The sequence below is a fragment of the Gallinula chloropus genome (genome assembly GCF_964237585.1).
Source record: "Gallinula chloropus genome assembly, chromosome: 20".
NCBI lineage: Eukaryota > Metazoa > Chordata > Aves > Gruiformes > Rallidae > Gallinula > Gallinula chloropus.
The window spans coordinates 4906645-5023958 of NC_140105.1; the positions used below are offsets into that span (position 1 = coordinate 4906645).

At 50.1% G+C, this 117314-nt stretch overlaps 10 protein-coding genes across 11 annotated transcripts in view; 5 read left to right on the forward strand and 5 right to left on the reverse strand.

The window, feature by feature from the left end:
* The window catches only part of KCTD2 (potassium channel tetramerization domain containing 2), a gene marked incomplete at its 5' end in the record, with an annotated part of 7622 nt that extends 1493 nt beyond the window's left edge, over positions 1-6129 (forward strand). The window contains 5 exons of the mRNA XM_084273545.1: positions 509-617; positions 1218-1309; positions 1987-2082; positions 4773-4898; positions 5582-6129. Of these exons, the coding sequence (XP_084129671.1) occupies positions 509-617; positions 1218-1309; positions 1987-2082; positions 4773-4898; positions 5582-5611 (453 nt within the window). The 3' untranslated portion in view covers positions 5612-6129. The remainder of the gene's footprint in view (positions 1-508; positions 618-1217; positions 1310-1986; positions 2083-4772; positions 4899-5581) is intronic.
* Positions 6130-17254: 11125 nt separating this feature from the next.
* Positions 17255-24935, forward strand: SLC16A5 (solute carrier family 16 member 5; the record flags this gene model as incomplete). Its single annotated transcript, XM_084273728.1, has 4 exons — positions 17255-17471; positions 21061-21204; positions 22170-23036; positions 24694-24935. 4 exons carry the CDS (start codon positions 17255-17257, stop codon positions 24933-24935), a joined length of 1470 nt encoding a protein of 489 aa, XP_084129854.1.
* A 4503-nt stretch (positions 24936-29438) lies between these two features.
* ARMC7 (armadillo repeat containing 7) lies at positions 29439-31318 on the forward strand. Its single transcript, XM_084273509.1, has 3 exons — positions 29439-29658; positions 29740-29883; positions 30327-31318. The coding sequence occupies exons 1-3, from the start codon at positions 29592-29594 to the stop codon at positions 30662-30664; spliced, it is 549 nt and encodes a 182-aa protein (XP_084129635.1). The 5' UTR covers positions 29439-29591; the 3' UTR covers positions 30665-31318.
* Positions 31319-31678: 360 nt separating this feature from the next.
* Positions 31679-38233, reverse strand: NT5C (5', 3'-nucleotidase, cytosolic). Of its 2 annotated transcripts, XM_084273609.1 has the most exons (6): positions 38040-38233; positions 37466-37513; positions 33189-33289; positions 33052-33112; positions 32185-32299; positions 31679-32098 (listed from the first exon to the last, which is right to left on the reverse strand). In XM_084273609.1, the coding sequence occupies exons 1-6, from the start codon at positions 38220-38222 to the stop codon at positions 31956-31958; spliced, it is 651 nt and encodes a 216-aa protein (XP_084129735.1). In that variant the 5' UTR covers positions 38223-38233; the 3' UTR covers positions 31679-31955. The 2 variants fall into 2 exon arrangements, with proteins under 2 accessions (XP_084129735.1, XP_084129736.1); XM_084273610.1 differs by lacking the exon at positions 37466-37513.
* A 910-nt stretch (positions 38234-39143) lies between these two features.
* On the reverse strand, positions 39144-50581 carry JPT1 (Jupiter microtubule associated homolog 1). Its single transcript, XM_084273652.1, has 5 exons — positions 50426-50581; positions 47000-47142; positions 46256-46353; positions 44187-44214; positions 39144-40124 (listed from the first exon to the last, which is right to left on the reverse strand). The coding sequence occupies exons 1-5, from the start codon at positions 50479-50481 to the stop codon at positions 39976-39978; spliced, it is 474 nt and encodes a 157-aa protein (XP_084129778.1). The 5' UTR covers positions 50482-50581; the 3' UTR covers positions 39144-39975.
* A 6685-nt stretch (positions 50582-57266) lies between these two features.
* Positions 57267-65179, reverse strand: SUMO2 (small ubiquitin like modifier 2). The gene is made up of 4 exons (XM_084273631.1): positions 64972-65179; positions 63126-63257; positions 59912-59983; positions 57267-58403 (listed from the first exon to the last, which is right to left on the reverse strand). Exons 1-4 carry the CDS (start codon positions 64990-64992, stop codon positions 58341-58343), a joined length of 288 nt encoding a protein of 95 aa, XP_084129757.1. The 5' UTR covers positions 64993-65179; the 3' UTR covers positions 57267-58340.
* Positions 65180-70970: 5791 nt separating this feature from the next.
* On the forward strand, positions 70971-83170 carry NUP85 (nucleoporin 85; the record flags this gene model as incomplete). Its single annotated transcript, XM_084273681.1, has 18 exons — positions 70971-71003; positions 71094-71425; positions 71750-71820; positions 72528-72571; positions 72956-73025; positions 73897-74018; positions 74828-74962; positions 75497-75619; positions 75982-76113; positions 76498-76604; positions 76865-76948; positions 77511-77576; positions 78061-78212; positions 78300-78417; positions 79815-79915; positions 81597-81748; positions 82320-82406; positions 82979-83170. 18 exons carry the CDS (start codon positions 70971-70973, stop codon positions 83075-83077), a joined length of 2028 nt encoding a protein of 675 aa, XP_084129807.1. The 3' UTR covers positions 83078-83170.
* A 2436-nt stretch (positions 83171-85606) lies between these two features.
* Positions 85607-104712, reverse strand: GGA3 (golgi associated, gamma adaptin ear containing, ARF binding protein 3; the record flags this gene model as incomplete). The annotated part of the gene is made up of 17 exons (XM_084273477.1): positions 85607-85820; positions 86953-87063; positions 87588-87757; positions 87954-88219; positions 88717-89027; positions 89427-89494; positions 90120-90383; positions 91358-91474; positions 91959-92040; positions 93209-93346; positions 94634-94714; positions 95271-95374; positions 96302-96425; positions 97521-97619; positions 98069-98144; positions 99237-99321; positions 104673-104712. The coding sequence occupies 17 exons, from the start codon at positions 104710-104712 to the stop codon at positions 85710-85712; spliced, it is 2247 nt and encodes a 748-aa protein (XP_084129603.1). The 3' UTR covers positions 85607-85709.
* A 99-nt stretch (positions 104713-104811) lies between these two features.
* Positions 104812-108746, forward strand: MRPS7 (mitochondrial ribosomal protein S7). Its single transcript, XM_084273657.1, has 5 exons — positions 104812-104885; positions 105467-105658; positions 105970-106033; positions 106885-107052; positions 107964-108746. The coding sequence occupies exons 1-5, from the start codon at positions 104830-104832 to the stop codon at positions 108183-108185; spliced, it is 702 nt and encodes a 233-aa protein (XP_084129783.1). The 5' UTR covers positions 104812-104829; the 3' UTR covers positions 108186-108746.
* Positions 108747-108938: 192 nt separating this feature from the next.
* On the reverse strand, positions 108939-115232 carry MIF4GD (MIF4G domain containing). The gene is made up of 6 exons (XM_084273771.1): positions 115206-115232; positions 113043-113179; positions 112247-112356; positions 111782-111937; positions 110976-111068; positions 108939-109876 (listed from the first exon to the last, which is right to left on the reverse strand). The coding sequence occupies exons 2-6, from the start codon at positions 113122-113124 to the stop codon at positions 109649-109651; spliced, it is 669 nt and encodes a 222-aa protein (XP_084129897.1). The 5' UTR covers positions 113125-113179; positions 115206-115232; the 3' UTR covers positions 108939-109648.
* Between the last annotated feature and the right edge of the window lie 2082 nt (positions 115233-117314).

Genomic DNA, 117314 nt, shown 5'->3' on the forward strand with positions numbered 1-117314 from the left:
CAGCAGCCACCAGCATCTGTCACTACTGGAGATGCCATTTCAGGAGGGATTTGCAGTTTTTCTTGCCTTAGAGCAGACTGATCAGCAGGACAAACGATGCTTTAGGGTGATTTACAGCAGCAGTAGGACAGACTTCTGGACAGGCTTTGTCAGCGCTTCCTGCCTGGCTCAAGAGATGCTTTGGGGTGTGAATTGTTGGTTATGTGGTGACAGCAGTTACTGTATTGCTGGAGACAGGGCTGGTGTGTTGCAATGTGCCTCTCCAAGAGATGTGCTGAAGTTGAAGCATCTGCCAGCACAGTTGAGCTGTGACACTTGCAGCTGAGTTCAGATGTTGGAGTTCAGATTTAAACTCTGGTTTAAATGGTTGGTTTAAATGGTTTCAGAGGCAAAATCACTCCAGGTTCTCAGAGAGAAACTGTTCAACTGTTTTCAACTGCAATGATTTTTTCTTCCTGGCACCTTCTAACCATCCTGTCCCACCCTTCACTCCTGTCCCCCCCATCAGGATGAGACAGGGGCGTATCTCATCGACAGAGACCCCACCTATTTTGGTCCAATACTGAACTACCTCCGGCATGGGAAGCTCATCATAAACAAGGAGCTTGCAGAAGAAGGTAAGAGAAGGATCCAGGGTGGGAGCAGCAAATGCTGTTTGATGGCTGTATCAGACAGCCACCCCCAGAAACTTCCCTGGACAGGGTTCCTGGTGTGTGAGGGTGTGAGCAAGCCCTAGGAGTGCTGTTCAGACTGTTAGTTTCTCAGAAGGGTGCTCATCAGCAGGTATTAAATAGTTAGAGCCTGTATCCTCCTGAAAGCTGAGGTCTGCAGCTCACACCACAAGGCACCACCGTGCTGCTGAGCTCACAGGCCCTGGCAGCAGAGCCAGACATCTGCCAGCACAACTTCCCTCCCTCCACAGGCCATGGTGCTCCCCATGCAGACAGCTTGGTGCCTTTCCCCTCGTGGGGCTGTGTGATTGATACAGATTTACCAGGAGGTTTCTGATAATCCCAGGGAAGGGGGAAGAATCCTTCTTAGAGATCCCCCACCCTGTGGCAAGAGGAGGTGACAGCCCAGCCTGGGAGCACGAGATCGGTAGCACGATGTGTTCACCTGGGGGTGGGGGGTTTCTCACATCCACATCCTCAGCAGGATCCTCTTCATCCCAGCTGAACAAAGTCATTGCTTCTCTCTGCTCTTGGTTCCTTTCCCAGGGGTTCTGGAAGAAGCTGAGTTTTACAATATTGCATCCCTGGTGCGGCTGGTGAAGGAGCGGATACGGGACAACGAGAACAGGACCTCTCAGGTAAAGCACAGGGACTTTGTGTTGTGTGGTTGGTTGTTCTCTGGAGCAGAGCAGGAGGGTGGCTGTGGCTGTAGCACTTGTGGCAGTGGGCCCTTGGTTTAGGAGTCATCTGTAAGGAGGAGGGGTGGGGGGAGTGGGGACTCACCCATGTGGCTCCATAAGCACAGAGCACCAGGGCGTAGTTAGCACTGCAGGGCAAGGGCCAGGAGCAAGGACAGGCAGTTATAAAGCAACACTTTATCTTGTAAAGATGTAATCTCCATACACACTTTGGTATGTAAGGAACAGTTCAGACTCTCCCTTCTCCAAACCATCTTCCCTTTAGAGCTGGCTGGCAGTGTTTCCCCATTGCTGCTCAGCTGATGTTAACACACCCAGTATATTCCATTCCAGAAGAGAAACTCCAGAAGCAGTGAATGGCTTTGAAACTGAAAGGGGTGTTTGCTTTTGCTGGCCCTTAGATGAGTGGAAGGCTTTTAAGAGAAGTGTACCAACCACAGGCACTGGTTTTGGAAACAATTGGATGGTCATAGGGGTGAGACCTGAGAGTCTGTGGAGCTCAGGCTTCCTCAAGTAACAAGAAGATAGAGCTGGAGGCCCCTGAGAGGCTATTGCCTAGTTTGGTACTAGCATGATAGTTACTGAGCTCACACTTACTCTTATTCCCTGTGCTTTAGGGACCTGTGAAGCATGTGTACAGAGTCCTGCAGTGCCAAGAGGAGGAGCTCACACAGATGGTCTCCACTATGTCCGACGGGTGGAAATTCGAGCAGGTACCGTTACCAGAGGAGGGCAGAGGCCCTTTGAAAGCTGTGTGTGGGACAAGCAGAGTTTGCTTGTCCCAGAGGGGCAGTCTGCTGGTGAGGAGTAACTGGCAGGGCAAGGCAGAGTCACTCAGACTGCCCACACAGAGCTCATTTCCTCACAGGACTTCTCGCGTCCTTGTCAAGTCCCAGAGCAGTTCTTCCCTTCTCCTGCATTTCCTCACAAATACCAGGCCCCAGCACAACAGTTTTACCCAGGAAAATTAATAGGGCTGTGAGAAAACCCAGTGTGACTTCTCTGGAAGCTGAGAGGCAGGACCCCTGTGTTTGTGGAAGGGCTCTGAGCAGCGTGAGAAACACGTTCCCACGGGTGCCTGTGAAACACGGGCGGCTCAGGGCTGGCTGGCACTGGAGCTGCACGTGCCATTAGCTCCAGATTTGGTTTCTGGAATCACCTACAGGCCTCTTTGGTAGGAAACCAGCTGCCCTGCACGCTCATGCAGTCTCAAGACACTGCAGAATAGGCTCCATGTATTACAGCCCCACTGTCCTCACAGTCCAGCTGTAGTACAAGGGGCTGTTGTGGGAAACACTCTGACACAGGGTGAGGCATGGGATTAGCAACAGCCCTTTCATCACTTGTCCATATGTACCTGTTCTGTAGTGGCTGAAAACTCCAGCCACACAGCAGAGAGGCAGCCAAAAACTCTGCCCCTGTGAGCTGGGGGTGAAATCTTGTGACCAAGAGCCATGAGCTGCTTTTTCAGCCAGGCTTTGCTAGCTGCAAATTGACTCAGGAGGTGTTGCCTTTCACACATACACAAGCACTCCCTGTAAACCACAAACCCTGCACAGGAACCCACATGCTTACAGCCTTCCTAGCCTTGCTGTTCAGATCTAGAAGAATAGTATCAGGATACTGATTCCAAGCAATTGCTGGTGCATTCCCTTCCTGTTCCCTCTCTCTGCCATCCACAACCTTGGCACAGACCACAGAGATCCCTGCCAGCCTCCCTCATCCCACACACTGCAAACATCAGGGACATTTCCTGCAGATCCCAGTTCTGTGTGTGCTTCTTGCCCTCCCCTGGGCCTTGCATTCATCTCAGACATTCCCAAGGGCAGCAAGCTTGAACAGGACAGACAGACATGATGCTTTGGTCAGGGCTAGAGCTCACACAGCAACACAGCCTCTCTCCAGCTGTGAGAGGGTCCAGGCTGGGGCACAGAGCACTGGTGCAGCACAGGATATGTGCCATGCTGAAACAGGCCCTGCTGGGAGATGCACATTGCTGAGGTCTTCTTCCCAGATGTGCAACCCTTGTGGCATCTGCCCACTCTCAGATCACCTCACCTGGTGCTGAGACACGTTAGGAAAGGTGGCAGCTTTGTGTTGGTAAATGCCAGCCTGGCTGGCAGGGATGGAACAGAGCAGGCATCCTGTCACAGGCTCTGTGGATTCTTTCACTTCACTGCATCCCAAAGAACATCCAGAACCTTGCAGGAAAGCCTGGAGTGGTGACACCTGCTGCAGCCTCGTCCCTCAGGTTTGGGCTGTGAGAGGAGCATCTCAGGCTCTCTGCCCTGTACCATTCAGTCCTGCTTAAACCAAGGCTGGAGTAGAAACTTGGTATTTTAAAGAGAAATCCCTTCTCCTGTCCACCTGCAGTTTGGCAGTCAGGAAAACTCATCCAAAGACAGTGTTTGTTTAGTGAGCAGCAGGTGTGATACTGAAACATCCAAAAGCCTAAACAGTGAAGGCAGGGAGCAGGGAAGCAAAAGAAACCCAAACCTTTTAGAATCCTGTCCCTTACCTTTTGCCCTCAGCACGAGCACCAAACCCTATTTAAAGCCACACTGGAGGTCAGTCAGTACAACAGCCCCCAGGTCTTCTGCAGCTGCACTGTCACCACGTAGTCATCCTCCTGGGAAGGCTGCTGGCTGCATCTCTCCCAGTGAAACATGGAGCTGTGTCTTCTGAAATCCTTTAGGAGGTGGTTAGGATGCAGGCTGCATGTCCAAGCTTCCTAGGCAGAGCCAGCTGGGGAGACTCACAGTGCTTTCTGCAGATTGCTCAGATTTATTGTCTGGAACGCAGAACTGAGTTGTAAATGGCAAATTAGCTCTGTACTCAGGATGTCCTTTTAATTTAATAACAATAAATGAGAGACAGATGGGATTTCTTGGATCGAGTCCAGCCCCCCATCACAGCAGGAGCAGAGTATAACCCATTGATACAGATATCACACTCCATCTTGACAGCATCTACGTAAAGAATGGTGCCAGTTTGCCACATGTCCCTGAGTTAATCTAACAGCTGCCTGGGGTGGAGAATTGCCTTTCCAGTCTTTACACATCCAAGTCAAGAGGCAGGTGGAGAGCAGAGTTCCATGGAGCCTGGACTGGGAAATCTGCGTTGCCCACCCCACCTCTGAACTCCCTGGATGTTCTGTAGAGCAAAACCTGGCTGGCTCTGCCCTCAGGAGCTGGAAATGGTGTGTTCAGAGTTAGCTTGGGAGCTGGAATTTCTTCCCGGGGCTGAGGTGCCACTGGAGGGCTCTGGAGCTCAGCAGTGTCCCTGCCTCTCACACAGCAGAGCCGCCCACAACAGGCTTCCCTGGGCACCTCGCAGAGCAGCTGTGGGAACAAGGCAGCAGGCAGGACTTGCTGACAGGTGCTGTGGCTGTCTCCTCTTGCAGTTAATCAGCATTGGATCTTCCTATAACTACGGAAACGAAGACCAGGCAGAGTTCCTTTGTGTGGTGTCCAGGGAGCTCAACAACTCCACCAACGGCATCGTCAAGGAGCCCAGTGAGAAGGCGAAGGTGAGGCACCTGCTGGGGTGGTTTGAACTCCCCCTCTGACACTGGTGGGTCCCTGACTTGCTGTTCCATGTTCCCATTTCCTCCTGCATACGTGCTCTTCCCCTCCTGAAACATTCCAGGTTTCACTGCAGGACCAGAGCTAAGGCTCTCTGTACGTATCAAACGAAGCCCAAAAAACTGGGGGAAAGAGATGAAACTTGAAAAAGGACAGTGTAGCAAGGGCTGTTGAGATTGCTCACGTTTTGTGGTTGAAGGATATTGCAGGGAGGAACAAACTTTCTTTCCCAGCCTCTTTGAATCCACTCTCTTCCCCAGGAGAGCCACTAAGTGCCACACTCACCTCCTGGCAGCAGCTAAGCAGGATTTCTGGAGAAGGAACTCAGTTGGCTTCATCCTGGCACAGGCTGCCCAGGGATGTGGTTGAGTCACCTTCCCTGGATGTGTTTAAAAAAGGGTAGATGAGGTACCTGGGGATATGGTTTAGCTTAGGATGGGAATGGTTGGACTTGATGTTCTTCAAAGGTCTCTTCCAACCTTGTGATTCTGTGATCCAGCCTGTCGTTTGTTGCAGCCAGAGAGCTCCTCTCCCATTAGCCCACTCTCCTCTACCAAAAGGACTCTGAACAGGACCTTTTGCAGCTCAGCATGTCCCAGGTGTTTCTAGCAGCTCTCCTCTTTTCCAGATCCTCCAGGAACGAGGGTCCCGGATGTGACCTGAGTGTCGGCTCCCTTGAAGCTCCCAGGTGTGGAAGGGGCCATCCCGCTGGGCAGAGCATCTCTCCCCAGTGCAGCCTTGTACAGCAACCAACCTACTGCAAAGCCCAGCCTGTCCTGCCAATGGTGAAGAATTCTGGTCAGAACCAAAGGCTTCCCTCTCACCCTGGAAACCAAGGAAGGAAAAGCCTCTTCCAAGTTGGCTAGTCCTGTCCACAAGTATCTGTGTTATTTCCTTGGCCAGCCTGTATTGAATTTCTCCAGCAGTATCTGGGCTGGATTCCCAATTGGAGTCTTTGCAGAGGTTGCTCAGGTCCACAGGCCCTTGTCCTCACTCCCACCATCCACAGGCTGGTGTGGGTGGGCAGGTCAGTGTTTGAGCTGTGCCATTCCTTGCACCCAGGTGTGCCACCAGAACAGCGCAGGGACCTTGCAGCGCTCCCTGGCCTGACCAGCCAGGCCCCCCAGATCAGAAGAACAGGGCTTTAAAACAAAGAACAAAACATCCACTGGTAAAAAAAAGAACCCCACCCAACCTCTTGCCATTCTTTGGATTTGGTCGTTGTTCAATTCCCAGGAGCTCAGTTCAGATGCTACTGGAGGGTGGAGTTGTGCATGAGCCAGAGGTGGGTCCCACTGTTAACACATTTGGGCTCCTGGCTTTGTCCAGAGCCTGTTACTTTGCATGCTAAACAGAGACCTGTGTTCACCCAGAGTAGTGATAGAGTGATAGTTCTGTCCTTTACAGGGGTCTGCTGAGGAAGAGCAGTGACACCTTCCCCTCCAGTACCCTGCCACAGCCCGTTCTCACCCCGGTGCAAAGTCACAAGGTTAGGGACTCGTTGCTGCCAAGTTCAGCTTTGCCTTGTCTCAGCAGCATGGGCTCTCTCTCCTTCCTCCTCACAAAGGAAGGACTTCAGGCAGAGTTTCTTTTGTACTGTAGCAAGCAGGTAGGTTTGTTTTAACCCCTGAGATCCCCTGCAGAGGAGATGCCCTATTTACATGCAGTGATTTATCTGCAGCCCCCTCACGGCCCCCACCTCTCAGAGATCACCTGGACTTAACAGGGGCATCAGGGAGTTGGGGCTGGGGGGGGTTTGGTGAGAAGTTGCCAAACTGTTGTAACGTTTCTTGTCCAAAGTGATGTGTGTCAACTTGCTGTGACTTCTTTTTCTTTTGGAATGCCTTGGGTGGATGTGCAAAATGTTCCTTGTGCCTCTCTTGGACTCTGACCTCAGCCAAACCACAGTCACCGGTTCCTCTCTGGTCACCTGTGCCATCCCTCTGGAAGGGTGCATCCCTCCTAGTTTGGTGAATGGACTTTCTTAGGAATTTGCTGCATGTTTTTCCCCTTTCATCCTGGCTTTGTTCTTTGTGGCCCAGATGTCCTGTCCAGGCATTTGGGTCTTTTTGAGTCGAGTCCCAAACTGACATTAACCACAGAGCTTCAGAGATGCTGGGGTTCAGACGCTGACAAGTGTGGAGTGGATGTTCCTCTAGTGGAAGATTCCTCCCCTGGACTGAGGAGTTGGGCTTCTTTCTGGAGGAATTCAGCTGCCTGTGGTCTCCTGGAAGGTTTGAGATGGAATTAGGCAGGTTTCCTGGCTTACCACTTGCTGCTGCCAGGGCCTTGCAGTAGCAGAACGTTACCAGCAGTTCAGCAGAGACTGAGCCACACCACTGCACTCCCTGCCTCTCTCCAGTCCTGTACAGACTCCTGCCTGCCCTCTCCCATCCTGCTTTGCCAACGGGGGCTCTGCCTCATTCTCCAGAAAGACTGGTTACTTCTCTGCTCTAGTTTAATCCTGGTAACAACAGACTGTGCCAAACGTCTTTGAGTTCAGGTTGTGTCAGATAGGGGCTGCTGGAAGGCAGCTGGGTTTGCCATCACGCTGAAGAACCCAGCTCTGCTCCCCTCCATCTTCCCTGCTCATGGCAGGGTGAGATGGAACTGGTGTGATGAGAGCTGGGCCTCACCAACACTGTGATGTGTATAGATCTCTCCCCTGTCAGTACCTTGTAGCCTCAGTCATCGTCCGTCCGTGCTCAGAGCTGAGGACCTGGGAAGCACCCGTGTGCGAGTCAGCAGCCTACAAAGCTCTTCAACACCTCTCACCTGGCTTCTTCCCTTCCTCAGAGGGGGGAGTTCCTGGGGACTGGTCAAGAACTATCAGAGTAAAGGCAACAGGAACTGGTGGAGCTGCCTTGTCACACGGATGCCGGCCGAGCGCCTCGGTGCCAGAACCACAGCGACACCAGTTGCAGAGGGAGACGTTCAGCCCAGCACAGCTCAAGTGGGTATAAATGGTAGGTACCTCGTGGCTTCTGTGTGTCACCAAGTACCACACATGGTAAAGCCCATCACAAGAGCAAGGCCACCGTGCTCCCCTCCCAGCCAGAGAGCCTGAATACCACCAGTACCAGCTGAGGGGAGCAGCTGTGGGACTCACATACACAAGGAGGACTCTCCACGTTGCACCTTGGTTTCCCCTCCACCACAAGAACGTGCCAGGGGACTGGAGACTCTCTGGGTTCAATTGCAGGGTCTTTATGTTGAACACAACAGGATTATGGTAGAAAACCAGTCATTGGCACTGGACCCTCGAGTGCTGGGGTGAGGATTAGGACCAGGCATGCAGTCCATCCAGAGCAGGGACATTCCCAGAGGAGGGTTTCTCCTTTCCTGACTCTGCTAGGTCCCCTTTACCCCGAGCCCAAGGCTGGTCACAGCGTTATGCACCAGTTGCATCCCTTCTGTGCTCAAGACAGGGCTTTTCCTCCCATTGCCTTTCACTCAGTCACAACGACACCAAAACTGGCACTGAATTAGCAACAAAATTTGTCCCTTTCACTCTAAAAATAGGTAGCACGTTGTGGTGAGTAGGGTAGGAGAACAGGGATAGAGCTGGTGGGTATCCCAGCGTGCTGGTGCCTCTTGGGATGGTTCACTTTGAATCATCAATCCTGGGAACAGAGAGTGACACTTCGGGTTGGTTTAGGGGTTTTCTAAGACTTTCCCCAGTGGCCTAAATGGTTCCATTATGGCAAGACTGGAAATAGCCTCTTCAAGTGTCTTTGTTTCTGCACATTTTTAAGAATCAATGGGTTCTTCTCAGGGGTGACTGGGTGGGCTGAGGCAGGGGGGACAGGGCTCGCTGCGGGGCGAAGGGACGGGGCAGCTCCCCAGACCTGCACCCCAGCCCTGGGCTCCTCTGCCTGGGTTTGCCTGCAGACCCAGAGGTGTTGTACAGCATCACGTGTCAGTGCCCTTTGCTGCTGTTTCTCTTTGGTTATTAAATGTGTTTGAATAACAGTTGAGATGCTGTGAGTGGGATTATTTCTTTCTTTTTCCCAGTAAAGATTCCCAGTTGGGTTTGGAGGGTTTGAGCAAAGCCATTATTTCCAGCAGTGGTTTGCCAGGAGGAGAACAGAATCACTGGGGTTTTGCAGTTCTTGGTTGCTTGCAGAGAACAGACACAGTGAAACCTGTTTCTGATTCTGTTACTCAGAAGAATCTAAACTTCTCCCTGTGTCTGTGCCATTCCACTGACAGTGCCAAGCAAGCAGGATGGTAATGCAAGGGTTAAACCTGAGTAGCTGAGACAGGAAGAGGATGTTTGTCCACTTTCTTTTGCTAAACCCCTACCTGGAACTAGCACACTGAGCAGAAAGCTCTGACCATGCCAGACAGCTTTGCCCCTTCCTCTGTCCCAAGAGGCCCATGCTGCACATCTGCAGAAGCTTGCTAACAGCTCTCAGCTTCCCACATGAGGCCACAGTTACCAGAGGTACAAGGATCTTGGTGTCACCAAGGCAAAAGGAATGGAAATGAGGAAAATAAGTGGAGTTTCTTACAGCCAACTTCCCCCTGTGCACTGAGCCTGTGAGAGACAGCCCTGGGCATGCAGGGTCAGCCCAGAAACCCTGGAAGGGGCTTTAAGTCGTTGCTCTGCTCCCCACCACTGAAAGCTGCCAGCCCTCCCTGTGTTTGTCTTTGGTCAGACCCCTAGATCAGCTGAGATTCAGTTTCTTTCCCTGTTTACAGAGCATTGTGACTAGGAAATGCACAAAGCAGAGGCACCAGCAGTGGGGAGGCAAAGAGGCAAACCAGCTGTTGGTGATGCTGCAAGTGGGGTAAGTTCAGGCCCAACACGAGGAGGAGGGGGAGCAGCAAACGTTCAAGAGTGGGGAAATCTGGGTTAATTTAGTCTTACTTTTGACTGCACATGACTGACAACCACTCTGAAGGTGCCCTGTGGGCATGGTGCCTACCTCCACCTCCCTTGAAAGCAAGGGAGCAAGGGAGGGGGTTGGCTCAGCCCCAAACAGGGTGTAACACCAGCGTGGGGGAAGATGAGCACAACCCCCCCAGAGCGGGCAGAAACCAGGGCTGAGCCAGGTCACGGTGTAGCAGGGGTTAAGATGGGGCATTTAAAATCTCCCTGAGCCATCTCTGTGGCTCCACACCAGACCTGACCTCAGGCCTGGCCTCTGAGCAAGCCTGCCCAGAGCAAAGCCACCCTCCAGTGCCAGCAGCATCCTGGGCAGAGATGGAAACTGCAGGGCTGGCACTGCCAGTGCCACGGGCACGTCTGTGGGCAGGGCAGGGCTGGTCAGCAGAAATTCAGGTTACAGACAGAACTTGAGGCCTGCAGCCATAACCTCCCTACTCTCCCACATCAGGGCTGTCCTACAACGCCACTTAGGCTGGAAAAGCTGCTATGAAGGACCATGAACCAGCTCCAGGTCTGGGGGGGCAGGTGGTTCCCCACACACAGCACTGCACTGCACTACACCACCGTGCAGAAGCATCACCTCACAGTTTCTGTGGAAACCACAAGCTGGAGCAGCTGTGCTCTCCCACCAGCCCTCACTTCCCCATCCAAGGCTGAGCCACAGAACCCCCCTGAAAAACCATTTCTTTACATCTTGCTGCAGAAAGCACAAGCAGCAGCATCCCAGCACTGAGCAGCTGGGGTGGCCAGGCAGCAGCACTGGGTTACCTTAAAGTAAACAAGGAACCCTGCATGCCATCTCCTAATAAGCAGGTCCTGTTGTTGCTGGAGCCAGCCCAAAGCTCTGCTGCCCCTGCTGCCAAAGCCCAGGCTGCTGGAGCTGTTGCAGTAGGAAGAGAAAGAGGGGGATGGTTGAGGCCTTGGCTGGGTTTGTCAGAGCCCCCCCATCCCCACTGCCCCAAGAAGATGCAGGATGCCTGGTGGAGACCCCTCCCCAGGCACAGGCAGCTCCTGGGGCGATGGGCTCAGTCACCACCAAGGCAGGAGGTGGATGATGGTGCAAAACCACCCAAGGAATTTAGTGCCTGTCTGGGGCAGGGTTTGGTCCCTCCCACCTGCCAGAGGCAATCAGGACAAATAAGTTCCCCAGGTGGCTTTGCCAGGTGTTTGGTAGGAAGTGCAGTTACAACACAAGGCTGAGATTTTTCTGATAGCCACAGAGTAAAGTCAGCACACGCCTGAGCTGCCTCTGAGGGACTTCACAACCCTTTCACCAGCCCTTTCTGTGTTGGGAAGGGCAGAAAAGGAGCAAGCACACATCCCTCCTCAGGAAGGCTCAGGGTCCCACCTGGGCTGAGCCCACCTTGGCCACCAGCCTGTGTCCAGGGGCCACCTGGCTCCCCAGGGCTGGGGCTCACCTTGCAGCCACACCACAAACCTCCCATTAGTCACCCCAGCTGGCAGCTCAGCTTCCCCTGGAGCACAACTGGTTTGTTTCTCTGGCCTGCCTGCTCATGTCTGTGGATAAAGAGGAAACACAAATTGACACTGAGGACAGGAAAGGGGTTTAGCAGCGTGGAGGCACCTATTGGCATCCCACTGCTTGGCCTGGAGCTCCAGCAAAAGCCAGTGGAAACTACTGCTGCTGCGTTTCCCTCTCTGCTCACATCTGGGAGGGTGAAACCCAGCTGTGCAGAGCTCTGGCCACAGCCAGGAGTGCATCTTGCACAACACACACACACTCCTCTGCTCTGCCTCGGGCTCTCACGTAAAGACCAAGGTCAGTTCGTCATCCATCCACCCACCTTCTCCTGGAACAAGGTGATCAAGCCAGATCTATCTGCAGACAGAAAGCCTGCAGTTATTTTCAACCCAGTTTACTGATTTGTTTGGGAAACAAGGACCTTACCCATGTCCTTCCACCCAGATCTAGTGGAGACAATGACTGAAAGTTTAACCCACTGTTCAGATGGGCAAATAACCTCTGTGTACTCTCACCCCTCCTGGGCTGGAGAGACACCTTGGTGGCTCCAAACCATAGTAAGGAAGGAGCTACGACCCCCAAGCAGCTGCCTTCAGGCAGGAGCGTAACAGATGAGCAAAGGAGCATTTCCTGTTGGAGGTCTCCATCCCTCTCTCCAGCAGATGGGAGTCTGATACAAGCCCATCCCCAGCCTGAAGTGTGAGGAGCCCTCAAGTTTCAGGGGTCTCAAGCAGATTCTGAGGGAGCAGAGAGCTCAGCAGGTCACTGCACCACCAAGAAAATCCTTGGGAAAGGTGAGCACCTTCCCCCTGTGAGTCAGCAGGTCCTTCAGCACAGCCAGGGACACACGCACCAGTGATCTTAATGAATTCAAATGACAGTGGCTAAAAATGAGGAAAACTCTTGGGGCAGCCAAGCAAAGAGCCGGGCCCTTAACCCAGGCACTGAGTTCAAGATGTCTCAGAAAATCAGGCAGGTCCCTCACTAAAGGGCCAGGAAACACCCCACCAAGAGTCATCCTCACCCTGATGCTTCACTGGGGTTTCATCTGAAGCTTAAAAGCAGGGAAGTATGTAAAAAGCAAGAAGGGGACGGTTGCATTTGCCAAACCAAAGGAGTTCTGCCCACAAAACAAAGGCTCAAGGCTGCCTTTTGCTGTTTCCACACACCTCACCCCCCAGACAACATGATCTTAACACACATAGCAACCCACACTTCCCAGCAGGATGAAGAGCTCCTGTGTTTCCTTCCCAGGAATCACAAGGCTGACCATTATCCCTCTGGGTGTGAGCAGAAGAGCCTAGATGTCAGCTAGGAGTTATTGGATCTCCTTTCCTGCCCTGATGTGACTCCTATGCATCACGTGTGCCTTCCTTGGAGGAATCATCCTTGTCTGAGAGACCTGAGCAGGACCTGGCTAGGCTGGCAGAGCATCTGTTGAGAGCAGCACAGCCAAAGCTGCTTCTCTTGGCCAGCTGGAGCCTAAATCCCTGCAGGTTTCCCAAAATCCACACTCCACAAGTGCTGGCTGCACACCTTCAACCTTCCCCCAGTCTCTCCTCCCTGGATCCAACAGGGAAACACGGCCCTTGGTCCTTCCCCTACTAAAGTCCCGTACTCCTCGTTAAGATGAACGACAGTTCAAGGTTGGTTAGATAAGATCTGCTGGGCAGAAAACTCTCCCTCAGCACTGCTCGGGGGCCCCAGGTACCAACCCATGGGAGAGGTTGGGTAGAGCAGGGTTAGACTCACAGCACCCACAGCTGCCACGCAGCCCATCGGCGCCTCCCTCTGCCTCCTCCTCACCGACGGGCTGAGTTTCCACACAGCTAACGACAGGACAACTCTGCTGCTCCAAAAGCCCCACTTCTTGGGGAACACACCACCCTCCTCACCTTCACAAACAAAGCCATGGAAGAAAAGCACCAGCAGCTTCCAGGTGCCCTCAGTGACCTCAGCCAGGTTCCAAGCAAAGACCTCCACCCGTCTGGGTGACCTCATGCCAGCATCAGTCCCCATCCCTGCCCTGCACAGCCCCCAGCACAGCAGAATACACCAGGTCAGGGTGTGACACAGCCTGAGACACCTCCAAAGCCACCTCCAGCATGAATGTGGACAAGCACATCTTTCTCAGACTCAACTCCAGCACCATCCCCACTGCCTCAAGGAGGGCTGGCCTTGGCACTGACCTGCCCACGGGCTCTGGGAAAGCCACAGGCAGTGACCAGGGAGAGGGAAGGACAATAGTCAGGTGGGCAGGGGTCAGCTTGCTCACAAACCACTTGCAACCCCCCCACCACCACCAGCTGGAGATTTACCACCAGGGTAAAGAGCAGGGACAAGCCACATCTTGCTGGATGCCTGGGAGCTGATGGGAGCTGTCAGCACATGCTCTGGTGCCAGCTGCCTCCTCAGCCTTTGTGTCCCATCACCAAGCAGCGTTACCCCTGGTACCAGCTACCGGTCACTAAACCTGGTCCCAAAAGAAGGACATCTCACCTGGTGTCACGCTGATGCCATGGGTGATCGATGTGCACAAAGCAGCCAGGCAGATCCAAAGTCAACCCAGGAGAGAAGAAAGCAGCAGTGAGATGGATCAGAGAGTAGCACAGCCAAGGAGCTGGGCTTAAATCCAGCTGGGGAATAATGCATGGGGTGTGGGAGGAGGCCCCAGATGAGCCTGGTCAGGATAATTGAGACCTGCTAGTGCAGGTGGGACCCTGATGCCCTTTGCAGGGGCAGGACATGGGAGTGATGCTGTGGGAACTGCCTGGCAAATTCATGACAAACCAGCACTTCCCCAGCACAGCCCCGTTTTCTCAGCACCAGCAGAGCTTGTCCCATCTGCAGGGGTTTTGCCAGGGCTGTTCAGATCCTGTCCCAGGCTCAGGCCAGGGATCTGTTATCAGGTGCTCAGAGAGCACAGGTTCTGCTGGGTCTGCCTGGATGCAAGGCAAGGGCCAACGCTGTAATCGGTCCTGGATCTGGGTTCTCCACTGTCAGCTTACTGGGTGACCTTAGAAAAGTCAGCTGGGATACAGCACAACCTGCCTGGGAGAGGATGGCAAAGCAAGCCAGGATCTCAGGAGGAAAAGGCCCTTCTAAAGGTATTTGCCAAGAGAAGCGCTTGGCTTTCCTACCCCCAACTGGCACTAAGTGACCCCCAAAAGCAGTTTCCCACCCTGCTCAGTTTACAGTAAACATCTCACTCTGTACACACAGCCTGTTTTACACAGTCATAAACCACACGTCTGGCACACACCGGGGCTGAGCTGGGGCAGCAGGAGGATGCAGCTGCAAGTGATGCAGCACAACGCAGAGACCTAACATACCACGAGCCAGAAACTTTCTTCTCTGTTTCCACCCCTGCTCCTGAGCCACAGGTACTGTCTGGCCTTTGACTCCCCAGTTCAGCCCCTGACCAGCCACATTCCTGGTTCCCCACTGAGCCCTGCTGCTGGGTCTCCCCCCTGAGCGGCTGCAGGGGAGGAGTGGGGCTGCTCCTCTCCCCTGCCAGCCACAGGCCCTTCCTCAGGACGATATATAGACACCAGGTTAAATATAAACCTCATCCTAGGAAGTGAGCTACATAAAAGCCTTTCTGTTTCTGAGTATGAAGCGTTGCCTGCCCTTTCAGGCAGCAGCCAGCAGCCCTTATCCCAGCAGCTACTTGTCCCTGATCACAGCTGAGGGAAACTGAGGCACGGAAGCAGTGGGGAGAATCACTGTGTGAGCACTCCTGATCTGCTGCCATAAGCAACGACTAGAGCTGCTTCATCACAGCTGGGGAAAGCAAGAAGGTTGAACACTGGTGTCTTGGGGGGTCACTGGGAGAAGAAGAAACACCATTCAGACCTGAACAAGAGAGAGTGAGCTCAGTGGGGCAGGCAGTGACTGGCAGAGAGCAGTCAGGAAGAGAGACTGAAACCAGCAGTGTGCTCCCCCTTGTCCCACCCAGGCCACCCTGGCATCGCAGGGGCTGGTAGAGGGAAGCACCTTTGCACTGGCCAACCTGCTCCCAACAAACGCTCCCAGGTGTGGCTGTTGCCCTGAACTTCAGTCCCATTCCCAACACTCCCACCCCAAGGAGATCACGTGGCTGTGAAAAGCTGCCTGTGTTTCACAGACAGCCCTGGTCCCCTCGTGCTCACAGCCCCAGAGCATCGAGCCCGCAGGAGCTCAAAGCCTGTGTCAGCCCAACACCTCTGCGCCCTCAGCCCCATCCAGTCACCCCAGGAAGGGTTAAACCAAGGTTTTGTGGTGCTGCTGGTTTTCCCTGTAGCCAGTGCTGGAACAAACGTGGTCCTTTACCTTTATGCAGTGAGGAGGCAGCGAGGAGGCCGTGTGGCACTTGGCAGAGCATCTCCAGGGTCCCTGCAGCAACTGGGCAGGTCGGGCTGCCCAGGGTGAAAGGTGTCCTGCAGCCAGGGACTGAAGGTGCACACAAGCCATGGGGGCTGCAGTCCCACTGGAGGGCCCTCCCCAGTGAGCATGGGAAATGTGAGGGGACCCAGAAATCTTCTGCTGGACAAGCTCAGGAGTTGGACAGGGCAGCTGGGAACAGAGAGGAGCTGGGCTTCTGGGCTTCTGCCTTTTATTGCAGGTTTGCTGTTGCCAGGGAGAGGTTTCAGGCTGTCATCCAGCTAGTTCACACCAGAGAGACAAGCACTTGAATTAGTTGCATTATCTGCGCCCGGCTAAAGTGGACAAAGGATTAAAGTGTGCTGAGCACCACCACCGTGATTTGCATCTCTGAGCCCCTTCCCACGGGGGGGGCCCCCTCCTCTCCCAGCCTTTCTTCCCTGGCCGCCAGCCAGCGGGCGTGAGAGCCCTGTTTACAGAAGTGATGCCTGGGTTAATATTGCAGAAGGCTTCATCAAAGCTTTCAGTCGCTACTGAAGCAGAAGTATCTTAACTGTGGGCCACGAGCTGCCCGGGCTGCGCACACAGGGGATGAGCCGCCCGCGCCGTCGCAGCCACGCGCTCGCTGCCCTTCGCTTGGCCAATTCCCGTCTCAGCCTGAGGTATGAGATTCATTTTTCTGACCCCTGTGGCATATCTGAAATAATGAGTTAAATCAAACTGTTCTTTATTTCCAGCACTGCACACAAACCCTCAGTGTTGGTTTCTGGGGACAACCCACTCAGTAAATACCGCTCTGTGCCGCGACCTCACGGGCACTGGGGGTTTTTTTTTGAGCTCATCCAGCTGCCAAAGATTTCTCCTTTCAGTGCGTGTTTATTCATGTGGAGAGGATGGGGAATGCTATTGCTATACATTTCGTGCTGCTGGTGTCAAAGAAATCAAACTCAGGATCTCTCAGAAGCAGCTGAAGTGAAGCAAAATCCTATCTGCCATCACCAGATCCTAATTAATGAATGGCTTTTAAAATGTTGTTTCACCACTGGCGCTTTGTGGGTAGGTGCAGTTCCCCTGAGAGGTTCACCCTGAGCTCTGCTGTGACACGCAAGCCGGACGTGTTGCTATTTTTCTGGGCGTTTGCAGAGTTTTCCCTTCTCAGCACGAGGACTGAGTGACCTTAGCAATTGCCAGCAAGGGGACTCCATATGATGAAAGCAGGTGAAAGGGAAAATAAGGGCGGGAACTAGGTAAGGCCAATTCATACCTCAGAGGAGGTGTGGTCCTGTTCCGTACCTGGCTGTGGGCACAGTCTTGTGAAATATAAAAGGGGAAGGCAGTTGTTTCTCAAGTAATCTGTTGCCAGGATCCTGTAGCGAGGAAGGAGGGAGGCACGAGAAGAAATGCAGAACAAGGAGTCTGGAGTGTCAGCTGTGAAGAGTCTGGGCCGTGCCGATGCCTCGGAGCCCCGGGAATACCGTCTGCTCTTCTCTGGGCTGAGGGCTGCATGGTAGCTGCACTCTTTCTCCAGCACGCCGGCTTAGGAGGAGAAAGAAGAAGCTATCATGTCCCAGGCAGCACCAGCACGTGAAGCTGCCAAGCCCCAGGACCACGGGTGGGCATGGATGGTCCTGCTCGCTGCGGTGCTGCTGCAGGGGCTGACGCTGGGCTTCCCCTCCTGCATCGGCGTCTTCTTCACAGACCTCCAGCACGAGTTCCAGGCCAGCAACAGCGAGACGTCCTGGTTCCCGTCCATCATGGTCGCTGTGCTGCACGGAGGCGGTAAGTAAGGGCCGCAGGGAATGTCCTCTGCCACCTCCTGTGCTGCTGCTGAGGGGCCGTAAGGAGGGTGTTTGTGACACTTCATTAAGGCAGATGGTGGAAGGGACTGGGAGGTGTGAGCAGACTGGCGGGTCAGCGCTGCGCAGCATCGCCTTGATCACACAGTGCACAGTGAAGTGTCCGTGGATGACACGTTCCCTTTTGCCACTCTAAGAGACAACCAAGACCCTTGGTTAAAGAAGGTAAATCCCTTTCTCAGCCCAGCTTCTCCAGACCAGTGAGAACTTAATGCCTAGCAACTCTTTGAAGAAGCTGGCAGGTAGTGCTGGAGCTTGGGTGCTTTCTTGATCCATCTTCTGTCCAAGTCTTCACAGTCTTGCCACGTGCCAACTGTGCTCTCCATGGCTGAAAAGATGCCAAGAGCCAAGCTTCTCTGGGCTGCTAGCTGAGGTGGAGCGTTAAAGCAATTCCCTGGGCGGTGGCGTAGAGCACACAGCCAAGCAGGCATCAGGGTGGACACAAGCGTGGCTGGATTAATGCAGAATGTGGGTCAGGGGTTGGAAGGAGGATTGTACTTTGCAGGCAGTAGAGTGAACCTCTGGGTTTGCCCCCAAAGAAAGCATGGGACCTGCACAAGACAGGGTCCCTGGACCCTCACCTAGATGGATGTTTCTGCAATGAAGAGAAAAACAAATCCTGACTTCCCAGTGAGTGATCCATGTTTGCTGCCATCCCCATGCTAAACAGACAACCCAAACCTAACCAGGCGAAAGAAGCAAAGTACCCAGTGACGTCTACACATCTGGGCTGCTCCCTGACTTCAAACCTGCCCCCTTCCGCTCCTGGTGAAAGGTGACACTGTATTACCAAGGGAAAAAAAGAAGAGCAAAGCCCTGAGTCATGCTGGTGTGAAGGCTGTGGCAGGTTCATTCTCCTGTGCAGGACTTGGCTGACAGCCACCTAACATGGGAGAGAGAGTTTGCACCTTAGCACAAGCAGTTGGGTCCAGAACTGTAAGGTGCAGATGGAGAGGGACCTCAGGAGAAGCAGCTACAAAAGGAATTATCACTGAAGGTCAGCAGAAATAGAGGAGGCATCCTTGGGGCTTTGAATTTGGAAGCTGCTGGGCATTGCCTGTGCTGCTTTTCCATCCCCTGCGGTCCTGCTGTGTGGGAAGCAGCCATGTGGGACCTGCTGGCTCTGGGAAATGGTCTCAGAAGCAGCTGGGTCCCAACATGCCCGGGAAGGACAAGTCTGGCAGCATCTGCAAGAAAATATCAATTATCCTATCTTCATTAATGAAGTAATTGTTCCGTAGGAGGCTGGAACCACAGTAAAAGGTAACATAAAGACAGCCAATAAATAGATCCAAAAGGTAGAAATTAGATAAGGAAACAACAGCCTGCTGTTAATTATATTCACTAACAGAATTTGTCAGGGCATAACCAGGGAATTAACAGGAGTTGATCCTTTGCTTGCCAGTTATGTCTCCTGTTGCAGGCTGTTAGAGCAGAGGAGTCTTTATTCCTGTCCCCTCACAGCATAAGGTAGGAGTAACACAACCATAAACCATAAGGAAAACAATGAGGAACAAGAGATAAAGGTCTCCCTCTCAGCCCAAGTGTGTATGGCTTCTGCTGCAACCTTGGGCCTCCTCTGCAGCAGGCCAGGCTCTGTTTGATTCAGGTCACATCCATCACTTACACCCTTTCCAAAACCACCTTCTGCCATGTCACCAGTGTCTCTTGAAGGTTCTTCTCCTTTAATCTTTTTAATTCAGAGGAACTAAAGGGGGGGGGGGGGGGGGGGGGGAAGAAATGTTGAAAAAAAATGGTAAAGAGGAAGGGAAATGGGTATCTCAGGGTGGTCAGGGGAGCGAGAGGGTCCCATGCAGGAGAGCTAACCTGGGCTCAGAGGAGCTGCACAAGGAAATGGGGAAGGGCGCAGTACAAACTATAGCTCATCAAGCCAAACACATCTCACTACCCATGCTATGTTCCTAGGCAAAGGCAAATTAACGATTATTTTGTTATTAGAAACTTTTTTGAGGCCTCAGGATCCTGTGGTTGGCTCTGAAGGGGAGCTCAGGTCTTAAAGGTCCCTGCTTCCAGATATTCCTGCACACACACATGGACTCTCTGGACCAGCACTCATACAGCCACAGCATTTTGTTGGTGGTGTTTTTGCAGAGGAAAGCACAAAACCCCAGAGAACTGATGTTTGAAACCTAGAAAGCCACCTAACAGGAACAAATAATGAAAATCCCTCATGATTTTTAGAGCAAATCGCATTATTTTGGAGAGTTCAATTTATAATTTCTGGCTCCTTGGGTTGGCTAAACAGCAGTATCACCCTTAATGGCTTCAGTGGGAGGAAAAATAATCCAGTCACCAGTCTGCTGAACACCTTTTCAAAGGCCAGCTGGAGTCTGAGGCGAAAATCTCCCAAGCAGATCAAAATACAGACAGCTGCACTCCTAATTTTAATAATGTTCCACTGTTCACTTGATTACGTGGATTTTATTTCAAGCCAGACGTTGGTTTAGGTCATGAATAAGCCACAGGTTATTTTCCCTATGCTGACTGACTCCTAATTCTGAGGTTTACAGTCAGTCTGAACCTTAAGTGTTCTGAAGAGAGGAAAAAGATATAGTAAAACCTGGAAAAACTTGAGGATCCTCAAAGGAACAGGAGAAGAAACTCGACCTTCAGATCTGCCTCTGCCAGAGCATGCAGAGATGGTCTGCTTTCCCCTGATGGTCCATAGTCTGACCCAACCTTTTCCTACCCCAAAATGAAGGATGCTAAATGACATTAACAGCAATTTACCACAGTCCCATGGAATTCACCAAAAGGCTATGAAAATTACAGAACTGACTGAGCTTAAACACATTAAACAGGCTCTGTTCATTGCTTTTTCTGATGAAATAACTCTTTCCTGGTAAAGCCTGCCTGCAGTGTCTGTACACAGCAAACCCCAGGTTTCTGCCCATCAGAAGCACCCAGGTCTCACTCCTGCCTCTGGGCTGTTTGTGCTGCAGGCATGGGAGTGGGAGCTGGGATGTGCATGGGCTGCCCCCAGGCTTGTGTCCTCTTGGAAGTGGACAGACAGAACCACCCCTGCCAGGTATGCCAGGACAGGCATGTGCAAAGAGCTGTACAATCACATCGTGTTCTTTTCCTGGGAAGATGACTTGCAGGACAGCTGCAAGACTCCACAAGCTGCAGCTGCCTGAAGCTCAGACTGATTCCCATGCAGACATGACTGTACCTCTCCAGCCATTTTCAGATCATCCTCCTCAATGACGTCTCTTTTCCTCCCATCCTTGACCTATTTTGGAGCCAATCTGCCTTCTCTTGAAAAGGATTTCACCTAGGTAGTGGGCGCTAGAGGCTGTCTAGGAGACTTTAGGCTGACCATGCACTTGGGAGGATCAGGGGGTGTATTTTATACTCCTGCTTCCCCTGTTGCATTATGCTGCCAGGACAACTCTAGATGAACTCATTTGCTAATGAGTTTGCAGCAGTCCAGTGGGTATGAAACAGCTCCTTCCTCCCTAACTGCTTCCCTTTTGCTTCCTTGCATCCAGGGCCCCTCTGCAGCATCCTGGTGAAGCGATTTGGCTGCAGGTTTGCTGTGATGCTGGGAGGGCTGCTGAGCGGCGTGGGCATGGTGGCCAGCTCCTTCTGCAAGTCCATTAGCCAGCTTTACTTAACAGCTGGCCTCATCACTGGTAAGCACGAAAGAACAGCAGGAAACCCCAGCTGCTGTGCTTGACTGGAGAGACGGGAAATGCTGAGAGCCCCGACTAAGTGCTCACGTTTTCCATTCATCTGTGAAACAGGATAAATCAAAAGCCCCACAGTGCAGCAGGAATCATATAGCAGAGAGATTTGGCCTTGAACATCCCTTGAACACATACCTCATCCAGCCAAGATCACTGGAAAAAGCTTCTCCCTGGAAAAGGCTGCAGGTCTCTCGAGGGTGAAACAGAGAGCAGAGATGTCTGTTCTTTTTAGTACCCTTTGCCCCGATGCAGGGAGGTTTTTGCAATCTTGGAACACAGTGTGTTGGGACAAGAGCCTTCCCAAATTCCCTGGGCTTGTATTTCACCACTCCCAATCTGGAGAAATGCAGAGATATTTTCTTTTTTTAACAAAAGAACATGTTGGTTTTGAACAGAAGTAACAGATGGGAACTTTCCCTTTCCAAATATTTTTCCTACGTGACTGACATTCAACTCTTGCTTTTTTCCATAAAATTCCCTAAATTAATTCCTCCAGGCAGGTTACTTTGTGACCAATCCTGCTGGATCTTGCAAGCTACGCTGTGTCCACTGCACAGAGAGAAAACCAACCAGTAACTCCCCAAGCCCCAATGAAGGTGTCTGAAAGCAGCACAAACCCCAAGTGCTAAACAAACGATTCCACGCCCCTTGTAGGCACAGCAGAGCCCAGGCAGCTGTCAGCTCAGATCGGTATATTTAGCACACCCAAGAACACAAGTCATTTAATTTATGCCCAACATCCTTTTCACCCCTTGTGTGGGGTTTCTGAGTATGGGTGGCTGGGGCTGTGCAGGCTGTGCAGGCTGGCAGGCGAGGAAATGGAATAATCTGTGGGTACACCCTGGATTTGGGCTCTTTTCACCCATGCAGAGGAAGCATCTGCTGTCATTTGCTTTTATTCTTACCTTTAGGTCTGGGATCGTGTTTCAGCTTCCAAGCAGGAGTGACTGTGCTGGGCTACTACTTCGTCAAGTGGCGAACGCTGGCCAATGCCATGGCATCCACGGGTGTCTCTCTCGGCTTCACGCTGTGGCCGCTGCTCTCTCAACACCTGCTGGATGAGATGGGCTGGAGAAACACTTTCCTTATCTTTGGAGGAATACTGCTGAACTGTTGTGTTTGTGGAGCCATCATGAGACCAATCCAGCTTGCATCAGGGTCACTACTACAGCCACATAAACCTGGAGACGAGCCAGGTAGAAAAGCAGAAGAGGCACAGCTGTCCAACGGAGCATCTTCTCCCCATCCCAAGCTCCAGCAGAAAAGCAGGAGGACTGCGTGCTTCCAGGTGCTGCAGAAGTACCTGGCTTTTGACATCTTCTGTCAAAACAAAGGTTACCAGATTTACACTATTGGAGTGACTTGGATGATGATGGGCTTTGCGTTACCCCACGTCTACCTTGTGCCTTACGCCATCCAGAACGGGGTGGAGGACCGCAGGGCAGCCCTCCTCATCTCCATTATTGGGTTCATCAACATCTTCATACGCCCTTTGACAGGGCTGCTCTCAGGACACAGAGCCTTCACCGGGAGGCGCATCTACCTGTTCAGCCTGGCTGTGCTCCTCTACGGGCTGAGCAACTTCATTTGTGTCATTTCAGCCGAGTTCAACGTGCTCATCATCTACTGCATCATCCTCAGCATCGCCATGAGCGGGATCGGGGCGCTCACCTTCCAGGTGCTGATGGATGTGGTGGAGATGGACAGGTTCTCAAGTGCTCTGGGGCTCTTCACCATCCTGGAGAGCATCACTCTCCTCATCGGGCCCCCTCTCACAGGTGAGAGAAGCTGTTGCAGCAGGCTGGGGGAAAACTGGTTGTTTAGACAGCGGTGACAAGTGTTTGGGAGCATGAAGAGGAGAAAGGAGGGAGTTTCCAAACGTGTACTGGCAGGCAAGCTACACGATGGGAGCAATATAAAAGGGAGAGGCAGGAAGGAATGATCAGCCCTTCTCACAATCAGAGGAGGGTCATTGCCGCAGCTGCCCGAGCATCACTGCAGCAACAGCAGAAGTTACCACTGGGTAAGCCTGGGAGCTTATTTCCAGTGAGCAGTGAGGCAGGTAACAATTACTGCAGTAGGAGCTGGCTGTCTATGAAACGCTTTGCCAGTTTGCTCTGGTTTATCTATATAGTCTCAAGGAATTCTGAACATCCCACCAAACAAATTAAGTGTGATCAGACTTGTTACCAGCCCTCAAGTGCCTTATAGTAAAAACTTCTGTTCACTCTTCTCTCCAAGTTCTAGGGTGTATTTGGGGGTTGGACTCAATGATCTCTTGAGGTCCCTTCCAACCCCTACAATTCTGTGGTTCTCTGGAGACAAGGAAGGAAATGGTTATGACATGACCCCCAATCTGACAAATTATTCACAGATTTCACAGTTCACTACAAATGCCATTGAGTCCAAGACACATCTGCTCCTGCAGTACAGCAGCAAGTTCAAAAGATTAACAAACAAGAAATGAGGGCCTGAGCATGAATCTTGAATTCAGGCTTTGGTTCTGTTCTCCAGACAACGAACTGTGTGCCATTCAGCAGGACAATAATGTCTGTTCTAAGAACGGGAGGATAATGTGCACCATATTTCATGGTATTCCCTGGCCTTAGTCTGTCAGTCACCTGGGAAAAGTGCAAGGAAGGTCTTTCCTGGGACAGCTCTGACAGCAGTGGCAGGCAGGCAAAACAAAGTACAGTGAAAGCAGCTGCACTTCTATTTGCAGTTCTCAAACCCACCAAGAAAATCACACTATGACCAGAATCATCATCACCTTTACTAAAGAATACACATAAACAAACATAATTCCAGTATTTTCATGTAAATAAGCAGCTTATAGAAAAGGCATCATATACATGACCAGAATATTGCCTTTCCAGCTCTAACATCAGTGTCAAGTTACTCGTGTGATATACCATACTTCCAAGTGGTTTATATCAAGACACTTATTGTTAGTCATAATGCTTGCTGTGCTGTGAATTTTTTTCTCCCTGATTACAGTTTTCAGTTTAGAGACCCAAACATGTCGATTTTGGAGAGGTTTCTCTGTTTGTTTGTTGTGTTATCTGACCTGGGCTGTACCAGGGTCACTCATTCCAAAATCCAGTGAGTGGCAGTGGCACAGGGGTCCCCTGCTGAGCAAACAAAATGAATCAGCAGGTTGGGGAAAAGTTACAATTTTGTTTCTTTCCCAATTTTTCTGTGCATTGAGAAACACTTTATACAGAAGCAGAAACATCACCCGAGCGGTGACAACCAAAAAAACCAGCCCCACAACCAAACAACCCCTAGAATCCAGAGAAGAGAATTTAACTCATCCATGAATGCTTATCTTCTGCATCTGGCAGTTTGAGGAATGATTTCAGTTTAGCATTTATGTAAATGTCACCCAGTTGCTGTCAGTACATGTCTCCAGCTAAACTGAGGCTTCTATTTCAGGTCTCCTGGTGGACATAACTGGTGATTTCCGCTACGTCTTCTACAACTCCAGTTTCTTCCTGATATCTGCTGCATTATTCATGGGGCTCAGTTTCTGCACTCTGGAAAAGAAAAGCAAATTGAAAGAGGCTTCAAAAGTACCTTTGGATAATCCCAGCAGGTATCAATACAGTGAAACATCAGCTGAACCACAGCATGAGAGTCAATCCCCTCCAGTGGTCATGTACATCACAAGTGTATGAAGAGAAAGAAAAGAAGGGGAGGAAAAAAGGGGGGGGGAGAAGAGGAACACAAACAATGATGTGGCCTGTGCAAAGCTACACAAGGGGCAGCACTGATGGCAGATCAGAAAACAAGCGTCTGCTTTCCACAACTGTCGTCACCCCTCTGCCCTGCACTTCCACTCCGTGGGGCCGTGTCGGATGCCACGTGAGTGACCCAGCCCGCTGAGCCCAGACCTCAGCGCCAGCCAGAGAGCTGAAGGACAGAGAGCACTGAGCTTTCCTAAAGCAAATTGTGGGATAACAGCCATGGTAACCAGTTCTGAGAGACAAAAGCTGTGTGGGCTCAGTTGGTTTAAGTCAGTGCCTTTGGGGAGTCACTGGAATTTCACAGACACATTTCAGTTGGTAGCACTGGACAAGCACAACAGTAGTCCTTTCACAAAACAATTCTTGTCCAAACACACAATTTTGGTGCAGATTTATAAGATGCTTCCTGGTTGCTGCCCGTGTTGGGGGTGGCAAGACAAACACTACCACAGAAAGCATAATTTTCCACAAATCCAAATGTTACAGGGAGGCTGCTGCATGGGTTGCAGAACTCAGCCAAATCTCTAGTAAGATAAAAAATTTTCTCCTACAAGGTATTTAGATGAGTTCTTCATGCCAAGGACATTTTTGAAGTCTTGAAGGTTCAAATTCAGAGCATCAAAAAGAAAAAAAAAAGCAAACCATTGAGTACCTGTTTCGTATAACTACTGGTATCTCAAGTGCTTCTTGACATATCATGAAACAGGATTCATGGCTTGTGTAAATACACTTCTTTCCAGCATCAACAGGGACCTACTGGGGGGTGGGGTGGGAAGGAAGTCATGTTACTAGACCCAAGAATAAGTGTATGCATCTTTACATAGGGTCAAATTCAAAGCCACTGTAGTTCTCCCTTGTGTAAATGAATTTAGCTCTTTAGTCTTCAGTTCTCAGATTCAATTACACTGCATTCTCATTATGGAGAAGTTTGCACAAGCATAACTTAAATTTCTTATAAGCACAAGCGTGACTTGCAAAGAAATCTGTGGGGAAAAGTAAACTGAGAAGAGTCCATGTTACTGACTTACATCCCCATCCAGCCTCACCTGTCAGTGGCCATTCTTGCTGCACTCCTGGGAGTTACACTTATAAGCACCTAGATGAGAAACACACCAACCTGCAGCCTCCCTCAGCCTCAGGGAAGCTGTTTATATTCCATATCATCCCTGGTCTGACTGAAGCTCGCACAGCACTGCAGATGAGGATTACTCAACAGCTGGAACCATGGGAAAGACAGAAGCATAAAACAGGAGTGAAACAGAAGTAACAGCTTTCACCTCAACTCTAGAGCTTATCTTGAGAACTGGAACATCAAACTCCTAACAACAAACCCCCAGGTTTCATTTGAGCTGTGGGCTCCCCAGACTGACCAACCCACGAGAAAACCCCACACTGGATGAAACCACTGGGAAATCCAAGGTCTTCCAAGCCTCTAATGGCTTCACAGCTGGCTGAAGAGGATCAGCCCATCAGAAGGGCTCCTGCTTCCACCACTCCAGTATCTGCATCTCAGTACTGCTCTAGGATCACCGAACACTTTGCATTTCCAGATCAAACATATACTTAAATAAGACGACAAGTGGGACACATACATATCTCTCATCACAAGCTTATTAACTTGTGTAACGCTTACACGGTCCGTAACGATGAAGTAAACAAGGACTGGTGCTCCTCAGCTTACTGAAACCACGACTCCTGCACATTCCTAGGGAAAAGATGGGGCTTTCCTTCTCTCTCAATAAAAGCCCCAAGAAAAAAACCCCAAAATACCACAACCCAATGAAAATGGATCAAGTCCCAAACCCCTTCTACCTACTGCAAATAAACCAGCTGAGCAGCTGAATGACTTGCCATTTTTTCTGTGTGCAGTTCTTAAATTCTGTACACCTTTCTAGATTCCCTTTTAGTTTTCTTCCAGAATTATGGGGTCATCCTGGGTCACCGGGACTTACTTGCTGAGACAGAGAGATGTTTCTGGGAAGAAACACAACCAATTCACAAATCCCCAAGTTCAGCTTTTCTTAACTTGTTGGCTAAGAACTTCCTAGCAGCCTTACAGACCTTAAGCTACATGAAAAGAGGGTTGTCTCCCCTGGTTACTTTCCACAGAACCTATAAACATAATTCACTACCCACAGGTAGGAAACAGGCTGTGTTTCCACAGGTAAATAAGGTGTCTGAGCTCCCACACTGGTGAAGACTACTCCCCCCCCCTCCTTTCCTGGTCCAGAGCTCATCTCTCCTACCTCTCTGTGCAACTTGAACTCCAAGCTGCCTCGAGCAGGATCCTGGTGAAGTGTAATTGAAGGGGCTGTGCATACTGAGCGTGCTACAGTCTAATAAACATACCCCCTCAGAGCCACGGTACAGCAGCAGTAACACTCAGTCATTAAGAATCTCGAGGCCCAGAAGAAAAATAAAAGTTCCTTTCATTAGTTTAAGGTCATCCCATTACACAGGGCAACCGCAGCTTAATTACCACCCCCTGCAGCAGGTTTTTTTTAACACCTACAGAGAGTAAAATAACTGTGGCTTTAATTACGGACAAACGCTGATACCTCAGCGGGTTACACACCTCTAAGAGCCAGCAGAGCAAGAAAAAAGTGACCAGAAATAAATATTCCTCACTCCCTTAGTCCCCTCTTACACCTTCCTGCTCCCTTTATCAATTGAAAGTGTCATTAACCTTGCAGGGCAAGGATTTTTGCAACAAGCACCCTTCCTTACTGCAATGGAACGTTCACCAGGAAGTTAGTTCACGCTGAAATACTGGAAGGCTGTGAGCCCCAGAGGCCTTAGTTACTCTGCCAACCACTTCTTGGGAAAGGTCAAGTGAAAAAACAAAACAAAAACAAAACAAAGAAGGGTCAAAGTAAACTCATACCTAGAACAGCTCAGAAGTGCAAAATCACTTAAGCGAAGAGCTAGGCGTGCTGTTTGCAGACCTGGCTAGTACCTGCAAGGAGAGAAACATAACTGCTGGGGACAAAAAGTGACATTACTCACTTGCTTTCTGTGTAATGACAGACGGGGCTTTACAGGATGTCAACGCTCACCACTGACAAAGGCATGCATTAAGAGATTTGTTAATACCCTAGCAAAACATTCTAACACAGGAGGAGTCTGTGGCATCTCTGCTGACAGTTGCACACACACACACACCGACTTCAGCTTGTAATTGTGATAAGAGGCACAGCCCTGGCTTTAACTGTAATCCAGGTAGAAATGAATAATTTCACTTTCACATTCTCTGTCTTCCCCCAGCATTAAAAGATTCAGCATTACTGCAGTCAGCATAGCTGCTTTGCTCAGCTTTCTATTCCACGTGGTCATGGGCAGGCATTTAACTAGCCCCAAGCTGTATGGTAGAGATGATCAACCCAGCGTGTCTGTCACCGACGTCACCTCTTTGGTAGATCAACCCACATTCGATTTGCTTCATGTGAAAAACCAACTCCATCTGAGATGATACAGCAGACAACGTGCTTACAGCCTGGTTCCTCCTTATCTGCAGAAGAACCTCCACGTTCCATTGCTTCCATAAAAGCCACACAAGCTTCTGCTGAGTCCACCCCCCGGTTTATGGTGTTTGTGCACCTTTACCTTATATATTTACACAACACCCACAGCCATGGAGTCCACTAGTGGTCACAGCGGAACGGTGCTAGCTCAGAGTTACGTAACTGCTCAGCTTTGTGTTAAGACCAGGGCATTGTACAACCAGAGGGTAATCCCTGCTGCTGGTTTCATTCACTTCTTGGCTTCCTTATCCCCTCATCAGATCTCCCAGGCAGAGAAGGGCCTGGGAGTGTTGGCTGACAGCGGCTGAACAGGAGCCAGCAGTGTGCCCAGGTGGCCAGGAAGGCCTGTTCTTCACGGAAAGGGTTGTCAGGGCTGGCACAGGCTGCCCAGGGAGGGGCTGAGTCACCTTCCCTGGATGTGTTTAAAAAAAGGGTAGATGAGGTGCTCAGGGAGCTGGTTTAGCAGGGCACAGGTGCGGTTCCTGGCCGTTCTCTGTGATTCTGTGTAGGTAAGTCCTTTGCAGCTGCTCCCGATGGGCAGGGTACTGAAATGCAGCAGGAAAAAAACAACGTTTTCCTCAAAAACGCATCTCCTTCGCAGAGCAAAGCCGTTGAATGTCCAAGTTTTGCCATAAGCCGGGACACCACCGCTGCTGTGCCGCCATCAGCATGGCTATTGCTGTTCGCAGCACGGTGCTCGGGGCCGCCCCCACCCCACCCGGGGAACCGCGCTCCGGGGCCGGTCGCTCGGCACGCCGTGGCCCCGCACGACACCGGGGGCTGCCCGCCACACCGTGACCGCCCGGCAGCAGCCGGCACCCCCCCTCTCCGCACGACGCCAGAAGCGAACGGCCGCGGAGGAGGAGCCGCGGCCTGAGGAGAGCTGGGCTCCGCCACGCCCACAAGATGGCGGCCGCGGCGCCTCTGCCGCCTGCTCCGCGCCCCGCGGGCCGTGAGGCCGCCTCGCCGTGAGCCGGCGTCTCCCCGCGGAGGCACCGGGGGAGCCGAACCAGGCGGCCTCCCAGGCTGCGGGGGTTGAGTCGTTGAGCTTGGGGCATCGCCCGCGATGGAGCTGAGCCGGCTGGAGTACCTGCAGGCCCTGGTGACCGAGTTCCAGGCAACAGACAGCCCAGGTAACCCCCGGGGCGCTGCCGCTCGCTAGGCCGGCCCGTGGCGAGCGGCTTCCTCACGCACCCGGCGCTTCTCTCTTGCAGAGGCCAAGGAGCAGGTACTGGCGAACTTGGCCAACTTCGCCTACGATCCCAAAAACTACGAGTACCTCCGGCAGCTTCAGGTCCCGGACCTGTTCCTTGATGCGCTGACAGAGGACAGCGAGACCCTCGTGGAGTTCGGGATGGGTAAGGCCTTGTGCATAAACTGACTGGGAGTGATTCCACGGGATGGGAACATGATTCCTGAGGCGTGTGGCTGAGCGGGCTGCTTCTCAACAGCTTCAGGAGCATCCTGTGCTGGGCTGGTACAGTTATCCCCGCTTTCTGTTGTAAAACAATAATCTGCCTTGGGGTTCAGCACCCCACACTGGGCTCCTTCCTTCTGTGCAGGGGTTACATCCAGCAGCACAGTGCCCTCTAATGACACGCGGGAGGAGGGATGCTGCGGTGGGAAACCTCTGGAAGGACTCATGGAAACGTTGCCCCAGGAAGCCCTTAAGAATTTTCCATCCAAACCTCACAGAAAGTCTGGATTCCTGTGTTAGGGAAGAGGGATCAGCAGTGAAAAAGATGAGGGGTGGGAAAAGTTTGCTGTGCACCCACCGGACATTTTTCTTCCTCTGTTCCAGGCGGCCTTTGTAACTTGTGCCTGGATAAAACTAACAAAGACTACATCCTGGAGGCAAACGGGGTAGAGCCCATAATCAACTGCCTCTCCAGCTCCAACGAGGAGACGGTCATGTCAGCAGTCACGACGCTGATGTACCTGACCACGCCGCAGTCGCGCCAGCGGACCACGGCTCTGCCCGTGGTGGAGTGCATGCTCCGCTTCTCCCTCTCAGCCAGCAGACGGCTGAGCAATCTGGCCACCGTCTTCCTGGAGGATTACTGCACACCGCTGCAAGTGGAAGAGGCCAGGAACCTGAGCAAACACACAGCGGTGGGGATTCCTCTCCCCAAGGACTGAAGCCATCAGAGCAGCACAGAGCTGTTGAGAGGGAGACCTCCCTCTGCTTTCCCAGGCCTCTGCTTGCTGCTCAGCAGATCAGGAGAACATTAAAGAGGGATATTGGTCATACCAGCACTGGATTTTAGGTAATAAAGTGCAGCACAGTGAGTCAGGCCAAACACACAGCTAGAACTGCAAGCAAGTATTTAAAATAAAACAGGTTATGGCTGTTGGAGAGCAGGTTGCCAAGTGCAGCCCAGCACCCAGCTTCCACAAATAATCCTTCCCAGCAACCCAGGTGGGGGGGTGGGTTATATCCCCTCCAGTTTCTGGCTGGTTTTGCTGCATCTCTCCTCTTCAGTGTCAACTCAAACGACTTTGAAGTGTCACATGAACTTTATCCCTCCTGCAGAAGAAAGGAGGTGTTGCCTTACCCCATCAGACTGCAATCTTACTCCGTCCCTTTGGTACTAAATATGCCATCCTATCATCGTGGCATAGGCACCCAGCTAGTAAATCACTACAGGGCAGGTTGTAACTCTCCTATAAATCAGAAAGTGGAAAGCTGTTCTTTCATTGCCACTGGTGAGAAAGGTGAAGATTAAAAAAAAAGAAAGGGTTCATGGCTCATGAGAACAGCTGTCTTGTAAAACCTTCTCTTAATAAAACATTAACTGAAATGCTGTGTAAACAGTTTTGTATAAGCTCATAAATATTTCTCCTTAGCACTCTCAGCCCAGCCATCGCCCACTCTCTCTCATGCACGTGGGCCAGAAATTGAAGCCAGCTTCCTCTCCTTTCCTTGTCTGCCAGTGATGCAAAAGGCACCCCCAACCCCAGGGTGGCTAAACACACAAAATCTGGAAGGGTTTGGCTGCTGAGCGCAGCACTGCCTGACAGATCCCTGTGCTGTGTCTGCTTAAGTTCCAGAGCCTTTTATTTTGCCCTGGTCAGCCCAAACCAAGTGGGAGTGAGGTTAAAAAAACATACACACACACACAAGAGGGGAAAAAACACCAACCAAACACCAGCTAACCCAAAACTGTTTGTATTTTATAGCTTCCAAGAGCAAACATCCCAAACTCTGGAAAGGGGTGACCTAACCAAATGCAGAGCCATCTTCCTGCGACCTGGAGAGGCAGCAGCTCCGCAGCCCAACGAGCGAGGGCAGCTCGATTCTTACTGCCAGTGCAGGGCCCCTGCCCGGGGGACAGCGCTCGCTGCCTCCCGTACGGGGATGTCCCTGCCCGCGGGCGCGCTGGATGCTGCCCCCGCAGTGGGACGAGCACAGCGCCGTCCCCTGTTGGCATCACTGCCTGCGCTTGCCTGCCAAGACGGCTTTCCAGTCATCCGCCCAGGACAGCAGCCGCCTGCGCGGTGCCTGCAGCTGGATGTGCCGGTTGTGGCAGCAGGTGAACAGGATGTGCTCCCAGCTCGGGTTCAGCTCTGCGCCTGAGGAGGGCAAGGGAGGAAAGCTGGAGTCAGCTGGGGGCTTTCCTCCCCAGCTAAACAGCAAGGGAGGGCAATGCTTGGCAAACCTCTGATGGCATCCTTGTCGTCGAACAGCAAGTCGGCAGACACGACCGTCTTGTCTCGGGTTAGAATAATCCGGTCCACAAACTCTGGTCCCAAATGCTTTTCTACCCACTTATACTGTGGAGGCAAGAAACAAGTCAGGAGAGAATCCTGCTGTCCTGTCAGTCTGCACATCGCTCAGTCACATCAGCCCTCGTACAGCCATCTTTTCCCCCATAAACCTCCATCTGTGTCTGTGCATCCCCACCACGGAGACTGGCAATGGTCCAGGACCCTGATTTAACCTGTGCTTGTAACTGCCTTCACTCAGCACTGCATTGCCACGCCTCATCTCTGAGCAGTGCTGGCTGCTTGCCCACAGCACGTGGACTGTGCCCATCTAAGTCACTGCAGTGATTAAGGTCCCCCCTCTGTTCCTGTTGCAAACAGGGCCAATTCCAACGCTACAGCCCCCCCTTAACTCTGGCCTCTCTCAGGCCAGCTGCACATCTCCAACTCTGGGTTTAGACAGAGTAAGGTTCTGCCCATGGAAAAGCCCTGGGAATCCCCCAGCCCTGTGGGTTGCACTGAAAGCCAAACTCTCCACACCAACCCACGCTGCAACAGTTCCTTTGCCATGGCTGCTGGCACAGTTGGAGTCCAAGGGTCACACCAGCTCCACCAGCACAGAGCTCACATGCCCCACAGCATCATGCAGTGCCCTGAGGTTTCCCATCCTATGCTACCACCACATTTGGGCAGCTGCCCCTCGCACCGAGGGCTCGCAGGGAAGCCTGGAAGCCTGCACTGGCTACTGGCTTTATAAATGAGTGACTCCTGGGTGGTAAAATAGTTTGTGAAATATTTCAGTAGAATAATTTCTCTCCCACCTTTTCCACGATGCAGTGCTCGTATTTCCGGAGAGGACTTGTGCAAATGAAGACTTCAGTGCTGAAAAGAAACAGCATTCATTAGCAGTCAGGGGGAGCACGTAAGGTAATAGAAAAGGGTTTCAAAGGGTCCTTACTCCTGCATGTGGATCATCTCCTGCATGGCTTCCAGGGCTCCTGGAATTGGCTCCAACTCTAGAAAGAAGCCAGGTGATTCATAGATGCTGGCTACCTTATCCTGCAAGAGACAGGAGGACCATCAGCAATGCCCATGCTTTTATCCAAGCTGTGTGCATGACAGTCATCTAGTTACCCTGTGTACAAGAGCTGTCCAAGGGCCAGTGCTCCGGAGAGTGAGGTGATGCTTCACACCAAGAGTAAGTATAAAGTTTCTCACCTTTAGGGTTCCAGAAAAGATCCAGGTCAGGCACACAGGGGTGAGAAGTTACTCTGTGGTTGGCTGTTTTGGTCCTGGTCCTGACCTGGCTTGGTTTCCTCAAGCCAGTCCGTGAGTAGCAGCACAAACACTGCACCAACCTACAGCTCGACCTGCTGATGTCTGATGGAGAGCTCACAGCTCACCCCTTCCCAGCAGGTCTCTACTAACGCTTGTGAGAACCACAGGGACAACTTCAAGGTTTCAGCTGCAGTCATGCTTGGCTGAAATGTGCTTGGGGCTCAGGAATTTACCAGGGCTGAGCGGGCAGACACACATCTACCCAAATGTCTCTTTTCCTTCAGACTGAACAGGACAACCTGGTGACCATGCTCATCACCACCCCTGGCAAAGGGGCCGGGTCAGCACATTGGGGATTAACCCCTTTAGACCAGGACAGCTCAGTGAGAGGGAAGGAAGAACGGGGAGAGGCAGGAAAAGGACATTTCTGTGCTGGTTTGTAAGATTTTCAATCACAGGCTAAAGTAACAGTTCTTAAAGGCTCAGATCTTGACTTCAGCATCAACAGCTGCTCCTCTGCGGTACGTGTTGCTGCAAAGTCTACTCAGAAGAGCATGAGACTGCAGGAGGAAATTCAGAAGTGGATCCCTGTGCTGCCCCAAGAACCTCTGGCTTGGAGAACTGCCTTGTGCCCCCCACGTGGGGCTGGGCTGGGTGGTGATATGGGTGGGTGGCACCTACTGCTGCTCTCACCTGGCTCAGAGCACACACCATTAGTAGCAGGAGAAGCGGTGTGATTGTAGCTTTATCCCTTTTCTCCCTGCCCCTGCTCTCAGTGGTAAGCCCACCTTCGATCCATGTGTGGGGGATGCTACACGAATCATCAGTGACAAACAGGTGGGAAAGGAGGTTCCCTCTGCAGTTAGAATCTACATGAGTATAAGTAGGAAAGAACTATGATTACTGGAAGTGCAATATTCCAGAGCTACAGTGCCAAGAGTGGTAAAAGGAATTTACTATGATAGAGAACAGCGGCACCTTTGAGCTCTAAGTAGCATTTCCAGGGCAGTTCTGTGCCTCTAGGTCTGGGACAGTCCTTCCAGCCCTTTTTTACTTTATTTCTTTTTTTTTTTTTTTTTCTATTACCTGGTAAGACATTCTCCCACCTTTTCCTATTAGGAAGCTCACTGGTTTGAATCCAAGCCTGGTGAGTTAATTCTAAAAGGATTGCTATGAGGTGACCGTCCAGTGGCCCGTGTTCCATCAGAGTGTTCCAGTGCTGGTCACAGCACACAGCTCCTCTTACCACCCATCATGACAAAGCTCCTGCAGCAGCAGCAGCATCCCAGCAGTGTTAAGGGCACAACACACTTCCAAGCCCAAGATTCATTCTCAGACACAGAGGTTAAGCTTCCAATATCTCTTCTACCCTGAGACACATGAATCTCACCTTCCCTGGGGTCACTCAGTGAACTTCAGAGGTGCTGAGCTAGCATTTCTGTGCAGGCATTGAAGTCTTATCTCCTCAGGGCACCAAACAATTCAGAAAACTTAATTGTTGGTAAGTATTCTTCAAATGCTGTCAGCCTTTGCTTCGAAGCTGTATGAGGTTGCTTTACAGCCCAGCTGATGGGCTGCTTGCTCTGATTCACCAGCGGAACGTCAACGTAAAAACCATTTGGATTAAGCAGCAATGAGAGGGAGTCAGCATTAAACCAGTCTCCCAGAGCATGGTGCTCACTCAGCTATCATAATTTATGAGCACTCATAAATCAACAGCCAGAAGTTTGGAAACTGCCTGATTGCACATGCAAATCAGAAGAGGTGAAGGAGTCTAGGTGAAGACGTGGCAATCAGATCTGCCCAGACCTCTCTTTCCATGCAAAGCCTCGCTGATCCCAGCAACAATTCCCTGGAGCTCTTCCCAAGGAGACTGAATTACAACATCAGGGCTTCTGTCTGAAAGCTCCTTTATCCTACAGCAAGACACCAGGAACTGGCAAGTTTCCACCATGGCACAAAAAATGTCTGGCTTTGCTGGAAAAAGAGATTTGATTTGATGACTCTTAGAAGCAAAAGCCATTTATCACAAACTCCAAAAGTTACCAGGAAAAGAAAGTAAAGCAGCTTTCTTATTCTCACCCCATCCCTGCTGAATGTTCGCTTTTAACTTCTGTTAGCAGGGTAATGACTTCAGGTTCAGACAGGAGGAGTTACATCAACCCCTAAGCTTTCCTATCTGTGATACGTGAAATCATTCACTGCTGGGGATGTTGAATCCTTTTCTGAACCTGTCTGGGGCCAGGTAACACATCCTAAACGCTCAGGAGATAAACCCCCAACACCAGAATACCTACATGCAGAGGGCCAGATAGGCAAGTAGGGTACAGGAAGTGCTGAGCTAAACACTGGGTGAATGAAATGGATTGTCAGTGTGGAATTAATGATCGACTTCCCATCAAAAAAAAAAGCAAGAAAGAGCAAAGCAATGGTTCAAGAGGCAGCTGATAACACTCACAAAGCATCACTGCCTCTTAGCAATGTGTCAATCATTGTCAGAGTACCTCCCACACCCTATAGTAGTATCTTACACACTGGCTGCTCTGCTCGTGGATACACACAGCAGACACCTGACAAGCTGGTGCCAGGCTGAGCCCACTCCCTTCGACAGCTTCAAACTGCAGATTCAGTTTCCCTGCATGGACAAGCACTGCAGGCACAGGACAGACAGCTGCTCTCAGTCTCTGCCGAAGCTCTTCCTGCAGCTGGAGGCAAGGAGAGACCTTCTGCTGGGACTCTCCTGCATCACAGGCACCTCGTGCATCACAGACACCTCATAGCCATGCCAGAACTAACAAGGTCTCTATTTTTAAACAGCCATGGTATTTACATAAAACCCACAGGAGCTTCAAACCTTTTACAACTCTATCGTTCTGCCACATACCTGAACCAGCCTGGAGATCCAGAGGGAGACAGACACACTACACAGCCTGGCTTCTAAGGAAAGGAGGTTTAAGAGCAAACAGCAAGGTAAGGGCTTTCTGCCTCTGCTCATCTGTGTGGGATTCAAACCAGCTGCCTGATTACTTCAGGGACACACCTGAGGTCTGGGAAGGAACAGGATGAGCATGAATGGCATTAGGGAATGGGATTGCCAGAAAAGGAGCTGAAATCAGATTGTAGACCTTCCAAATAAAAAGAAAGCCACGACCCCATATATTACATGCAGGGGGGTTTCTGTCCCAGTATAGGCAAATGGGAGACACTTAAGGATTACTCACTTAGGCTATAAATTGTAGCCATTTATATAACATAAGAAAAAAACCCCTCCCTATATTTACAAGTTCCTACTTCCAGGCAGTTTTGAGCATCAAGAGGTATCAATGAGAGCTCAAGTCAGTTTGGAGCCTGTGGAGATGCTGCCTGGACACAGCACTCCCACCTGTCGCACCGGTGCAGGAGCCTGTACCTGGCTATGGAACAGGAGGGAAATGAATGGGAGTTGTCATTTCTAAGCAATACAAACCCTCCAGGCTCAGCACAGGATCTTCAAGTGAGCAGTGAACTTCTCAGGGAAGCACATGGCACAGTTTGGATCAGCATCCCTGCTGTCCTGCGGCAGCGGAAGGAAGGTGAGGTCCGGAGTCACAGGATTTTGCCTTGCAAATGTCTCCCATTCATTCCATCATTAGCAAACAATAAATACAGCAACAATTTGGGCAGACGTAGGGTGTACCACAAGCTTTTTACATACAGTTCCAGATCGCTTACCTACCTTGCACCCTGCTTGTCAGAGCATGTAATGCCAGCAGGCTCTACGAGCTGTACAAACCCAGCTCTAATATCAGCATTACCCGTCCTGCCACAGGGCTACACTAACACATGCAGAGCACTCAGAGCACCTCAGGGAAGTTACTGCTGCTGCTGCAGAGCAGGGAGTTTGCAGGAGGTAAAGAGCGAGGTGCAGGTGGCTCAGCAGATCACCCAGTTATTTGTGTGACACACTCACTCACTCACCCCTGGTGCCTGCACACACATCTCCTGTGCAGAGGGCCAGCAGTCCTCCTGGAAGAAGCCACTAATCGTTACTACACAAACTGTTCACCAGGGAGTGCAGTGATAGTACAACAGGGAATGGCTTTAAGCTGAAAGAGGGCAGAGTTAGGTTAGATGTGAGGAAGAAATTCTTTATGGGTGGTGAGGCCCTGGAACAAGATGCCCAGGGAGGCTGTGGAAGCCCCATCCCTGGAGGTGTTTAAGGCTGTGTTGGATGACGCAACCTGGGCTAGTGAGGGTGTCCCTGCTCATGGCACGGGGGCTGGAACTAGGTGATCCTTGAGATCCCTTCCAACCCAAAGCGTTCTATGATTGCATGAAATTAAGGCTGCTAGCATGGAACAACCCTCTGCAGCACCCCTTAAACCAACCCCAGCCCTCCCCTCTGCTTTGCATAGCCCCAGAAGGAGATTTCCTCAGCCCACAGCCAGTTACAAGGCCAGAGACAGCGAGCTCTGGCAACAAGGAGCCACCTCCCCACCCTCCCCCAGGCCCAGGCCCAGGCCCAGGCCCGGGCCCTGCCCGCCGCGCTCACCCCCAGGTCCTCCCGCAGGCAGCGGTACTGCTCCCGCACCGAGAAGCCTCTCCGCGCCTCCAGCTCCACCCGCGGCTCCCCGGGGAAACGGGCGCGGAAGCCCCGCAGCACCGCGCCCTCGAAATCGGCCAGGACACCGTCCATGTCCACCAGGACCCGGAGCGGCCCGGCCGCGCTGCACATGCCGGTCCCGCCGCCACACCAGAGCGCGGGGCGGGTCTTCGGGGCGTGAATCCGCCGGGCGTGGGCGGGGAAAGGCGCTCCGCCGCCGGGATGCCCTCGGCCGGCGCCGCCTGGCACACGCCAGGCTCTGCCGGGAACCGGCTTTACCTGCCGAGGGAGGAGCGAGAGCCGCTTCGGGCGGCTCGGCCCCGCTGCGGCCCAGAGAGGGGCGGGGAAGGCTGCTTCGCCCCCCCCCCTCCCCCCCAGAGCCGCAGCAACCGGCCAGGGTGTTGCCCCGTCCCGCTGGCTGCGGGGCTCGGGAAGGTCGTTTGTGTTCCCGCTCCCGGGCGGGATAACCGGCGGGCCGGAGCAGCCTCACGGCATCTGGCACCGGCCCTAACGGACACCACCTCCCCGAGGGGCAGCTCCACAGAGCCAATCCCGGCTCACGGGGAAAGCGCCTAAGGCGAGGGCTCCAAAACTCGTTGGGAAAGCCAGGGAGCTTGAGCACTGGTCCTTGCCCAGGGAGGAGGGGGACAGGCACACACCAGCGCTGCACACACCCAGAGAGGATGGTGCAGAGGATCAGGTCGGCTCCAGGACAGCGGGGAGCTTCACAGCCTGGTCTCCCTTCCACCCCCCCCATCCCTCTTGTGAGAGTCACATTATTTCTTGGTGTGAGATTATTTCATTTCCTCTTTTTTTTTGAGAAAAAAAAGTATTTAGTATAAACTGGATGATATTTATCAACCCATATTCCGTGCTTCTCCAATAAAACCAAAGTCAGACACTTTCTCCAGGGGAAGATGGCACGGGATGGTGACCTTTAAGCCAGCTATGGGAACTCCCCACCTCTGCTCCAGTGGGGCAGCTCGGCTGAGACAAGGACAAGTGAGAACAAAGCAAACCCAAAGCCACGAAATAAAACCCACACAGGAAACACTGCTTCAAAATTTCTATATTATTTACTTTTAAGCAACAGTCCAGCTTTGTGAAATTACAACACACACTTTAAAGGATGAGATTTTTCACCTCATGGTCAAGCACCAGCATGATCATGCACAGCATTGAGTCAGTTGTAAAAAAAATGCCCTGTAATTTTATTGATTCGATCCACTCCCACCTTTACTGAACAAAGTCTGAATAAATCCCCTCCTAGCATTAGGCCAGGCGGCTCTGGTCATCAGCCCTCAATTTGGCACATACCCTGCTTCTTAGTAGTCCAGTATCAAGGTTTTTAATTATTATTTTTATTTTCTTAAAGGCAGCTTGGTGTACACTAACCACTTTAGGGTTTATATGGCACAGCAGGGCTCAAGGCATTTACCACATGCAGTCAATGAAGCCTTTCAGATCCTCAAATCTCACACGTGGAAGAAGGGACTGCTCTTGCTGATTGCTTGCTGGCCTGTTTAACCAGGGTTCTAGACCTTTGTAAAGCTAAGGGGTTCTAAAAAAAACAAAATCTCAGTACAAAAACCCTCTAAGCACACTTAGAACCAACCTACTCTCCTTTGAATTACATTACTATACTTCAATAAAGCTTTCCCTCGGGTCTATCACTAGAAAACACTCATGTCACTTCCAGTAGATCTGGGGGAAACACAGGACAGAAGTGGAAAAAAACCGTGATCTCAAAAGAAGATGGAGTACATAAAGTGCTTCTTTTTAATGAAAGGAATTCGAGATGTACAGTCAGGCTCAAGTTGTGCAGTTCACAAGCATGGGGGAAAAGAAACAGACACGAGTTCAAAACAGTCAGGAAGGGAAAGGTTTAACCGAGGACTAGGCTGGACTTGCCACCGGGTGGATTTCTCCTGGATGGTGCAGGTGCTGGTGCTACTGGGCTAGGAACAGGTGCAGCAGGCAGGGATTTTTCTTCATTCTGACCTGGGGCAGCTTCTACATCAGCCTCAATGTTTTCTAGAAGAAAAGAAGCTTTTAAAGTGTTTGATGTGGATGATGAAAGCCAGATGTTTTGCTGGCCTGAGACAGAAGATCAGGGTCCTCTCAGTTTTCTCCAGGCTTACAGACAGGGTGCTGCTGTAACCTGCTGGCAGGACGGACTTCAGCCCTCAGAAGTGTTTTACAGATGAACCCCGATGCCTTACAGCCCAGCTGCAGGCACCCCAGAGCCACATCCACTCAGCTGCTAGAGCACCACAGCAGCTTTTTTTTTTAAAGCTACAAGCAGCTTATTAAGTCTTGCACAAATTAGTATGACTATGGCAATTGTAACTCGAGCAGGTGCTGGAAACCAAGTCACAGAAGCACCCGTAGCAAGAGTTTGGATTCAAACTAGATTCCCAGTTTTGAACTGGAGGGAAGAGGATCTGACAGACACTTCTGAGGCTTCACAGAGAACAGACTAGGGAAATGCCATGCATGGGTAGGCTCTGATTGTACATTCCCTGGAAAGCACAGGATAGTTTCACCCATAAACACTTCTGAAGGACCACAGGTGAAGACAGGACACAAGAAGGAATTATTCACAGGAAGCACTTTAGATACTGTAGCAAGTAACTAATGCATCTGCTTCAATGACTATTCATGAGCACAGCAAGTGACATTAGCACCTCACTTCTGCACTGATGAACACAAATGGTTCTGAGCCAAAGGCCCAAATCAGCACTAAGTAGCCCCTGACACTTGGTGGGGTGAGGGAGAGCAGCTTCACAGGCCTCTTGGTTTCATTTAGCTCTTGCTTTGGAGAATTTGGTGAACAGCTACACATTCACCTTAACTTCCACCTTCATGATGTAGTAAATTGTGGTGGTTATATTCCCCCTGCCACAGCCTTCTCTTCAAGCAGAAGAGGCACAGCCATGTTACTCGCTCCCCCTCAGGCAGCTGCTGCACCTCCTTGCCCTTCTCATTCCCTTCCTCTGCCCCTTGATTACCACCACTACAACCCCATGGTTATTAACTGCTGTGCAGAACTGAACATGAGATGGGGATGGGGTTCCACCCCCCAGATGCATTAGTTTATATGTACTCACATAAAGATTATTCTGCCTCCTTTTTACCTGCCTATCTTGTTTTGAGCTGAGTCCTGACCGATTTTCTCACCATCAGCACATTTGGCTACTTGAAAGAGCTACTATCACCAACAGAACTGGAGATTTCACTGTTCATTACCTTGTCCAGGCCACGGCTGAAGGCACTGAATAAAACTAGCCCCAGCATTACATCCCATGGCTCATTTTTCCCACCTGAAAAGCAATCACTAAGCCCTGTCCTTTGCCTCCTATTCATCAGCTACCTTCCTGTCTACCTTCCTATCCAGCTGCATGGGGCTCTGGGCGACCTGATCTAGTGATGCCCCTGCTCACTGAAGGGCTAGACGACCTCTAAGGTCCCTTCCAACCTTACACATTCTATGAGCCTATGTTTCTATCCACAGCAGCAGGCATCCTCTGACTCCAGGGAAGCTCAGATTTTTGCAGGATGGTTGCAGAGTCCTATCACGAACACTGAACACCCACAGGTGTCACTGACCCCCCTGTATCCATGCTAACACAGGTATCAAAGAGCTCCTGCAGCTCAGTATAGACTCCATGCAACCAGAAATGAGCCACACCACAGATTCTCTGCTCTATTCATTAACCCACAGGCATGTCTGAACAAAACATGAAGTTTTGAGCCTGAAGCTTCTGTAGCTGCCACTGTCTGCCTCCTCAGCAAGCAGAGAGCTGTGCCCACTCTTCACAGAGCCCTGAAAGCTCCATTGTCTGTGCCTTCAGTGAACAGTCACAGGGCTGTGCAGTACTCAAGGATGATGATCTGTCCACCAAATGCCTGACTCCCCCTTCCTGTGTATCACAAAGTCAGTCACTGGTGACAGTCAATGAGTGCTGGCTGGTTCTCCTTAGCTAGTCACATTCATTAAGGACACAGTGCTGACTGAATCACAACAGAAGGAAGAATTACTACCACAGGAGACTTTGTGGATGTTTCTATACCATTTAGAGGCTCATGATTCCAGCTGACAGACACATTAGTACTTCCCACATAATCAAGGTCCGGATGGGTAAGTCTGCTATCCTAGTAACTAAATGCAAGAGGATCAGATAAAAACATGCCTTCTCTTATCAGAAAGGATATAATCTCTGAAACAGCTTTCTACTGAGTATACTGCACTGAGCAGACAGTGGAAACTTTGATGCAGAGCAAGGAACTACAGCTTCCAAACAAGCAGCAAGATCACTGCTGCACAAGGAGCAAGCTCTCTTCCCCTAGACAGGAGTGATTAATAAATGTGTGTATCCCATCTCACACCTACTTGGGGTTTATAATTGGTTACATACAGAAAAAAGTTTCCATCTTCAGAACAAACATCGTTTTAATGATGTCAACCTATTAAGAATGTAGTTATGCTGTGAACTCATAAGCAGACAGCTTTTATTTAGAGGTGCATTCACTCAGGCCCTTTCAAACCCTGGGGACAGCTCTACAAGCAGTACAAACCCACATGTGTGACAGCAGGATGTTTACTTCACATCTGCCATCTCACACAGCAGGAATATCAAGCGATGGAGTGACACAGCCAGCTCAGCAGGACTCTGTGGCCCATCAAGTTATAGTACCCAAAGCTATCAACACTAGAAAGTCATTTAAGAATTCCCTTACATTCTCAGGTACCTGCCACAGACATGTCCAGGAAGCACTGACTTTCAACTCCTTCCCAAGCACCATCAGCAGAAGGTTAACACTCAAACCTCTGCCTGTCATTTTAACTTCACTTGACCATCTTAAAATATTCAATTTTTAGTCATGGCCACATAAGAGTAAACCAACCCCAGTTACTCTCCAGTAACACTATTTTTAAGCTACCTCTGAGCATACATTGACTTAATCAGAGCTTCCTTCCCTGTCACCTGCCAGAAACAAACCAAAAGCCAACAAATATTTCAACCTGTGAAAATGGGAACTTGTTCTGAGAGTCAGGAACATCATTTTGTACTCACAAGTCTGTCAGCTGTTGCTAACCCAGGCAGCCCTGTTTGTGCTTCCTCCCAGCACATCTTGCTCTCATCTGACCCCACAGCAAGCCGGTTTAGACAACTACCAGGAGCAGCAGCAGAGCCCTTAGATCAGTTTACTTCCATTATCAAACCACATCCTCCTACTCGAGGCATAAACTCTAAAACCCTTACAGTGCTAATTAAGATCAGACAGACATGGGAAAGAAATAGTGCATGGTTTGATTAGAAGCAGCCTGCTACTTCTTTTGGGAAGGGATACCAGTCAGAGGTAGTCAAAACATTCTGGGAAAAACTCTCACCCTCCCAGCAGAAGTCTTTTCAGGACATGGAACTGCTAATGGCTTTAGTGATCCCTCACAACTGGAAGGTGTTGAGAGTAGCACTTGGAAAGTAGGGTCAGCACTGCACATTCCTCTCATCAGGAAGTAAGCTATTTGGAAAGGGAATCTTACAAAGGAGAGATTTCCAGCCTCAGAGCTAGAAAAAACACTTCAAGGTGAAGGTGCATGCTGCTAGGGGAAATGCCTCTGTTTACACAGGACCTGCAGCATGCATATGATCAACTTCCTGGGCAAGAATCAGCATTTAAAAAGCCACAGGAACTTACAAGGTAGTTAAGGCAGAGGCTTTTAGATGCAGTAGCTGGTTTGGACTGTTTGGGGATGTGGTGGAGAGAAGAATAAGAGAGAACTGTAGAACTCAGCTCCATGAAGCTGACTAGATTATTCGATTCTAAGTTGCTATAACCATGGTACAGTCTTTCAATCACTTTCAAATCTCTTCTTTGCAAGACAGTATCCACCTTGCCTTCTAGCACCTATTTTGTTCCATAACCACTCTTCCAGGGAAGCAGTCGGGTCACTATTGATTTGATGGATTCAAGGGCCAACCCCAGGCTGCCTTCTCTCCTAAGAGATGACTGTTTATATAATCCTGCTCTACTTCCAAGCCCCTTAGCTGCAAAAGGCTTTTACTAGAAGAGTCCAAAGGAGTTACTCACCAGAAGTTTCACCACCACCATCTCCGCCCTAGGAGAGAGAGAAAAACACATTGTAACTCACACTTCCCAACCTATTGTCCCCCTCCATCCAGAGGGCACTGGATACTCCATGTTACATCCAGGGTGGTCAGGCACCCTGCTCTCTCCAGCCACATTTGCTGAGTGACAGACCCAATGAAGCACTTTTAGACCAACAACAGGCTCTCAGGGACAGATACCAGAGTGGCACAGTGGGTTCTGCACACATATTTCTGCAGATTAATATTAGGGGGTTGTAAGCACCAGTTCTTACAGAGAGACTACTAAAACTTCAGCAGTATTACCCAAAATGACGAGGATGCAGGTGGGTAAGAACACATTATATGTATTGTCCTACCTTAGGCAGCACTGACAGTAACCAGAACATTGTAACTGCCACAAAGTTATCCTGTAAGCAGTTAGCTTAGTTCAATCCCCCTTCCCTTCTGCTCTTCTTTCCAACATCAAACATTTATCTGTTAGTGAGGCCAAGAGCATTTGTTCCAGCCAGGATATTCGACTTCATTTGTGAAACACAGAGCTGGCTCTGCTGCAGGGTTACTGATAAAAGTTTCCTTCACCACACAAACAGCTAAACATTCTTTTCATACTGAATCTGTTCACAGGCTGCAACTTGACACAAAGGCTCACAAAGCCTTCCAGCAACAGCCAAGGTCCCCAGTGGCATGAGGTTTTATCAATTTTCATAGATTTAACACTGCTAATTACACAGTGAAGCTGCAGACATCAGGATATATATGTGCAGAAATCTCACACTGCCTTCAGTCTCAGACCAGGCATCAGGTACATCAGCTCCAGCTTCTGCTGTTTGTGGCTGTGACTACTGCATAAAATTGAAGTATTCTGCATTGGAGGAATCTGCAGAGCCACAGGATTTAATGTAATTAAGTAGAAAACAGAATTAAGCAATTTATTTTTGTTTTCTCTGGTAGCAGCTATAAATTTAATCTCACTTATGTTTGCTAAATTGGAACAAGCCATTTTCTGCAACAAAATACAATTTCATGGCTCAAAGTGCCCAATTAATAACAAAAGTGATGATTTATGCCAATTATCAAAATAAAACTTGCTGTTAATAACCCAGGAGATGAAACATATCTGCCACAACATTTGAGATAGTTTTACCTACCCAGTTCTTTTCAGAAAACCTAAAGGTGGAGAGCTTTAAGGAACAAGTTCTCTTTTTGCCTCTGTTGTGGTTTTGTGTGGCAAGGTTCTGGCAGAGGAGGGGGGCTGCAGGGGTGGCTTCTGCAAGAAGCAGCCAGAAGCTTCCCCCAGGCCCAACAGAGTCAACACCGGCTGGCTCAAGGCCAGACCCACTGCTGACCAAGGCTGAGCCCACCAGCGATGGTCACAGCGCCTCTGGGAATCATGAAGTTAAGTCCATGAAGAAGGGAAGGTGCTATAAGAGCTGGTTGTACTTCTCATTATCCTACTCCAGTTTCACTGTGTGTGTGTGTGTAGTGTAATAAATTAGATGGGGTTTTTATTCCATGGTGAGTCTGTTTTGCCCATGCCACTAATTGCAGAGTGATCTCTTCTTGTCCTTAACTCTACTCCTAAGCCTCTCAATATGTTTTCTCCTCTGTCCAGCTGAAAATGGGAGTGATAGAGCAGCTCTGGTGGGCATTGGGCCTCCAGCCAGGGTCAAACCACAACACTGTCCCTCTAAATGCAAGTGGAGTCTATCCCAGGTTACTGTTTTTCTAAGTTCAGAGGAATTGCCACTCTTCATCTTGTTTTCCCCATTAAATGTAATCATGCAGCAAGCAAACCCCAGGTTACCACCACCAATCATGCTCCATGTTGCTACTACGTAGACAGTTTATGTGAAAAGCAACACACCTAATGGTATTATTAAAGACAGTAACAGAAACACAACAAGCATGTAAGACTATCACTTGGAAAAGAGAACCTTCAGGGAAAAATAACCAGATTCAAATCCTAAATAGCTCTGAACTGTGTGAAAATCCCACACACAAGAGTGTGAATTGTCCCCATTATCAGGCATTTGTAGTTAATGTACTGACCTTGGGGTCTACAAAGCCTCCACAGTTTGCATCAGTTGAGTTTCTTCTTTGTGGTCCAGATGATTCACTATCTTCTCTGATTTCACCTGGCTTAGTCCCTACAAGCAGAGATTGATTCTAATCAGATTGCAAGAAAAACTTACTGGGGAAAACAGACCATCAAATGTCAGGGTTTTTTGAAGGTTGTGTGTTTTAGGGTTTGTTGTTTTGTTTAGGTTTTTTTAAAATCCAAGTGTTACCATTCTAAGATGTCCTTTAGATACTGTCACACAGATTACTGTCTTACAACAGTATCTTATGCAGTTGAGGGTGCTATTTAAACAGATAGGAACTAGGGTCCCAGGGCCATCCATGCTGGAAGAGCTTTGCCAGAATGGAAGCTTAATCCCTCTCAGCTGCAGTACAACACAAAGCTAAACCTCCTCTGATTAATCAAGACCAATCAGTGCTATTGCAAATACTAACACACAAGTTGGCCTTGATTAACTTGGAGAAACTGTATCCAAAACACAATTCTCTTAGCTATCTGCTTGCAATGTTCATGTCCAAGACTTGCATAAAACCCCCCTCTGGAAGCAATTCAAAAGAAGGAATAAAAATCCCATGCAAGCAGACATCATGTGTAGCCCTGAACCACCAAGCAGGAAGCAAAACTGGTTTCCACAGTCAGCCAGCAGCAGCTTCAGGCTGCTCCCAAAAAAACGAATGAATGCAGGTCAGCAGATCTGGAAACCAAGCTCTTACCTGATGATTTAGCCCAGGAAGGGGGGTTTTCTTCAGGAGTTCCAAAGATGCTGGATGCCATTTTGTTCCTTCGCACGGGTTGTTCCTTCGGTTCATCAAAGCCCAGGGAGAAGTTGGACCCACCGCCGGGGGGACGCAGCACTCTGGGGAGAGACAGAGGCAGCTTTACAACCCCACGTGGAACATTTACCATTCCTGAGCTGCACTCCAACATATAAAACCAGAGTAGTAAGCCAAGAGATCATTGTTGGCTCTTGTAGTGAGCAGTCAGACAGGATAAATTCAGTCCAAACAGAACCTAGGCGAGATGAGTGTATTTATTATGCTCTGGCTTTTAAGAGATGACACAGACTGCTGTGTCTTCAGAGCAGAGTTTGAACTCTAAAGGCAAGCTGCCTGCCAGCATTCAATCCAGCCACTATCTCCACTGCTCTTCCCTTTACTGACACTTACAAAAATAAAATACCCCTGTACTCCACTTGTGCCCTTGCCTCATCTGGTGTCAACAAGAGCTGCTGCTACCAGTCTTCAGCCCGAGCCAACTAAAAAATAAACCAAAAGTCCGTGGGCCATGTCAAATTCCATGTCAAATTCCAGCTCTTTTAAGAGCCTGCTGTAAAGGCTAACATTAATCTTCAAACCAGCAGCACAGCAAAGACTGAAATTTGGCACATAAGCCCAAGTACTGGTGGCATTACTGATGATCAGGGGCTGCAGGCTTTATGTAGATTTGTTTCATTGGAAAAACCCTCAAGCCTGCAGCATCCTACTGGATTTGACTTCAAAGGTGCAGGTAAACAGTTTTTAAGTTAGACTATTATGAGGAGAAACACGTGTACAAAGTTCCAGATATATAACCTAAATCTAACAATCTATTAGACACAAAAGCAGCCTGCCCAGGAATTCGTGAGCTATATATATTATGGTCTGCTTTCCAACTTGCAGAAATCAACCAGCAGCAAAGCAAGTCTTGCAATGTACATTCCTTCAGATCTTATTTTCTTAAGCATGAGATCTTTTCCAGGCTGACGATGTGTCAGCTAGAGAAGCCAGACAAAAGCCAGGAGAATAAAAACGTGTAAGGCCATATGAGAACTGTCACAAGCCCCAGAGATGTGAGTACACCAGCAGAGCTGGGCTTTGGAGGCATCCAGTGGGCTGAAGTGAAGACTAGAACAAGCCAGAAAGAGTGGGCAATTCATCTTCTTTCAGATTATTTAATAAAGTTAAAACTTCACAAGAGAAAACAGCACACACCTTGTTAACACCCCAAACCTAGGAACTCAACACAAAGAACTCGTCTGATTTTACACTCTCACCACCACTGGTAACAGCATCTGGATCTTTGGAGACTTTGTGCCTGTTACATTCCAGATGCAACATAAAAACACTTCTCCAGTCTCCAGAGTTCAGACAACTCAATGGCAGGAAAATTCCCAAAGGTGTTTGGCAGGGATATTCAGTGTTACTTAACTAGAAAACTGCTTTTCCTTACAAAATTCGTTTCCAAAATGTTAATTACTAACGCTACAGCTGCTAACAGGAGGAACCCAGTAGGTCATATAATATGTTTGAAGCATATTTTTATGGCTCGCTTTGTCTCCTACTGAATTAAGAGGTCTGGTATAATCATAGACAGGTCTGGGTTGGAAGGGACCCCAAGGATCACAGAGCTCCAACCCCCCTGCCACAGGCAGGGACACCAACCTCCAGGCCTGGAGCTACACAAGGCTGCCCAGGGCCCCATCCAACCTATCAATCTGAATTGTTCCCTTATCCTGTCGCTTTTTTTTCCTAGGGGAAACGTCCTGGCATAGAAAGTTTATTTTCTCAGGTACATCTGTTGCAGTTACTAATGTATAGAATAGTCTGGTCAAAGGAGGTCTTGTTCTCACATCTCAAATCACCTTTATTTTACCCCAGCAGTGAAACCAGTGCTCTCTCAACGGCACAACAGTTTCCACTGACAGTCTTAATGAAATTAACAGAACAGGCAATTGAAAGGGAAAAACCCATCACTCCAACCCTTAAAGAGGAATAATCCTTCCTGCCAAGCTCTGCTAGAGGCTGACAGGTTCTGTTCGAAGCCTCTCAGAGCCTTGAGATGCTGGAGCAGGCTTTCATCAAAGCGGCGTTTATCGTTTCAAGGAACCAGAGGCTTTAAGATCGGTGATGTGTGCTGAAAATGCCGCCTCGGGAAGGCAGCTCGTAAAGGGGTTGGGGTTTTTTTTTTGCTTTATTTACAAGACACCCCGAAATGCCAGCAGGAAGCGGCTGCTTTGTCAGCCCAAAACCCTTCAGAGGAAAAAAAAAAAAAGACAAAAAAAATAGACACGATGGCTTGAAAACGCGGCAGGATCCGCGCCGGTGCCCGGCGAAGTGCCGTGCATCCCTCCAGACGTACCTGCCAAGTTTTCTTTGTTTCGAGACAGGCCACGGCTGCCTCCCCCCCCACCCCCATCCACCCCTTCCCATCCACCCCGCTTGCCCCCGGGGAGCCCGGCCAAGGCCCCGGCGCAGGGAAGGGGCACCCCTCATCCCGCCTCCGAGCAGGCTGCCGGTCAAGCAGCGCTCCCAACGGAACGGCCGCCCCGGCCAGGGCGAGGTGAGGGCGCGGGGGGACCGAGCAGCGAGCGGGGCGCGACTCCGGCCGACCCGCGGGCCGCCGCCGCCGCGGGCAGGTGGGGAGGCCGCGGAGAGCAGACAATGGAGCCCGCTCGGCCCCACCCAGAAGGCGGCTGGCTCCGGGGCTGCTCCGCCGAGGCGAGGGGGGTAAGGACGGTGTTGGCAGCCGCGGGGAGGGGAAGGCTGAGGGGAGAGGAGGGGAGAGGTGTCGCGTCGTGCGTGTCCTCCCCCCACCCGCAATGTGGCTGCGTGGCCGCGCAGCGAGGCAAGGAGTCGCCTCCCTTCTTTGTTAGGAAGAGGCAGGGACGCACACGCACACCCGAGCGGCCCGGGGTGGGTCTCGCCAGCTCCCACCCCTGCAGCTCCCACACACCCACCCCCCCCCCGCTCCTGGGCAGCTGCGGCAGGGCACGGCCACAGCCTGCCGGCCCCCCCCCCCCCCCCCCGCTACCACTCCCCCCACACACACCCTCACCCCCGGCAGCGCAGCTGACTCGCCGAGCCCATGGGCAGCCCGCTGCCCCCGGGTGGGTGCGGCCGCCTCCGCCGACCCGGCCGGCAAACGGCGAAGAGGAACCGCACACGCCGAGCCCCGACCCGGCCAGCGGCCGCCCACGCCCCGCCACCGCGCTTCGCGTCCCGCCAACCCCCCCCTCAGAGCCGCTCCAGGCAGCCCCCTCCGTGCCTGGCCCGACCCCCCCACCCCCCGGCGCGGAGGGGAGGGGGAGTGACGGCCCCAACGCCAACGCCCCTCGGCCCCGCCGCCCTGACGGTCCCAACGGCCCCGAGCCCCCGCCGGACCTGGAGCTGTTCCTGCCACTGGGGTCCATGCCCGAGAAGGTGGTTGTGGTGGTCATGGCGGCAGGGGCGGGTGACGGAGAAACGGCTCCGTCGGGAGGGCAGCGGGGAGTGACAGTCCCGGGAACGGAGCACCGCTCCTCCCGCCTCGCCCTGCTGCTGCCGGTGACAACTGCAGCCGCCGCCCGCACCGGCCGCGCCTTTTAAGCACACGCCAGAGCCCGCCCCCCAGCGGCCCTCTCATTGGACGGTTCAAACCCAAGCCCGAGCTCCTATTGGACCGCGCCCTGCCACTCTCCCCTTCGGCCCGCCTCAGCGCCTTTTCTGAGGCGCCTTGCCTCATCCTTAAAAGCTCATTGGTGAATCAATACGTTTGCTCTGCGGTGATTGGCTGTGCCTGGGCGGCGGCGCTTTTTGTTGGTGATTAGCGGGAGATCTGTCGCTCACGCCAGGCGAGTTGTGATTGGCTTAACCACACATGAGGCGAGACAAAAGTCTCGGTGCCGTTTCTCTTGTGAGGGGAGGCCTGGCGAGGCGGGAGGCAGGCAGGCCCCGCCGCCCCACACATCGCCCTGCCCCGGCGAACAGCCCTTGTGCCTCGCCCGTCCCTCAAAGCCACCCCCCCGTGACGCCGCAAGTGCCACCCGACCCCCGCCGCCCAGCCCAAGTTCCCCGCTAGGCCATGCCCACCAAGGTCCCAGTCTCACCACGCTGGGAGGAGGCCTTGAAGTTGCCTCAGAGCCTGTCACAAGGCAACTCCAGATCAGAGGGATGAGCCACAGAAGCCACCGAGGTGCAGAAGGTGTTCACACAGGGCTGCTGCTGGCTCTGAGGACAGGCACAGCCGACAGGGCTGGTGTGAAGTGCTGTCACCTCAAAGACGTGCTGGAGTACAGTAACTGGGGATGTGGGAGCAGTGGATTACCCAAGACAATTACGTGACTCCCAGAACACCTATGGCAGGCGGCGTACAAAGCCCAGCAATACTGCTCACCTGTCTTAAAAGGAGGTGGCCAGGTGCTTCTGTGCCCTGCATCTTCCACCAAGTGCCAGCACAACACTCCTAAAAGCCCAGGAACTCCCAGATGCTGGCTGCTGACCTGTCAAATCCACCTTTGATTTGGTGACTGAGAGCTTCCTGAATTCCCTGCCCCTTTCAGACACACAGAAGCTCCCCTGATCGCAGCTTTTACTCCAAAATCAACGTGTCAGGGTTTCCCGCTGCAAATGCTGATTAGTGCCTGCATAAAGGAGGGAGAAGGAAACCCCTGTCCATTCTACCCATCCCTCCTGGTCTGCATCAATAACCACCCCTAATAACCCAAACCCACATTTGCTCAAAAAACACTTCTTTTGGGTCTGGGAACTGCAAACTTGCTTTGTGCTACTTCATCCTCCGTACACCACGAGGCATCAAGTGTTCGAATTAACACCAGCTCAGGAAAGAGCTGAACTGTTAAACCACCACAAACAAGATCAAATAGTTTTATCTTTTTTCTAATCTAAGATCTATTAAAAAAAATCCTGTTTAAAAAAAGCCCCGACCACTATTTAGGTCCTCAGGGAATTGTCACACTACATCTTTCCAGAAGTAGATTAAAGAGAAAACTGAAGAGTTTTAATTCTATTGGCCCTTAGGCTTGGGCATTAAGAAGTCAAATGATACCTACTTGCATACAGGTAAGCAACTGCTCTCTTGGGAACGTTCCTAACTATATTTGTCATCCAAATGTTTTTTTATTCAAACCCACAGGATTTGACTCTTAAATTTACACCCTTGAGACATTTTCAAGTCAAGATGAAGAAAAACCCGTTCCCTCTGACAAAGCTAGTTTTAACATGCCACTTTACAATTCCAAACCTTTGGTATTTCCAAGGGACACCACTGATCTCTGAGAGAGTCCTGAGGCACATGACAAGTCTTCAAATAAAAGCTACTAGGCCAATTATTTGCCCATAACAAGATAAAAGCATTTATAAAACTTGCTACAGAAACTGGGCTTATGATCCTTCCTGGGGTGATGACATTTGACCACAATAATTCTCAGCAGCTGTTTGAAAAATTCAAATACACCAAACAATTCCACCTGTTGTTGAAATTCATCCGTCAACAAATGCAAAAAGCTTCTGGAAGTCTGAACAAGACTCCAGAAACGCAAGGGTTAGGCAAGGAGAGATACCATTGGTTTGAGAAGCCTCAGCTTGGTCACCCTCCCGTGACCAAGGGTTGTTTCTTCACACCAATCTCTGCTACTTACAGCTCTGTCACAAAGCATGTTCTTTATTCCAAGCACATCATATAAAAACCCGGTTTTGACTCAGCCTTGTCTTCTCCTCTTCTCCCAGTTGATTCAGAGCTAAAGGTGAAAAGCATCTGCTAATAAATACTCCTTGTTACAGCCAGATTTGCAGCCGACTTTTGCACCTGAAGCGATGTGTGGTGGAAGTTCAGTTCAGGACTGGCATCCTACAGACTCAAGGGTTTGTCCTACCAAGCAGATGCTGCATGTTGCAAGAGTTGTGAAAGGTGCTTTGGTTGCCTCTCAACATCCTCAGGAAAGGTTCGTAGCAGTAAGTTGAATCACAAAGTCCTGACCAGCTCTCAAAGCTGCAGAGATGTAGCTTCAAACAACGTACAGAGAAGAGTGGCCAGTTCATGCTGCTGTTCTTGTCTGGGCATCCAGCGTTCCCACCAAGGCTGGCAGTGTGTTCCAAAGCACTGTTCCTCAGTGGATGAAAAGGCAAGCACTGCTGGAAGGGAGAAGTCAGTGTTCTGACAGTCCTCAAGGAGGTCCTTTAATTCTACTTTTGTCTTGTCTGAATTTGCTTGAACTGCAAAGTTTTCTTAATCAAGTGATCCTTGAAGAGCCCTTGCAGGGCACCAGATCGGTGAACTGGATGCTGAATTTGGAGGCTCTAAGGCACCAAAACCAGCACAAAATTGATCACAAAGGGTGATTATTTGTGTCTGTATTCCCCTGGAGAATATATGTTTACAATTTACTAGTTATTTGGGCTTCCAGAACCTTAGTCCTTTCCCAGTCCTCCAAAGTCATCCTCGTTTCAGGCTTGGTTGTTAAACCTACAACTCTTTCCACAGCCCCATTCTCACCGCATCTCCTCACCAACTCACACATTCCTGTTTACCCTATGCAGCGCTCCGCTGCCTCTCACCACTTCTAGCATCCCTGCTGACAGCAAGCCACTTCTTCCACAGCACCCCCAGCTCCACTTGACAAGCTCAAATTGTGCAGGAGGAAAACTTCCCCTCAGAGGCGCTCAAACCATCCCATGAACACCAGTGGGGCCTCCCAACATCTCCATGTTAGAGCAAGTGAAACCAAGAAACCCCTGTAATGAACCATCATGAAGCCCAGCCAAAAACTGGGAACAGGGATCAAAATCCAGTCTTCCATCTCCTTATTTCACACTCCTACCTCCTGACCACCAGGGAGAAGTGCTGTGCTACCAATTCATCCTAACTACAAGAAATCAAGATAAATTAGAGGATTAAATTATTCACTATGAGAACACATTCAAGTTTGGCAACCAGTTTAACAACCAGAATGAACAAACCTCAATAATCCAGGGAATGAAATGTGTTAATTACAGTGGTGATATAATGATTAATTTAAATGTTTTTTAATTGTCTTACTACTCCACAAGAGTCCATCATACCAGCTGATACAAGTGTAGTGAGAAGAGGCCACAATCTAACATTCTAATAAAAATACTTCACATTTATTGTTCACTTCCAATTTAACAGATGAAGATCAAGAAAGCATCTAGTTTCTCATTTTTTGCTTTGAAAACAAATTGTTATTCCTTAGAAATCCAATTCTTTCCAACTGGCTGAAGCAGGAAAGTAGTATTGCATTGAGCCAGTCACTTTATACCTTTTCATTAATGTTGCAGTAATGGTCACAATGGAACCAGTATCCAACCGACAAAACAGCAGCACTTACATTACACTGTCTGGGAAGCAGTGAGCTGAAGGTACTAGAGAGGAATATTATTGTGAGAAAACAATCTGACTTTGACCATAACCTTTGCAGAGATGGTTTTTGTTTTGGTATTGTAGTTATCTGGAAGCAACAATTATCTTGGTGCTTCAGAGATGGTTTTTTTTTTGTTGAGAACGCCTCTATATGCCAGTACAAGAATCTCTCTCACATTACCACTTGGTATTTCCTTACACTCCTGGCAGTTTAGCATATTCATTTCAGAACAGCCCTGCACTCCCAGAACCTCATCTGAACCAGCACCTCAGGCCACTAAACACTGATCTGCACATGAATGCTATTAATGGAGCATTATCCCCACAGGCAGATAAACCAAGTCACTGGTTCTCAGGTATTAGCTAAAGGTCCCACCAAAAACTGTGCTTTCAGTTTGTCATTACCCCCACACGTGAATAAAAATGCCTTACTTCAGGTGCCTGAAACAGTTCTTTTAAAAGAACTGGTAGCATCTGTTCCACCACTGACACTGAAACTGTTCGAGGGACTGAAGATCCAGCTTATGCTCAAGGGCAGGTCTTATCATCCACAAGAACTTGCTAAAGTATTGTATGCAATTATGACTTACTCAATTCCTTTTCATTTAACAACCACGAGAGGAATATTAACTCAATTGCATGGCAATCACTTTAAAATGCATTATTTGAAAATTGTGGGTAATAAAATTATTTGCCCAGGCTCTTGAAACCTCCCAGCTGTTTAACATGAAAAAACTTACCTCCCAGCGAGCACGATGTGTCAAGAACTCTTTGCCCAGTTTTCTTTTACCCTCCAACTTTTGGACTTCCAGTACAGTGTTAGCACAAGAACTGTGACAAATCAAGCCAGGACAAAAACAGCTACCAGTGAACTGCAAATAATCTGATCCAAACTGTTTACATCCACGTACTTCTGAAACATCACGCCCAGCAGCAGCTTTCTTAGCGAAGATGAAGTCACAGCAAACCCACATATTTATGTCCCAGCAAGCAGGAACCAACAGGTAAATTCTCTAAGCAGCAGAGGAGCAGTACCGACAAGCAACAAGTTCTGTCATAAGGAGAGTATTTGCAAGACCACTCAAGGAGAGTTCTAAAAAAAATGAAGTTTAAAAAAAAACCAGGTTAGTATTTCTGCATTGCTGTGTACACACACACATATCAGAATGTGCCAGCCCACTTAACAGTTTGCTAGATTAACTGAAATTAGATGTTTGAAGCTTTTAAGGAATTAAGTCACTTGAGGTATTTGAGTTTCTTGATTTTTATCTAATCAAGGAAACATCTCTCAGAAAAGACCATTTTACCTGTTTTTGATTGCAGCCACTGTGTTACATAAACAGTAGTCAGCACTGTTTGAGGTAATATTTTAGAAATATGAGAAGCAAGCTCAGGTGAATACAAGAAAGATGTTAGAAGCAGAGAAATTTAGGTGATCAGTGCCTCTCCATTTTTTTTTAATAGCCTGTTGCTGAATACTAAAGGAACTTTCAATTTCTGCTGAATTAAGGAGTATTTCCAAAGCTGTCACATCGATTCCAATGTATAAAAGCCTCTGTTTTTTAAGTTTGTACTGGGGAATTTTGGTAAGGTAATCAAAATTCATGTTAAACGGCCTCAATTTATTAACAGAACATTATGTTAAAAGAATCCTGTGCACAAGTTCATGACAGATGAAGTACCACTCTACTAATTCAGGAAGTGAAGACATTGTTTTTGGAAGCACGCTGTTCAGGAGCTGTCACTTGACTTATATTGCCTCAGGAGAGGAAAAAACCAGTAGGCAAGATACAACAAGGAGTTTTTTGCTGCAGTCTTAAGTTGGGCTGAAAAACAGCTGTATTTAAGGAGACCTCACCCCTTCTGCAGAAACTAAAACAAGTCCAAACATCTTTTTTGGCCAAACAAGATAAAGACAGCTTTCTCCTGGGAAAAGTCTTGGCATGACATCAAGTTGAAAGAATTTTACACACCGTTATCAGCAGCCTAGCCAGGTTGAAAGCCAGCAATTACAAAGCAAAAGAGCAATCTATTCCATGAATAACCCACAAAAGGTGTTGAAACAGATTCTACCACTCCCCCCTCCCATTTCCTCTCTCCCCCTTTTCTTTTTTCCCCCCAAAGCTTCTTCCAGGCCCTTGTGGATTTGGGTATGAAAACACTCGTTCACCAGAGGGCATTCCAACCTTGCAATATACCATAGAAGTCTAGCAGATACATACCAGAATATGCAATAACCTGCTTAGCAGCAGAATTTCCTAGAATCAAAACAATGGCACACCACAGATCACATTCTTCAGCTTCATACTCAAAAGCAACTGTAAAACCAGACATTTTCTTTTATCTCCATTAGATGCAATTAACGTAACATCAAATGTGCTAAAGTCATGACAGAAATCAAACAGATAATTCATCATCCATCAGTAAAATGCACAGACCCATCATTTTGCCACAAAATCCAAGGGCTTCCAGATGCAGGAGGCAAAGGCCTGCTGCGTAGTAACTTCTCAAATTAACTACGACAAAAATTACCACCAAAAGTGAGCTCTGCTAACAAGTTAATACCTAAAAGAGCTTTAACTTTCTGCTAATGCTACAAAATATGACGACATTTCTAGGAGCAGCAGAGAATGCTTCAGGGCTGCTGACTAGATATATAATCTTTCATGAGTATCTATGGATTTTGCCACAACCTCTGAACTTCCCCATGAGAAAACTCAGGAACAGCCACCTTGTGTTAAAGACAAAAACACCACTGGCAGCAGTTCCCTTTGGTACATCAGCCTTGAAATCTACACCACCATAGCTAAATACACCCAAAACCAGAACTCAATTTTTTATTTTTGTTTTACATTTCCAAGCATGTCCCATGTGATACCGTGTGAAACTGAAAGCTTAATGAAATTATGTGCTCATTTTAACGTAACGTTTACATTGAAAAGCATTCAAATACAGAGTTTTAAATAAGCTACTGTAACAACAATATTGATGCCTCTATTAAAGATGAACAAAAAGAGCTCAACCCAAAGGCTTAAGTAGTCCCATTTGCCTAATCAAACATATTTGGCTTAGCAGAACATACACACACACAAAGAAAAAAAAAATAATCAAAAGTCAAACCTGACTTTTATTTCCAGTTCAACTACTGACTGAGAGATCTCAAGGAAGCCTTTCGTTTCCTGACAGTCTTCTGACTGCAGAAGGGGGATTTATGCTTACTTACCACATAGAAAGCTGAGAACTAAGAAGCATAAAGTGCTGCAGAAAAAGAAATACAAGTGCTGAGTACTATTACTCCACAGAAAAATAAAGAAAACTGGTTATTTTAAACAAGAAGTTTATTTAAACAACAAGACGCTTTACTTGAAGGGAAAACTATCTAGGATTTTTTTTTAAAGAGTAATTTACCCCTACTTAGACAGAGATTGCTCTACATGTAACAGCTACGTACAAAAAAGTTATAAAATTGTCCTTGGTTTTACAATGATAAAAGAAAAACATTGAAATTATCCAATCAAACAAGGTATGCAAGGTTTTGTTTTTAAACAGTGAGAGCAAAATAACTTACTGGAATATAAAGATAAAGGTAGAAGGAGCATGCCACTAATGGAGAAAGGGGCATTTTCACAGAACCAGTTTGTTTTCCCACCCCATCTCCATCAAATGTTGATCAAAACATACCATTGGCCATTTAGTTAAAAAAAATATGCATTATGTCTGTGCACATACACCAGTTACTTTATGTACAATAGAAGGAATAGGAAAAAAAAAATCAAGAGAGAGAAGAGAGAAAACTATACTGCAGTAGTCAGGATGTGGCTGAACCAAGTCTCATTTTTCTAATTGTGAATGTGTCGCCTGTGGGAGCACAGTTCTGAAGAGGAAAGTAGCAGGTTCTTTTTTTGTGTGTTTGTTTTATTTTTAGTAAACTCCTCCTGTTTGCTGCTGGAACACATCAATTGTATCTTCATCCTCCATTTCCAACTACAGCAGAAAAGAGAAAAAAAGGCTTTCAACACTTCTCAGATTAGCTACTATACGCTGGGTTTTCTTACATTTCCTATCTTCATGTTTGCTTTTGACACAACTTAAGCAGAGCAGCCCCGCTCCCCTCCATCCTCATCACATTGTACATCTAACCCACTTCACTAACTCAAAAGCAAAGAAATTGTACAGGGAAAAATAAAAGCCAGTTGGTAACTACTGAGAATTCTACTATGTGAGTTGGGGGTGCACTGTACAATGCCTATGGAAGAGATCACCATTCATAATACTGTAATTCTGTTGCCTACTTTGCCACTGCATCTTTTGTCCTATTTGCCTCCTCGGTCTACCTCTGAACATGGATGGCCACAATTCCCCTTTGCTGCTGCTGCTGTTCAGATGTGCACTAAAGAAAGCAGACTGTAATTAAGGCCCCTAGCCCAACGAGGCAGTAAAACAGCATCAGCAAAAAATTAGGAACACTTCTTTAAGGTTAATGATGTAACAAACTGCCAGTAAGGAATGTGATATTTTATTAATACAAAATTCTCCTTTTTTACTCTAAGTTTTACAGTTGATGCTCCTGGGACATTCATATTACCTAATGACAAAATCTGTACCAGGACTGAAGGAGTTGTTATAATTGATTTAAGTCACATTTCTAAAGAGTCTCAATTTCTTCTCAAATAAATCTAACTGGTCCATAGCATTTATCACAGCTATAAAAAGACTGTTCCTTAGCTTCAGCATAACATGGATGGAGAAAAAAAGCACCCCGTTGCCTCAATTATCAATATTTCAAGTTTAAAAGTTGCGCAGATTGTGACCATAAGAGGTATATTCTTCAAAGCAACTGCTTAGATCATATAGATCTATTATAAACCTTCTAAAAGCTAGAGCCCTGTATTTTGTAACAAGTAGTTCTGAAAAGCATTATGAAACTTTAACACTTGGAAAGGCTGATTAAACACAACTATGTGGAGCAGTACAGAAAGATACTCAAGAGTCACAGCAAACCATTCTGTTCTTGGAATGACCTTCATTTTAAGCTATTACAAATGAGAACCCAAACCTCAGTGTTCCGTGGAGATGGTTCTGTATTAATTTATACAGATTAAACAGAGCTTCAAATTACAAACAACAGAAAATTACTTTTGTATTAGAAATGCAAGTTTGCAAACAGGATGCCTGGTAACATCCTGGCAAGCTTTTGTTAAAAAAAATAGTCATTGCCTTCAGGAAAACCTCACTTCTTAGCTTTGCAATTCTTATCTTTGAGCCATGACTCTAACAAAGTGTCGGTTTTACAAGGCTCAGCATCTGTACAGTGCACTTCATTTTCTTGTTTGATTACAACAGTGATATAGACTCACTATTCAAAACACTAAACAAGTCTTAGATTCCATTTCCAATAATTCTAAACTATGGGAGTATTTGTACGAAACAGGAGCACCTGCTCCTGCAGAAAGTATCAAACACAATTCTTTAGTCGTGCTTCTGCTGTTTACCTGTGCGGGTGTGTCTGTTTCATTAATTGGCTGCCCATCGAACCGGAATCTGATTTGCCTCATTGACAACCCCTGGAAAAAGAAGTAATACAACGAGAATTAAGTGTGGTGCAAAGAGAACACTAGCAAATACTTTTAACTTGTTGCTGAAATTGCAGTACAATCATTAAAAGCCACCAATCATAACACATGGCAGCTTTTGTACACCCCCCATGTACTGACTTTAAGGTATTTCACTACAAATCCTTACAATCTGTCTTGTATTAAAAATTGCGTTGTGTCCAACAACTAGGAGAAGCAACAGTGCCCCCGCTGACTGTAAATTAGAATCAAGCCATTTCTAGTACACAAGTCTCATCCCAATGGCCAAGATTTTTATAGTAATACTTAATAATTCACTGAAAAATTGGATGCAAAACACTGGACAACAAATGTCAAACAGTAATACTCAATACCGCTTCTCAATCTTCCCCGAAAGTATTCTAGAGTATTTTTTTCCAGAAACACAACCACCACCTATTAGTCTGCAGCAGCAGAGTAGCCAAAGGTAACTTTCTGACCATGAATTCCTACTAACAAGAAATCAAGGGAACAAAAGTTTTTCTATGCACCGCTGGAATTTCTTAAAAAAAAACCCCAAACCTCAAGTTTTACTCTTTCCTGAAACAGTATTTCAAAATAGCATTTCTACCACACAATAATAATTTTGCTGACCTCTTCCATCCCCAAGAAGACTACTCCTCATTCTCACTTCAGCCAACAGATTCAAAAATATAATTAAAGGACAACAAGCCCTTCTACTAATAACATGGCCTTCAGAGTCACAAGTTTTGTTTCCAAAGGTATTCTACAGCACCCTACATTCTGCAAAGGAAGACGGCTGAAGTTTGAGGATACAACCAGAACCAAGAACCTTGGTATCTACTTCTTTCCCATTTCTATCTACTCTTTCTACAGAATTTCTAAAATTACAGGGAGTAAATTTGTTTTGATGTAAACCTAACATATTGCATGGTTCTGCTCTGGCACCTCTAAACTAGAAAATAAGCCTTCATTAGCTGTGCAAGAGCAGGTGTAACACATAAAAGAAAATAACATAGTAATTATTTTTGACAAGTTGATTTGTCAGGAAATATAAAAAATATGAGGAAACTTTTTGGTAAGACTTTATAGTTCACACCAAAATGCCTTCTCTAGTGTAACGAAGATTCTGTTCACTCAAAACATCTTCTTGTTTAAGAAAACCACATGGCCAAGTGTCATGGCATCAACACATTTTTCTACAGCAACATCTGGTTTGAGCTGTTTCCTTCAACATTGTGTTCTTAACCTATTCCAAAAGTGTTGGGTGTTTGCAGGTTCCTGACAACTTTATGACCTGAAAACATACTGAAAAACTGCACTTCGGTGAGATTGGTATCCACAAAAAATTAAGTATGTTACATGGATGATTTCTTTCCTACCTGCAATAATGGTAAACAGTCTTGATCATCTTCTAAACTTACCATTCAAGGTCTAGTTACTTTCATTTTAGGTCTACTACACAGGACACATGATTTTCATTCTCTAAAGCTGCTAAATTCTCTACTATACACAGCTTCTACTTCTGCAAAATTAAACCTAAAGTCCACAGCTTAAGGATTTTAAGATTAAGTATACCTAGGTGGGAACACAAACAAAATCTAACTTTTACAGACACACAGAACAAATGCCAAATTTAAACAAAGTTTGAGAAGTAAGCACCTAAGAAATAAAATTTACACATTAAGTCCATCTCCACAGAAATAGAATTTGGATAGCTACTAACTTAAAAACTGAAATCAGAAAAAACGTCTCACATTCTAAAGATCCTTTTTGCTTCCAGCTACACCTGGGTTGTTTAGTTTTCTTGGGGTTGGTGTTTGTTTGAAGGAGATTTATTTTCTGGTTTTGTTAAAGCAGAGTAGAAACTTAAGTGCAAAGTTTTACAATATGACTTTTGTTTGTTTGCACTTAACTGAAATACAAATGGTACTTCTAAGATATCTTTCTCAGGACTTTTTAGACAATTAACCAATACTCAAAATTCCAGAAAGGCATATGCAACTGCACTTTATGTTTGGAAAAAGCAATACACAATGATTTGCATAATATGACTCTGTATGACGAAGGTAGTAAAAATGAGTTCACAACTACAAGTGTTCACTATCTTGTCCCCAGAATATCCATGCAAGATCATATTCATTAAGAACTGATTTTCCCTCCCTTTATTATATCACTATCCTACTATGGCAAAGGGTAAACCAAAGAGACTTTACCACTCTGCATGTGAATTTTGGGGGTTTTTGGGTGGTGAAATAGTTACCTCAATATTTTGTACTGATTTTATTGTATTTGATGGTATGACTGAATATTTGTGTTAAAAAAACAAACCCAAACAAACCCTTCCCCAGCTCCAAACACTTCAGCAGAGATATAAGTTTTTAAAGGCATTAAAAGGTTTATTAAAAAAAATAAATCACAGACTGCAAAAACTATTTTCCTTATCCAAAGCTTCACAAGTGACACACATTACTTGTACACAGTTGGGTTTAAAACAGTAGCTACCTGCAACCTGGAAGGCTGGCTGCACTTGCCACTACACTAGCAAGAAAAAAACATGATTTTTTTTTTTTTTATCCCTTGGAGGATTCATTTGGCAACTAGGACACAAGAGAGAAAACAAGGCTCTTCATTAAATGGACAAGCTCCTTTTTAAGCTAGACATTATACACCTTTAAACCCTGAAATACTCATTGATAATCTATCATCTCAATGCAGCAATTCTAAGGTAATAAACCAGAAGTCTATGACCAGACCAAGTTGTTATTCAGAGATATAAGAATACCTCCATCACTCAACTCTCTATATCCCAAGTACATACTGCAGGTTTCCTAACCCACCCTTTCCATACTGGTGTTTTTGAGCAGTGGCATAGCATTTGCCTCCTGACAGCCCACACCTGTAATACTGATTTCATTACGACAACACCTGATCTTTATTTTACCTATTTCCTGTCACAACCCTGTCAGTCCACTCTGTAAGTCTTAAGACTTCTCCAACACAATTAGTTTCTCTTAATTCTTTATCATTTTGCATATTTACATAGTTTTAAGACTACTGCCTTCATCTATGCCTCTGGAGATCACCTCTCCCCCAAACACCAGTTTTCTGGTTGATCATAGAAGAACCATACCTGTCTTTCACAATAGGCTTTCATTAGTTTACTAAGTGGTGTATGCCTCTTAATCTTAAACTGCACCACAGACCCATCTTGCCCTGCCACCTTCAGATTAATGTGGTCATTGTTTTCAGTCTTCACTCCTTCCTGTTGAGGAAATAAAAGAGAAAAAAAAAAAACAACCACTTTTTTTAAGGTATGAAAGAAGAAGTTAAACACTTTACCAAAGTGCAACAGGTCATTAAAGCAGATGGTAGAAATATATTATAGCCATTTACCAACTTAAAACTTTGAATTGTACAATAAAGTACTTTTTATTTTAAAATAAAGACACACACACAAAAACACCCCAACAAACCCCACTAATATTAGTTGTCTTTCTTGAGATTTGTTAACATGCAAAGTAGCAATGAAAGCTTATTACACCAGCTGTTTTACCATAAATTAAAAAAGAAAATAAGTATTTCTATCAGGGGCACAATAATAATTAACATTACAGTTCTTAATCAAATGAATAAAGTTATTTAAAACTATCATCTCAAGCACTAGCAAGTCTCTTTCTTTCTCTATCTCAAACTTTTTTTACACCAGTTAAGCTACTTCTGAAGAAAACTTCAAGCTGCTTTAATGGGCTGTATCTGAAAAGTTGAGAAAATCCGAGAACCACCAAGTTTCTCCATCAGAAAACATTGAAGAACCCCCCCTGCTAAATAAGCAGTCCGAGCCTCTCGCTTCCCCCCTAAGAAGCCACACGCAGAAATTGCGGGGAGCCAACTTTCAACTCCACTGCTCGTGTATATCAGATGCAGGCTTATCACGGGAGAGGCAAAGGCAAGAGTCCACGCTGCCCAGCTCCGAGGCAGCAGCAGCGCCCGCTCCCGAGGTGCCCAGCAGCGTTTTCATCTTTGTTTTCTTCAGGAGAAGCGAGGAAGGTGTCGGATGGCCCCGGCCGGGGTGCGGGTCCCCGCCATGTGACAGATCTCCGCACGCCGCCCTCCTGGCCACGGCCCCGACACGCCGGCCCGCCACCGCTTAGTAATTAATTTCTTGCGCCCTCAAACTCAGTTTAAAAAAAGGGGGGATGGGGGGGAAGGGAAAGGAAGAGGGAGGGGAAAGGGGAAAAAAAATACAAATAACCGTAGCAACGCGGCGCTGGCTGGCTGCGGGGTTGGGCTGTGGGTGTTTTTTTAACTCCCGCCGTTGCAAACCGAAGCTCCACGCGGTTGCCCCCGCCCGCAGGACACCCTTCCCCCCCCTCCCCGGGCAGCCCCTCCCGCGGCTGGGGGAGCTTGAGCGAGAGGCAGCACAAAAGGGGCAGGGAGCGATGCTCGCTCGCCCCTCCCGCGGTGGAAAGGCCCCGGCGGACTCCTGCCAGCACCGTATAGGAAGGGGCTGGCGAGTGCCCCAGCGAAAGGCTGGTAACGAGCGGGGATGCTGCGCCCGGGCCACCGCCAGCCGCGCAGGGGAGGCTGGATCCGGCTCCGCGAAGAGGAGGAGGAAGGCAACAGCAGCAACCGCCTCCGGACCTGCCTCTCTCCCTGAGGAGGGCGGGAAGGGAGCCCGGATTCGCCCCCCTCGGCCCCCCCCTTTCCCCGCCGCCCTCCCCGGGGATCCTCCGCCCGCCCCGGGAGGCTGCGGCCCCGGCCCCCCTCCCCCGGTGGGGCGGGAAGGCGGCCTCGGCCTGGGTGCGCAGGAAAATGGCGCGCAAAGCCGGCGCGAGGGAGCCGAGGCTGTTGGCTGGCCGGGTCGGGGCCGGGCCTGCGGCCGGGGCCTGGCCTCCCGCCGCCGCCGCGTGAGGGGCGAAGTGAGGCGGCGGGGACGGGGGAGGGAGGCGGAGGGGACGGGAGGGCGCCTGCCTCACCTTGGGCTTCTCGTCAGCCATGGCGAGTCAGCGATGTCCGGGCCACTCCGAGCGCCTCACAAAGGGGGGGAAGGAACGACCGAGCGCGGCGGAGAAGAGAGGAGAGAGAGAGAGGGGAAGGCGGGGGGGGGAAAGGGAGCGCGCACGCACTGCCGCGGGGCCGCGCCTTGCCCCCGTGCGTGCGCGCGCCCGCCCCGTCCGCCGGGCTCTCCCCCGCCCCCCCTCAGGCGCGGCCCCGCCGCCCATTGGGCCCCGGCGGACGGAGAGGGGCGGGGACAGGGCGGGGGAAGGCGGAGGTGGCGGTGGGGGGAGGGAGCGCGCGCGCGCCCCGGCCGTTACATAACGCGGCGGCGGGAGGCGGAGCGTGCGCGCGCCCCGGCCGCTGCCCGCGCTGCGTGCGCGCGCCCCGCCCCGCCCGCCGGGCGCAGCGGGCCCTGCCGTGCGGTGGGTATTGTCCTCCTCAAAATGGCCGCCGGGCCGCGGCGCCTAGCGCTCCTCCCCACAGCCCGCGAAGAGCCCTCCGCCGCCTGACCCTGCCCGATCTCCTCAGCGCCCCCAGTCCCTCGGGCTCCTCACCCCAGGGCCCTGCTGGCAGCCCTCACTCCCAGGCCTGCCAATACTCTTCCCTCACACCACGGGTGAGCCCTCCACCTCATCCTCCCCTTGGGCCTCCTCAAACCTCAGGCATTTTTTCCACTACTCATGGCCCTTGTTGTTTAATGTATGACACTGATACAGGCTGTGAGGTTTGAAGGCCATCTGCCACACTTCCAACATGGCCTTCCCCCAGAGTTAGGTGAGATGTGAGTTTGCCCTGAAACACGGGCAGTTTTTGCAGAGGGAACTGAGACCCCTCTCTGCTGCATCTGAAAAATGCATCTTGAATATAGCTAAAACAATTGCAGTCAAGGACATGACGCAACCCCACAAAAGTTAACGGTGTAGGAATTAAGAGGATATATTACTAATGATGTGATTCCTCAAGTTTGTTGCAGTGGAGGGGAGGAGGAAATTCACAGTAATGCCAGGGACTTCACTGAACAGGTTCCCCCACAACGGTTTCCAAGCCTTTTTTCATCGGTGTTGCCCCCTCTGTCATCATTTGTCAGCTGTTTCTCTAGAGCACATGTGTGGAAAAACCCACCACAAAAATTACCCTTGTAAATACTCCAGGATGGATTTACCAAGTGGGCATCCATCCGCTGCTCTGTGTGGTGAATGTGGTCTGGATCATGACACAGGCGGCCTTACAGTCACACACACCCTCTGCTCCTGGTGTCACAAAATCCAGGCCTGTGTCTAACACACCTCCTGCACCGTTCCAAAGAAGTTATGAGAGATTTGTCCTGAATAAACTACTCAAGTAGTGAAATACCAGCTGAAGAGAAACTTAACTTAGAACAAATAACAGATTGCCTCGCACTAAGGATTCTGATCTCCCCCTCCTCTGCATTTGACATCACATACCAGGACCTCTCTTCCAAGTGTGGACTCGGGGGCTTTTTTTGTTTATGGCAATTGTTTGGAAATTGAAGATGACAGGAAGCTGAACCTGTCCCCTAGTCCACAGCTCAGAAAATAAGTTGCAACCCTACCTGAGGCAGTGGATGGTCCGCACAGCCAGCTGAGCTTCTCCACAAAGTCTTTTACCAACTCCTTGTCGAGTAGGCTCCCAGATACTGTAAAATTTTCCCTCTGTTTCAGTACTCCAAAAGATTAAATCTCATCTCACATTTCATAGAACCTTTTAGTTTTTGTATTTTACTCCTCCTCAAGTCTTTATGAGTCAGTTCTCTTAAAAGCAGAGACACTGAAAGAGCTCAGACCGACCCAGGAAGGCAACTGAGACGCTGTTCTAAATTGTGTCTGAGGCTCAAACTGATAGTTCTTTGAGCTGCAGCTTCCACTCCTACTTGATTTATCATCAAAAGACTGTTCCAATTAGTCTATCCTCCCTGTTTTCCCTGTGTTTAATTACTCATGTTATTAGTTCTCTATTTATTTAAGCTACTGGGAGGCAAGAAGCACCTGTGGCTAGAGAAAACACCACGCGTCTGTGCAAATCCTCCCAAGTAGTCCAGTGGTGTTTATCAGTCTCCTACAGTCTCCCTTCGCCTTTTATTTTAGCTCTGAAGAGACACGGACAATCTGGATCTTCTGAAGTCCATTATCACCACTAAGAAGCAGGACTCTTACCTGAGAACAAGGAAATAAAGCTTCTTAAACCCTACTGCGTTCTACTTCATACAGGGCTTTTTTAAGGCAGACTCAAACCACACAGGGCCCTTCACAGAACAAAAGACAACTGCATTTCCCCAAGGACCTTAAGTTCTATTTTTAGAAATGATGCACGGTCACAGAGAAGCTGACAGTTGTGAGGAAAAGGCATCACAAGACCGATGCTGATGATGGTCCTGTTTTATTTTGCACTCTCCATTTCTTCCCCCTCCCTCTTCGAAGATCTCTGTGCTGCAGGTGCAGGAAGAAGGATTTCTTTGGGAGGTCAAGGCCTGAGAGCAGCATGAAAGAACTGAAGGTGTGAAGTGAGACATACAAATAGAACAAATGTGCTTAAAAGGAAACATGAAGATATGCTAGATTTTATGAGAGCCACTGTAAAAGTTTTATGTGCTCAAAAAAAAGCTGAAAACTGTTTCAGCTACACAAGCCTGGGTCTCACCACTGATTACACAGATTCCCACTCACAGAGCAGGTTTCTACAAACCTCTTATTCATCTGGTTTTTCCTCTGATGTAGCTACAGAGGAATCTCGTGCTATAGAGGAGATCCAGTGGAGCTAATAAACAAAGTGCTAAAACCCACCAAGGTAGGTGGCTAGATGGCGGCCCTGGGAGTGCAGGGGAGAAGCCACACTGGGAACTACGAAGGACCCAGTCCTGCAGGGTCTGGGCTGCAGCAGAGGGGGCAAAGACAAAACTTTTTGTTTCTCTCAGCTCCTCCACTTCAATGTGTGGAGTTGAAGGGAAGGGAATGGAGAGGCAACACTGAAAATTCCAGGGAAATTCCATCTCTGGTAAAAACCCCTACATGTTGTTTCCTAAAATATTGCCATGCTTTATTTCATTCTTGTACAACAGTTTCATAAGGAAGAAATATGATGTACCTAGATCTTGCAGAGTTCTTGGGGCTAATTCTCCACTAATTCTGCACGTTAGCAGGCCTAAGACTACAAAAACAACTCCAGCCCCCTGAACTGAGTGTTACTTTGGAATTAGCTCAATGCAGGAATAGAAAGCAATTGTTTGAAGGTGTAACCAAGCGAGCAGGACTGAGGGTGCCTTCTCAGCCTGGACTCTGAAGGTCTGAACAGCTTGTTCAGGCTTTGTTCTTCAACAATGCTAGTTCAGCACCAGGAACAGAAAATACCTTTTGCCTGGGGCACTGCCTGTTCTGTGCCTTCCCTGTTCATGCTGCTCATCTACCCCTCTCTTCCTCAAGTCATGACGTAACTTCCAAACCTCCTGTTTTGCAACTTACTAATTCTCCTCCTCCTCAGGTGTTGATATGTTTGTTATTTCAGGGGGAGTGGGGGGAAGCTGTTGGGATTTTTTCCTGACTGGAAAAAAAGTGAGTTTCTCTTTGTCTTCCTCACTGGACTCAGAGCCTGCACCCCAAAGCCTTTTTGAGCAATATGAAGTTTCTTACTGACACAGTGGTTGCCAATTCTGCTTAATTACATGGACTGGAGAGGTAGAGAAGCCTTTTTGTCAAGGTGTGCAGGAAGGTCTCCCTTCTGGATATGTGCAGACCTCCAGCCAGCCTTCAAAGGAAGACTAAGAAATGTCAAGAGTTCATACTAAAACTTGCCTTTCCCAAGATGACTTCCCCAGCAACCAGCCACACAGTTCAAGAGCATCAGAGATGAAAAGCCACTTATGCTTCTGGTGAGTGAGCAAAATGGACTGTACGTGCCAAGAGGCATCAGGAGAGGATCAAAGAGCTGTAGTTGCTAAACCAGCTTTTAGTGTTTCTTTACACAGGATGGATCCTGTAGCAGGAAGGGATGGTAGATCCTCCATCTTGTCCATCCAACACTTCTCTCTCCATGCTGATGGAGAGAAAAAGTATGACCAGTGAGATGGATGGGTGCTCTCCAGGGCTGTGGGATCCCAGCAGGACCACTGGTGAAGGCTGACCACCTGCCTTCTGACTGCCCCTCCTCGCAGAGCAGCCCAGAGAGAAAAAACACAGGGGGTCCCAGGGAAAGTTTCAGGTGGCACGTTCTGCTCTCCTGGGAGATGCTCAAATGAACTCAGATCCTCAGAAGTCTGCAGCATGAAGCAGCATTTTGTAACACAGCAGATGAATCTGACTTTATACGAGGCTTGAATATCCATACACACTCCCACATTCCCCCAAAACACAGGGCTCTTACCGACAATAAAGGATGAGCTTGCCTAGAACTGATGAGTCTTAGTTTCTCCAGCAGTTGTCTGAAGATCTAAGTTCTTCTGCCCTGTAAGGAGCCATTCCTCCTGACTGACTTGAATCAACTCCACTTCTTTTTCGCAGCACAACTGGTGTCACAACCTGCTCTTTCCAAAGGTAACTGCAAGCTTTGTTTTTATTGGAAGTAATGGATGTGGTAGCCAGTAATGTAAAAAAAAAAAGAGACAATTTAGCAATGGAGCGTTACAGCATTTGTCATATGAGGAGAGCAAATAATTTAGGATTCTTAGTGAGCTTCTCTGGACAGCACGAGTCTGAGAGGGACTGGCTTCCTGGCTTCTAACTGTGAGTTCAACAGGACAGTGTTGCTATCATTTTTCCTAAGAAAAGTTTGCTACTGGGAGGAACAGGCAAAAAGTGAAGTGTGCAGAGATGGGAAGGAGAGCAGAAGGGAAGAAGCAGGTGAGGTTAGTGTTTGATCGCACCATGTTATTAACAGGTACTCGAGTGCAGTTCATCCCTATGTGAGCTCCCAGGTAGCAGGAGACTGATTCGGCAGGCTGAGCAGGCAAACTCTGCCCAGTCTCTGGGGGGTCTCAGCTCCCACCCTGAATCCTGCCAGGTAGAGAAGGGAAAAGACCTCCAGACTCTGAGTAAGGCACAGCAGACCTGCCAGCAGGTCTCCCTGACCTTCTGTGATGGATCTAATGCTTCACCAACTGCAGGCAACACACTGAAGTCATAAGTGCATCGTTTGATTAGTGAGCTTTATCAATGAGCTTGCCTCAGAGCTCCAGCACCTCTACTCCAGGGAACGTCACCTTCAACAGCCTGGAGGCTCATCTATCTGCAAGCGTTTGAAGCGCAGGAAGAAATACAAAGAATTTGGTTATTACAAGGCAATCAGATCGATGAAGTGACCACAGCTGACTGACCAACTACATCACTGCACACTGAGCACCAGCACCGCACCCACACAGCGCCTGAAAGCATCGAGGAGAGAAAATGAAATAGATGGAGACGGGGCAGCCGCCTTCCTTCCCCCCCTCCAGGCGCTGAGAGCCGGATACGGGATTCAGAGGGGCAGCACACAGCGGCCCCGGAGGCAGCGGCCTCGGGCGGCCCCCGGGCCGCTCGGAGGGGAGCTCTCCCCGCTCTGCTGCCTCCCTCCGCCGCGGCGCTGGGCCTTGCCCAAGACACGCTGCTGGGAAAACCACGGGCAGCCCCAGCCCTACCGAGGAAGTCGCCGTCTGACAGAGCTCCGGAGGCCCAGCCCCTCTCCGGCAGCCGGCCCCAGGGCACCGCCCGACACAGGCAGCAGCAAAGCGAAGCCCAGCGCAGCCCGCCCCGCCCTGACGGGGCCTTTGGAGCCGGCAGCGCTTCCGGGGCGAGCGGCCGGGCGCCTGCCCCAAACCGGCGGAGACCCACCGGGCCCTTTTCCCCAACCCCGGGCCGGCCTCTCGGCTCGGCCCGGCAGCGCGGCGGGGAAGCGCTGGAGCGCGGCGGGGCTCCGCGGGGAGCGCAGGCAGCGGCGCGGGCAGCCGCGGCAGGGCCTCCCAGCGCGCCGGCAGGCGGGAGCTGCTGCAGCCATGGAGGAGCTGGATGGGGACCCGCCGGTGATGGTACGGAGGGCAGGGCAAGGCTGGACCGGGGAGGGGAGGGGAGGGCGGACCGGCCGTGGATGCCTCTGACGGGCCGCCATCCCCTCACAGGTGGTGCCGGGCGCGGACCCGTCCTCCAGGCAGCTGTGCTTCGCCTGGGGCCCCGCAGAGGTGCTGGTGTGCGAGACGCTTTTCGGCCGCAGAGATGGGTCCCCTCCCAGGGGCGAGAGCGGGTCGGGCCGGACGCCTCTGCCCGCCGCGCTGACGGGGCGTGTTGCAGGCACCGGGGAAGGGGCACCGAGCTCGTCCTGCCTCTTCGTGGTGCGCAGGGATCAGGACATCTACATCCAGACCTTGCGGAAACTCTTCAACGAGTCGCACGGGATCTTCATCGGCCTCCAGCGCAGCGAGGAGGGGCTGGCGGGCAAGTCGAGGAAAGCACAGTGAGTGGAATGGGTGCGGGAGGGCTCCTCCAGCCGGGCAGATCCCACAGACCGTCTGAATCCCGGCTGCTCAGCGCTGCTGTAACCGGCAGCAGTGCCAAGAAACGAAAACACGGTTCGAGGGTGATTTTGGATGTCAGTGCCCCGATCCTTTCAATAACTTTGCCTGTGTATAGCTAGTGACACGTACAGCATCACTGATCCCCACTAGAGCATCCAAGTATTGGGAGCATCTCCTGCTGCAGAGAAACTTGCAGTGGGCAACAGGCATGAGCCAAACCCTCGTCCAGCTCGCTCTAATCAAAGCCTTCTTGTGTTTGGCAGGCTGGTCCAAGTGAGTAAGAACTACCGGTCAGTGATAAGAGCCTGCATGGAGGACATGCACCAGGCAGCCAGTAAGTTCATTTGTTCTCTTACTGCAATATTAGGAAATGCTATTTGTGCCTATAAGAGTAGCATTTCAATTGGAAGTTATTGTGACTGCTGTAAAACAGCATACGCTGGTTTCAGTTAGTTGTCAAGGCTTCCTTTCCATCTGGGGAATTTCCAAGATGGGTTGTAAATCACTGAATCACAGACTGATCAGGGTTGGAAGGGACCCCAAGGGTCACAGAGCTCCAACCCCCCTGCCACAGGCAGGGCCACCAACCTCCAGGCCTGGAGCTACACAAGGTTGCCCAGGGCCCCATCCAACCTGGCCTTGAACACCCCCAGGGATGGGGCATCCACCACCTCTCTGGGTAGTCAGTGATTTATTATTTTTTCCCCACCATGTTTTAACCTATTTCCTGGGGACTTAGGGTGTTTTCCTATCCTGGGTTGTGTTTTTATGGGAAACAGAGTCCAAATTAATAGCTTGCTCCCCACAAAAGTGGGAGATGTTACTCTTCCTGTCCATCCTTGCTTAGTGGCCATCCCCAGATTTGCACAGGATTTATAACAAAAACAGTTACAGAGATTAATATAAAAGTTAGCTTCACCATGTGTGTACTCGTTTAGATCTGTGCTCGGTGATCAGTTGGGTTCTGTTGACTTTATGATTCTGCAAAGGGCTGTGAAAGGTACAAACATTGTGCTCTGACTTTCCTTATTCCTCCCTCAGTTTCAACTCGGGACCCTGCCCTGCACAGCCAGTACAGTACTCAGGTAATCTGCAGTCGTGTTGTGTAGTCACAGCTGAACGTGGATCACTGCTTAGGAAATACTTTGTATTGTTGAATCTTACAAACACTTTGTATTGTTAAATCTGCAGAAAAAGGCTGAAAAAAACACTTTCTGTATTGCCTACTGAGGACAGATTATCACTGCATTTCAATATATGAACTATCAATATTTTTTCTAAGCTGAATTATGTAGAGAAGCTGTGGCCTTTTTCTGACTTAGATTTTAGCTCTGGAATGTCAGAATGACACTTCTTTGTAACAGCTGAGCTTAACTGTTTGCTAAGGACAGCAGATGCCTTTGCATGGTCAAAAACCCCAATAACCAGAGTAATTAATAACTCTGAGACACGGCCTGGCTTTTTTTCAGGTTTCTATCCTCTCTGCAATGGAGCTGATCTGGAACCTGTGTGAGATCCTGTTTGTTGAAGCAGCTGGAGGTGAGCTACCCCGATGTGAAGACTGCAGGGCTTTATACTTGCATATTTATTTGCTTAAAATGTATAAAGCATTCATTGTGTCATATTTTAATATGTTATATGATGAGATATGACAAGTGTCCATAACCTCTTCTGCCTCAGTAAATGCCCTTCTTCATACTGAATTATGTCAAGCTATTAGATTTGCCTTCTTACTTTTTCCTCTCATGTTTGTTACACTACAATTTAAATTGCCATTCTGTCAGAAGGGTGAAGAGGAGGGATATCAAAAGCTGTTACAAATTTCTTTGACTTCTAAGCATAAACACATCGTAAACATCAAATATGTCTATGCCAGCTAACATGCATGCATTCTCTGATGCAACCTTTAACTTTAGGATGCCACTTTTAAAGTCAGTTTGTTTGCACCAGCATTTTAAAGTAGTAAATAATTTAAGGGACGTGGATTCTGCCAACAAATATACTATTTGCACAGTGCCACGATTCAGGAGAGTCACAAATTGTCACTTACTGAATCTGAAGACAAGTTAATCACCTAGTGCTGGATTTCTTCCTCATACTCAGTTAATGACATGATACTAGATTAAACAGAAACACTCAGTGTCTCCTTTGGCACTGAAAGATTTATAATTTGAATCACTTACCTTTCTTTTTGTTTCCCTAAGTAACTGGTTAGGCTTTTGCACTGGACTGTGTTACTGTCCTAAAACAGAATCTCAGCAGCCTGGCTACTTAAAGAACTCTGTTCCTTTGTAATTTGAGTGTGGCAGATAGAAAACCAATCAGTAAACCTCATCTAACAAGGCTAGAAGCATGTAAAATATCAGCCTGGGGACAAACCCTAACAGAACAAAACCTTCTCTGCACACAGCTGGGCCCCTTCTGCTTCGCCTCCTCGACTGGGTTCGACTTCATGTCTGTGATGTGGACAGCATGGTGCGTGAAGTCCTGAGCAGTGAAAACCCATCCAAACACGAGCTCTTCTGGAATGTGGTGAGTGTAGTCACCTGTAAGACTCTGGAATGAAGGGGATTCACACCTGTGTGTTTTAGTTTGCTCTTTCCTCCTTGGCACTAGATTATGCCTCAGAATCACAGAATGCTCTGGGTTGGAAGGGATCCCAAGGATCACAGAGCTCCAACCCCCCTGCCACAGGCAGGGACACCAACCTCCAGGCCTGGAGCTACACGAGGTTGCCCAGGGCCCCATCCAACCTGGCCTTGAACACCTCCAGAGACAGGGCATCCACCCCCTGTCTGGGCATCCCGTTCCAGCCCCTGACCACTCTCTCTGGAAAGAACTTCCCCCTAATATCTCATCTAAACCTTCCTTCCTTTAGCTTTAATCCACCCCCCCACCTTGTCCTGCCATTATCCACCCTTTTAAAAAGTCCATTCCCCTCCTGTTTCTCTGCTCCCTTCAGGGACTGGAAGGCTGCAATGAGGTCCCCCCACAACCTTCTCTTCTCCAGGCTGAACAAGCCCAGCTCCCTCAGCCTCTCTTTGTAGTGGAGGTGCTCCAGCCCTCTAAATATCTGAGAAGTAGGACACTACTGCTCTCTGCCCATGTAGGTTTTAAGATGAAGCCATTCTAATGATCATCCTGCCCCTCATTCTCATCCTGATCCTTCGTGATCCATAGAGGTCAAGGCTTAGACTGAGTATTTGAATTAGCAGAGCCTACAGTGTGGGTGTTTAAACTCCTCTTGCTTAAATGAGAAGCTGCAGTTCCCCTGGGAGACTCTTCCTGGGGGTTTTGTAGCCTGGCACAGTGCAGAGCTCACAGGCAGGTGGTTTTTGCAGGTGAATATCTTTGTGCTGCAAGGCCGAATGGACGAAGCACGGCACTTGCTCTCCAAGGAAGCCAGTGCCAACCCCAGCTCGGTGAACATGTACAAGACCTTGGATGACTTGATGAAGAAGATGCCTGTGCCCAGTGTATGTGCAAAGTGGATTTTTTTTTTATGTAGTTCTGCTGGCTAAGGAGAGCCATTCTGATGTGGCTCCTCTGACATCACTGTTCACCAGTAAAACATCTCAGTCTTAATCCTTTACAGTAGTAAGATCTGTGGTCTTGTATTGCCCCAAAGACCCAACCTTTCAGGTAGAAGCCTGTTAGGTGACTGACCAAGATAGTTAGAAAGATAGTTTTTACAGCCAGATACAGGTGTCTGAAACAGTTCCCGCTGAGAACTACTCTCTTGTACAGAAGATTCTCTGAAGACTTTGCCAGCAGAGTTTCCTCCTGTTGCAGTGATTTCCTTGTGGGGCTGCATAGTGGTCACCTCTCACAGGCTCTCCTGTGCCTGATTTGGATGAATTAAGACAGACAGTTGAAATGCAGCTGTAGGACAAAGGAAAACGTGATGACAGCCCTCTGTTTAGCATTTTATCATGTACAACTGAGTGCAGCCCAAGTGCCTGTTGTGATTTGACGTGGTGTTTCCTTTATGTATCTTACCCTCTGCTCAGCTTGGCAACACCCAGACGCTGACTGAGATGGAGCTGAAATGGCAGCACTGGCATGAAGAATGTCAGCGGTATCTGCAGGATGGAACTTTTGCTTCCAATTCCCACATGGAATCCATCTGCAAGGTGTGTTTTCACTGGGAGGGAAGGCAAGAAGGAAACTGGACAAGCTTCGGTCCTTGTGTCTTTCAGGAGCCCTATGTAGCCACAAGTAACTAAGATGCTGGATGATCTCTTCATTAAATTAGGAGATTTCAGGCCAGTCTTCTTCGTTTTGCAGCAGTCTGCAAGCCTGGGTGGATCACTTTCTCTTCCTGTCCAACACCATATGGCTGATTTGGAAACTCTGAGAAGGTTCTTTGTCCTCTGTTAATTAATTTTGATTAAATCCTAGACCTCACAAAATGGGAGTAATGCCTCTGAAGAGTTACAATGCAGCTGTGTATGTTGTTGAACCTGCAGAATTACCCCTGGTTTTCTCCTGTTAGATCCTGCTGGGAGATGATGATGCCATCCTGGAGAAGAAGGAACTCATGACTACTTGGTACCACTTTCTGGTGACCCGACTCCTGTATTCCCACCCCACCGTGAAGCCGATGGAACTGCGGTTCTATGCACAGGCATGAAACAGAATTCCTTTGATACTCTCCACCTTTTCATGCACACAAGGGTTACTGTACATAAAGAAAAACTCTGGCAGGGTTGACATCCTACAGCAGCTACATCACTAAGATGTTTGCTAGAATTTCTAAGTGGACTGGGACAAATAACTGTTGAAGACTCTGTCTCTTCAGTGTCTAATGTTACCAGTCCTGTTCCTGCAAATTGTTTTCCCAGTTTCTTTATGCTACAATAAGGAAAAATATTCCTAGTGTGTTCAGTCTCTAGGACACATTTCTTTCACATAAAATAACCTAAATGAGGCTGCTACATCCAAACAAATGCTTGCCTGTTACTGTCTTGCAACTTCTGCATTTATCATGTCTTCTCATCTCATCCCACAGTCTAGTATGGACCTGTTCCTGGGTGGAGAAAGCAGCCCTGAGCCTCTGGACACAATTCTAATGGCAGCCTTTGAGTTTGAGATGCATCAAGTGATCAAGGAATGCAGGTTGAGTTTTAGGGCTTTTACTTCTGTAAAGTGCATTCACTCCAGTACTGTTTGGGGTAGAGGACATGGGTACTGCTCACCTGAAGATCCTTTCAAAGAATTTAGCAAGAATATGTGAAGCAGGCAGCAATTAAAAGTATTCTGTTAGGTCTGGGACATGGGACCAGACATTATACTGTGCTGCAGCTTCTGGAGGGGTAAGAAATCCCTTGGCAGGGGCGAGCTTAGTTTCTTCTTTCTTTTGCTTGCTTCAAACACAGCATTGCCCTGAGCAACTGGTGGTTTGTGGCTCACCTGACCGACCTGCTGGATCACTGTAAACTCCTGCAGTCTCACAATCTGTAGTAAGTATTTATTTGCATTGTTACTCAGACACCCAGAACCAAGGGGTACCAAAACCATGGATTTGGGTTGAAAAAGGGAGATGGAGAGAAAGGAGCTGCACGTGCCCCTGAAGTTTCGGCAGCCCAGCTGCTCTGAGAAGCAGAAGCAGTTGCTGCCCTGATGAATTTGGCAGGCTAGTCATCAGTGCCTCAGTGCAGTGGCAGGACATCTTTAAAGTACAACCAAGATGTTTGTTACTATAGGGAACAGTGAGAAACGAATTTTTAAGAGTTTCTGTACTTTGCTTTGAATAATTTTAAGTTTGAGCAGTTGCAAATTGCTCTCTGAATTCCTCTGAAGTCTGAGTTTCTTAAAGCCCTTTGTTATATTCGTTAAGTGCTGTAAGTATTTGGCAGGGCCCCCCAAGGAGAAAGCTGACCTGCGTGCTGGGGCCTGAGGTGCAAAGCCTGTGAGGACAGCCCATGAGAAAGCAGCCAGCATAAATGACTTGGGAAATGAAGCCAGCAGTCTTTTCCAGTGAGGTGCACACAGTAATGCCTGTTTCATTTCTCCCCCCCCCAGTTTTGGTTCAAACATGCGGGAATTCCTCCTGCTGGAGTACGCCTCAGGACTCTTCTCCCACCACAGGTAGCAACCTTTTCTCTTTCCCTCAGAGGACAGACTAACATCAAAGCAGCCAAAGCAAAGAGCCACATGCTTATGAAGTAAAAAAAGAAAACTTACAGTAGCTGCTGCTTGCATTTCAGCAGAGGTTTCCCTAAGGATCATACAACAGCTCATTTCCTCTCCTGAATTAAAGACAAGAGCTATCTAGTAGCACCCATCAGGTGTACTGACCAGGATGCAATCGCTCCTGGCACTGTGGCTTTTTCTGGTACAGAGTAACTGGCATCAAAGCACTTGTGAGCTGCAGGTAGCTGATAAAAGTAAAGGCAGCTGGTAAAAGTAAAAGCCATTTTAGGTACTAAGTTACTAAGAGTTATTAAGAGTACTAAGTTAGTTAATCAGAGCTGTTAGTAACACATGCTTGGGTTCTCCTTGTGGCTTTACCACTGTGCTTATTTAAGATTTATACAACTAGAGTGTCTGATGATCTTTTCTCCTCCCTCAGCCTCTGGCAGCTGGGGGTGGATTACTTTGACCACTGCCCAGAGTATGGCAGGGTGTATTTGGAGCTTCATATTGAGCGGATACCCCTTAACACAGAGCAGAAGGCCCTGAAGGTGCTGAGGATCTGCGAGCAGAGGCAGATGCACGAACAAGGTGATTGATTTTTAAACCTCATTGTTTTGTAGTAATACAAACAAAACTGAAACTGATTCTTTCTCTCTCCTCCTGTTCTCTCCTCAGTTCGTAGCATCTGTAAGATCATGGCCATGAAAGCTCTGCGGAATAATCGCTTGGGCTCTGCCCTGTCGTGGAGTATCAGAGCCAAGGATGCAGCTTTTGCTACGCTGATATCTGATCGGTGAGTCTGGGTCAGCAGCTCTCAGATGACTGCTGCTGTAGTGGGGTGGGAGAAGGTGGCTGCTGAGACAGACAGAGAAGGTCCTGCTGCAGGCAGAGGGGTTGTCACTCCCTCACCCAAGTCCCTGCTTCTCGAATAGAAAATGACAACCTTGGGGACTGTCATCTGAGGGAGCCTGGCTGTTTGATTGTGAAATCTAGTGATGACACAGACTGGCTGTACCCAACAGTCCAGTCCTCTCAGACCTTGCTTAGATAGAGATATTGCCAGAAGAAATGTTGAGCTTCTGCACTGCCCTTCCACTTGCTCTGATACGGCTGTTTGATGGACTGTGCAGTGAGCCAGGGAACTGGTTTGGGTGGAGGATAATCCCCTTCTGTGCTTCATTTTGTTCAGCCTGGAAAAGAGAAGACTCCAGGGGCCCTCCCAATCCCTGAAAGGTGCCTTAAGAAAGCTGGGGAAGAACTGTTCCTGAGGGCATGGAGCGATAGGATGAGGGGTGACAGTTTCAAACTAGAACAGGGGACAGTTATTTGGATATTACGAGAAAATTCTTCAATATGAGGGTGGTCAGTATAACACTGGCACAGGTTGCCCAGACAGGTGGTGGAGGCCCCAGCCCTGGAGACATTCAAGGTCAGGCTGGATGTGGCTCTGAGTGACCTGATCTGGCAAAGATGTCCCTGCTCAGTGCAGGGGGTTGGACTAGATGAGCTCTAAAGGTCCCTTCCAACCTTACACATTCTATGATTCTGTGATTCAGCAGATGACTTCTAACCAGTGTTGTTCTCCATGCGTAGTGAGGGCTGGGTAGGTGGCCAGGCAGTACTCTTGCCTTTGGCAGGGAGGGAAACAAGGAAAACAGGGAGCAGCAAGAGATTGCTGGGTATTTTCCTTTCTGCTCTGAAGGAGAGGGAATCGGCACGTTTCTTTCAACAGAAGGTGAAAGAAAAACCCTCACAGGAAGCAGCTCTGAGAAAAGCAGCATGATGAAGGCTGTGACAAAGCAGATGAAAAGCTTTTAGAATTGTTTTTGTTCCTGCTGCTTATCAACTGTTTTACACAGCAGAAAAATAGAGCTTTTGTTATGATCTGGGAGTGTTATTTATGCAGCCACCAGCCTCAGCTTCCTGCGCTCCTTCCTTCACTTGCTCCTTTTAACCAATAGACCTAAACTACCCCAAAATCTAGAGCAGTAATTAGTGTCTGTTAAAGGCACGTTACACCAGCCACTGGCCATGCACAGGAAACGTTTTGGTGTCTTCTGAAACCCTCCTGGGGAGGCTGACTAGATGGAACTCAGTGGTGAAGATTTCTGGGAAGGGATGAGGAGATACAGGCTGGTGTGGACAGTGTGCACCCCTCTGAGCTTTTGCTGTGCTGTGCTTCCCCCCCAGATTCCTTAAGGACTATTGTGAAAGGGGGTGCTTCTCTGACTTGGACCTCATTGATAATCTGGGACCATCCATGCTGCTCAGTGACCGCCTGACTTTTCTTGGTAAGAAGCGGCTGCAGTTTTCACTCTGGGCTGTCCTTCAGGACATGGTTAACTCATAGAATTAGGTGGGGTTTCTTTCTCTTCCTCCATCTGGCTACATCCTGTTTCAGCAGTGGGGGGAATCAGCCTGCCTGCTGCCAGGAGGCCGCTCTTCAATTCCAACACTTGCATTCTTCCCCTTTCCTAGTCCTTTTTACTGGACCTTATCTCTCACTACCTAGGGAGACTCTGAAATACCTGCAGAGTCTGGGAGACCTTATTGGGCTTCCTCAGAAGGCCAAACCACTGGGTTTAAGTTATTTTGATGTGATTATCTTACTAACTTCACAAGTCTTCCAAAATCTCAGCATCTTTGGTGGTCCAGTGTGTCTATTTCAGGCTCCCTCAGACACAAGTCCTCTTCCTATGCTCCCGCTGCAGCAGTTGTGCCCGAGCATGGAGAGCCTTCAGCTAGCTTCCTCTGCACACCCAGCTTCCTCTGCACACCCAGCTTCCTCTGCACACCCAGCTTCCTCTGCACACCCAGCTTCCTCTGCACACTCAGCTTCCTTCTGGGCACAGGCGGGGGCTGTGGTTACCTGCCTGCCTGGTGCAGCTGCTCTGTGGCCTTTGGTTAACGGCCCAAGACAGGAAATGAATTAAAATGCCTTTCTCTGGAGCTGTAGTGGTTAGTAAGCCCCACTACTGGGGCCAAAATCCAACAGGGATTTGGAATAGCTATTGGCAGTTGGACCAACTCCCTCCTGGCTGACACCAGCATCGCAGTGAGGGTGATCCTAGATTTCATCTGTTCCAGTTTGGTCCAGCCTTGCAAAACTGGAGCTCTATTTCCTTTGTTTAAACCTTGTTCTAAATGAAGCCTGGCAGCTAACTGGGACATACCAAATTGTCAGTCCCTCATCTTTCTATACCCAGTGTCACCCAGCGACCCTTGCATTGGCCCCAAAGAGTTGCAGTCACTTATGTAACTGTGTTTATAGAGAAATACCTTCCATTTCTGCTCTTTATAAAGAATCCCTGAAAGCTCTGGAAATGTTTATGCTTGTTTTAAGGTTTTTAAAAGCAGCAGTGCTTTTGCTGGACACTTCCACCTGTCTGTACTTTGAGCTTAAGCATTAGTCAAAGGTGACTCTGAACTGCAATCATGACTTCCAGTGCTTTGACAGTTTAGTGGATACAAACAAAGCCACAGAGTAAAACCCACTCAGCATCACCCTGTTCTCACATGCTGCGTGTTGATCTAACTAATCCTTAATGAACTTCCCACATTAAGAGAGATCTGAGTTTCCATTTAAACACCCAGGAAGACAATGAAACCTTTCAGACTGATACCAGACAGAACATTCATCCCCTTGCCTCTCCCCTCCCATTCCTGGGTTTACAGACACCGCTGGTCTCTCTCAGCCCCTCAAGCTGTTGCTCACCCTGCACACACTCAGCACCAGACAGTATCAGATAGTGACCAGGCTGCTCCAAACAGAAACCCTGAGCCAGGGGCAGTAACAGGGTTTGGGCTGCCTTTTTGGCCAGCCTCTGGTTTAACCTTTCTTCATGCCTGAGATTCCCATTCCCTGAACTCGGCTGCTTTGGGGCCACATTCCAGCTGGGGTGGTGCCACCGCAGGGCCAGCCCGAGCCCGGTAGTGACACCTTTTCCCCCTCACCAACACCACCACCTGTAGGGAAGTACCGGGAGTTCCACCGGCTGTACGGGGAGAAGCGGTTCTCTGAAGCTGCCAAGCTGCTGCTGCTGCTGCTGACGGCTCACATTGCTCCCTGCTCCTTCTGGATGACCCTGCTGACAGACGCCCTTCCCCTGCTGGAGCAGAAAGAGGTGAGCAGGCTGGGCAAAGCCCCCCCACCCCTTTTCTCCCTGAGGGGGTTCCTGGAACTGGTCAGCCCCTTTCTACCCCCAGGCTAGGCCTTGCCCTTCCAGGGCTGAAGAGCTGTTCAGGGCAGTGCGAGCATGGCACAGCCATCCAAAGGCCCTGATGCTGGGAACACAACAGGGCCCAGGAAAGGATAATCAACTCTTAACCTGCTTTTAGAAAACAGCAGTGGAATAAAACTGTGCTGGTAATTTCCATCCACAGCCAGTTCCTCCTGGTGCCTGGCTGGAAGATTTTTCCAGTGTGCTTCCTTCCAAGCCCAGTTTTTGCTTTAAGAGCCACCAAGAACACGACAGCTGAGTCATGACAGCCCCAGATAAAGCCCAGAGCACTGACCCCCCAGCTGCTTTGCTCAGGAGGTGGCACTAGAGACCTTCCCAAAGTCACTTCCAGCTTGAATGATCTGTGATTTAAAGCCTTAGAGTGTCTCTGTGGGAGTGTGGAAGCATCCTCTAGCTGAGTTACCTTCTCTGTGTGACTTGATCATGTTTTCAGCACATACTTCCATTTCCACAGGTCATATTTTCTGCAGAGCAGACGTACGAGTTGATGCGATGCCTGGAAGACCTGACAGCGGGGAAGTCGGATAAGCAGAAATTCCAGGTAGCTCCTGCTTTGAGGACAGCTGGGTGATGGGGCTGGGGGCAGGGTTGGAGGAAGCAAACTCCACGTTTATATTCCTCCATGGGGGCAGAAAAGAGGGAAAGCCTGAGCTACTGAGCTGCTCAAGGGTGTTGTTTTTAAAGGCCAGCCAACGAGGCATCATCAAGAGGTATTTAAGTGTGCACAGAATGAGTACAGGAGTACTTGTTCTCCTGATTGGGATGGGGCTGTGATGCTTCTCCAAGATTAGTACTGCAAATTACGTGGGCAATGAAGAGCGGAGATGCTCTGGCTGTGAAACAGGCCAGGCGCAGGACAGGGAGCTGTTCACTGCACACACAACCCTGCAGCCGCCAGAGGAAGAGGAGGCCTGGCACTGCTGTCTTGTTTTGATGTAAAGTGGGAAATGCAGCTCATGTTCTTCTCAGGTCCTTATGACAGGTAAATACACCTGTACTCACCCTCTGAGGGACTGACCTGCATCCTTACTCCTTTCCAAAGCCCAGAGAGGGAACGTGTTGCCAGCTCATAGCTGCACGTAGCAGTCTGACCCGAACTCTGCTCGCTTCTAGGATGACGTTGAGACTATGAAAGTGGAAATGCTGCGACTGGCTCTCGCACGGAATCTCGCACGAGTCATCGTCAAAGAAGGCACCTTGGAAGGGTCCTGAAGGCAGCCAGACGTGGTTTTACTCATCCTCTGTGGCTCACTGTACATAAACCTGACGGCTTTTCTAAGAATAAATGTCTTGTTTTGCATATTGCTTGGTGAGTTGTCCTTCCACAAATGAAAATCCTTTTAAAAATATAACTGTGACTCCCAGGAAGGAGCTGCTGACGTTCAGGGTGCCTGTTGCAGCTCGGTCTGGCAGCCCTCCCCAGTGAAGTAAAACCTTGTTAGCAACAAACCTTGTTACCCTGGCTCTGTCAGCTGCTGGGCCCTAACACCCAGTGCTGGAAGGATTCTGGGGGGGCTTCAGAAAACAGCAACTTCCCTCTTTTCACTTAGTTTGGATGGTCCCAGGGGGTGGGGTGAGGTTTATTCTGGAAAGAGCACTGGCAGGTAGTGAGGGCTATCACAGAGCGACGTAGGGAAACCAATTTATTCACCATGCAGCAGAACAAATGCATTGGAGCTGTATATACAGTTACAGCTGTTGGGTATGAAGCAGGAACCTCACCCTACAGACAGGGAACATTCATGGTTTCATTTCCAAGTCTTGTGACAACGCATTTCCACGCAGCCAGACTACAGCATCTTTCCAGCTGCCTGTACGGCGCGGGCAGCGCGCTGCCGCTACCACAGAGCAAAGCCAGGCTGCAGAGAGCGCTCCTGCTCGTCTGGCTTCCCCCAAGTCACAGTGAGATTCAGGTGTAGGCATCTAAAGCAGCGAAACCCGCTTCCTGGGGCACCACCCCCATGCCTACTGTGTCTAAAGTGCTGGCAAGAACATGTCTGAGGCAGAGAGTTCTCTCCTTGTCCCCTCGCCCAGTCCCTCCATTTCAAACGGCTTCAAGGATCCAAATGATGTACCCATCCCTCTCACCTGCCTTCTCTGCCTGGGAGCCAATGTGGCTGAGGTTCCCCATGAGCTCCACACCAGGCCTTGTCAGCACAGCTCCTGGCTGAGCTTCGATTCCACCTTCAGGATTTCTACAACTGCCCAGTGCCCCTCATTAGGGCCTCAGGCCTTCGAATCCACAGGGTTTTTCCACGTCTGGGGATTTTTACTTTGCAACACTGTAAAGGAAATTCAACTATAACTAACTCCAGGCTGCATTTGCTGTTCCAGGTTTTACAGCCACCATTAATTCTGGCAGCCCTTTCTCCTCCAGTTTTGTTCCTACAGCAAGCATGGCTCTCCTCCTCCTCCTCCTGCCTTCCTCAGCACCCAAGCCAGCTGCTCCCACTCAAAGCTCCATGAGAGCTGGGAATGGAGCTCGGCACCCGAGGCACTGCCCTACCTGTGCTTTGTCGATGGATGTTAAAACCCCCTGTTAATTTAAAAGAGTCTCTTTCAAAGCCAGCCAGGCACTGCTTGAGCTTGGAAAGTGAGATGGGCAAAGGAAGGGACTGCCAGAATCCAATTTTGGGGGTTTAAACCTAGTAAGAGTGTAGCTGGAGGGGTCAGCTCTGCTGCCCCGCTAGTGCAGAACACTGACGTCAGCAAAACCACTTTCCCTTCTGTAGGGACAGTGGCACTGAGCCACGTCCTACAGGGAACAGACAGAACAGGGTGTGAAACCCAGCACATGCATCGGCACAGCCCCATGGAGCCTTCTTCCCTTGGTCTGCTTGTTCCTGTTTAGACATCCTATAGCTCTACTATTTACATCCCGTATGGCATTGTACTCATCTCAATAAAACACAGTATTCAACTAAAACAATAACACTGCCTGCATGAGGGGACCTGAGAGGCACCTCTCCTTCCCTCGATTCAGTCACTGCCCCAACTGATTGTAAAGACGTTTCCGTGCTCCTGGTGCCGTCCTCCACCAACTTCACTGCTGAGTCCCAGCCCCCTTCACCCCCTCACCGCACATTTCCTCTTTCCCCACCCTGCAGAATGCAACCAAGGCAGAAAAAATACCCAGTGTAACCATTCTCTTACAAAACTCAGCCCCAGCTGCCCAAAATGGGTACAAGGGGGAGGCAGCCAGCAGTATAAATACACCAGCTAAAGGTACAGCAGCGTCGCACAGCACAGAGCCAAGGGTCTGCTTACATGGGTGTGGGGAGCGAAGCAGCAGAGGGGAGGCAGGGAGCTAGGTGCCTTTTCAGTGTAAAAAACCAGAGGCAGCATTATTGCTCACCATGCTCAGCGCGTCCCGGCTGGCTCTGAGGCGGCGAGAGTCCGAGGGAGGGCACGTGTGAGGGCTCTGCACTGAGGAAGCTCACGGTGGCATCATCACCCCACCTGCCTGTAGGTATCTCCGGACAGCAGCACAGGAACAAGCCAACCAAAGCCCCTTCTGCTGACAGCTCTCCCCTCAAAATACAATAACTTCAAGTCTTAACGGAGTGGAAGATAGAACCAGATTCACCCAGGGGTGAGAGAAAAGCAGCCAGCACTGCCTGTTACCGGCCACCACTCAGTTCACGCTTGGCATAAATGTCCCAGGACCCCTTCACCGTGGGGCAAACATTCTGGACTAAAGCTACAAGCAGAGTGGTCAGGACATGTAAACAAAGCCGAACATCACCAGTGGATAGCATGTGCGTCCCTCCCCACGCCACATTCATTCCAGTCCCGTGGGATCCTTTCCTGGTCCTGTCACAGAGTCTCTGGCAGTGTCCTAAGGTCATAGGTTCCCCCACTGCTCTACCGGGGGAAACTGATCCACTTCGCCAACCTCTGTGCTGGGCTGGTCTCCCAGTGAGAAGGTCAGTCTGTATCTCAGCCTCACTTTCTCCTGCAGGAAAGACAAAACCCAAGAGCAATGTGAGAACAGCTCCTGAACAAAACTCTTCACTGTTACAGCTCCACAGAGCACACAGAACTTACATTGCACATGGCAGGGGAACAGGGCCAAGGCAAGTTCATGGAGTAGTTCAGCTGTTTAGCAAACTGGAGTAACTTCCTTTACAGTTTTTATACCTCAAAAGCTCAGCATGGAACAGTGAGAAAAGCACAAATGACCTCTGCTAACAGTTCACACATAGGCAGTCAGCACCCTGCTCTCTAGCGAGCCTGAAGAACGCTGCTGGAATAGTTCAACGTTTTCAAAATTAATATTCCTCATCCTGCTCTGCAAAATTCCTAGTGAAGCAGCAAGCAAGAGGTGGAACTGGTCCTTCAATGGTGGGAGCGATCTCGCTGTGCCTCTGAGTTGAAGTTTCTCACCAATCCACTAAACCCCTCTGACACGGATCCTTCTGGATCTCAAAGCTTTCGGCTGATACCTTAAGGGCCCTTTTGTTGCAGTTCTCAAGTTCTCATCTAGACTTGTCAAATAAATAGACACTACTCTGGGACACAGCTTGGAGCTTTATGGAGCAGCTGCTTAAATGAGAAACTACAGCAAGGACAACCAGCTCCTTGGAAATGGAAGCGTTAACCACGCTGTCACACTGGTCACAGGGACATCCTCAGGGATTAATGGAACAGCCACGATCTGACATCTGTTGGTTCAGGTCCATCCAGCTACAACCTCAATGCAGGAAAACTATTTCTACAGCACCAGCTCATCTGACATCAATTTATCACCAAAGCCCAGCACCAGCATTGCACAGGGGAGCCAGACCAGTGCTGATTGCTGCTCTGTAAAGCTGAGCCCTGTAGGACTGTCACCCTTTCGCTGGGGAATGTACAGGTCCTTCCCATACCTCTCCTGGATGACAAAGGCTGTTGGGGATGGGTCTCCATGCAGCCTCCCCCCAGCCCTGAATCCAAACACCAACGTTATGCAGCAACCACATCTGGAGGGAAAAGCTGGGAACAAACAGCTGCATCTGCTCAAATGTTTGGTCCATCCTCCTCTGTAGAATTCAGCTCACAGGAAATCTGTCTGACAAAGACAGGATAAACCCCAGAGCCCCTCTCACCTTGGTGGGATTTGCCAGAAGCATGACCTGGGTGATGGCAGCGGGCGGCTGGATGGGATTGAAGGGAGACAGCTCTGTGCCTGATGGTGGTTGTAACTTCACCTTCATGGACTGCCAATGAGAAAGACAGCAGAACTTCAGGGATTGTATCTCCTCCCTCAGGGACAACAACAGAAGCATGTACAGGCTGGGGACACAACCACACCATGTCCAAACTGAAGAGAATCAATCCACACTCGAGGATGAGGTGGTGGGAGATGCACAACATGAGAGGAACAGGTAGGCTGACAAGTCAGGCCACAGTGAAAGCACTGGCCAGGTGAACACTAACAGCACCTTCCTGTGAGTTATCTTCTGTCAGAGGTTTTAACACAAACCCCTTCATCATGTCACAACTGAGATTGGGCCAGTTTTCAAAACACAAGCTGGCCACCCAAAATTATCTAGGTGCAGGAAGACCAGAACAAAACATACTGTCAGATTTAGGCTGTCTTTTAGAAGCTGTGACTCCCAAAGACCTCAACAGGCAGAACACAGCCTAGAGAAGGGTAGAACCAGACTGCCCCAAGTCCCCAAGTTCATACCCAGCCCTTCCCGAACGCAGTGTCATGTTGCTGTGGGTCTGAGCCACACACCTTGGGCACTGCAGCCTGCAGCACGATGTTCTTGACAGGAAGAGGGGCTGTGTTCAGCATGGACACTACCACGACCAGCACGTCCGACCTGCCCGGCGGGCACTCCCTGGCGAAGTGCAGGAGGATTCGGAAGCCGTTCTTGTCGTAGGCTGTCACCGGCAGCGCGCTGCCTGCCGCGGAGAGAAGGGGAGAGGGATGCAGGCTGCTGCTGCTGCTGCAGAGGACAAGCTGTAGCAGCATCAGGCAACCTGACTGCTCGCCTGGGAGCAGGAGGAATCTCATCCTGTCACTCCATAAAGCTTTGTCAAGGAGCTTTGCTGTTCAAAAACAATGTTCAGAGAAAGGAGGAAATCCTGAGATACTTACTGGGTTTAATGGATTCCAAGGGAACGTGGACATTGGCCAAAGAAATCTCAGGTGCTTTCATGGGACTGCCTTGCTGCTGGAACGATGCTGGCTGGAAGAGAGGACTTCCTGAGCCAGCACTGCAGCTGCTTGGGAAAGGAACTGAAGGGGTTCCGGGGGCAGCGGCTGGCAGCCCTGCAGGGGCTATTAATGGGGCAGCGGTGATGGTGGTTGGCAGAGTAACCCCAGGGAACACTGAGGGTGTTGCCATGCCTTGGGTGGCAGTCCTGTGAGAGAGACAGAAAAAACATGGGAATGGAGCTGAAAGAGAAGCAGGCATTTCACCTCAAACCCAGAGGTAAGAGCAGATCACAAGGATTAAGCAGTGGCCTGGAGCCAAATTAGACTCTGCGATTACTGCAGTACCTTGTAAGGAGAGCTACAAGGAAAATGGTGGTGGCAGGGTTAGAGAAGTGATGCCTAAGTCAAGAAGAAAGTGTCCCACCTTGGCAAAGACCTCTGTAAGTGAGCAGCCTGTCCAACTTTACACTGCACATGAGTGCCAGGCAGCAGCACAGCTGCTGAGTTCTACCCAGCAGTGCCTGCCTCTCCCTAATGGAGGTGGGACCCTCATATTAGTTTGCAAACTGAAACCCTCTGAGATAAAAAATCCCAATCACATGTTTCAACCCAGGAGCTGAAAGTCTGCTCTCTGAACCTAATGCTGCAGTAATACTGGCTTTCTAACTGCAGAGACAAAGCCAGGTCTGGGACTTTTAGTTACCCTTTGGCTTCTTCAAGGAGTTGTCCCAGTGCATCCATCTTATGTGACACATTGTTCCCCACAGAGGAGCTGAAGTACCCAGGAGCAGCTGGAATAGTCTTGGGGGGCCCTGCAGGGGCAGCTGGTCCAGCAGAGAACACGAATGGTGCTGAGTTTGGTGCTGGGATGCTGGGAGCTGTCTGTGAGGCTGTGAAAGCAGAGGACACTGATGTTCCACACGTGGTCTGTGATGTGAGAAGAGGGTTCCCTGCAGGGTTGCAAGCAACAGTCACCATCTTCGGATTAAAGAAATCCAAGTCCAGCTGGTCATTCTGAAAGAGAGGACAAGTGGACAGTAACCCTCTGCTCCCTCCTGCTGCAGAGATGGCACTGTTACAGAGGGAGAGAGATTTACCGCAAAAACAGGTGCTGGGTGGCAAGCAGCAAAGTCTGTGGCCTATGTCAGGACTACATCTGATCTGTAATTTAAGCAAAGGAAGTGCTAACATCAGGGGGGACAGATGGGAAACTAAGAAAGCCAGGTTCAGGGATATCTACTCTGTTTAGACAGAGCTATCCCAGATTTTAGGGCTAAGCCAGACTTCCCCTCAGGAACAGCTGCCCCTCTGCCTGCATGTGTGATCACGTTTCTCCAAGGTGACAGAGTGTGTCTTGAGACCTCCCACGATGACAATCCCTCCCTCCCCTTTCCCAGAAACCCTCCTCTGTACCTCAAACATGCTCCACTGGCTGTTTTCTGAGGTCTCCTTCGCTGCTGGAGGGGCTGGGTCATTCAGGCCTGAAAGGAAAAATAACAAGCAGGTGACTGGAGGAGAAAATGAATTAGGTGTCATCCCCTGGCCACTGTTTCTGTACCATCAAACTACTTGATTCAGCTCAGCCAGAGCCCAAACTTGACATGGGCTGCAAGTGATAGAATCATACAAGTCTATGATGAAGAAGGGAGTCTGACAGCATCAGAAGCTGACAGTCACCCCCTGCACGCAGCTCCTCCAACCCTGCCTGACTGGCAGCGTGCTCTGCTTCTCCCCAGACAGGCATTCTGCAGGCTCCTGCACACAGCCCCTGGGAGGCATCCTGCCCCCCAGCACAGCTCTGAACTCGGGGTGAAACCCACAGCAAACGGCGTGTCCTGTACCTCCAGCCATCAGACCACAACCACGCTCCAGCTGCTGCGTCCCTGGCAGCCTCCTGGGGAGGCTCAGAGCTTTTAGTAACAACTCAGTGCCAGGGTGTTGCACTCTGGGTGATACAAAGGAGCATCCTCTGGACCTCTCCAGAGGCATCTCATGCTCCTCTTAGGCTTGCCATACATGCAGCCAGCCCCCTTGTGCCAAAGGAAGAAAGCAGTCTTTGTTAAGCCTGGATTAAGTAGCAGTTTTCTGGACCCTTTGGTGTCTTACCTAAGCACAGAAGCTCCTCATCCAGCAAGGAGAGGGAGTTGGCCGTGCTGCTCTGCTGAGCAGGGGTGGCTTCCACTTGGCTGGAGGAACTGCTCCTCACTGGCACAAATGCCTGGGGGGGAGGTGGGAGAATGGGGATTTCGGCTGGGGCTGCTGTGGGGGCTGGTGCCAGGGTGCTGGGTGGCATTGGAGGCGCCGGGGTGCTGGTGACGTCTAATCCAGCCAGGTCAATGAGGGTGTTGAGATTGTTTGTGGAGTTACTCCCTGCAGTGGACAGGAGAAGAGCACTAGTAGGAAAGAAGGCAGAAGGCTCAGAGCAAACCCAACGTACAGAAGAAATGATCAGAGGTGGTTTAGGTGACACAGATCCTTGTTTAATCGTGGCTTAGGGCTCTCCAGCACAGAAAGCCTGTGTGCTTTCTGCCTAACCACCAGCTGTCCATGAGCTGCTGAAATCAACCCAGACACTTAGGAAATCTCTTGCTGAAGAGCAACGTCTGCTTCAACCCCTGCTCTTGCCCCAGCACTTCTTGTAGTGTAATTTGTAATCTTTTCAAAGTTTTTTGAGCTCAGATGAGGCTTTTGGGGACCCTGCAGAGTTACAATAAGCAAAGGCTACCAGAGAGCTGAGGAAAATCCATTCTGTCTGGATCTAGAATACCCTTCCTATTCAGGAAGCCTCATGCCAGTAAGATGCAGTCAGGCAGCATTTGTACATTCCTCTGCTGTCCTCCAGGCCAAAATGTGGGACTCCCAAATGACAATCGTGTCACACACACCCTGAGTGTGGTGAAACCAAAGTTTGAAGTAGGCAACTGGCCTAAATTCACCAACAGAACTGCTGGCAAAGCCAGGACACCAGCCCAGCTCCCACACTCCTGCTATTGTCCTTCTGATAAAATCATCCTCTTCTTACACATCACCATTAAGAAACAGGACAGACGTGGAGAGGAAAGTGTATGAGAGCTTCCAGCCACACAGCCTGGTCAGATACAGGCTTCTGTGGATGTTATCAAGGGTTTTAATAATATGGAACCAGGAATGGAAAACACAAGCCTGCAGCAAGTGGCTCATGCCCAGAACTGTCTATCTACTACTTAGGGACTGTCTTGTCCCCCTCTGAGTGACAAAACTAACACACCAGTAGCCTACTTCACCAACATTTATAGGAAACCCCATCCAAAAGGACTTGGAATTGCAAGATTCAAAATTAAACCGTTGGTTTCCCAGGAACTCACCTTCCACTCCAGGCACCACAGGGAGATCCACTTCACCATTGATCACTTGCCCCTCTATTATTTTTTTATAGGAATTTATCACACGGGATAAATTGTCACTGGCCTGCAGAATATCCCCTACATGTGAGAGAGACAAAAACAACCTCCAAGACTTTAGTAACTCTGCTCCCACTGAGTACTCAGTTATCAAATAAATAATCAGCAAGAAAAACTGTAATTATTTGGCTATGAGCTCCACTACTCTTTGTCATGCTCCTCTAAGCAATGCTCTGGCCTTTCTAACTCCATGCATGTTACAGTATCAGTGAAACAAGAAGTCCAAGGCTTTGTTCCCCACAGCAGCTCCCTTCCACCTCCAAAGCAGCAGCTGTCCCCCATGATCACCCCAGCCTCCCTAACCACCAACTCTGTCAAGTCCTTGCCTGGGTTTAAGTGATAAGCATAAAGAAGCAAGGACCGTGTCTTTTATCTGCTTGCTCAAAGCAAAGCACATCCAGAGCAAAGAGGCACCTTCAGAGCAGCCATTCCCTGGCTGAACCCTTGCACAGTCACAGGTCACAAAAGCAGTTAAAAAACCAGAGAGAGATGTAGCTTTGTTTACCCAAACTGCTGTCGTTATCCTCTGTCTCACTGGCCAGCTTGAATAACGTCCGTCTCTTGGTTTCACACCTTTCATAGAGCTCCTAGAAAGAAAGGTTTAGGATAAAGGGCTTCATCAGCCAGGAGCCACTGTCAGCAACACCCATCAGCACAGACTGACTCCCCAGACAGGCGCTGGAAAGCCCAGAACAGAGAAACCAGCCCCCTTGTGCTGAACACACCTGTGGTGCTGAACATGCTGACCCTCCCGGCAGGGCTGCGAAGCACCTACAGCCAGCTCCAGTCCAAGAGGGACATCTGATCCCTGTATTGCAGTAGTCCCTAAGCACCTGAGGAAGCTGAGCTGTGCTTCAACAATTATGCTTTAAGGGACGATGGCCTCAAGTTGGAGCACAGGGAGTTCCACACCAATATGTGGAAGAACTTTTTCACAGTGAGGGAGCCCTGGGACAGGCTGCCCAGGGGGTGTGGAGTCTCCTTCTCTGGAGATATTCCAGACCTGTCTGGTTGCCAACCTGTGTGACCTGTCCTAGGGACCCTGCTCTGGCAGGGGGGTTGGACCCGATGGGCTCTGGAGGTCCCTTCCAACCCCTGTGACTCTGTGATTCTGTCAGGCTGCAACTATGACCTGCAGAGTCTGCAGCCCCACAGAAGAGTGACAAGAGGAAATGTTTCACAGAAACAAACTGGTTTCTGAAGCTTCTTACCACTGTTTCAAGAGCTGGCTGTTAAAACCAAGTTGCTTTAACTTTTCAGTGAGGTAAGGTGCCACTCCCCTGGGCCTACCCAGGAGTCCCTGGGGGCTGTTCTGAGTTCTACCTTAACAATCTCCCAGCCTCCTAACACTAACTAGAACTCTTCCTTTGAAGGGGAGGACATTTTCTGTCCTGTTCAGCCTTCTGCTTACCCATCCACAGTGCTGTAAGGGACAGTCATGATCTGCAATCAGCGTGTTTGAACAGAAGCAAGAATTGGAAACAGCAACTTCTGGATTCTGCCACACAGCATCTTTGGAGAGCAGCTGTACCTCATGTGAAGCATGTGCAAAACCAAGATATTACCCACTGAGTCCTTTAGTGACAGGTGTTAAAACCAGTTATTTTCTTTCCTGCTGGTTCCAACAACTACTCTTGTTTCTTGTTGATGCTCTGCATTTTACTGCACTGTTTGGAACTCCCCCCAAAACTCAAGCCCGTAAGAAGAAAGGACTGGCTCCAGGGTGTCTGGGAGGAAGGAGCAGCTCAGGCTCACCTTCATGAGCTCCCTGTCAGCCTCTGATGAGTCCTCTTTGCTGTAATGAACCAACATCTCATTCAGCAGCTTCACGTTGTTATTTACTTCTTCCAGGGTGTGCATGCGTTTCGTCACCTTCTGAATCCGAGCCTCGTCCTTCAGGGTGTGAAACAGGTGTAAAAAGTGAGTTAGAATCACAGAATCACAGAATCACAGGGGTTGGAAGGGACCTCAAGAGATCATGGGGTCCAACCCCCCTGCCAAAGCAGCTCCCCAGCTCATATTGCACAGGTCAGTGTCCAGATGGGGCTGGAATCTCTCTGTAAAGGTCCAGGGGGTCACAAGAACAGGTATCACCTGTAAGTCATGTCAAGTAATGTCTGTTTAAGGTTAAGCTAAGGAAAAAAAACCCAAACCAACCTCTCCATTCATGTGAAGCTTGGCTTATTTTATTGCACCACTGGTGTGAAATTACAGGCACCCCTGTATTTCCAAAAAGTATCATTAAATAGAATTTAATTTATAATTATACCACTAAGAATAGAAAAGTTTCCAAAAGTTTCTTTCTGACCTGTCAGAAGATTAAAACTTTTTTTTTTCCCCCCAGTCACTTGATGCCATGTTACAAAAGATGTGTTTGAAGCAAACCATGTACTAGGAACAAGAAAATCTCCACCCATCTCTGATTTGAGATTCCAACTAAAGATGTAGGAGAGTCTGCCCTGGGGACAGGAGAAGCTTTAATGGAAAGACTGCAGTAACCTGCACAGCCTCTTTCAGGCCAGAAGCTATCCTATTTTCTTTCTTTTTTTTTTTCTTTCCAGAAACACTGAGTCATTTCCCAGACTCTGGTGTTTCCAGTGACTGCCCTGGGTGGATGTATCACATCTCCACAAACAGGGAGGTGTCCCTGTAAAGCCAGCTTGGGAGAAGACCCAGTCCAGTGACTTGGTCCTCATATCCAGGGATGGTACTGCATGCTCCCACCAAACCCTGACATGAAATACCACCTTGAGTGATGAGAACGTATTTAATTACAACAAGGGGCATTGAGTCCTTACCCCTTCTTGCCCTGTCCTCCACCAGAGAGACCAACCATAGACATTTTTGTGATATAAACATCTCCCAGCTGTGAGCTGGAGTCAAAAATTCAACACAGAGCCCTGCTAAGTCATCAGATGGCACCCCTAATATGCTGGGGGCTAGACAGAAGTTGGCAGCATCATGTGTTTTTAAAAAAGTAACAAAAGTTTGGATGTTGCTCATGGTCAGTCTCATTGAGTCCCCACAGCTTAACTAAGGAATGCACTAAGGCAAGCTCCTGGAGCCCCAAAAACCCAGGTGTTGCCATTCACATGATCTCAAAGCTCTCCAACATTTTGTAGAGCTTAAAACCTGCAAAGCAGACTGCTGACTGAGACCAATCCTACAGGATTTTCTTACCTCTTTTACCATGGATTTTATAAGCTTGTTGGCCTCCTGTAAATCATCTGGGTTTTTGCTTTTCAGCAGTTTGGCTAGAAGCTGTAAGATGAGAAGAGGATATTCAGGAAACAAATAAAGACCCTTTGGCAAAGGGAAGCAGCAAGAGGAATCTAAGTGAGCAACTCAGGGGAAAAGAGATACAAGCCCACTATTACAAAGCTTATGCTGCTTTCATAGCTGCAGTGAGCCCAGTGGGAGTCATCTGTGGTTTATTATATTCTGTGGGTTGCTGCATTCTTGCTTCTACAGAGGACAGATACTGTGAAATCACTGAAACTTCTGACACTAGTTAATTATTCCTCCCATACATATTTTTTGGTCCTGTGCATGAAATATCCTCTGCCCTGTAGTATTACAGCAGGGCAGCACTTTAACCAGGAATACTCTCACACCAGGAACACAGACGTGGCCTGAGCTGCAATTTCAGGTCAGGTAGGTGGACAAAGCAGTCGTATTCAAACCAACCAGCTCTGTGAAACCAAGGAGCTCTATCCCCAAAGATCAAAGCTGAATTAGCAAACTTCCCTTCCTTGTTCTAGGTGTGCATTAGGAAATCACTTATCATTAGTGATTGTGATACAAGACTTCACTATACCTTGGATTTCTCCTCATCATCAAACACGGGGTTTTTGGGACGAGGTGGTGGAGAAGGAATCAGGGTTCTGTCTGCAGGAATCACAGGATCAAACATCACGATCCCTGGAAGCAGAAAAGGAACCCATGTGGGTTTCCACAGGCAATGCACCCAGCTGGTCACAGGCTGCTATCAAAGCAAACACAGAGCCAATCTGGCTGCTGATACCAGTGCACTGCTCTAATGAACAATACAGGGTCAAAATCACCGAGCATCCTGGCTGGAAAAGTAAAGTTTTCTTTGATAAGGGCCAAAGCTCCTCTCACAGCCTGTCCACATTGCTCCTCTAATAGCTCAGGATAACCAACAGCTCTCTGCTATTGTCTCTGCTCCTTCCACATGAGCTGCTAGAGCACTGAGTGAAGCCTCAGACAACCCAGCCTTGTGCAAACCCCAGGGCACCACATTGGTTTGTAGCAACGAGCTGAGTGGGGAGAGCAGAGAGCAGTGCAAAATGGGGTGATGAGCAGACCATAATAACCACGAGTGGGGGAAGAGCCAAGCGCCCTGCTTGTTCCACTGTCCAGTCCCTGGATCTGTGCTCTCCCTCAAGAGCTTCCCTGAAGCCAGTTGTTCTTGTGTTGAAGCTGCATGATTCTCAGCTGAGCTTTTTTCACTGTGCCTACACAAGATATTTCTATCAGCTGAACTAAAGGTACAATTGTAAAGTCATCCAGTTAAAAGAACACAAAAGGCTACATGGATGCTCTTATTTTGCTTTAGACTTGTTCAAATTATTTAATAACTACTTCCAGAAAAATGTGAAGCAAAGCCCTGCACACCAAAAGAGAAGCATTTGCCAGGTGCTTCACCAACCTACTTACAAAAGCCAAGGCATTTAAATATAACAAGCAGCTTTTCAGGGAATTTTGCCCTTGTTCTACCTCTTCTCAGAGCTTGCCTTGACCCCATATAATTAGAAGCTGTATATTTTGTGAAACCTCTGCTTGAAGCACAGGAGAGAGTGCATGAGTGAGCAGCTGACTTCCTACCTTGTCGCTTCAGCATGTAATAGGCATCCTTGATTTTGGATTCTTCTGGCAATGCCACTGTCCAGCTATACAGCAGCTCAATGACTTTGGTCTTCACCTTCTCTGAGACTCGGTCTCCCAAGTACTAAGAGTGGGAAAAAGATGTCAGTTTTCCACATTGCTCATTTATTCTTAAGAATAAAGCCCAAACCCAGAGGAAGGGGGTTCAGTGATATACACTAAAAGGCATATAATCCAAGTTCCAAGATGATCCAAGATATATCTTGTTAAGAGGAAAACAAACATTCCTCCAATACCTCTGAATTAATGGTTAAGAGAAGAAGAGAAGCTTTGTGATTATCTTCAGCAAAAGAAAGAACAGCTGTTCTGTTGGTTCCAGGATTTTGCTATGTAAAAATTTCAGCAGTACAGATAAACACACATCCCCCCTGCCACTGTCTCATGGGAAAGAATCTTGGACTACTTCACAGCATCAGCCATGCCTTGGGGTGCCTCTGTCTATTTTCACCACATTAAACACTTGCTGTGCTGAGGACCTGGCCAGGCACCCTTCACACAGCAGGTCAGCAGCAGGGTGAGCATTAGAACCCTGCAGTGTGGTGCTGAGGCTTGTTTTAACCTCTGCATCTCAGCCCCAGACACTGCTGCTGGGGCTCTTGGTTTCTGCATTCTGGTTTTCTTTAAAAAACACAGCCCAAGGTTTAGAAGCCCTGGAGTTTCATGAAGGCTCTGAACAGCACAGAGACTACACACTGATGGTAAATAAGGACAACTTACTGGGAATACAGTAGGCAGAGCATACTACCCCCCACCCAAACCTTCACTAACTTACACTCTTGAATCCCAGAATGGTTTCGGTTGGAAAAGACCTTCAAGATCATCAAGTCCAACCATCTATCCAGCCCTACTAAGTCCAACACCAGACCACATTTCCAAGTACAACATCTACATTTTGCATGCCTACACATCTATTGCAAGATTATCTTTACATTCTTCTTCCTTCAGTGAAGCTGAATGGCAATTTTATAGTGCCTAAACCCACTGCAGAGCATGAAGAGCCCCATCAGGTATACTGCATCCCCCCCAAATGATCTGCTCATCAACCCTTGGAGCCCAACAGCAACAAGCCAGACAGAGCACTGCAAACATCTGGGATGTTGCCTGTAGCTTATGGAGCCCAACCAGACAGTAAATAGAGCCATAATACTCTGGGACTAACCTTTGGAGATACAACTTTTATTAACTCGTTTAAAAAGCGAAATTTCCCTACTTCATTATGAAATCTTCTCCCACAATTCTTCATACAGGCTTCCAGCACCTGCAGTCAGGTAATGAAAACAAGGGATGAAGGGAACAGCAAAACCCTGTGGTAACAGCATCACTGTGGTCTGCTTGTGGAGGAGCTGAAGGACCTGTGGCAACACAGGCACCATCTCCCACGCTTAGGGGTGAGAGAGCAAGGTCTCCCACCCTCAGCTATGCATAGTCAGTTATCTCACCATTAGGTCTCGTAACAATGAACACAAATCTCACCTGAAGATAACAAAGGAAAGCAGCTAAATCCAACCCAGAGTTATTTCTGACTGCTCTACCACTGATGAGAAATCCAGGTGCTTCAATTCCGTAACCATCCTCCCACCCAGCAGCTTGGAATCAGGACATCCAGCCCCAAACTAGCCCCAGCCAACCCCGCTGACACACTGTGCACCCCTTACACTCCACACAGATGACCTAAAATGATTTAAGAGGAGGGTAAGGACTACCTACTGTCAAGGCTTGGACTGCCTCCCATTCCTGTGGCGACTGGATTTTATGAGCCAGGAGTCTCACAGCTATCTGTGGCCTGAAACAAAGCAGATCCCTGTTACAAACTAAGAAGGCACCATGCTGAAGGGTTTTTCAGACTTTCCCAAATCCTGCTGTCCAAACGAGATGTCTTTCACATAAGTAAAGGGAAGGCCATTTAGGACTTTTTATCTCCCCCTCAGTGTACACAGGCTAACGCAAAGTGTTCAGGGCACCTTTGTAAGCTGGGGTGTTTGCATGGATGAAAGGAAATGAGGTAGGTAGTCTGAGCCAGCAATTCCAGATTCCTCCCTGGGAGGGGCCAAACAACTCCCAGTACAGTCCCCAGCCCAGGAAATCATTTCTTTGGCGTTAGTTTCCTTTTTCCAGCAGAAAACACTTTGTCCTTAGCTCACAGGAATGTCGTGCCCCAGGAGGCTTCCTCAGTTAAGCCTTGTAAAGGTTTTAAAGATGTGAAGCCCCATCAGGCACTTGTAGCCCTGTTTTACAGGCTGGCAAACAATAACTTGGGCTAGGTGAGAACCCTGCAGCTGACATTAGAGGCAGATTCAGAGCTCCCATTTTCCTGAGGCTCGGCTGCTTTCACAGAGAAGAAAGCACACTTCACAGCATCTTGTTTCTTTGGTGGCCAGATCCTCCTTGTGATATTCACAGAATCAGAGGGGTTGGAAGGGACCTCCAGAGCCCATCGGGTCCAACCCCCCTGCCAGAGCAGGGTCCCTAGGACAGGTCACACAGGTTGCATCCAGATGGGGCTGGAATCTCTCCAGAGAAGGAGACTCCACACCCCCTGGGCAGCCTGTCCCAGGGCTCCCTCACCCTCACTGGGGAAAAGTTCTTCCACATATTGGTGCAGAACTTCCTATGCTCCAACCTGAGGCCATTGCCCCTTGTCCTGTCCCCACAGCCACTGAGAAAAGGCTGCCCATGTCCCTTGTGTCCCACACTTGAGATATTTATAAACATTAACCAGATCCCCTCTCAGTCTTCTCTTCTCAAGGCTGAACAGCCCCAGTTCATTCAGCCCTTCAGTACATATAAAAGAAAACATGACAGTCTGATGGCCAAATGACACACTTTAAACAGTGAATGTTAATTTATTAAGTCCAGAGTTGTTCAGGACACTCACCCTTCAAGTTCTTTGTTGATCTGGTCACAGAATCCGATGATGTATTCCCAGTCTTCTTGCCTGTTAGATGGGTTAGTGGCTTTATCTTTGGTAAGGGAAAGAGAACACGTTACAAATCAAGCAGCAGCATAAAAGGTCATGCCTTTCCTAGAGAAGAGCATTTGACATCCATTCCCAACTACAAGAAAAGAAGAAAGAAGTTCACACATGGTCTGTTCAGGGAGAAGAGTGTGTCCAAGTCACACAGCCAAATATCCCACAAGAATCACTGCTTTCCCAAAAAAAACCCCAACCAAACAGGTGCCAAATCTTACTTAGAGAAACAGGCTGTTTTCATAGTGAGAGTACAAGATTTGAGCTCACACAGTTCCCCTCTGTCTGAAACGCTGTCTCTTTCTATTTGGCTATAACATTAAACTCCTTAAAGACCAAACCCTCACACTTTCTACACAGGAAATTATTTTTGTATTCCCTAGGAGTTGTGCAGAAGTCAGAGCTGGAACATCAGTTGTTTAACACCAGTCATTTAGCATTAATGCTTGTTTTTAGAGTGCCAGCTGATTTATTAGATGCCTTCACGTTTCTCCTGGGAATTATGAGCTGGAATTTATTATTATACAAGTAATAAACCCCACAGCCTGCACCCCATCAGGAATGCAAATCCTATATGCCCAAACCAAGATGTTTATACTCTACTCACTGGGCTATTTCAGGCTCTAGAAGGTTCAGGGACCTTTACTTACTGCCCTGACTGCAGAACAGAGAGGCCATCAGCATCTCTTTCTGCTACAAATGCATCTTCTCCATGTATCCTACGTAACTCTGATAATGTACAGTAGACAAGATTCCTGCTTTAACCTAATTTTCCAGCCAAGATGACTGGACATGATGATTTTTCTTTCTTGTGAGGGAGGAAACACCATGCTGTAGCTACATAGACAGGGGTTGGCATTTAAGAAACCTTCTGTAAAATGTTAATACAATGGGAATAGATACAGCAAAGAAAATCCTGCTTAGCCAGGCAGCACAGAGCAGGGAAAGGAGGGCAGGAAAAAAACCAACCAGCACACACCCCTCCACTTTCATCACAGAAACAAACACATGCTATGTGACATATCCTTTTACCTTTCCCCAGACAGATAAAAACAGCTGTCAAACACCTACTCTGCACCCTCACTGTCACAGCACACCCCAGTCCCCCCACTGCTGCAGCCCTAGAAGTTTGCTCCTACTTTACTCCTTACTGAAGGGTGGCTGCAAAGCCATTTGGTGAATTCTTCCAGGGATCACACCTGCAGAGGCAAATCTCTGTGCCTGCTGCTCACATCCACAGGACTCTCAACAAGCAAAAGGCCAGGGAGCACCAGCTGCAGGATCGCATCTTGTTGCACTAAGCTATCAAGCTGATTTTTGATCTCAGGAGATGCAAGGGAGGCTGAGTTTAAAACACAGCTGCTGCAGAGCCAAGCAACTGTTCAAAACATATGTGGCACTTACACCTTACTACCACACTGCTGAACAGCCTGGAAGCATCATGAAACCAGGGACTTACAGCCATCTAAAGTCTTGTGGCTGGGTGCTCCGAAGCATCTTTGCTGCTCTGTGGGCAGAGGTGGAACAAATATGGTTCCTGGTTGAAGCTTGTGGATTTTATTAGTGGATTTTATTTAATAAAGACAGGAAGAGCACAAACAAGCAGAGACACTCAACTAAGCAAACTCTTCCTTGGTTGCACAGCCTGAAATTGGGAAAGAGACCTGGTACAAACAGGGGAATGTAACCCACATTTCCATGTTACAAATGTTCATTTTAAAGCTGCTGTGGGCATTTCTTGTACTGACACTGGATTACTGCACACTCTCAGATTGGGTTCTGATTCATCTAAGTTTTTTCACCAAAAGCTCTCACATAAAGAGAGTAAAGTCTCAGAAGCAGAGAGAGATTACTGCGGGGAAGTTGTGATCCACATGAAGAAATTCCTCATAAGATCTCCACGTGAAAGCCCAGTTCATAAAAGTTAATAAGCTTGACCAGAAGTCCTGCCCTGGCTCTAGAGTCTGATGTGTTTGCATGACAGATCACACTGGTGTGTACAGATAGCTAAACTGGTTTGGATACCAACCTCAGTACAGCCATGTGAGCACAGCACCCCAGATGAGCTAAACAACCTTGCTTAACCTTTTCAGGGCATCCCTATGTGAAGCTATCACAGACATGAAGGCACAAACTTAAATCCTTTCTTCTTCTGCAGAATGCTTCAAATGTGGCCAGGGAACTCCTTTGCACTGCCTCACAGAGATGCTTCAACCCTTACAGGCAAGGACTCGTTCCAGTACAGAGTCTGGAGTATCAAACCCTTGGCTTCTCTTTTGAAACGCTGGTTTAGTAGCAATTACACATTTTGCTTTTAGAGACACTTGTTCACCAGGTCCCATCCTGAAAACTCCATTTCACGTTGGCAGCCAAGTGAATCTGAATGAGAAAGCTGGGAACAAAACTCTCAGCCCTGCCCCAATCCTGCTGCTGTCTCTGCTGCAAGCAGCTTCCAGACCCCACTGTGCTTAGGACACCTCGTTGCTTCATACTTGACCCAATCATCAGAGCCATCCAGCCCTCAGTCGACCTGGGAATGCTAATGAGTCAACATTCACATTCATCATTAGATCTGGAACAAAAGTGCTTGTTTTCTCCATAGAGGAGCAAGGTTGGGACGCAGAGAAGCACAGACCTGACAGGTCAGGAATGCTCACGTTTTCCTGGGTTTACTTCTGCATTGAAATGAGACAAAGGGTTTCCCCAGGTCAGGCTTAGCCTATGAATTGGGAATCCCCAGCCCAAGCGTGTCGAGTCTAGCAGCTGGATTCTGTTTGTATTGCAGGGATGAGGAGGATGCTGACCCATGACAATACAAGGAGGAAAAAAAAAAAGAAGAGACAATCGTAATATTTTCTCCATCTGCATCTATTGCAGAGCCAGACGTTGCCTAAGCCTGACAGGAGTGTGACACAATAAGCTTCCCTGTGCATGCAGCAGAAAAGGCAGCGCTACAGTCAGAGGATCCAGCTGTGTTTGTGCAAGTGACAGTATTTTCTAACCTCCTCTTCTATTTCAGCTAAGTGCAGCAGAAGAGCAGCCTGCCGGCAGGGAGGGAAGGGAACGGATCACTTCCTCACATCCCAGCTGCCTGAAACAAGGCAGGAGGCAGGAAGATGCTAGATCATCACTGGCTCAAGTGCAGATCCTGCTGCAGCATTAGGACACGAGGATGATGTTACTTCACGGGCCTGTGACTCCACCTGATGACAGAGGCAGGGCAGTGTGGAAGGCTGCCTATCAAAAGCCTCAAATAAAACCATTGGCAATAAGAAATTCTCCCTCTTCCCATGGCTGGGACCTTGGATGAGCTGAGCAATCGTGGCCCTTCCCTCCAGTAAGGGCGCAGCGAGCGCAGGCCCTGAAGGGCAGCGTCAGGCACAGCGCAGCTCGGCGATGGTTACAAGCAGCCAGCCCTCAGGAGGCCTGGGCAGAGCACTCAGATGCACCAGCCCTCCTGCTCTGCCTTCCTGGCCCGCACGACTCCTCTGGTAATTTACTACCTCCACGAAACACTCTGTGCTCCCCTGCCACGGGAGGAGGAGCGATACACTCACACCAGCACAAATCACTGTAGCAGTGACCAGGCATAAACGCATCCTGTTAAATGAGAGAGCAACACTCCAGCCCTGAAAAATGCCAACACCTCTGCAATCAGGCTCGCTGCAATACTTCCTACAGTGAGTAAGGCCTTTGCAACGCTACTCCTTAAGCATATGCTCTCCGCTGACTGAACATCCTCCTGCTTGGCCAAGGGAGATAACTCCTCTCTTAACTTCCACAATTAAAGAATAACCTCACAACACAAACCGCCAGGAAGCTTCCCAGGCTACACAATCTAAAATATCCTCCCTACTAGAGATGTTTTCACAGGCAGACCGAACTCGGTGAGTCAGTTCTCCTCAGAGAGATTAAAAGGAAGGGATGTGGGTGTTTCTTCATGTGTCTCGCTGGCTACAATTAAAGATATTGACAAACTGTGGGAGTTCAGAGGAGGAGCAAAACCAGTAAGGGGACAGAATGGATTGATCTAAAATGAGAAATAAGAGCTGAAAACATCATTTAGTTGGTAGCTCCTATAATACATGATGATACCACGCATGCATTTGAATTTTATATAAAATTATCAAGAAAGAACAAGAATCATTTAACCTCCTGTATAGAAGGACAACACCAAAAGGGTACCAGATGTTATACTCTAAGGTATTTTGGGTAATGATCATCTGCTGTTTGCCTGGCGCCTGATGATGTAGGAACTTCACTCGCTTCTGTAATCAAACAAATAACTAATAAAAAAAGCAGAAAACCTAGGCAATAAGCTGGTGATGCTCAAGACGCCCTCCCAGCAGGAGCCCCTGGAAAACATGTGGAACGATTACTGGTATGACTGATTCATTCAGGAATCACTTCCTGAGCTGCTGGGTCGGGATCCCACAGCACCAGGTTCTGTAGAGCCAGCAGCCTGAAAGCCAGCCGACTCACGGACAGCAGGGACAGACCCAGCGTGGGGAGACACCCAGCCAGGGCTGCGGATGAACAAGCTGTGTTTGGGGAGGGGGGTTCCCCCTTGCCCCAGTCTCTAACCTTTAAGACTCTGTGCTACAAGCACACCTTATCCTGACAGGGGATTTTTGAGTATTCCAGTCTGTAGGGCATGGACACCCCCGACTCCCCCCCCGACACCGCAGCCAGGCACAAAGCAGGCTGTGCCTGCCCGCCGAGCGCGGTTGTGTAACGCGGGGATAGGATGTGCCGGGGGAAGCCCGGCAGCTCCCCAGAGCCCGAGCAGCACCGCAGCTAAGCGGGGACCGGGCAGGGGAGGCGGACAGCGGGGACGGACGCGTTCCGGGAGCCTCCCCGGGCGAGAAAGGCGGCAGCCATGCAGGCGCCGACCTACACGAGCGAAAGCCAGGCAGCCTCGCACCTCCCAGGAAGCACCCTGCGGGTTTGCAAGGCCTGCCGCCGCCGGGCCCCGCCGCCCCGCTCCGCATCGCCCCTTCGCTGATGCCGTCCCGGCGCGGGGCTGCCGGCGGCAGCGACCTCCGGGCAGAGGGGAGGCCTCGGCCCTCCTGCCCCCACGCAGGGCGCAGCCCCACGCACGTCCCCCCTGCCGGGCGCCGTCCCCCGGGCTGCCCGCACACCGCCCCGCCAGCCCCCCAGGGCGGCCCCGGCCGGCGCGGGGACGGGCGGGAGGAGGGCTGCGGCGAGGCGAGGGGAAGGGCTCCGGGGCTGGGCGGGGGCACCCAGGCTGAGGGTGAACGGGACTGAGGGGCCCCGGCCAGGGCACCCCGGGGGCCGAGAGGAGCGGGGCCGCGGCCCGGGGCGGGGTCGCGGGGTACTCACTCAGCCACGACTCCAGGCTCTCGCCTTCCGCCTCCGCCATGTTGCCGGCCCGGCGCGAGGCCCCGCCCCGGCCGCGCGATAGCCGCACGAGGGGCGGGGCGGGGCCGAGGGCCGCCCCCACCGCCGCGCCGCGCCGCGCCCCGCCCGCAGAGGGAAGATGGCGGCGCCCAGCGCGGCGGGGCTGAGCCGGCGGCTGCGGGCCTGGCTGCCCCGGTAAGCGGGGCTGGGGGGGGCGGCGCTACCGGCGCCTCGCCCGGTGGAGCTGCGGGAAGGGGGGGAGGGGAGGGTCAGGCGGCGCGCGGCTTCGCTGCCTGCGGGGCTCGGGCAGCCCCCACGCCGCGGGTGCGTGTGGTGGGGCCGCAGGGGGCCGGTACCGCTCCGGAGCCCGGCGGGTAAGCGCGGCTCCAGCGTCCTCTGCCTGCCCCGCGCCTGCGGCCTGGCGGCGCCGGGACTCGGCCCCGGGCCTGGCGGGGACGCGAGCCCAGCGCTGCCGGGGCAGCACCTGGAGCTGCGGCCTGGGACACCCCGCGGCCCCGTCCCTTCGGGCGGGCATCGCCCGGGGGTTCTGCGGCGGGAGGGAGGCAGCGATACGTTCCGAGGCTTCAGAGCTGGGCCTCGGGGCAGATTCGTGCCTCACAGCGAGAGGAGCGGCAGTGAGAGGAAGGCAGAGGTGTCCCTTGAGTCGGACGTGCCCCAGGATGTGCTCACATCTGTCCACATCCCCACCGTGACATGTCACACGGGTCAGTTGACAGCCCTTCTCCTCCTCCTCCTCCTCCTCTTGCTCTTCGCAGGCTGACGCAGGTGAGGTGGAGTCGCTACAACCCCAGTTTCTTAGAGCCAGAAGTGAACAAGGAATTCTATCAGAGACCTCAGGAGCAGCTGTCTGAGGAGGAAAAGGAAAAACTGGAGCTCAAGGCTGTCCGGCCCATAAAAGCGGCTCCTTCCAATGTCTCCAGCTCTGTCTTCAGTGACCCGATGATCAGGTCAGAGAAAGCATCACCTTCTCCTCTGTCACTGCCAGGTCCCACAGAGCCACAAGGCTCAGGAGCCCTGCTGTCCTCCCCAGCCTTGCTGTGCTGCACGTGGCTTCTGGGACAGCACAATCCCTTCAGTGGCGTTAATCTTTCCCCACAAAGCCAGTCTGTTGCCCGACAGTGATTAGAGATAATTCCTGCAGATCTAACAGCATCCAAGCTTCACCACAGGAACAGCACAAGGAGCAGGGTGGGGGCTTATTTCTGTGGGTGATAAAATCAGACTTGAAATCATATTGCATTTGGCTTTGTGTTTACAGTAAATTCACCAATATGATGATGAAGGGTGGAAATAAAGTGCTGGCCAGAAGCCTCATGGCTCAGGTGAGAACTTGTGCTTCTTCTCATTATTATGTTAACACAAGATGAAAGGCTTGGGACATTGAGCCTGCTGGAATTAGGGATCACCAGAACTTGGGTCATCTCTGCAGTCCTAGTGCACTTCTCTGTATAATCTGTATGTTTTGTACAAGCCCTGACCTCAGTCTGCTCACAGACCAGGTGATGACAGCTTAATGGAGAACATCCTCTTTCTGCTCTCCAGGTGTCTTGGACCTTCTGCAGAATCCTAGAATCATTTGGGTTGGAAAAGACCCTTCAGGTCATTGAGTCCAGCAGTTGACATACCACTAGCTAGTCCATCACTAACCCATAAACTCAGAATACACCTTGAAAAGCATAATTTTCTCACAAGACTTTCCTTCCAGTTCTCTTTCATGCCTTATCTTCTGTATACCTTGAAGAAGTCATGTATCTGGCACAGGTTTGACCCCTGCTGTGACATACAGTAACTGCTGTTAGCTGGTCCCACCTGGTGTGTTCCAGCCCTTGAAAGAGGGACACACGCTGCCCCAATGTGCCCCAAGTAACTGCTGGTGCCCTGTGAGAGAAAAGCAGGCAGGCTCTGGTCTCTTGACTCAGCTGTGAGGACACCTAGTGCCCACAGACCTGCATTCCTATCTCTACCTCCTTGCCCCAAATGCAGTGTCCAGTAAAGAGACTGAAGAGCTGGAAGAGGGTGATGTAAAACTCAAGAGAACCCTGACTGACCTGTTGCCTTCAGGGATAGAAAGCCAGCTGCACGTGAACATGGGGTGTTTGTAAGAGTGATGTAACCTCATGGAGTGGGATAATCCATCTGCTCTGTGTGTCTCCTTTCTTGTCCTTGTCCCAAGACTCTAGAGACCATTAAGAGGAAGCAGCTGGAGAAGTACCACAGTGCTCCAGAAGATGAGAAGGAAACAATTGAGTGCAACCCTTACATCATTTTCCACCAGGCTCTGAAGAACTGTCAGCCCATCATTGGGCTCAGCAGCATCACAAAAGGAGGCAAAACCTACCAGGTGAAGGGGGGACACTACCTGGGAGCACATCTGGTCGGGAGGGAATTCATTAGGGAAGCAGGTGGACAGGTTTCCACTCCTTCAGCTCAGGCTTCCCTCTCCTTGGAAAGAGGCACGTGGCAGTCTGGATCAGGGCACCACCCAGCAGATGTCCAGGCTGAGGCCCCAGAGCCTGTCAGCAGCAGGGTGACTACCCAAGGAGTACACAGCAAAGGCCAAGGAGGCAGAGATCAGTGTTGGGCAGCAAAGGAATCAGTAGTCCCAGGACTGCCATTTCCACCCTCTGCTGCAGAGGGTGCAGAGAGGTGGGAGATGGTCTCTTCACCTGAGTAACAAGAGATGGGACAAGGGGAAATGGCCTCAAGCTGCCCCAGGGCAGGGTCAGAGCAGATGGGAGGGAAAAGTTCTTCCCTGAAAGAGCTGTCAGGGCCTGGAACAGGCTGCCCAGGGAGGGGCTGAGTCACCATCCCTGGATGTGTTTAAAAAAGGGTTGATGAGGTGCTCAGGAATATGGTTTAGCTTAGGATGGGAATGGTTGGACTTGATGATCTTCAAAGGTCTTTTCCAACCTTGTGATTCTGTGAACACTCGAGGCCTGATGGAGAAATGAGATGTGGAGACATGTCTGTCCATGCAGTGCAGGGAGCAGTGACCATCTCCCACCTCTGCTAGCACAACCCAGCAGACCAGAAGTCTGCCAGCAGCACCCAGAATTTCCATTTCAGTAGGAGTGACTGTTTCTGTGACCAGAGGAGGGGAAGTGGCACAGGTTGGCTGTCAGGACCTGGTCTTGCTGCAGCAGCCTGGGGTCAGTCTGTGTGTGCCCAGCCAGAGCTGCGTGGCTGCCAGAGCTCAGCAGGTTCCTGCACTCTCACAGCCTGATAACCATCAACAATTTCAACCCTGCCCAGGTCCCGGTCCCTCTGAAGGACAATCGGAAGCGCTTCCTGGCCATGAAGTGGTTAATCACCGAGTGCAGGGAGAACAAGCACCGCCGGACGCTGATGCCTGAGAAGCTCTCCCAGGAGCTGCTCCAGGCCTTCAACAACGAGGGGCCCATCATCAAGAAGAAGCACGTGCTGCACAAGATGGCAGAGGCCAACCGGGCCTACGCCCACTTCCGCTGGTGGTAGGGCCGCTGGGCACGGGACACGCTGCCGCCAGCCCCGCTGGTGAGCACAGCCCCAGGGCCATCAGCCTGGGAGGAGCAGGAAAGGTGGAAGGTCCTTTCCAGACACCTTCTGAACTAAGCCAGGGACAGCCCACCCAACCCCCTGCAAGCTCATTTCCTGTGGGCTCGTTTGGATGGGGAAAGGGGAACGGGAAAGAGTGACCAACCCCTGCACAGAAGCTCAAGTTACTTCATAATCACTTTCCCATGAACAGAAGCCTTGGATGTTTTCCTTAGAGCAACACCATACAAAATAATCTTCCACTTACCTGCTTCCTGGGGCCTTTCAAGTGTCTCTGCTCCTGTAATCAGCACTGGTTTTCCTTTCTGGCATCACAGAAAGGAAACCAGCAGAGCTGGGTTTTTTTTATCCCAGCCCATAACCAGCCTTAGTGGTACAAAAGGTTCTAAAAGGCCCTGTTTGATTTTTGGTTCTGACCTTCAGCAGCATTGTCTGCACAGATCTGATGGGGTTGTTAACAGAAATGGAATAAACCCAGGTTTATGGGAAAAGTTTCTTGATTCCAAACCTTTGTCTGTGGTGTTTGAATCTCACACTGCTTTTTCTAGCTGCCCTGGTTGCGTGAAGCCAGACTGACACCCTACACTGGAGGAGAAAATGAGGATCCCAGCCTTAAGGCTTCAGTCAAACAACTTTTAAGCATTGTTCATAGCTCAGGAGCTGCGTAGAGAGAAAGCAGGGCACGTGTTAGTGGAAAACTTTTTATTAGAAAAACCCCTTCAATAGACTATTTTGTGTTCTTGCTTCCTCTCCCATTTGTATAAGAAACATACTACAGTTGAGGCTTGCTAAAGTCTGAGAAAGCGTGAGGGTTGTTGTATAAAACATACAAAACCTGTTCTGGCTCCATGTGCTCGGGGAGCAGCGTGTGCAGGCTGCCCTGGGGCAGGCAGTGGTGGCTCTTGACCTGTGAGAGAGGCTGTGTGCGTGCAGGTACAGCCAGTGGCCTGGAAGGGGTCTGGGAAAAGCAGCACTTGGTTGGGCTGTTGGTGAGGCCACAGTGTTTCCTGTGACTTGTCCCAGAGAACCAGGTACAACCTGAGCTGGGAGAGGTTCCTCCTGCAGCTCCGCTGGCTCGCGGGTGAACAAAAATGCTCTTGGCCTAAACTTGCTTCCCTTAACACTCAGATAAAATGCTGGTTGGGGCTGGAAACCTTCTCACCCTGTGCTGGCAGCAGCCCAGTATTAGAATCGGTGGGAGAATTGCTGGGTGAGGTGTGTGCTGCCCTTCTGCCTCTCCAACCCTCAAGTCGGGCTGGCACCAGTTGTGGAGGCTCCAGCTGGTATAAATCCTATTTATAGGAAGTGCTAGAAAAACAGGAAGGTGAAAAGAAACTCAAACTTGGTCTGAAGCTTGCTGGTGAAAGTGCTGGGGCCATCTCTCCACCTCTGCTGCAGAGACGCTAGTCCATCACCTCGCTGTAGTAGTACTTCTGAGCAGCGTCCGTCATCTTCCAGTCCGCAGCCCGGAATTCGATGATCTCCAGCAGCAGGAGCTGGGACAGGGAGCTGAGCCCCTCCTGCAGCAGGAAGCCGTCTCGGAGCAGGGAGAAGAGCTCATCCATGCGCTGGGAGTTCATCTTCTCCAGCTGCTCGCCGATGCGATGGAGCTGTAGGACCAAGCAGTCCACCTTCAGAAGGAAGGAAACGGTGGCTGAGTACAAAGCAGCTTTGTCACAGTCACAGAGGGACCAACTTGTCCTTCTGTTGTGGCTTTCCATGAGGTGACAGTCCTGCTTCCCCCAGATCACCTGACAGGAGGCAGGAGAGGCTGGATGTCTCTTCTGGCAAAAGCACATCCCCAGCAGTGCTCAAGGCCAGGCTGGGTGGGGCTTTGGGCAACCTGGGCTAGTGGCAGGGGGTTGGAACTGGGTTGGAAGGGACCTTACAGCCCAGCCAAACCAGTTGGCAAACTCTCCTGCCTCTCAGACAACGCTGCCAGAGAGATGCACCCACAACAGGAGGAGAAACGTTAATTTCCTGCAGGATGTCTGTGAGATGAGAGCAAGGCTGAAGCCAAGGCTGGAGCAGGGAGATGGCTCCAGGAACAGAGGGAAGTGGTTAGGACATGCAATAAAGCTCTTAGAAAGTCTGGTGATTTGCAGGAAATGGGCATTAACTGGATCTGTGGGGAAGAGGAGAAAGTGGATGGGCTGCAGGGTGGGAGGGTTGTGCTATGGCAGAAAAAAACCCCTATAAGGGCCCATCTAAGGGCTGCTACATTTTCCAGGAGCCCCTCTCCTGAGGAGCCATGCCCCACACAGGTTGCCCAGACATGTGTGAAGCTCCAGCTGCAGGAGAGTCTTCCCCAGCCCACTGGGGTCTGGCACTTTTCCACATGTCCAGCACCCAGGGCTGCTGGAAGCACAGCTGGTCACTGTGCAGCCGAGGCAGAGTTGTCTGTGTGCTTTTCTCATGTGATGGGAGGCAAATCTGTGTAACACCAGACAGCCCCAGCTTCCAGGGGCTGCTGGGCTGCTGGCTGCCCCACAACCACACCTGAGCAACAGGGAGAAAAGCTGCCCCAAGGGAGACAGTGCAGCCTGAGCCAGGGAGTCATTACCACAATGTCCATCCCGCTTCCTCCTGGGCTGCAAACCCTCCTGCCCAGCCAGTCTCCTTCATCACGTACCAGAGAGGCAGCTCTGCCTCCTCTGCACTCCCCTGGGCTTTTTGCTGGGCTTTGGCAAGACAAAGAGGCGCATCAGCAGCCTTCCTCCCTGCACTCACCTCTTCCTCCTTCCGCAGGCTGTCGGGCTGGGCCAGCCGGAACAGACAGTCATAAACAGGGTTCACCAGAGCCATCATGGGCATGTTGTTCACCTGTAAGGAGGCAGGAGCCATCATCAGCCAGGGGCCAGCAAGGGGGGAGCCTGCAGCTATTTCAAATAGTTGTTCCCAGCATTTATCAGTGCTGCCAAATGTCCTGTTGGTGAGATTTATGTAGGAGACCAGGCGTCCGAGTCTCCAGGAACCAGAGAAGCTGAGCCAATGATGTAAAAACAATCTATTTTTAAATGTAAGCAGGTAGTCATGGGAAATACACTTGTTGCAACAGCATTTTTCCTGCCTGCAGCTCTACTTGTATAAATTTTACATCTATTCCAAGCAGGAATCCAAGTACACACACTGCAGTGAAGGCTTGCAGACAAACTCTGTCAGTACGTGGGCTAGAAAGGATGGGAGCACCCATGATCCCTCCTGAGATCTCTCAGCATCTACCCTAGTTCAACCTGGGGCATTTGGGAGCAGGCAAAGCAGAGGATTTCAAACACCAGGTACAAAACAAGCTCAGACTTTGTGACTGTTCCTGGAGGCAGCTCTGCCTCTCCAAGCCTGTTCACTTGCCTGTAGGTAGCACCAGCCCCAGCAGCATCCTTGTGCTGACAGCAGGCTCTGGTCCCCACAGCCGAGCCACGGCCCTGGGGCTCTGTACAACACCCATCCAACACCCCTGCGCCGTCATCTTTGGACACCCAGGCCCTTCTGACCTCCCTAGGCAGCAGCAGCTGGGTGCTCCAGCTCTGCCTCCTTACCCTCAGGTAGTCGAAGATGTTGCAGATGAAGGTGACGTAGCAGATCCAGGCCTGGAGCGAGCGGGTTCGCAGCTCCTCCCTGTCCTTGTACTCCTGCTGCAGCCGGTTCAGCAGGCTCCTCCGGAAGATGCTCTGGCCGACTTGTTTGCTCTCAGCCTGTGAGCACAGAGAAGCAGGAGGGAGGGATGAAATGGGGATGAGACAGGGGCAGGAGGATGCTGCTACTTGAGTGGTGCAGGACCATGTAGATCCCTGCTTCTCTGGGCAATCACAGGAAGGTAAGCTGCAACAACTGCTCTGCTTGCCAGCTGCCCCTCTGGGTACTGGACAGGACAAACAGCAGGAGGGGAAAGCTGGTGGAAGGGTCAGAGTGGTGCAGGGCTGGGGTGAAGCCTCTCCCAGCTCAGGGTAGACACAACCTGTGCAGCTCAAGTGTTTTGCTGTCCTGGCAGGAGGAGCTCTCACCTGGATGATGGTGTAGCAGATGCGCCCTGCCTCCTTGCTGAACACACAGTCCTTGAGGGACTGGTCCACTATAATATTGGCCACCTTCTCCAGGTCCACATTGCTGGGATCTGCAGAGAGGAGAAACACTGTTAGGACCTTGGTGCTCTGCTTGCTCTGGGGTACCTGGAAAGCAACCAAGGTTGGCACAGGGCCTGGTACAGCACATTATATAGTGCAAAACCTCATGCTCGCTCCCACAGCCCCTCTTCCTTTGAAGATACTGTCTCCTTCCAGGCTGGAGACACAACCATCACGATGGGAAAGTGATAGAGGAAAGCAAGAAGTTGATCTGAATCTGAAATCCTGGTACTGCTTCAAAGTTGGGTTGGCAGGAGCCAGAAGTGCCAACTCCTGCTGGGCCTGGAATAGAGATGTGGCCAGTGAGCAGGAGACCTAAAAGGCCAGAAGGATGAGAATGGCCTGCAGCAGAGAGGGACAGGGAGCAGGAACTGAGCACTGGGGAGGGGTGAGAGGCCAGGTCTGGGGAGAGGTGTGCTGGGTTAGAGCCAGAGAGGAGGTACCCTGAAATCAGAGAAAACCCCAACGATGAGACCCAGGAGCTGAGTTTAAACAGTGGGGAGAAGGTAAGGAGGGGGCAGGAGAGGCAGAAAGCAAAGACCTTCCCAGAGGATTTACCAACGGGACTCAGGGGTGAACAGCATTCATGAAACAGCTTTCCTACACTAAGCCATTCACATTCCTTAAAGGGGTCCAAGCTGGGCATGGCAGAGGAGTCAGTCAAAAGCCTGCTGACCTTTGAGGGCTGTTTTCAGCAGCTTCTGAGTCTCAGTGTCGAACGACTGTATTTTATATTCTTCTTTGCCCGTTTCCCCCATGACTGGCTTCCTCCAAGGGCAGGAGTCAGGGCACTGGATGGGCTAGTGACAGTCCCTGGGGAAAAAGCACACAGAGCTTAGTTGGAGGGAGAGGGGCAAACCTTCACCAGTCGAGTGCTGGAGCACAGGCTGCTACCCTGAGAGCCCCTTCCCCAAGGAAACTCCTCTGTTAGGGCACCTGACTCCAGCCCCAGATCTGAGCAAAGCCCTAGTCCCACATCTTTTCAAGCCTTGCTTCCCACCTTCCTATGTCAGGACTCAATCTTCAGAGCCTTTATATTTTTCTGATATGAAAAATGTGTTGCAGTCCATTGGTCTGCAGGGTCAAAGCAGACAGCCCCAAAATATGCCTGTCTCACTTCAGAGGGCTTCCCTGTGGCTGTGTCCCAGGGAAGCACGAGCAGGAGCACCCCATGCAACTGCTCCCTTGTGCCTTTGAAACACAAAAGCCTGGGAAGAACCAAACCTGCACCTACGCACCCAGCACACACCTGCCAGAGTGAGCAAAGCACCTCCCCTGCGCCAGAGCCAGGCTCCCTCAGCTCCCAGCGAGACACAGCAAGCTCTGCAGCAGAATCCCCAACAGCAACAGCTCCCATCCCACCCCCCCGCAGCCAAGCAGGGTTCTCTGCAGTACCAACCGTGCTCCTAAAGAATCTAGAGTCATCTTCTTCCACTTTCTGACACAGGAAAGACAGCAAGAGGGCCTGCATGGCACAGAAGGGCTGCCTCTGACATGCACACGAGATGATCTGCTGGATGGAAAACGCCAGGCTGGCCAGACCCAGGGCACAAACAGGGGAAGGCAATGGGCCAAATGAGTTTTGCCAGCTTGTCGAAATTCCTGGGCCGTTACTCACCCCTCCCTGCAAACAGGTCCCTGCCCAGACTCAAGCTGAAAAGCCTCTGGAAGTGTGGGAAGCATGTCATGGGCGGCCCGACCCCTCAGCCACACGACTTGCCATGAAGCCACGACACGTAATAACCTGGAGCGGAGCTCACTGGTGGGTAGAGGCTCATCTCTGCCCTCCCTGGGGCCAACCTTACCCCACGGGGTGACAACCTGCTCTGACAGCCGAAGCTCTCACCTGCACAGCGTTACCTGCCACTGGTTCCTTTGCAAGATGGATTCACAAGCTGCTGGGCGCCCTCCGTGCCACGTCTGGCTGGCAAACGCCTTCCCCTCCGACCTCTCCGCCCTCCACACCGTCTCTCCCTCTTCTCTCACGCCACTGAGCCCTGCCCGCGGAGCAGCCCGAGCTCACCAGCAGCCCCGCGTCGCACCAGCAGCCCCCGCGTCCCACCAGCAGCCTCCCCGTATGGAAGGAACCAGGTGGTTGCTCAGCGAAGCAGCAGGAAGCGCCCGAGCCCGTCCGGCAGCGTCTCTGCCGCCACCGCCCAGCTCCTCTCCCGTAGCATCCTTCCCCACAGCTGCCCGGGGACAGGCTTTGAACTGCTGTGCCAAGTGGCCCTGCCCAGAGCAAACCAGAACGGGGGAGCGTAAAACCGGCCAGGCCTCTCTCTGCACCAGGTCCTGCTGCCAGGACCACCTTGCCTGAAGGGCTGGTGGCAGCGGGTGACACCGGGTACCGGTCCCTCCTCTGGAAGTGGTCCCCACTGCACAGTCCCAGGGACTGACGGGTCGGGGGTAGTACCCTCGATCTGCCAGGGCCCTCCCCTACCCCACGGGGGTCGTTCCTGGCCGGACGGGCTGGACTTGCCCCGACCATCGCAAGGGGAAGAAGAGCAGCGAGTCTTCCCTGCTGCCCCTGAGCATCCATCCACCCGTGCCCGCCCGAGGGGTACTGCCAGCCGCCCGGGACCCCGGTCCCATGCCCGCCGAGCCGCGGGTGGAACCCCCAGCGCCGAGACGGCTCCTGCCCAGAACACCGGGGCCACCGGAGCCCCGCGGGACTCCCCGCTGCTGCCTCGCTCGCCCCAGCCCCGCGTAGGGGCCGCTCCGCGGGCGGCACAAGCCGAAGGGCCCCCGGGACGAAGGCAACGGCGGCTCCCGAGGAAACCAGCCGCCCCCGCGGTGTCCCCGGGTAGGGCAAGGGGGAGCCCGGCGCAGCCCTACCGACCTGCCCGCCGCCCCCGCTGGGTCCTCTGGCCGCCGGGGCATCACCGGAGCGTCCCGGGCTCCGCCGGCACGGCCCCGCTCCCTCCCGGCACGGCCCAGGTTTCCTCTTAGGTCATTTCCTCGCCCGAGCCGGGGGAGGGACGGGACGGGACGGGGCGGGAGAGCAGCGGCAACCGCCGCAGCGCCACCGCCTGCGAGCGCCGGGCCACGGCGGGACGCGGGGCTGATCCCCGGCTCCCCCCTCCCCGGGCACGGCCGCCTGCTTGCCCGAATCCCCCCAGGTAGGGCCGGCTGCCGCCCGGCTCCCCGGGAACTCCCGCCTGCGCCCCGGGCACTCCGGGCACGGCCGGTTGCTCCGCGGCGGGCTGGCGGCAGCACTTACCGCTCCGGGCCGGCTCCCTCGGGGCTCCCTGCGCTGCTGCTCTCCCGCGTTTGATCCACGCTCCAACCCCCAGCCAGGGCGGCTGCGGCCGGGCAGCATGCAAAATACAATTGAAAACCAAGTAACACACAAATCAACCGGTAGAAAAAAGCCGGGAAGGAGAGATGCGCGAAACCAAGCGCCTCAAGGAGCGCTGAGCCAGGTGTGACGGGCTCCAGGCTTTCTCTCCAAACTCCCAGCGCAGGGGAAGAGCCCTCAGGGGGTGAAGCCTTCCCAGCGCCGAGAGGACAGCAGGGCAGCCAGGCTGCTGAGACCAGAGAACGGCCTCAGGAAACGCAGAACGAGCAGTTTGTGAGCATTTTCTGCAGCGCTGTGTGGCCTGGCTGGACACAAACAAAGCCTGAACTCACCCACAGCAGGGCTGCGGGGCTCAAGCCCAGCCGCTGTGACTCTGCCAGCCCCTCTGAGGAGCAGTGGTGGGACCGGGCTGCACAAACCCCCTCAGCTGAACCCTTTGGTGCAGTTCCCAACAGCGATACCCAAATGCATCGCCCCACAGCAGAGGGGATGGGACAGCCCAGCGATGCGATGGGAAGGGACAACCTGATGGCCCCTGTGGCCCCCCACACCCTGGGCTCTGATGCCTCTCCCTTTCAGGCAGCAGGAGGGGCCCGGCACGCACTAGGAGGAAAGGAATAAACCCCCTGCAGCCAAGCATGGGCATAACAAAATATTTAATGCACCTTTTCCCAAAGGTAGGCACACCTTGTGCACATCATGCTCAGGTGCTTCCAGACAACAGCAGCTGCAAAAGATCCACTCAGGCAACACAGCAAAATGCTGCAGAGAATTACAGTCCTACATCACAAAAGAAACTTTATCCCACATTAAATACAACCTATTCCAAACCCAACATTTCTCTTCCAAAACGATGCTATGCAGCTCTGGATGAACATCCTGAGAGCAGGACTGTCCTAGGAACTGGGCAAGCCAGCCAGCACTGCAGGAAGCAGCGCATTCATCACACAACTTGTGCGTCAGTGGTCTCTGCCTGAGGCAGATAAGAGCAGTGGTGGATCCCGTAACACCCACAAGGCAACTCATCCCCAACTCATCCCCAAGGCTTTGCCTGCTAAAGTGCTTTTGGACATTCTGATGTTACAAGGCACTAGAAGGAAACAAACGCAATGGCTTGGCAGCTTGTGAGGTGAACTGCAGGCAAGCAAATCCCCGCTGATAGGATTACAGCAGAGTGAAATCCCAGCCGTCCCAACGGGCACGCTCTGGCGCAGTCTCACAGCCAGTCACTCAGCATTGTGTGCAGCTCCCCAGAGCAAAGCTGTTCCAGCACACAGGAGGACCAGGGGACTACAGACCCCTCCCACCTTCTCTAATTGGAGGACATTTAGCTTCAAGCTGCATGTTTTGCCAGAACAGTATCAGAACTGAGACCCATCCTCCTGGCGCTTTGCACTAACCCAGTCTCACTCCCAAAGGGAAAACAACACTCCTGTTCCAGTCACTTCCCCAGCCACAACCCCCAGTTGGCACAGGGCACGTTGGGAATTTATGAGACACACGTGCTGCTGACCAGAGGTGTGTGATGACGTGACTCTGAAGTGGAACTTCTAATGCTGTACAGCTGAGGATGTCACGTCTTTCTCCTTCGCTCACTACACGACCAGCTGCCTCCACAGGCCTGGTTGATGACTATCAGGCTGTGGGGAT

Excerpts from the sequence above, each read along its gene's own strand:
- MIF4GD (XM_084273771.1), bottom strand. The coding sequence starts at position 113,124 with ATGGGGGAAACGGGCAAAGAAGAATATAAAATACAGTCGTTCGACACT. Across the intron at positions 112,357-113,042 it reads GCTGAAAACAGCCCTCAAAG|ATCCCAGCAATGTGGACCTG; the intron begins GTCAGCAGGCTT and ends TCCTCTCTGCAG. Across the intron at positions 109,877-110,975 it reads GCCTGCGGAAGGAGGAAGAG|GTGGACTGCTTGGTCCTACA; the intron begins GTGAGTGCAGGG and ends TTCCTTCTGAAG.
- JPT1 (XM_084273652.1), bottom strand. The coding sequence starts at position 50,481 with ATGACCACCACAACCACCTTCTCGGGCATGGACCCCAGTGGCAGGAAC. Across the intron at positions 47,143-50,425 it reads AGTGGCAGGAACAGCTCCAG|AGTGCTGCGTCCCCCCGGCG; the intron begins GTCCGGCGGGGG and ends GTCTCTCCCCAG. Across the intron at positions 46,354-46,999 it reads TTCCTGGGCTAAATCATCAG|GGACTAAGCCAGGTGAAATC; the intron begins GTAAGAGCTTGG and ends CTCTGCTTGTAG.
- SUMO2 (XM_084273631.1), bottom strand. The coding sequence starts at position 64,992 with ATGGCTGACGAGAAGCCCAAG. Across the intron at positions 63,258-64,971 it reads TGGCTGACGAGAAGCCCAAG|GAAGGAGTGAAGACTGAAAA; the intron begins GTGAGGCAGGCG and ends TTTCCTCAACAG. Across the intron at positions 59,984-63,125 it reads AAGCCTATTGTGAAAGACAG|GGGTTGTCAATGAGGCAAAT; the intron begins GTATGGTTCTTC and ends TTCTTTTTCCAG.
- ARMC7 (XM_084273509.1), top strand. The coding sequence starts at position 29,592 with ATGGAGCTGAGCCGGCTGGAGTACCTGCAGGCCCTGGTGACCGAGTTC. Across the intron at positions 29,659-29,739 it reads CCAGGCAACAGACAGCCCAG|AGGCCAAGGAGCAGGTACTG; the intron begins GTAACCCCCGGG and ends TCTCTCTTGCAG. Across the intron at positions 29,884-30,326 it reads CCTCGTGGAGTTCGGGATGG|GCGGCCTTTGTAACTTGTGC; the intron begins GTAAGGCCTTGT and ends CCTCTGTTCCAG.
- MRPS7 (XM_084273657.1), top strand. The coding sequence starts at position 104,830 with ATGGCGGCGCCCAGCGCGGCGGGGCTGAGCCGGCGGCTGCGGGCCTGG. Across the intron at positions 104,886-105,466 it reads CTGCGGGCCTGGCTGCCCCG|GCTGACGCAGGTGAGGTGGA; the intron begins GTAAGCGGGGCT and ends TGCTCTTCGCAG. Across the intron at positions 107,053-107,963 it reads AAGGAGGCAAAACCTACCAG|GTCCCGGTCCCTCTGAAGGA; the intron begins GTGAAGGGGGGA and ends AACCCTGCCCAG.
- NT5C (XM_084273609.1), bottom strand. The coding sequence starts at position 38,222 with ATGTGCAGCGCGGCCGGGCCGCTCCGGGTCCTGGTGGACATGGACGGT. Across the intron at positions 33,290-37,465 it reads TGTGTGTGCAGGCACCAGGG|GATAAGGTAGCCAGCATCTA; the intron begins GTGAGTGAGTGA and ends TGTCTCTTGCAG. Across the intron at positions 33,113-33,188 it reads GAGATGATCCACATGCAGGA|CACTGAAGTCTTCATTTGCA; the intron begins GTAAGGACCCTT and ends GTTTCTTTTCAG.